Here is a 106,181-nt window from a genome sequence, read left to right as displayed (position 1 = left end):
TTATCCACTAACCAAACTGTTTGAATGAGAGAATGAAAGGTTAGTATTGAACAGATTTATTTTGCAACTAATCTTTCCCAACCTGCTGTGCGTTAGAGTACATGGCCAGATGATACTCTCCAAGTGATGTGGTGGACAAACGTCACTGCTTGAAATTAACTTAAAATGCAAGATTTTGAAATGACAATATTTAGCTACATCGCTTGTCTGAGAAACAGGCATGTTGGTAAAATTCTAAAGTTGCCAAAGATATTTTGAGGCACTTCTTTCCACATAGCAGTCCATTCGTAACAATCTGTAGAGCACCGTCCATACAAGTCAACATTTATTTCTTCCAGTGTTGAAGAGCATGTTCAATGCTTTTCAATCGTATGAAGCAGTCAGTGCATTAACCTGCTCCAACTTCTCAGTCACAGAGTTCATCATGGGTTCCAACTTTTCGAGCTGCTTGGGAGTAAAATTGGCCTTGTGCAGATCAACAATGGCCAATATCCCTTTCATTGTGATTCTGGCAGAAGACAGGAGCTGGTGCCTTCGTAGCTTGTTGGGTATGCTCTCGACCGAAGACATGTAACACTCCAAGAGCTCCTTCGATCGTGTCAGAACTTCGCTGCATGTGTCGACATCCTTTTCCCAGTTCTGTTTCTGACTGAGGCAACGAAACGACTTCTGGAAAAACTGCAGCATACGTTCCGTATCTTCCTCCCTGGAATCACCCTCTTCCTGAGAGAGCTTGTAGAGGGAACCATAGCAATACCAAATATCGGCATCATTTGTCACTCCAGATGTCACCCTTCCAAACAACTCGAGCAGTTTCGGTTTCAGGTAACTGCCGGGTTTCCCATGCATGTCTGGAATTCCTTCCAACACAACCTTTACTAGGATCTTAGCCAACTTGCCGTCGGCGTGCTTTCCTTTGATCTCTATGAGCCTGTGCCACGCCTTGATGCATTCTTCGAAGGCCCCGACATCAGCACAGACAAGAAGGTAGTTCTCCCAAACCCTCCAATCCTCGTAGTTGCATTTTAGAGACTCCTGCAGAACTTTCCAAGCCTTTGGCTTGTCTCCCATGTGAATGTAGGCACTGGCCATGTTATTCCAGGCTTCGAAGCTGTCTGAATCCAGGTTGACCACCCTCTTGTAGGCTTTCACACATAGGGGGTAGTCTTCGACTTGCATGGCGGAGTAGCCGAGGGCAAACCAGACATTCATTTGAATTCCATTAAGCTCTACTGACTTCTCAAGGTAAGGGATGGCATCCTTGAATTCCTTCTTGTGGTAGTGCATGAGGCCTAAAGAACGCTGGGCCCTGGAACTTGTGTGTTTAGAGATCTCCCACGCCTTCTCGAAGTGCTGTGGGTCTTGTGTTGCATCTCCAAGAAGGCAGTAGAGGTGCGCCGTTTCTTCCTGCTCCAGAAGCCTCCGTACGATGGCTTCTGCTCTGTCCCGCCGGTCGATTTTGGTGTAGCAAGAAATCACTTCCTCCCAGAGCTCATACTTGAGGAAGACATCCAAAGCACTCTTGGTTGCACCCAATGAAAAGAAGAGGTGCCCCAGTTCTTTTTCAATGTCCCAAACTGATGGCGACCTGGTGCAGAAGAAGAGTTCCTGCCTGATCCCAGCATGGGGCTCCGACGCCTTCACTGCATCAACCAATCCCTGCAACTGGCTCATTGAACGTTCTACTCTGCGGCTGCTTTTGGTCTCAAGCCTGCACCTCTGGAAAAGGGCGCTGAACTGGACCGACCATGCCAGAGGCATTGAGAGGACGCTGTCAATGTAAGCCATCATTTCTTCGTCCCGCAGGGCTTCGGGTGAGCTGATGTTCTTGTTGAGGATGCATGTTGTCAGAATAAGGCACTGTTCTTCTGGTGCCAGACATGTGTTGGAAAATACCTCATGATCAAACTTAATCTCATTCATTACGGTGTCATCCTTCAGGGGTAGATTCTTGGGGAAGTGGACCGAAGGGCATGCTGGTTGGAGGTCCTCAACGCAGCTTCCTTTCCTCTGGACACTTAGAACCAGTTGTGACAATGCATTTTCTTGGTGATATGTCCTCTTCCCAAGAACTCCGGTCAGTTCAAAGTCGAAGTGAGACAAGACCTTTGCCTTGTTGAGGTATGAACGGCATTTTGTGACCTCGAAGTAATACAAGTGAGCCATGGCAGCTTCCATGAGAAACTGCATTTTTAATTTGTGACTCATGTCATCGTCACCTGCCCTAAAGATACTTTCTTCGACTTGGGAGAGATGCTCACTAATTTCTTTGTACAAGGAAAAAGAACGGTCGAGCAAGACCAGCTGATGGACGAATGCACATCGGTAAGCCCACCAGTCGGCCGTAGAGCAGGCGCTCAGCAACCCCCGACAGTTCAGCAGAAACGCTTTCGCAACGATTAGAAAGACAGGTTCTTCGATGAGGTGGTAAGACGGCTCGCCGTTAATTTCGAGTTCACTTACACAGAGACGATGGCATTCGTCTCCCGTGACGTCCGTGAATATTTCTTCGCTCCCCGAAGGCGCTGGCCCGGTCCAATTGCTCTGTATGAAAAGCTTCAACGCTGAGGCGCCGATCAGAAGCACTGCCAGTTGACGGACACAGCTATTGTCGTTTTCAAGGTAGTTTGCACATTTCTGGTAGAGCTGATCGAAGCATCCCTCGCGAAAGGAAGCCTTTGTGAGTTTTTTGACCCGCTCATCAGAAAACACTTCACAGAATTCACCTTTCAAGAATCTTTCACAGAGAAATCGCAGCAGGCTTGCATCGTTACCTTTCGCTGTGGTCTCACACGCGCTTAGGTCTTCTGAAGAATGAACGCACTGACCGAGCACGACAGAACGTTCTATTCTTACAAAGTTATTCATAATGGCAAGAAATAAGCGTCAATGTGACGAAAATGATTTTTTCTTTTTTTCTTCACGAACGTCTACAAAACGTAACGAACCGATGCCACCTCGCAAAATTGTCTTCAGCCATGTGCTTCAAGCTCTTGGATTTGGATGAGAAAGCGGCTTAGGGGATATATTAATCCAGTCACTAGTTATAAACCGAACATAAAAAAGATAGTTATTTATTTTTTTTTAGATAAAATATTATTATTTTAGTGTAAATGTTGCAATGTCATGAATAAATGAGACACCATACACAAACGGCATAAAAAGTCAAAGGGAAAGCCAACTTGTTGGATGGAAAGCGAAGCCATTGTAATCCAAAGGCTTGTGTGCTTGCGGCGTTTGTAGCACGTTCATGTTGGAACATGCTACGGTATATACCGATCAGCTGTACAGGAAGAACTGCTCGCTGCTCTTCATTGACTTTGTCACGCTGAATCGAGTGTACGGCGGAGTCAGAATTATCGTAAAGGTAACCCCCGAAACTTCCTCTACTACATGTCAACAAGTCACGCCGTCGTGGCACGAGAAGTCAAAGGGCCGCATATTTTATGGAGCATTCGGGCACATACTCATTTAGGATGGCGACAAAAAACACCGACAAAGGAATCCGACTGTCCTCCAAGAAGCTCAAACGAATGGAGTCGAAGAAGCGCAAGATCGAGGCTTTTCTCGAACTCTGCGGCACTTCAGAAACGGATGAGACGCAGGACGCACCCGCCGCTGTCAAGAAGCCGCGCAGCACAGATGAAGCGGACCGAGCCCAAGCCGCCGGCGACTCAGCTGAAGCGGCTAAGTCGATCAACGCTGAACTCTCCGAACTGCGCGCTCGTCACCGAGCTTATCAGAAATCTCGGCTCCAAGTCCCCAAGTTTTACATGACGGACGACGGCTACCGCGCCGGTTGGAGCTGGCCCTCCGGCGAAGAGAATGTCGCTGACAGCGCCGCCGAGACGGTCGAGCAGCCTAGCGACATCCTCTACCTGCAAGACATCCAGAACTTGCTTCTCGTCGCCCTGATGGGCAACGAAACCCCGTACCTGACGCGCTGGTGCCGCTACCTCCGCAACGCCAAGACGAGCCACATCGTCGTGGTGATGGTGAGCGGGCTCTCCGTGGACATGCTCGCCGAAAACCCGGACTGGTTCCCCAAGTTGAGCAGGCTCTTCCCGGACGGCGGCGTCCGCGTGGTGCCTGCGGCCCAGTACGGAGCCACGACCGAGTGCGAGCTCACGCAGGTTCCGGTCAGCTTCCAAGCGGGCATCAAGCTCAGATGCGCCTTCGGATCTCTCGAAGCAGCCGAGGCCGCGGGTGCGGTGTTCAAGTGCTACGGCGCCTTCGTGCCCATCGCGAACAAAACAAACGGCGCTGAACAGAACGGGCATCAAGATCCGGCAAAGGGGAACGACGAGCAGAACGGGCACCAAGGTGCGGCGAAGGGGAACGACGAGCTTGAGGAGGGACAGCTGGTGGATGCTAAAGAAATCACGCTGGGGAATGCTAATCCCAACGACGTGGTGCCTCGAACCTTATTCCTGCTGAGTCCCGTGCAGATGCTGCACGAGGGATATCCGCTGCTGAAAGCGGAGGCCACAAAGGACTACGTGTACACAAACAGGTCCTACCTCCCTGTCAGCAACAGGTAAGTAAAGCGTTGGGATGAAACGGAATCTTCGCTTTGGCTATGCGTTGGCTTGCTTGTGTGTTCTATAACTGAACTGCCGTGTTTTTGAACCAGCCATGAAAGGTTTGTTTCTGTGGATTTTTTAAAAATCTTGAGTCCTTACTCTTGGGACAAGAATGTCTTTGATTGAGTCATGAATGTTTTTGTTGAACCCTTCAACAGCCATCTATTTGGCTATCAAATGGCTGTTGGGGCAGACTCTGTACAGTGCTTTTTCTGTCTCCTCTTGACTTTTGTCTTGCTTTCGCTGTTATTAGTTCTTAAAGGTCCTCTGAAGTTCTCTTATTTTTGAGCAGCTGCAGAGACTTCGACAGGGAAATTATTGTTGAAGTGTGGGAAAAGGTACCTGTTATTCAGAACTTGTTTCTTTCCCTCCCAGGTCTCGTCTGTTTTCAATCGACTGCGAGATGTGCCTCACGACGGCCAAGTGCAATGAGCTTGCCCGCGTTACACTCATCGATGAAGATGAGAAGGTGCTCCTGGATGAACTGGTCAAGCCCCGCAACCGCATTATCAACTACCTCACCCAGTTCAGCGGCATCACCAAGAAAATGCTGGATCCCGTCACGACTCGAGTGGAGGACGTCCAGAAGGCCATCATCCGGCTACTTCCCCCAGATGCCATCCTTGTTGGGCAGTCACTCAACTTTGACCTGCACGCACTCCACATGATCCACCCGTATGTCATCGACAGCAGCGTCATCTACAACCTCACCGGGAACCGCAACCACAAGTCTAAGCTGAAGTTGCTGTCCAGCACATTCCTGGGACAAGAGATCCAGATGAGCAAAGAGGGTCACTCTTCTGAGGAGGACTCTCTGGCGTGCCTCCGCCTCGTCAAGCTGAGACTGCAGAAGGGACTGTTTTTTGGAGACGCCATTCTGCGGGACAAAGAGCAAGAGCTGCAGGAGAAAGCTCTGGAGATGGCGAGGAACGGAGAGGCCATTGACGTGTCCATCTGCTGCGACCCTCCCCAGGAGTGGATTGAGAGCAAACGTGTCTCCGAGCCGAAGGTGGTCGTCAAGGAAGGTAGCATCAAGAAGATGAAGCCCCGTACCAGCGAATGTAGACATATGCTCAAGCAGGAGTTCCAGGGCCTTGTCAGCAATCTGTTCTACTACCTTGGCAGGGACAAGCACAAGAAGACAGCACACGTCGTCGGCACCAAGGAAATGCTCGAGAACTATCCCAAGTTTGTCCTTAATGTGACCCAAAGCAGGAAGGTGAATGGGAACAAGAAAGCGGTCAAAGAAGCCAAGGCTCTTATGGATGACAACCACTTGCTGATGGTGGGTCTCAAGGCAAAGGCACACAAGGAACTGCTGACTCAGCAGAAAGCAGCAGAATTGGACAAGCATCTGGAGAAGATCTACCGTGGCTGCCAGAGGAAGTCCTTGTTTGTGGTACTCTTGCAAGGGTGCTTTGACAAAGACACTAGAGTGACCGAGCACGGGTTGTGCTTTGTGACAGTCAAGGAGGCCGAGAGGAGAAGTCCGGCGGACAAGAGGGAGTAACATGCAGTATACGCTCAACGGGTCATTATCACTTTGTTATGGGCGTGCAAACAGTCACCCCTGTGCCATTCATTTTACGACGTTTTCAGCTGATCTCCTGTTACGCGGTTTCATCTGTAGCCATTGCGAGCTTTAAAGCATGCTGCTTTGTTCCTTCATTCAACTTGCATATTTTATGCTTGTTTTACTGAATAAAACATTTGTGCTATTCACCCCTGCATTGTAACCGGTGTTGTTGATACTGTGTTCATGCTGTTAATAGATATTCCTGACCAGTGCTTATGCATCTACCTCCTCACAAAGCTTGCTTAGAATTCAGTGCAAATCACACTTTCGAAAATGAAGATTTTCTGGTTCCTGTCCTTGTCTTTTGCTAGGCTTCTAATAGATGAGTAGATTTCAATGATCTTTTTTTTGTATGCCGTGTGGTTGTGCTTTCGCTATAATGAAGATTCTGAATTTTAGTACAAGCCCCGAAAACTAACCCCCAAACCGGTTTTATTGAAATCGGGGAAAACAAAGGAACCCTAAAATGGAAGTGCCCTTGAGTAAGAAAAAACCAAGCTCTGTGGAAAGGAATCTTTTTGTATAGTTTTATTTTATGTTCACCCATAATACAGCTCCCCTAAAGTGTCTGCGAGGTTCCTTCTTTCCTTAGGGGCCACATTTTTGTCTGATTTCCTTTTAATGGTACCTGGACGCTTTGCAAGTACTCGGGTCATGTGCATGTTCCCTGGAGTTTGGGGAATCCCACACCCATGTCCTGTTTTCTTCGACATGAGCCCCAAGGAAGGCAGATTTTTTGTCCGACACCCAGTGGCACGGGTAGGGGGGTGGGGGGCTTATTGGGCTTTGGCCCTCCACCGAAATCCAACTGACGCTATAACATACACATGCATTTTGACCCCCCCCCCCTCCTTTCCTGAAAAACATTACTTGCTACGCCACTGCCGACACCAAAAAACACCAAAACTGGGTGACAAAACAAACCCTGAAAAAAAAAAAAAAAAAACGGATTTGAAGAAAGGTAAACCCCCAAAACACAGAACCCTATAGTCATATGTAAATGTTTCTTGTCAGCACACATAGGCAGTACTAGTGGGTTTTGACATTCATTGAAGTCTCTTTAATATGCTTTGCCTTGTTGGCAGTGATGCACAACTTTTACTTTCAAAATGCACCATCTTTTACAGCTCCTTCTTTGTTATGCAAAATCAGAAAGCAAATCGTTCGTAAAATGTCAAAAGTTTTCTCATCCAAAAGGAATTTCCATAAAACTTGCTTCATTATCTGGTGGCAACGTCAACTTCATATACTAACCCCAGTGTTCTTAAAACATACTAAATGAATAAATAAGCATCTGTAACCTCCTGGTCATAGATAGATACAAATTAAGCAGAAAAGGAAAATACTGGTGCTCATAAAACTCCTGAAGTCGGCCATGCCACGAGTCTAAAAATCCAAACTGCCCTACAAATGAATAAAAAAAAGAAGATAAAAATATCTTGCAATTGTGTTCAACATAATTTTTTACTTGCAAGTGCTTAAAAACCAGACATGGACTGGGTTAAAAAAAGAAATAACTGGTAGAGACAAAGGGAATAATTTCTCAAACTCTGCTACAAAAGTAGATTTCATCTATGCCTTTACGTTTCTCTCCAAATGTTTGGCCTTGCTTATATGAACCAGCTTGCTATATTCACACAAACCTCCCTTTTCACAGGTGCCAGCAAATATATGTCACTCCCCCCCCCCCGAAAAAAGAGGAGCATTTTTGCTATTATTAAGTTCCACGTGCATTGCAACTTAATAGTAGAATGGCTGCAACTAAACAACATTGCATTTTTTCAATACCTTTAGTTGCTTATTTGTTTAAATCTAATTCAATCACATATAGCATGTGGAGCCATAACATGTATTCCTTCCTTTGCATTTTGAAGTGAAGACACTTTCCAAACACTTAAAACAAATCTGGATGACACATCAGTTTTTATTTTTAAATTTCACTTGCTCATACCTAAAAAAAAAATTGTTATGTACAAGAATGCTCTTGGACCTTGCAATCACTTTTTCTTCATGGCAGCTTTCTTCTTCCTCAAATCTTTCTTCATTCGGGGGTCCACGACCTTGAACCTGCCTTTGACACCAGGGGGCCTGCGAACTTTACGGCCGGTCGCCTTCTTGGCCACCAGATAGGTGACCTTGTTTTTGCCCTTGTCACCCAGTACCTTCTTGTAGATGGCTCTCACTTGCTGTGCTTTCTCGGCGTCCGTCATGTCCAGCTTTTCAGTGATGGCCTCTGCCCTCTTCCTGGCTTTCTCTAGTCTCCTGGCAGCACGCTGCTTCTTGCGGGCCTTGGCCTCTGCCACCTTCTTGATGGGACGTGCGTTTACGGCCTTCAGCTGCGCCTTGTACTCAGCGACCATCTCGGCCGTCACTGGCATGTGCTTGCGGGTGTGTTTCTTTTCCTCTTCCGTGAACCACTTCGGAAGGTTTTCGTCGTTGAAGGTGTAGCGGTTGTAGCCAGAGTCAATGATGTCTCGCCGTGCCTTCTGGGAGTGAATCATCATGCTGCCAAGGGCAAGCGCTTCTGGGTCTAGTTTGACCCTTTTTGCTTTCTTCGGGGCTGGTCTACTCTTCTTGTTCAACTCTTCGTCTTCCGAGCTCGACTCAGAGTCGGACTGTTTGAATTTGTTTTTCTTCCCGGCACCTGCCTTCGTATCTACAGCCTCTTCCAGAGGCCGCTCTTTGTTGTCAAGGCCATCTGCGAAGGTCACTTTCTTGGTAACTTTCTTTGCGGCTTCTCTTTGTGGCTTTTTATCTGCTTTCTTTGAAAGTTTTTCCTTCTTGTTCTTCCTAGATTCGTCGGCAAGAATCTCTAGCTCGAGGAGCTCTTTCTCGTCGTCAATGTCCGCAAACACGTCTTTTTCAAACCATAACTTACTCATCTCCAAGCGCTTTTTTTTCGTACTGCCGTATGCAGCATCCACGAGCAGAGGATTCTCTTCATCCTCGTCATCTAGGTTCTCCTCTTCATCACCACTCTCCTCCTTGTCACTCTCAAACTCAAGCAACTCTTCATGCTCCTCATCATCAGAATCTGCATTCTCATTGGTTTCACTGCTAACGTCATCCTCTGCATACCAATCTTCATTGACCCGATCTTTACTGTAGGAAGCTAACTTTCTCTTACTGTCACACACATCATCATCCTCTTCCAAGGGCTGGACAGGATCCAATACTGAAGGATCTGCCTCCTCTACCTTTGACAGCTGTTTTTTGCTCTTGATTGCTTTTAGCTTGAACAAGTCATCGTCCCTCTCGACAATAGGATCATCATCCTTCAGGACCATCTGAAGGTTCATGCGGTCCCTAAGCTTTTTTCTCTGTTTCAGCATTTTTTTACGCTTCTTCTTTTCCTCTTTAGCCTGCTCGGCAGTCACTTCTTCAGCATGCTTGAGCAGTTGAAGCTCCTCATCCTCTGAACCTTCATCGTCTGCAACCTCTTCAACCTCAGCCTCGTCCACTTTCCCTTCAGCTTTGGCCTTCTCCTCAAACCAGGTCTTTAACTTCTTCCGCCATGTCAGTAGGTTCTTGATGTCTCCTCGTCCCAGTACCTTGATGTCCTTGCAGCACTCCTTGATTTCTTCCGTTGTTGATGGATGATCCAGGACCTCCTGGTTGTCCAAAACCACCTCGCTGCATTGTCCAAGCAGTTCCAGGTGGTCCTCACACCTGATGAAATCCAAAACGGATACCCTGTGGTATAACGTGTAATCGCCTTCCGGATACCCTTCGGCCTTGGCCTTCTGCTTCTCTGGATGCGCCGCATTCAGCTTGGCAGCTTCGCCAGTGTCCACGTCGCCGAAGACGTAGGCCGGGTCCAGGAACTTGCTATCGATCTTGTCCGGTGCGATGTAGTACTGGCACACCACAAAGATCTCTGCGGACTCGTGACGTGAAGCCTGTGGCTTGGTTGCCGATATCTTCCTGAAGAGCTTTTTGAGGACCCACATCAGGGCCTGGTAGTCCTTGGAGCGGAACACCTTGGTGATGAACCATCCTCCCTTCGTAAGGAACTCTGTGGCGAGCTTGACGGCATGCAAAGTCAGCACGTTCTGGCCGTACGCGTCGTGCACCCAGCTTTTACCGACGTTGGGGGCGCCGTCGTTCAGCACGATGTCGGCTTTCCAGGTCTTCAGCTCCTTCTTCAACTTAGAGCGGCAACTGCCCGTCGTGATGTCGTCCTGGATCGTTATGACGTTCGGGATGGCCCTAATCGGAACCAAGTCTACGCCCACGATGACGCTGGAAACGGGCATGTACTTTTGCGCAACCTGAAGCCATCCTCCTGGTGCCGCGCACAAGTCGATCAACACGCGAGACTTCTGGAGGAACTCGAACTTCCGGTTCAGCTGGATTAGCTTGAACGCTGCTCTCGACCTGTAGCCGGTTTCCTTGGCCAAGTGGTAGAATTTGTCCTTACGCTGCTTTCCAATCTTAGTTTTCTTGCCCATCTTGAAACGGTAACGGGTGGAAGCACAGAAATCTCCACGTGCGTAACGTCAACCAGCTTCCATAGCATACGATTGTTCACAATGTTTATATTGCTAAATTTTAAATCACAGTTGCAGAGGGCGCTAAAAAACGCTTTTTATTTTGCAAAAAAAAAATATAAACAATAATAATACTTTTTTAATTTAAATTTTTATGTAAGCTTAACGTATAATTGTATTTTAAATAATTTTATTGTATTATTTTGAAGTTTTAATATATGATTATGAATGATTACGTATACGTTATTAGAGAGCAGGCCTTGCGTTAGGAGTGGAACGCGCCGTTGTCAAGAAACTTGGAACCCGTTGCTGTCAAGAAACTTAGAAAACATGCGTTAATTGCCTTGTGTACACTACTAGCAGTCTGAATAGAGTATATTTTATCAATTCCAACCGTCTGTAACAAGTAACAATGGCTGTTATCCGGCTGCTACCGTGCTTACGCCTCCTTCAGCCCTGTCGAAGGAATGCCGGCTTACTCGATCGCAACACAGGCCTCGCATTCATCGCCTCATCGGAGAGACTGCAGCACACGCACCCGATCATGGTGAAAGTGTTCAACGTGTTCCGAGTCTACGAAGACGTCGTAGGCCTTACTGAAGTCAAAGCCGCGCAGAGTAAAGTCCTTGAGGTGAGAGACCACTGTGCTCTCTGTGCACACTGGCTCGGGAGAGTCGCCAGAAGAGCAGATGGGCCGAGAGCCCATACCAGAAGGCCTGCAAACACCGAGACAAAGATATAAAAAGTAGACAAATTAACTACAACAAACAAGATAAGCAGTGAGGGTCATGACACTAGTCATGCGTGACAAAGATAACGTACAAAAAAAAGTTTCACGTGCCGGCGAGCTGGTGTATGTTGAACATTATGCAAAACCCCGAGACTGTGTTGGGAGAGTTAAAACAGTAAAATATACAGAAAGAAGGGGGCAGACAACGTTTCATACTCAGCTACACAATTTATTTCATCCTCGCCTTATTCACTGGTGGCCATAGCTGAGTGCGTAGCTTCTCGGCGCGTGCTGACGGCGAACTTCCACGGTGATTTTGCACGTGCATTCCACACCATAAAGATGGCCGGTCTTGGGAACCACGAACTAATAAGTGTGAGCTCATTCTCAGCATGCCCTGGGATATGGTGTGCCCAGGGACCAGTGCACTCAAGTATGGCGTCCAGTGAATGCCCTCTGGACAGAAAAGCTTGAAAGTACCTCATCTTCGTCACGCATAACCTTCGCTGCTTATCCTGTTTGTCAAACTTCTTAAATTCATTCGGAATTCATATGTTCCAAAATTCAATTGGACTAAATCGAAGCATGCAAAAGGCTCCAGTTACGGTGTACGTAAGTTGTGATCCAACACACCCTGTTTTCTGCAGTCTGTTTCTACGATGCCCCCTAATTTGGTTCGTGTCCACAGGCGGAGCGGAAATTCGTGTCAACACAGGAGCAGCGCCGAGAGACACAGCAGCGAATTCTAGAGCTGCAGCAGCGGCTCAAGGAAATTCATGCTGAGCTGGACAAGACTCACCGTGGAGAGGACCGCTACCTGACGCTCATAACGCAGGTTTGTGGGCATTGAAGTTGCTGGCCTGTCCTAAATATAGCAGAGCCTCCTCCACAGGCTACTCTACGTCGCACGTGTATCACTGTTGTGCATGTTAACCTACCCGGCCCACCTGTTCACACCGTTTCGCGGCCGCAGTTTGCGGCGACAGTCCGTGGCAACTCATTACAAAAGCGTTAACCCACCTAACCGGTTTGTGGGATCTCTCCGTGTCGCTGATTTGGTGCATGAAAAGTAACTTTTGAAGAGAATGGTAGCTTTTTTTATAGCATTCAGTAAACTTGTTTGATAGGATGAGCAGTTTTGTAGTCATATCAGTTAAACAGCATTGTTAAAGGCATATGCCAGTGTGGCGACGCACAATCACCAGCATTTTGGCGCTATACAACCTCGTCGTCGTCTGCTTCAGGGAAGCACGGCCGCGCGCTACACAGTCACGCGGGACAGAGGAACGTCCGTCGACCGACGCCGCCGAGGCAATAAAACCGCCATTCCTTTTCTATGTTGGGATTCGCTCGTCACCACGACGCAGCATCCCACATCTGGTGACCCGGAAAACGAACACAACACGTCGCCATGGCCGACCAGGAGGACCTTCAACAACAAATGAAACTACTCCAGGAGCAGATTCGGACCCAGCAGGAACTGATCCAAAGGCAACAGCAGCAGATTCAGCAACAGCAGCACCAACTCGATGCTCCCGTGCAACAGAACCCTGCTAACGCCAACACAACACCGCCCGTGCCTACCGGCACCGCAGCAGGCGGTGGAACCCCTGCTGCTGTCATCTCGGACGCTGCTTCACTCGGGGTCTGCCGTGTAGCCGTCAAACTTCCGCCGTTTTGGGCGGACTCGCCTGAGGTATGGTTCGCACTAGTCGACGCGCAGTTCTCCCTGGTGCGCATCACCCAAGACCGAACGCGCTACGATTACGTCGTCGCCCACTTGGACAGCCGCTACACCAACGAGATAGGGATATCCTCGACAATCCACCAGCGGCCAACCTTTATCAACATCTGAAAACTGAACTCACCCGCCGCCTGTCACTATCGGAAGACCAGAAAGTCCGTCAACTTATTCATTCCGCAGAACTCGCCGAGCGCAAACCATCACAGTTCCTCCGCCACATGCGTGCTCTCGCAGGCAACACGCAAGTCCACGATTTTTTTCTGCGGACACTATGGCTCCAACGACTACCACCACACGTCCAGGCCATTCTGCAGGCTCAACCTACGCTACCTCTAGACCAACTTGCCGAAATTGCTGACCGCGTCATCGAGGTCTCTGCACCGCCGCTGTCGCCCAAGGTCCACGCCGTCGAAGCACCGCTGGACACCACAGAGCTCGCGCACCGAATCTACGATATCACACGGCAGCTCAGCTCCATTCTACGACGCCTGGATCAAAGTCCTCCGACGCGCCCCCGTTACCGCTCACAGAGCCGTGACCGTAACACCGGCCCGTCAGAGCAGCCTCGTGACAGTAGCCGATGCTACTACCATCGGCGCTTCGGGGACAGAGCCTGACAATGCCGACCACCCTGTTCCGCCGGACATCAGGAAAACGCCAACGGCAGCTTGTAGACGCGGCTACAAGCTGCCAACCCACAGGCCGCCGCATCTTCGTCACCGATCAAATCACAAAGCAGCGGTTCCTTGTCGACTGTGGCTCTGACATTTGCTGCTATCCTCGTACCCATCTTCAAGGTTCCCATCCACCTACGTCTTTCGAGCTCAGCGCAGCAAACCGGTCCACCATCAAGACCTACGGCTCGCTCCGTCTGCACGTCCAACTAAAAAACCTACACCGTGACCTCCATTGGAATTTCGTCATCGCCGACGTCTCCGAGCCAATCATCGGCTCAGACTTTTTGGCACACTACAACCTCCTTCCCGACTGTCGCCACGACCGACTCATTGACGCGACAACGGGATTTTCTTCGCCAGGCCAGTGCACGACCACCCACCAGCACAGCATTAAAGTACTCGGTGTGGAAAACCTTTCGCCGTACCACACCATACTCGCCGAATTTTCCGGTTTAACGCGACCCAGCAGGCTGCCACGGGACGTGCGACACACCACTGTACACCACATCCGAACCACTCCGGGCCCTCCGGTCTTCTGCCACGCTCGTCGCCTTGCTGCGGACCGCTTGCGCATCGCCAAAGCAGAGTTCAAGTCCATGATACACGAAGGAATCGCCTGCCGATCCGACAGCCCATGGGCCTCGCCGCTTCACCTTGTCCCGACGAAGACTGAAGGCTGGCGACCCTGCGGGGATTACCGCGCCCTCAACGCTCGCACCATCCCCGACAGATACCCCATTCATCACATACAGGACTTCGCCCACCGTCTCCAAGGCTGCCACGTCTTCTCCGTGCTAGATTTGGTGAAGGCCTACACGCAAATACCTGTAAGCCCGGAGGACATCCCCAAAACCGCGATCATTACACCCTTTGGCTTGTTCGAGTTCCCCTTCATGAGCTCTGGCCTGAGGAACGCAGGACAAACCTTTCAACGTTTCATCGACAAAGTCGTCCGCGGCCTCGACTTCTGCTTCGTCTATCTTGACGATATATTAATCTTCTCCCAAAACGCCGAAGACCACCATAGGCACCTTCGCCTACTCTTCCAACGACTTGATGACCACGGTCTGCTCGTCAATATCCAAAAGAGCACTCTCGGTGCCCCCACTGTCACCTTCCTCGGTCACGAAATTTCATCAGAGGGAACTCGACCCTTGCCTCACCGCATCTCAGACCTGCAGAATTATCCTCAACCGTTCTCCGCTAAAGACCTCCGTCGTTTCCTCGGCATGCTTAACTTCTACAGGCGCTTCTTGCTTCACACAGCTGACTACCAAGCTCCTCTTCATGATGCCTTGGCTGGTCTACGAGGCAACCAACCCGTCACCTGGACGCCAGCTTTAGCGCAAAATTTCGAGAAATGCAAAACTGCACTCTGCGATGCCACACTTCTGTCTCATCCCGTACCAGACGCTGCCTTGGGGCTCTTCACGGACGCCTCCAGTTTCGCAGTCGGCGCCTCCCTCAAGCAACGTGTCGACATCTGGCGTCCCTTGGCATTTATCTCAAAGAAACTCTCCATTCGGAAAACGTCCCCTCCCACTGCTAGCCCCACCGACACAACTACGACCTCCGCTCAGACGAACTGGCCAGCTTACTACAGAGAGCTTCTCACCATTTACGAAGCAGTTCAGCACTTTCGCCACATCCTCGAGGCACAGCACTGCACCATTTATACCGACCACAAGCCTCTAACCTACGCCTTCTCTCAACGCCGTGACAAACTTCCGCCAGTCCAGCAGAACCAGCTTTCGTTTATCGCCCAGTTCACCACCGACATCCAGCATGTCAGCAGAAAAGATAATGTGGTCGCCGACGCGCTTTCTCGTGTATCAGCTATCAGATCTTCGCCAATAACAGCTGATGTTCTCGCCGAAGCTCGAACAACTGACACGGAACTTCAGCAACTCCTTAAAGGTGGATCTTCGCTACAGCTGCAACAAGTCCCCGTTCCTGGGTCGACTACAACCATCTACTGCGACATGTCCACAGGACACCCCAGACCCTACGTGCCCGCGCCCTATCGCCGTAGCCTTTTCCACCAGCTACACCACCTCAGCCATCCCGGAATCCGTGCTTCTTCACGCCTTGTGGCTGACCGCTATGTCTGGCCCTTCATGCAGCGCGACTGCCGCAACTGGGCGCGCTCCTGCATTCAATGCCAACGCGCCAAAATCACCAGGCATGTCACTTCACCGCTGGGAGCATTTCCTCAGCCCTCTGGTCATTTTCAACACGTCCATCTTGACATCATAGGCCCGTTTCCGCCAGCCGGACCCTACCGCTACTGCCTCACCGCCATCGATCGATATACTCAATGGCCTGAGGCATGGCCTCTCGAGAGAATCACCGCGAAAGACGTCGCTTCGACCTTCTTCACCGGTTGGCTCTCTCGCTTCGGCTGCCCTCGCCGCGTCACAACCGACCAAGGACGACAGTTCGAATCGCAACTCTTCAGGCTCCTCGGGCTTACCACCGGGTTCGAGCGCTTGAGGACCACCAGTTACCATCCTTGCGCCAATGAGATGATTGAGCGCTTCCACCGGCAATTCAAGGCAGCCATCATGTGTCACCCCGACTCAACCTGGCTCGAAGCGATCCCAGCCGTCACCCTAGGTCTTCGCGCCACCTTCAAACCGGACATTCAAGCTACACCCGCAGAGCTAGTCTACGGGGAACCCCTTCGCCTACCAGGGGAATTTCTTGCTGCCCCACAATCCACCATCGCCACATCAGACCCCACCGATTTTGTCACCAGGCTCCGACGCACTATCGCCGCCCTCCGCCCGTCACCTGCTGCGCATCACTGCAAGCCTACGCCTTTTGTTTTTAAGGATCTGGCGACGTGCACACACGCCTTCCTCCGCGACGACACCGTCCGCGCGCCTTTTCTGCCGCCTTACAACAGACCCTACCGGGTTACCCGTCGCGACAAGAAAGATTTCACTCTACACGTGAATGAAATGGACATCCGCGTTTCTATCGACCGGCTGAAGCCAGCATATATCCTTTCGGACGAATCAAACAACCCGAGTGTATCCTCAAGCGTCCAGCCACAACCCCCGACACCGCAGCCCGCGCCAGTCACTACATTTTGTGGACGTCAAATACGCTTCCCGGATTTTTACAAGCCCTGAGGGCTCTCCACTCCGCGGGGGGGTGATGTGGCGACGCACAATCACCAGCATTTTGGCGCTATACAACCTCGTCGTCGTCTGCTTCAGGGAAGCACGGCCGAGCGCTACACAGTCACACGGGACAGAGGAACGTCCGTCGACTGACGCCGCCGAGGCAATAAAACCGCCGTTCCTTTTCTATGTTGGGATTCGCTCGTCACCACGACGCAGCATCCCACACCAGTAAGCTTGCAATATCTGTATTACAGTGTCATAGATGTGTCATCAGGTACGGCAAACATTTCTAATAAGTTGCCGCAGCTAAGATACCACTTTTTACTTCTAAGAAAAAGTGACAATCTTAAGATGAAAGTGCTGGGCCATTTGCATCAAATTGTGCCATGAAGGAAAGTCTGCTACAACTTGCGCCAAAGCACCATTTTTGCTAAAAACTGCACCACACCAGAGCCGAGGTGGGGGCATGAAGCAAAAAAGACAAAAATATTTTATTATTGGTTCATTTTAATATTCAGAGAAGTAGAATGAAATGTAAATGGTACAAATATGTATCTCACGGTGTCTCACCCTTAGGTCAGACCACAGTTGAAAACTCAAACATGTACAGTCACAAGCACACATGCTAAAAGTGCAAGTCTAGGGGCATTCACTGTGCTTGGTTGGTTTAGTTGATGAAAGAGCAGGTGCAAATTACAGATAGACGACGAATGCCACAATGTGGCACTTTTAATGCTGTTTGATTAGCCTACTGGCTCGTAGTGTCGCCTGCACTTTGACTTGAGATGTAAGGAAGTGTAGAAATCGCTCTACAACCGCGTTGGCCCCATCATTGTCTGAACTTCCAGACGATGTTGGCAATTTCGGAAGCTAAAAGTCGCGAGAAAAAATTGCAAAATAGTGGGATGGTGGCTATTGTAACAAGACAGAACCAGAGTCATTTACCCCTGATGATAGCACTTGATTATTATGTCTGCCGCATGCCTCCATGTCGTGACTACAGTGTACCGTGGCACTTGCACCACTTGCATCGATTTTCACGGCCTCGCACCAGCGCGCGCGTCGAGCTTCACCACTTTGCACCATAGTGCTAGGAGCAGCGGCTGATGTGGGGAGCTTTTGGTTTAGAGTGAGTGACTCGGAAATTATGCTCAGTGCTATTGCAGGTCGACCTTCTTTGGTCATGACTGTAGGTTGACCTCTAATTTTGAAACGCTGTGCCGAAAAAGGATAAAAAATGTGTGTATGTGAACAATTACGTTAGTCAAGGTGGTTCCCGTGCAGCAGTCAATCGGAATGGCAGCAAACTTTGACTCAACTCTGGTTCGAACACCGCTGAAGAGCAGTATCAAGGCCCGTTCACACCCTTGCGACCGAGTACGACCGAGAGACACCAGACCGGTTTTTAAACCTCTTGCAATCTCTTAGGACCAGCTCCGCTGTAGTGCATCCGGTCCTAAGAGATCGCAAGAGGCTTAAAAACCGGTCTGGTCTCTCTCGGTCGTACTCAGTCGCAAGAGTGTGAACGGGCCTTTCTCTTAAACACAAATGTAAATTTTCATATTATTTCTGGGTTGTTGTTTTTGCAGCTTCTGAAATTAGAATCTTGAGTTTGGTATTCATGAAACTTAAGGGGACATGTTTTTATTGATAGGCATTTTAGGGTATATGTTGATTTTTTCCGTCATTTTACAGGAACTATTTATTGACTAAATTAACTACCGAGTGTAAAAGAGGGAAGGAGAGAGAGGCTTTATCTTTACTGAAGTGTTGTGCTATGCTTCATATTTCAAATAGATCTTTTTTAAACAACATTGGTAAATGGAATCTATCCTGACCTGAGTCTTATTTCTACAAAGAAGGCTGTGTGTTCTTTTTTCATCTTATTTATTCTTACTACAAAAAATAATAAGTAATATGCTTCAGTATCAAAGGACCCTCAGTCATTATTAGATAGGAACTTACTGAGCGATGCAATCACATTTTCATTTTAAGTGACATGCTAGCATACGTTGGCATCTGCTCCAAAAGCTTCAGTGCTTTCTTCAAACCAATATATTTGCCCGCTACAAAAAATCCAATGGTGCTTCCATCACTGATTAAGACTTGTAGGTGACATGGTACAAGCACCAGCACCAGAGTCATTTGGGACACCTTTTATTTTTGCTCCTACATCATGCCTCAACTATTATTTTGTTTCAATACAAGTAAGAGCGAAGCGGCGATTACAAGAGTGAATGCACCCACTTTGTATGCACAGCCGTGTGGTGCAAGCCTTATTCAATCTGACATGCTTATGCTTGTCACTTTAGCTTGTCTGGCCAACGGTATAGAACATATTTACAATGTGTTGTCCTATCATGTATGACTCTGATTTAACACTAACCTGCTTGTCTACACAGTAAGCTGTGTGATGTGAAAATAATCATATTTTAGCAGCACAGCAACAAAGTTCCCAGGTATTAAGTGAGAGTGGTACATATCTTTTGGTGCATAGAGTGGTTTTCATTTTAATCTAGTTATACATCACAAACTATAGGAAAGTGTGATCATTTTAATTCTATGTTAAAAGCAGTGCAACCTCTGCCAATCTGAAAAGTCGACTGCTTGTAGGAGCTATTTATTGGTGCATCCTTTCAGGATGTAGACCTAATTCAGATTGTCTGAGCCATGCCCAGAACAGAAGGGGTATAGTGTTAATATTGATAATGATAATGGCAACATTCCGAATGATAACAATGATTGTAACTGCCTAGTCTACTACCAGTAATTCATGATATTGGTAACGATATCAAGAACTACTAGTGGCAGGCATGTACTATTACTGACCGCATGAGCATGTCTCTGAGCCCTGGCACATTGAGAGATGACAGAGCTTATGGGGGCCACAAGCGTAGCAAAATGCCAGATCGAGTGTTGCATCGTCTATAGTCCGTGGGGAAGCAACTTCTCAAGAACAGCTAGGCACGAAGTAACTCTAAAAAGCAATTGTCGCGCAGGAACATGCAGTCATCAAGGAGGAGAAGTCCCTACTCCAAGAATTCGAGCACCTGGAGAAGACGGAACGCGACTACTTTGCGTCGCTGTCCCTCGCGCTCCGCGAGAGCCACGAGAAAGAGCGTGCCCAAGGGGAGCGCACCAAGTACTGGTCCATCATTGGTTCGGTGTGCGGTGCCGTCATCGGCATCGTCGGCGCCACCGTGAACAACCGGATACGCCTCAACCAGCTTCGGGACCTTGTGGAACGCTCGTCAAGCCAGCCCGAAATGCAGCGCCTCGTGTTCAGCCTCTCAGACGAGTTCAGGAGGCACCGCGACCAGATCTTTGAGTTTGTGGACGACGTGCGGAGGATGCTGGGGGCTTCCCCCGTGACTGCCGTTCAGCAGAGCTTCTCCAGGGGGGAGGCCAAGACAAAGCCCGCAGAGTCTGAGCTGGAGTACGAGATCAGGGAGGTGGTGACGCTTGTGAAAAGCCAAAGCGAGCTGTTCGAGAAGGAGACCAAAGAAATCAAGGCACTGCTCGCGGCTCAGCGGGTGCTCCAGGGAAGCGACGGGGAGGAAATCAATGTGGCGGCTGTGTACATTGGTGAGGACGTGAGGGACATTGTGGCCGACTCGCAGCATCAGCTCGAGTGGAAGATGAAGATAAACTCCCTGGCAACCGTTGCATTTGTGTACGGAGCGTTGGCGGTAACCGTGCCTCTTCTCGCTGCTTTCTTCAAAGGTTCATGAATGAACTATTACTAGCCTATCTAAGGACACTTTTTTTTTGTCGGAGAATTGCTTTTGCTTCCGGCAATCGGAACTTACGGTGGTGCCTTACAACCGCCGATATACTAGGGATGTCCCTGGGATGTAGGCTGCTGCAGCTGTATACATGACGGTTTTTTAAATTGTCCAGCTTTTCATTACACGATAAAGAAATTCAGTGTGGTCAGTTTTATTGACTTGCACAAGTGCAATTTCTGGTTTGGAACAAAATCCAATGCATTTCAGACTGCAGCGCTGTCTATTTTGTTTGTTTTTAGCTGTTATTATATTTTATGTGGTTAGTCAACATATGCTAAATAAAGGTTAGTTACTTTTGTTATGATGTCAAAGTTTTGACTGCTGATGTTGTTAGAAGTTGTATAGAATTTTTGAAACTGATAGCAAGCCTCTTCCCCAAGTATGAGGGATGTATCATATTGATTCACAGATTATTTTGTTGCAGCAATTGGCCACTTGGAGGTCAGTAGATAGGGCCACCTTATCGATATATTTCCCCCAAGGGCCGAACGCACGCAAGCCGTTGGTGTGGTAGTTTTTTCATACCTTGCTGGAGCCACATTCTGGTAGTGCATCACACCCACGCCTGGACAACTGCTTCCAGCTTGTCAATGACCGCGAAATGCCATCCTTGCCGGTTTTTTTTTCTGTTTTTTTTATGACCTTGAACAGGGGATAATTATTGGGGGCTAGGTTAGGCAGTAGACAAACAGCTCTGCTGCCTTTCGAGTACCGGAAAGAAAGGGAGAAAGATGGAAACCTAGGGAAAGTGACATCATTAGCGGAGTTGGGCGACCCTTCTCAGACGCCGACGACAACGGTACCCGTGGCAGATTGGTTCACCCCGCTGCCTTGAAGCAATTGCTGCCCGTTTTTCTAAAATGAAGTCGGTTTTATAGTAAATCTTGCCCGCTTTCTGTGCGAACCTCCAGCCGCTAAAAGGACCTGCCTAGACTTAGCGAGGAGTAGGAGTTAGACCTGCCGCATCCCGTACCTTTCTGGTGGCCTGGGTACCACTCCAGAGTGCGGCATGACCCTCTTGGGTCACGGATCATTCAAGAAGCCGTGGACATTGAGACGATGGGACAGGATGGTCAGCCGAGAACACTTCTCCTTCCTTTATTTACATGTGCACAAACTCTGGTACGCCGGGGGCACCTAAAACGTGCTCCAGCACTCTATCCTATCTACTATTAGTAGGCAACATCATAAATTTAAGGAAAGTCACATACTGCAAATGCATAAAATGAGGTTGCCAAATTGAAACCGAAACAGTGGCCAAAAGGTACCCAAAATACTTTATGCGGCACTACGCTGCTAGGATTGCTTAGATTTTGCAAGAGAAAATAGTGTGCGTGTATTTCTATTGCTGCGAGTTTACTAGTACGTCTTTTCATCTAGAACTTGTCATTTTTATTCACTAAAGCCCAACAAACTATGTATCATCGAAAACAAGCTGCTGTGGCGACCCGAGTAGACAAGCTCCAGTCTGCGGCCGCAGGGGTGAAACCTGGCACCGCGCATTCCAAAGTGGGAGAACTCTGTGCCCGAGCGTCGGGGGGGATCGTCGGCTCAAGAGCCAGATGGCCAGATGTCCTAATGGATTCTCCCTCGCCTACGTGAAGACAACTCGCCGAGAGGGAGTCTTCATCTGGTGCCCGTAAAGGAGACTGTAGTGTCAGCGTATCTTCCATGTACAGCGTTTCAGTTGGCTTCACAAGCGGTAGCATGTTTTCCTCTGTCATTTTATGGGGAGGAGAAATGAAAGGATCAGGAAGTGAAAAGTTCAACTTTCTAAGCAGTGTTCTCCTAACATTTTCAATTCATGGAAGGGAGAAATGTAGTGTCAGCGTATCTTCCATGTACAGCGTTTCAGTTGGCTTCACAAGCGGTAGCATGTTTTCCTCTGTCATTTTATGGGGGGAGAAATGTAGTGTTGCAAACTAGCGCCATCTACGGGAGTGTGTAAATAAACGGGGCGGCTCGAGGAGCTTGCTTGGGGCGGCTCGAGGAGCTTGCTCAGAGATTGGCCTGAACGTTGACCCGACAACATGTCTCTTTGATCCGACCACCGGCCCGGCTCGCGTCATGGGGCCCCGTTGGGCAGCCCGGTGAGTTGCGCCCTTGCCGGCCACCCTCGTCCTTGACATGTAGCTGGACCAGGGGGGATCGTCGCGTGTACCCCCCCTAAAACATAACAGAGACACATCTTTCGGTCCGCCTTTTTAGCTTTGTTATTAAACTTATGTAGTCCTCGATAAACAGTTATCTCGTTTTACTTTACTATATACCTATATTAAAGTTCCTTCGTGACCAGAATTGGTAACCCGATATTTTTCGAGCAACCTTTTCTCGACGAATGCCATGGCTAACGGCGACGACCACGCCCAAACACTGGTGCAGCAGGGGCAGCAGCGCGCAGCAACCATCCTCCGTAGCATCACTGGCTCTAAAACTCCCATCATGTTTTGGCCCGCTGGCCCTGCGCTATGGTTCGCCTAAATGGAGGCCCAGTTCAGCACCCGGAGGATTACGGCACAAATGACGAAGTTTCATTACGTCATCACTGCACCAACTGAGGCAGTTAAAGTCCGGGACCTCATCCTGACTCCTCCTGGCGACAACCCGTTTGACAAACTGAAGCTCAAACTCGTACGACACACTTTGGCGTCGGAACAGAAACGTCTCCAACAACTCCTGATGGTCGAAGATCTTGGAGACGGGAAACCTTCCCAGATGCTTCGCCGCATGACTCAGCTGCTCGGAGAAAAGGCAACGTGGACGACTCCGTCCTGCGCCAGCTGTTCCTGCAGCGCCTCCCCGCCAATGTATGCATGGTTTTGGCGGCGGCTGGCGACATTCCACTCCATGACCTTACGGCTTTCGCGGACAAGGTGCTCAGGTGGCGTCGCCCACAGCCTCCAGCATCCAGGCTCTTCCCCAAGTACAGCAGGGGACTGAGTGCAACCTCTGCTTCCCTGTCCAGCACCGAATTCTGCACGCTCCAATCGGAAATCCGCAGTGTTGTACGGAACAGCGTTCCTGGAATGCGTTCCTTTTAGGAGGAACGAAGGAACGCCGCCGTTCCATTTTTCATCGGTGGAACTGGAACGGTAACGTGTTACATTTTTACTGGAACGGAAAAAGGAACGGCGTTCCCTTTTTTCGTCCAAGGGGGTAATTTGTATTTTATTTCTAAGAGGGACATTCTAAAAGTATAAAAACCCTATCTTTACAAAGAGCAGGGTCTTGTTAAATTTTTGGTTACTTAGGGTTTATTTTGTGTAGTCCTCGCTTGGTAACACTCTGGTGCAGGAGAGCTAGCGGACATTTATTATTTTTGCAGTGCCTAAGAGTGCGGTACGAAAAGCAAAACATTTAGTCGAAGGAAAAGACACAGGGACGTTTCAAACTTAGCCACTTACTTTTCTTTCACGAATACTCATACACCCAGAAATCTAAGGCCGACTACAGCCAACACTGAACTTCCACAAACAGACCTACAGTTACAACAAAAGGACAGGTTACCTGACATCGAACGCACCCTTGTATCCCGAATATTGGTCACTTAAATGATACAAACAATTAATCTTTACTTCTCCCCATGTCCCGGCGTTCAAACAGAACAACGAATCTACACTTCACGAAGAAGTAAAGAAGTACCCTCTTCTTTACTTGCTCGTCTTGTGGACGCCAACATCGAGAAGTAACCATTGTTAAGTTCGAACAAGGTACTTTGTTAGGTTGAAACGTGTGAGGTTGTTGTAAAAAGTTTGTGCAATGTGGGGTAGCAGTACATTTGGCTCGTCTGAATAGCCCATCCCAAACAGGAATATGGTAAAATGCTGAGATTTTTAACGGTGAATATATCAACAAAAAGAACCCTGCTGTCGTGTGTCTTCTTCTCCTGTTGCCCTGCCATCACTGTGTTCAAATCCGTATGTTCCCATTTAATGGGATAGATAAAAAAAAAAAACTGCTTGATCTAATTATGGTAATCATAAAAGTGTGAATGTAACGTATATGTAACAATACGTTCCATTTTTTTAACTGTAACGGGAACGAGTTCCTTTTTCATAGATGGAACTTTTAACGGGAACGCGTTCCAAAAATCAGAAGGAACGAGGAACGAGCTTTTGTTCCTTTTTTTGAGGAACGCGTACTACAACACTGGAAATCCGGAACCTGACAAAGGCTGTTGCTCTGCTCCAAACCAATTGCGGTAGATATCCGCAACGCTGTTCGGGCTACAACAGCCGTTCTCACTCGCAGTCATCTTTCACCGATATCTGCTTGTACCGTTCCACTTATGGGGACCAAGCAAAAAGGTGCATACCACTAAGCACAGCGGGAGTGGGAAACGGGATGCCTGAAGCACTGAAGCACTGCCTGAAGCACAGCACTGAAGTCGGCGAGCAGTGCCGCAGAACCAGGGTGCCAGTTTTTCTTTGTCAAAGCCAAGCCAACTGGCCTCCAGCTACTGGTCGACATCGGGGCCAAGGTCAGCATCCCTCCTGCATCGCACAGCGACCGTTGTCAAACACCTTGCGCACTCTTACAAATAGTGAACGCCACATTCATCCTTGTTTTTGGAGAACGATCCCTGACCTTCGACCTTGTACTCCGCCGTACCTTTCGCTGGATTTTCTTGATCTCCAGGACTCGACGCGCCATCCTCGACGGCGATTTTCTCCGGAACTTTAGATTATTGGTAGACGTTCACCGCAATCGCCTCCTAGACCCAACAACAAACCTCTCCGTTTCGGGAATAGCATCCAGAACCTCGTGGCTCTGCTTCGCTCAGATTCCAGAGAACAGTACTTGCCTTTTTTTCTAACATCCTCAAAGAGTTCCCAGACCTCACCCGTCCCTCCAATACCGAGGTTCCCGTGGGACACCATGTCACGCACCATATCGAAACATCAGGACCTCCCGTGCACGCAAGACCACAGCGGCTCCCCCCCGACAAACTGCAGATTGCTCATCGACAGTTCAAGCATATGCTTGACCTCGGAATCATCCACCCATCCGAGAGTCCTTGGTCATCTCCCAGAAGTAACACCTGGAGATTGGCAAACATGTGGGGACTACCGAGCTCTCAACCAGATCACAACAGCCAACCGCTATCCACTGCCTCACATTCATGATTTCACAGTGACATTCGACGGCACCACAATCTTTTTTCAAAATTGATCTGGTCCGGGCGTACTACCAAATCCCAGTTGAACCGGCCAACGTTGAGAAGACCGCAGTCACAACATCATTTGGTTTCTTCGAATTCGTCAGAATGCCATTCGAACTCAAAAATTCTGCACAGACGTTTCAGTGTTTCGTCGACCAGGTGCTGCACGGTTTGCCGTTTTACTATGCCTACATCAACGACATCCTCGCTGCAAGCGGCTTTGCCGAAGATTGCACACGAAATCTGCGTATGCTCTTCGCTCACCTGACGGACTACGGCATCGTTGTCAATGTCAGCGAATGTATGTTCGGCAAGGATGATCTGGAGTTCCTCGGACACAAAGTCAGCACATCGGGTAGTGGCCCTTTTGACATCAAAATGCAAACAATCCACAAATTCTCCCAGCCCATCAACAAAAAAACAATGACGCAAGTTTTTGTGAATGTTTAATTTCTACCACCAGTTTTTACCTAACTGCGCTGAGAAACTTCAATCACTCGCCAACTTGTTGAAAGAAAAGAACAACCCAACGACAGAACTTCAGTGGGACGATCCTGCCCACCAGGCATTTCACCGCACCACAGAGCTCCTCGTTTAGTGCACCTGAAAGGAAACACGTCACTTACCCTGGTGACTGACGCTTCCGCCACCGCGGTGGGTGCGGTGCTTCAGCAGGTGATTGACGGGTACCCTCAACCGGTGTCGTTCTCATACAAGCTCTCGCCAACCGAGCGACGCTGCAGTGTCTTCGGCCATGAACTGCTGGCAGTGTACTTGGCAGCAAGGAATTTCTGCCATTTCATAGAAGGTCACCACTTTGCCACATTGACCGCCCACAAACCGCTTGTGCACGCCTTCCACAATTTGCGGCCGGTCGGTGGAACTCATTCCCAATGGGAGCTGCGTCAGATGTCCTGCGTTGTGGAATTTACATCCGACATTCGCCACATCCGAGGTTGCGACAACGTCGTTGCTGACGCGTTCTCCAGGGCAAATATTTGCGAACTAGAATCCTCTGTAGTGATCGACTTCCCAGAAATGTTGAGTGCTTTGCAGACGGACAGCGAGCTGCGGAACCTGTGTGACGCGTCAAGTAGACTCGAGTTTGGGATGGTCGCACTGCCGATGTGCAACGCGGAGCTTCTGTGCGACATCTCTACTGGAACGCCTCCATCCTACGTACCAGTACCTTATCGATGCAAGGTGTTTGACACGCTTCTCAGGCTCTCCCATCTGGGAATCAAGGCAACTCAACACCTGGTGACCACGAGGTTCGTCTGGCCCTTCATCAACCGGGATGTCCGGCAGTGGACAAAGGCCTGCCTTCAATGCCAACGCTCCAAGGTTCACCGGCACGCAGTCATGCCCCTGGCAAACTTCCCGCTGCCGGACAACAGATTCAAGCATATGCACCTAGATATTGTAGGACATCTTCCACCATCCGAAGGTTACATATATCTGCTCACCATGGTGAATCGATTCACACGCTAGCCAGAAGCCGTCCCAATCACAGATGCTACATCGCCAAACGTTGCTCGCTACGAGTTTACTACGGTTGATTGGATGCCGTTTCATCCAAGCCCATTTTACAGAACGGGCGCGTTTTATCAAAGCACGGTTTAGAGAAAGCAGAGCCTGAGTCTAGAGAAACGCCGTTTATCAAAAAAGGGACGCTGTTTAAAAAAGGCTTCCCCTCTTCGCGCATGTTAACTCATCCCCCCTGCTGCGTTCACGCCGCTTCGCGGCGGCAGTTTGCGGCGGCTTATTACAAAAATGTTAACTCACCTAACCCATCCGTGCATGCCGCTTCGCAGTAGCCAAATTCGCAATTAGGAGACTTATCGCCATTTTCTCTAAACTAGGTTTCTCTGTAAAAGGATTCAATAAACTGGGGTCGGTAAAACGGTGTTTGCTAAAATGAGCTTCTCTAAACCGCATACTTCCGGCTCGCTGTTTCATCTCGACGTGGATTTCCCGCTTCGGAGTGCCTTCCAGGGTCACAACTGACCAGGGTGTCCAGTTTGAGTCAAATGTGTTCAAAGAGCTGACGCAACTCCTCGGCATGACGCACCTGCACACCATGGCCTACCACCCTTCAGCCAACATCGTACAAGTTCGACCTCGAGTGCACTAGCGCAGAGCTGGTGTATGGAGCATCTCTCAGGTTGCCTGGGCAGTTTTTCGAGCAAGTGCAAGACCGACTGCCAAATCCAACAAACTATGTTGACTGACTCATGCAATAATGGACAGCCTTCGACCAACGGCTCCAGGACATCAAACAGCCACTGCCCTCATGTCAGAGAAAACCTGACACATTGCATGCACGCTTTTGTCAGGTACGGTCCCATCAAGCGTCTGCTTCAGGACCCCTACGACGGTCCTTTCCGCGTGCTAAAACGCCGAACCACGACACATCACATTCCGGATTAGAGGCAGAGAGGAGGTGATTTGTTTGGAACGTCTGAAGCTCGCCCACATCGAGATATCATCCTCCCAGGCCCACGACGACGGCCGCTCGGAATCCCCTTCCAGGACGAACAACGCGTTATGGACGCAGAGTTCGCTGGCCAGGTCAGATCGACTTGTTCTCAACGAAGCACAACATTCACCTGCTCACTGGGGAGGGGGTTTTGGGGCAGTCCAAGTAGACAAGCTCCAGACGCAGACGGTCCTGCGATGTAGACTGTGCAAGCGGACGGCGGCCGCCGGGGTGGAACCCAGCACCGCGCATTCTGGAGTAGCAGAACTCGGTGCCCGAGCGTCGGCTCAAGAACCAGACGTCTTTATGGATTCTCCCTCGCCTACGTGAAGACAAGTCGCCGAGAGGGAGTCTTCGTCTGGTGCCCGTAAAAGAAACACATCTTTCAGTCCGCCTTGTTAACTTTGTTATTAAACTTAAGTAGGCCTCGTTAAACAGGTATCTCGTTTTACTCTACTATATACCTATATTGAAGTTTCTTCGCGACCCCACTTGTACGAAAAGCACTCGAGTGCCCCTTTAATTGGAATGGAAAACCCACTATTGTCACCGAGAGTCTAAGAAGCGCTGGGTGTGGTTTATTATGTTCACGCTTGTTTCTTTGATTTGTTCTTTGGCATTCTTATCCGCTAATGCCTCAATGTCATTGGCCGCAGAGCAATAACAACATGCTCAGGAGGACTCGCTACATCGTGCGTTTCTAAAGCTGTCGGTGACTATGGTACATATTCATTTACTTCTCGAGCCATATAGTTCCGGCTGGAGGAGACAAGAGTTCAACCTGTATCGAGAAAGTGACTAGAGAAGCAGAGCGTCGGTGTATGAATGAATAGTTTATTTATAAATAAGCTTGCCTACTTGCTACGAGCTTGCCTCTAAATTATTAACATAGTTAAAACCCTTTCTATAAATGATTCTAGTTCCTACTTGGTAGCCAGGCTTATTTACAGGATAGTCCTAGCATTGGCAAAACACTTTTAGCCTATTGCTGTCGCAAGGTGGCTTTTTAGAGCCAGCTAGTTCAACACTATATACAAAACAAGATGGTGCAATGCAAAGGTTGAGCCACAAACCAAATTAGCATACTCAGAGTATCAGGTGTAAACATACAATATTTAAATAAACACAGTAACACAACACACTTATACAAAACTGCCATTTTGAGGAATACTATGCATGATTAGTCTTGAGTAAAATCGCTGCTTTCCAGTGCTAGGACTAAGACCATCTTGACAAAAGAAACAATCAAGGTTAACTGTTGGGATTGGGATGAAGTCATACATTAAATGTGAATGAACAACAAGAATGTAAACCAAGGGCAAGGGAAATTCCAAAGGCAAGACAAATACCAAGGTGCTTGGGGCACTTCTCAAAGAACAAGTCTTGCAAACCTAGTAGGTGAATGCCATGTGCAATAAAAATGCAGTTTCCTGAGAACAATAAAGACATCAGGCTTGAATGTTGGGACTACCTAGAAGTAACTGAAATATAAAATAAAGCAAAAGGCAAAAATGATGCCCTAAAAAAAAGCTAAAAAAAACTGCAACAAAAGCTTTTATTCTTTTGACTTGCTCCAAGAGTCAAAGCAGTGAACCAGAGTCATGAAACCGTATTTCCATACCGATATGACTCAGAAATTTAAAGTGAAAGCACAAAATTATTACTAGTGCACTGCAAACAACAGCTGTCCATTGTAAACCTAACAGGGATGCTGTAAAATGTTGCGAGGAGGGCATAAAATAGCAGCACAGACTTGCGGAAACCAGGGCTCATTGTTAAAAGCAACAAAGCACCGCACACGATGCCACTTCACTGCAAGTTAAAAGCTTTGACAATATGGTTTTGAAGGAGAAAAGAAGTAATAGAACGGAACCTGGGTATCCAACTGAACCCGAACTGAAAACCGGTGCAAAACAGTTCTTTGACCTAACCAATACTGTAACCAAAATCAAACATCTAACATTGAACTTGAACCAGAATAGAACCGTAATCTCATGTGGCGGTTACCGGTTCACTGGAATACGGTTTCGTGTAGAAAATTGTGAGCTGCGACTTCTTGCGGGTGGCGGCTCGAAGTCAATTACATATTTGCGGGTGGTGTCAGTGGTGTAGTTTTGACTTAACAAACGGCAGCGACGTGGAGACAGCTCAATAATAATGAAACAAACAAAAATATTTGACATCTATGTGCAGCACGACTTGGCGTCGGCACGGATGCATACACTTCTGTACTTTGTCTCACCTTATTATAGGACAGCAAAGGATGCTACAAGCCACTGGAGCCAGTCCATTAGCTCGCAGGGTGTCACATGCCCTTCCGGTTGGGCAGTGCAACGCGGGGAGCACAAAAAGCCACGACAAGCTACGAACTATGGATTGGCGCGAGTTGCTCGTAGCGTCCATCATGGAACATCGTAAGGTGAAACAAAGTATATCTCACTATGCCAAAAGGCTAAAGAGCTGTTCTCTATATCTGTGTCATGTTTCTTCTTTTTGCTGCTAAACAATATTCCTCAAGGAAAAAAAAAAGTCCCAGCTGTCAGCATGTTTGTTCCGTGGTGGCAAAATCTGGAGGCGCCAAGAGGCGAAGCCGCGACGAGTATGACTGACACCACGGCGCCGGTTGCCAGGATACCCATTTCCCAGAGTTGAAGAATCTTGTGGTGTGCTTTTTTAAAGCATCATGTCGCCCGTTTCTCTTCTGCCTTTTTTTTATTTTTCGGCTGCATTTCTCATTTTGAACTCAGTCACTTGAGAAAGGCGTAGAGAACGGTGGCTAGTTGGCAACTATGGTGCATGCTACGGTCATGGTGTCACGGCGCGTGCCGGCTGATTGACTTCATTTGTCAGTGTACTTCGGTACTGTTTCCGAGTGCCTGTATCACCACTTAATTTGTGTAGAACGGTGTTTGGAATAAAAAATCAAGATCACAAAACAAAATTAAGCATATATTTGCTTTGCTGTCCTAGTTTCCGCAGCGCAGCTTCCAATTATCTTTTCTTTAAGTGCAAATGACATATTAAACTCACTTAATGACTGGGAGCTGTGGGCTTTGCTTTTTAAGAACCGGTTTCATCAGGTTCGTGCCTTGGTGAAACCGGTAACCAAACCATTATTTAGAATTAATCACTGAACCGGAACAAAATACAAGGTTACTGAACCTAAACCGAACTGGAATAATGCCCAGTTCGACTCCAAAAACAAACCACCGACTGGACAATTGCAGGGCTCAGTCGCTCCCTTCACACCAAGCACTCCAACTGTTTCTGACATACCTGTTGTATTCTCTTAGGGCCACACTCAGATGGCCAACACTGCTTACCACGGTAATCAAGCTCTCCCCAACATCCACAGCATACTTGGTCAACTTTGCCCCCTTTCAAAAGCTCTTTATTATGAAAGGACAACAAATGTCACACATTCCAAAAAATGCACCTAGAAAACCGAAGAAACCAACAACCAAGAGCTGCTTGCGGTATTATTTCCTACAACTGCTCCGAGTAAGTGCGACACACAGTACTAGACTCAACACCCTAAGAAGGCTGTCTATAGACGGTCGTCCATAAAAGCAACCTAAAAGCTCTTCACACTAATGACACCATAGAATCTGCATGGTAAGTAAAAAAGGTGGATACTAGCTGGAATGTTTCGGTAAAAAAAATAGATTGAGAGGTAGCTACTATCACTAATTCTAAAGCTAAACAACATGAGTGGAAATTTATTTGGCATATAATTATCTTTTTTTATTTAAGCAACAATAAGTAAAAGAAGCGTCAACAATTTTCAAGCTGTTACATAGTTCCTATTAAGTTTTACGTTGAGTCCGATTGCCAACTTATTTATTAAACGACCATGCAGTCTACAGTGTCACTTTCCCAGTCTTGATGGTGACTCAATGACAAGGTCTCAGCTCTATCACAAGAGTGTAACTCTGACTTGACACACACTCCTTCCCATCTTATGGATAACATCTTAACATCCCTGCACAAATCCGGCACTACAAACTCTCGCTAAAACCCAGAAAGCAAAATGCAATTTGTTATTTTAAAACCCACCACTGACTACAATGCCGAGAGAACCGAGAAGACGGCGAACACTGCACCGCTTCGGCGCCAGCATGGAAAAAAACTACCAACACGGCTTCGTCTTTCACGGGTATCGAGGAAGCGTTCTTACGCAAAAAAACGGGCAAGAACCCGACGAAGCAAACGTATGGTGCCTTGAACGTGCCTCTAACTGGTCTGTCTACTGCGTTCCAAAAAGCGGTCCCTCTATTTCCACCCAATGATGTCATAAAAGAGTCGCACTAATGCCGGCTGCAATTTCGGCGGTGTCGCAGCAGCAGCAGTGTACGTGGCAGATGCCTGTTCAGCTGCCGGCCGTTCTCCGGTCCACAAAAGGATCGGAAGGCAGGAGTTAGAAGGCCGCTACGACGGCGACACTCGCATCCTCACGTGCTTTTTTCCGACTCTTACATCGGAGAGTCAAGCTGTCGGACGTCACGACACTCCGGCTCACGCGACGTCATTTGTTGCCACTTTGGGACCACTTCCGACACACGGGTGGAATAGGACACTAAGCACACCACTCGGAGACACGTTCGAGACGCCGTAAAAAAAGCAGACCCAGGGGTTCCGGAAGAATGGGATTACATGCAACGACAGAGACGGTAAGAGGTGGGAGAGAATCCTCGGCAAGTTGTCCTTAGTTAGACGACGGGGACTGGCATCAAGAGAAGCCCTCGCGGTCAAAGATGAGCTCGACGGCCGAGAGGACGTTGTCGACGCGGTAGGTGGGCTCTTTGAGCCCCACCTCCGCAGGGAGGTCCCGGGGCGTGTGGTCGCAGCTGTCGTCGTGCAGATCCTCGTTGTATACCCCCGTGTGCACCAGGACCGAGATGCAGCTTGTGGCGCCGCAGTTGCCCACCATCTGCCATTTGGAAGACACGAAAGGAGGAGGTCGTTGGGCCTCGCCTTTCTACGCTCCCTGTAGCAGGCTTTATGCATTTCAATATTTTCAAAATTAAAGACATGAAAATATTCTACTCGCACGAAACATGAACTATTATGAAACTCTAAAACTCTCCCCAAAAACATTTTATTTATACTGTCCAGATATGACATGAATGTGACAAAATTCATCTCCACCCTCCACTCCACTTCCACCCCCCCCCCTCTCAAAAAAAAAAAAAAAAAGAATGAATAAAATATTTGCATTATAAGACATAATTTAGAGAGAGCTATGAATAGAGCCTATGGGTCAATCCTCCTCTCCGCTATTCTCTCAAGCCTTTTTGCAGTGTGCAGTGGCAGCACCACAAAAGCAGGAACAAGAGGTAGTACATAAACAGTTTTCATACCTCTCCTTTGCACTCTTTTCACCCATAGGGTTATTATAATGTATGCTAGAGGTTCAACTGGCGCTAGTGTGCTGCTGCAAATTGAAGCAGACAGCAACCAGTCGAAAGCTGACTTCCGGTAATGCATTTATATGGGAAAAAGTGAGTGCATTTTCTTCTTGCGCTGGATTATAAGAGCAAATATCCCAATAATTCATACATATTAGGTAGCCTGGGACATTTCTCAGTCAAGCACACAAAATAATTGGTCAGTTACGATGTTTTTCTTTCTAATTAATTGCATTAAAAACGGTGCTAAAACGGCTTCGTACATGTATTCATGTGCACTGTCAGGCGCTGTTAGCGCGAACACGACATCGGCGCTTTTCAGCATGGGGTTATACGTGCCAAACGAACGAAGGACATCTGGAAAACTAAGATGGCAAGAACTATGCAGTAATACTGGATCAGTAACTCCCTCCGCATGTACGATCAAATAAATTCAAGGCAAGTTAATATAGTCAGATTTTCAATAAGTACTGCTTTATTCTTTCTGCTCTGTGTGAATATGCTTGTTCTACGTTCAAAACATCACTTGCATGCTCAAAATCTTTGATAACAAGTGCCCGATAAAGACTGCCCGGCAGAGAAATTATTAGGAAGAGACGGCTTTCATACCCGACGTAATCTGTTCTTTACGTTTTTAATGTTTTTACCCGCTCGTAAAGATGCAAGAAAGGGTCATTTTCATATAATAACAAGACTGGCATATTAGCAATATACAAGTGTCATCGGAATGCTGGCAAGCCTTGAACACGCTCTATATTCCTTTCGATTGTTATTTTGCTTAAAATCGTAGCTTGTTTTTACACACCTGCTGTGGAACAGAGGTTTCGGCTTGAAACATAGCGAAGTTAAACATTGTTCAATGATGAAGAAAAATGTGCTAACTAAAGCAGGTACACTTTTACAATGTTAAAAAAGGTACATGCTATTCGGTACAATTCAAATAACAAAAGTGATTCATGTTATATTCCGGCGAAGAGACAAAATGCACGCGCGCTTTCCCACAGGAATGCACAGGATCACCGTAAAAGTAGACTGGTTGCTGTCTGCTTCAATTTGCCTCCTGGAAGTCGCATGACACTAGCACCAGCTGAACTGCACCAGTTGAACCTCTAGCGTACATTATAACTCTATGCTTCCACCAATAGGAGGCTGACAAAGTGACTCCTATTCCAACGTCACTGTGACATTGATATCGAAATGAAAGCCACTTTCCAGTTGGTAAGCCCCAGCAGATGCAATCGCTCGGAGCCTAAAGTACTTCAACACAAACATTGCATTAATTAAATTTATTTTTCCAAGCATGCAGGTAGTAAAAAAGAATTGACTGCATGTTTGGTCATTCTGCCAAAGGCTTTTAAATGTGGTGGTGGCATTTAAATGTGGTGGCTTTATAGGGTGGTAGTGCTTTTAGTTTGGGTGGTGCTTAACCCTTTAAGTGCCTTGGACGAGCTGAACTCGTCGGCCACTTACTGGCTAAAAATGCCGTGGACGAGCTCAGCTCGTCCAGTGGTTTTTTCGGTAGCCCTCAATTCCACGAACGAGCTAGGCTCGTCCGAATAGTTTCGCGGTGCTGATCATAGATGGCAGCACTCGTTTTAGTTGGCAAATATTTTTTTTCTCTCCGCTGATTTTTGCGTAATCAGTGATGTGATTGACCTAAGCCGTTTTGGAGCACCTTTTGGAGCAGCCAAACTGGTGTTTTGGAGCAGCAAAAGTGGCCTTTGGAGCAGGTAAAACAGTGTATTGGAGCAACGAAAGTTGCTTTTGGAGTAGCCAGAACAGTGTTTCGGAGCAGCAAAAGTGGCTTTTGGAGTAGATATTCTTAGAAAAATAAACATAGTATTTGTTTTATGTGCTGGACGAACAAAGGACACTTCACTCGCTGCAATAAACAAATTATGGTCAAGTTCAACCACCTGGGTGTCTTTCAAGATGTAGCTGAAATGCCAATGACATGACACATTTTGCAATGCTTCAGTTAAATTATACATATATATGTACCGTTATTGATAAATAAGAACCAAACTGCACATATTAAAATTTATTTGAAAATGACCAGCTTATTAGCAAATATCACAGCATTAGGTTGACTACCGTAGTTATATAATATATAATAAATGGAAGCAGTCTCCGACCGAGCAAACACCTAACTACTGCAGTGCAATGCGAAATTGTACACAAGACAAAGGTGCTTTCCTTTTTGCTTTTCGAAACTGTCTACAAGGCTGCTGCAAGCCTCGCTTTGCCTTTGGCTAGTAATGATTTCCCACTTTCAATGTCTCCAAAAAGACATTGAGACATCCCGCAAGTGAACAGTGCTGTGGCCGTTGCTGAGCGATTCCGAAAAACCGCTTGCCACCGTTTTACTGGTTCCCGACGTGCCAGATTTTCGTCAAAAGTATAAGCAAACGTAAAACAATGGGTTGCAAGTGTCCCGGCTGGTGCCTCTGTCGTGCAGTTATGTTCGCATGCACATGAGGGCAACTTCGGCAGGCTTGCATTTGCACGTGCTTCGTCGTGCGAGCGGAGATGGCTGTTCGATCGAAACAGACACCATGCCACTCCGCTCCGTCGCCAACTGGTTCCCATAATTGTATGCAAAATGTAATTGTCCAGCATACGACAAAAAAACAGTCCCGCGGCAAGTGCTTGCCAGGCCGGCAGGCGAGGTACAAGCTAAACACACAGAAAAAAAAGAACCTAAGCGAGTCAGGTCAAAACAATACATCGCGAGTCAGGGTCAAAATGTACTCGGAGCGCTTTGCACAACGACTGAAGCACTGAAGCGTCAACACACGCCCGCGTCTATCGTTGAAATTGTTTTTAAAAAGACGCGAGACGAGACCATGGTGTAGACGAGACACATGAACGACGAGAGCGTGAAACGAGAGGTGGCGGAAAAAACTATGCAAACTGGATGGACGATTGATACAGGGTACTTTTTGTTGGGCGGCCGCTTGCGCTACCTAGCTCATGCATTCTCAATTACGGTACTCAGTTTAGTTTCGGTTTTGAACGACCAAAATTGATCTTTTGGAGCAGGCCTGGCGCAGTTTACCCATATTTTGGCAAAATGTAGCAGGGTTCGCCCCTTGGCGCAGTTTGGCGCAATTGGCGCAGCAATCACATCACTGCGTAATAAACTTTTCAAATTTTATGTGTAATACTAGAGGAATAACAATTCATAATAAAAAATATGGTACTTTTAGGTTATTTTTGGAAAGAAAAAATTTGGCACTTAAGGGGTTAACCCTTTGCGGTCACGTGTCGGGCATGGCCCGACATTGGAGAAACGAGTTTCCGGTAAGTTGTCAGACGTCGCCCGACACGCGACTCCCCGCTCTCGTTTAAACTTATTCCTCCGTTCTTTTTGACCGGATTGGTGGTGCCATCTCTCAGCATGTTTCTTTAACACTTCATTGTTTCAATAGTTTGAGTTTTTTTCCATAGAGGGCAGAAGCACCCGTAAGCGGCGGAGGCACGGGTCGCTTTGAATTTCGCTGGCTGGAAAAAGCATGGCAGCGTTTGCGCCACGCTCCTTTTATGGGAACTCATCGCGTGATTTCGTGGAAAGTGATGACGATTTTAGCGAAGAGGACAATTATGTGCCTCCATCAGATGACGATGAAACATCCTCCGCTGACTGCAGTGACGGTAGCGACGAAGAAGTGTGTGTACAAGACGACAACAACAGTGGACCCACCGTTAGCGACCCTGGACCACAGGTTGGATCGTCAAACCTCGGCTCCGAACTTGAGTTTTTCCAGTTATTTTTTACGGATGAACTCATCGGAGAAATCGTGCAAGAAACAAACCGGCATGCCCACGCGAAAATTTCATCCATGGATTCGCTCGCTGAGCAATCTATATGGAAAAGTTGGGAAGCGTTTCTGTAGAAGAATTCAAGGCTTTTCTCAGTGTCCTCATGAACATGGCCCTCAATCCCAAGCCGGACATCAAGGAGTATTTCAGCCAAGAAATCTTGAAGAAGATGCCATTTTTTCCCGCCGTGTTCACTCGTACAAGATTTCTCCAGATATTTTGGATGCTGCACGTCTCTCCACCTCCGCAAGGTCCCTCACACCAGCCGACACGAGGTACCAAGGTGAGAAGCATCGTAAAGTACATTGACACAAAATGCCGTGAGCATTTCAAGCCCGGCCCGAAGATTTGTGTCGATGAGAGTACAGTTGGCTTCAAGGGCAGGGTCTCATTCAAATGCCACAACCCGCAGAAACCAAATAAGTGGGGCCTCCGTGTCTATGTACTCGCCGACTGTAGAACAGGCTACGTGTCAGCATTTCAGCCGTACTACGGTAGCACAACAACAGAGAGCCTCTGCCAGCCACACCTCCCCTTTACGTGTCGGATCGTCCTGCACCTCCTCGACAAAGTGCAATGCACTTCACTCGGGAGTGGGTACCACCTTTATACGGACAGGTTTTATACGTCCCCGCAACTTGCTGAGGAGTTGCTCTCTCAGGACGTTTTGCTCACTGGCACTGTCATGACCAAGAGGAAGCATATGCCCCAGCAGCTAAAGAAGAAGATGAAGAAGGGTGACGTGGCAGCGTATCGGAAGGGTGACTTGTACATGGCCCTGGCTTGGCAAGATAAGCGTCAAGTTACCATGCTGAGCTCAGCACACAATCCCTCGACGAAGCCTGTGACAAGAACACAAGCACACGGCCAGCCTGTGACACTCGACAAGCCAGTAGTCATTTGTGACTATACAGAGAACATGGGAGCTGTTGATCGAGCCGACCACTACTGCGCGAGTTACGCGTTCTGCCGCAAGTCCCTCCAGTGGTGGAGAAAGCTTTTCTTCTGGATCCTTGAGGTTGCCATCGTCAATAGCTTCCTGCTAATGCAGATGCAACAGGCTGCTCAGGGACTGAAGGAGCAAAGGCACCTCAAGTACCGCCGTAGGCTCATCGAACAGCTGGTCGGGGACTTGCGAGTGCGACCAAAGAAAAGAGGACGAGCATCACAATCCGACGCTGAGGAGAGATTAGATGGAAGGCAACACTTCATATACAAGCTACAAGAACGTACAAGCAAAGACTGCGCAGTGTGCAGCGATCGAAAGACAAAAGGAGGCAGGAGAGAAACAGTTTTCTACTGCAAGACTTGCACAAAGAACCCCGGTCTCCGACCCGGAGATTAGTTCGAAAAATATCACACGCTGTCAAAGTATCGCTAGAGAGCGCGGGAATGCAGAAGCACTGCGAAAATAAATATTTCTTGTTACCTCTGTACGCTGCAGTAATTTTTCTTTCTCCTTGCTAATGCGGACAAAATAATATCTGAACGGAACCACCGTCAAGTTGGTCAGACTATCTGACCTCAAACGGTGAAGGCAGGATAACCCTTCGTCTTTCAGTGTCTGAGGTTGGTGGTGCTCTTAGTTCAGGATTTTGTATGGAAACAGATGACATCACACCATTGTCTCTTTGTTACGCTGCACGTGCCCCTTCACCACTACCCGGATCAAAGCCTTAGCGATCAATTTTATAAGTTGCCAGGAGACGAGAGGCACACTTCCCTGCCCTTTCCACTTCTCATTTTACGCACTCTTTCTACACTAACTGTTTCTGCTCCTCTTTCTTGCCCTTTCCATCCTTCTCCGCACGCTTTCTCACACCATTTGCTTCTGCTCCTCCCATTCCTGTGTGCTGGGTTTATAGCTCAGCCAGCAGTGCACTCAACATCCACGCAGGTGACTGGAATTCAATTCCTGGCACCGGTTGCCATTTTTTTCTCTTGATCTTTGAGCAGTTTTGGGTCACCAAGAGAAGAGAAGCGCACTTTCCTGCCCTTTCCACTCCTCATTCTGCGCGCTCTTTTTATGCCACCTGTTTATGCTCCTCTCTTTCTTGTCCTTTCCACCCCTCTCTGCTCTGCACACTTTTTCACACCACCTGCTTTTGCTCCTCCCGTTCCTGTGTGTGGGGTCTGGCTCAGTCAGCAGTGCACTCCACTTCCATGCCGGTGACTGGGGTTCGATCCCTGGCACTGGTTGCCACTTTTTTTAAGACTCTTTAGCGGATATGGACTGACCGACCCTCACATTTCATGTTACACGGCCCCTGAGGTTGGTTGGCCCTATCAAACTACCGCTTCAAAAGGTTTGAGCATGCAGTGCCCCAGATCTGTTCACTGTGCCCGACCTGGAAAACATTGAGGCTACAAACATAAACATTAGCTTTTGCTTTTATAACATCACGTCAAGCTTTCGAACAAAATCATGGTGCGAGACACACAACAAACTCACCTCAACTGAAGACTGAGAATCCTTGGACATGTCAGACTTGAGTGACTCTCTGGCAGTGTTGGAGCCAGCAGCCAGAATTGCCTTGGGAAAGTCATCCTTGCGGCGGTGCTCCAGGTACCGGTTGTAAAGGTTTGCACCATAGATGTCTGTGTTGATGTTGTCACTGCATCACAGAAAGTTGCATTTGGTTATAACTTTGCTGGACTCGTAGCCTTCCGCGACACAATGGATACATTGATCACATTCCTTCTTCTTTTGCATGGCAGCTGAAAGGAAGGCAAGAAAGGTCATAGTCTTTCGGAATGCAATTTGGAAAATTCGTGCTTCTGCATAGGCTCCCACTAAATTTCACAAAGTAAAGTTAAGCAGTCATTTTTGTATATACTAATACAACACTATGCAAGTCACCAGCTACAATCCACATCTACAGACTGCCTGATTCTGGCAGTATCTAATATTTGGAGGGCAAGCATGAAACGCTGCCATTTCAAGTGAATCCTTCGTTCCCTATGCACCGGCCTTGGTCCCAAGTCAAGCATTCCAGCTCGGTGATGGAAGCGACGTTTAGCCTTTTATGACAGGTTCTTTAGCAGGCAAAATATTGGTTTGGAGCAGCCTCTGACTCTTTTGAAGCAGATGCCAATGTCTGTTTCCCAATCACTTGAAAATGAAAAAATTATGTACAGGAGGACGCTTAAGACTGCTTATGTGTAGGAAGGCAAAAGCATTATAGTCCTGCGGGAGAAATGTTTTCGAGTAATGTTTCTACACGTATTAAAGTTTAGGACGATGCCAAGGAGGAAGTCCTAGAGATCGACACAAAGTATGGCGTCTAGGACGACCTCTCGGAAAACCCCAAGGACTTCTAAGATGACCTCTAGGATGACGCCGAGAACGACGCCTAGAGGACGACTTTTAGGACGACATCTAGGACGACCTCAAGGACGACCTCAAGGACGACCTCAAGGATGGTGTCGTCCTTGAGCATAAAATTGAGCGGCGCGTTCTTGATGACATATTTTTATGGCCATCTTTCGGGCATAAAAACGCCACTTTTTTGCGCAATGAGCAAGTAAGGCTTTTTCCTTAAAAAGCGATTGCATGGCTAAATAAGTTCATCTATGATGATTGAGGGTTCCTCTCTGATACTTGAGCATATTACTTATTACCTTTCGTAGTAAGAATAAACAGGGCACAAAATGAATACAGAGCCTTCTTTTTAGAACTAAGGCTCTGGCCATAGTAGGTTCTTTTCACAATGGGTATCAAAAAAGGGTTGAACAATGAATCATAGCAACATTTCAGTTGAAATAAAGCCACTTTCCCCCTTCCCCTTTTACACTCGGAAGTTTACTTAGCCCGTAATTAAAATTCCTTTAAAATGACAGCAAAACCCAACATATCCGTTAACATGTCTATCAAAAATGTGTCTCTCAAGTTTTATAAACCTACCAAACGTAAGACTCTAATATCCTTAACTGCAGAAGTTACCGCCCACAAATAATATGAAAGCCTAGATTTTTGTGCTTTAAAGGTGACACTGATCTAATTCTAGTTCCAATGCTGCTAAAGAGTAAAGTTTGCAGCTCTTTCCATCGATAGCTGCGCGAGAACTACCTTGACTACCAAATTTTCAAATTTAGACCTGTGTTTCTTCTTTTACGGAGCAGATTTTTAAGATCAGAAATCAACCCATAATCAAGACCAAAAAAGGTCGACCTGTAATAACCCTGAGCATAATTTCCGTGCCTATCGCGCTAACCCAGGCGCTCCTCGCTTGCGCAATGGTGAGAGGCGGTGAAGGTCGATGAAAGTGGTGCAAGTGCCACAGTATGCTGTAGCCACGGCACAGAGGCATGTGACAGACAATGACAATTAAATGATCTCATCAGGAGTACGAGTAGCCGCCATCCTACTATTTTTGTAAAGTTTTCTCGCAATATTTAGCTCCGGACACTGCTGACATAGCTTTTAAATGTAGACGATGTTGGTGATCAACTGGCCAGCACGGTTGACAGGTAACCAATCAAACAGCATCAAAGAGGGACACCATGGCATTCATAATTTTCCTTTACATGTTCTTTTATCGGCTAAACCAATCAAGTGCAGCAAATGCCCTGTGACTTGCGCCTTTAGTGTGTGTTCATGGTTGTATGCGTTCGAGCCTTCAACTGTGCTCTGACCTAAGATGAAACAAACTATACGGCAAGTAGAGATACTGCGAAATACATATTTGTACCATTTTCCACCAATAAAATATTTAGTGTTGTGAAAATATTCGAAATTTCGAATGGTAGTTTCGAATAATAGAGTATTCAATATTCGCTCCGAGATGAACTGCAATATTCATATTTTACTAAGTGTTGATTGCAGTGGGTTAGTTCCGTTCAGCGCGCTTCTTACCGAGCATGCGTGCACTGCAGAGAAGCGAGACCCGCGGAAGCGAGCTCTGTGGGTGTTGCTTCTCCGCGGTGCACTGGTGCTCGGTAAGAAGCACACTCAACAGGACAATACGACGCAATTAAAGGGACCATGAAATGATTTTAAAATCGAATTTCATCCACCGCACGTCGTAAAAAGTGTGAAAAGAAACACAAAAACACAAAAATAGGGAGCCAAAAAAAATTATTTGCTATAGAACTTTTAAAAGAAAACTGGACTCTTTTGCGCCTTCTTTCCTTCGCCTTTTCACTACGATGCATCCGCGGAAACGGAGCACGTCAGCCGAATCCATGTCGCCTATTGGGTAAGAGCCTACCTCACCAGCACCGCGATCGTAAACAATAAATAGCCGGCGAATGTTTCCTAAAAGTTTTGTTAAATAATATTCAGATCCACATTTTGTAGCATAATTAGAGATGTGTGGCGAAAATTGCCAAATTTGATAATGCTGAGAGCCAAGCGCCATCTATCGTGTGGTAAATGGAGCAACTACTGTGGTAAACGAAGCAAACGCTTGTCCAAGTCTACTCGCTTGTAATTGCCCCCTGTGTCGCGCAAAAAACCCTCTATACTGCATCATGAATCCAACTAGGCCAACAACAAGTTTTAATTGAAGCAACTACTGCGCGTGCGCAGTAGGGCAGGGCCGACTTCAGTTAGTGGGGTCGCGACGAACGTTTATTTCCTTTGATTTCCTTCCTCTCAAAACTCTGACTGACTGAATGTTTATTTTTCTACATGTTCTTCTCGCGCGTGCCGACTTCAAGCAGCAAGAAAAAAAGTACCTAAAACAGACCACGACGAACGAGAACGCTGGATCCAGAAACACCCGAGAAGAGCGACTATGGCCACGAATCCAATGACTCCGACGAAGCGAGCTGTTTAGAATATAGGCCTAGCAGGCACTCCGACTCGGCGCAGCGTTGCTTCGTCGCAAGACCGTCTGCCTACGACCGGCTGGCGTGCTGAATGGTATATGCCCGCGCTACCCTTGTGGACCCTTCCCGTATTATAGTTTGATCGCTGACCTCAATTTTAGATTAAGAGGTGAGGTCAATCTCTTCCCCTTGTTTTCCGAGGTAGTGCTGACGAACACTCGTCGAAAAGGGACTCTCGTCGATTCTATCTTCTTGTTTTGTGTGACATAGAGCTGAAATAAACGCCGTATGGATTACCTTCGTAACACGGTATGTACACTTTGTCATTGGTATGCCATTTTTATTCTGACAGACTGCACGTCACTGTCGAGCTATAACAGTTCGTGGGAGGCATACATGCAATGACGGTCCAACCTTTCTTTGCCGAGTGTCGCGTCAGTATCGAGTTGCAATCGTAAAAGATCGGTCCCGAAGCGCTTACCAACAGCGCGAATACAGCACTTCCATCAAACGCGCGCATCCGCTCCGAGTGTGAACGGGTATTTACGTGGCTCTTGCTGACACTCGTAGTTCAAACGTATCTTTTTTATTGTCGGCTCGCTCCTGCATCTCCGAGGCCGCGAAAAACGCCGCGGCAATTTGTTTCCATCTACGTCGCTTTGCAAACGACTGACACGGGCCGCCTTTTGCCAACAATGGCAGTTGGGTTGACTTCTGGAGTCTTCACCGGAAGACTCGCCGCACTTCCCAACAGGCATACCGGCGTATTGGACTAGTCCCACGCTGTCGCTGTAGCGCAACATATCTCATTGAATTTCGCTCAGCTGCGATGCGGCGATGAGAGGCGCCGATTCAGAAAATATGTCGATGACATCAGCGCAGTAAAACCTACCGGCGCACCCCAACTCGTCGCCGCTAACGCTCCCATTCTCCTACTGCCGAGAAAACTTCCGGTTCTGGAAACAGCGTACGTCATGGCTTGTTTTGCGGTCAGTTGGAGAGAAAAAAAAGTTGATATTTCATTAATTTTTTGTGTAGAAGTTAATGAACCGAGACGAAAACGGATGCCTGTTCGGCATTCAGTGAACATTGACGGTTTAATGTAAAAGTTATCTGGAAAAAGTAAAAAAGTCATTTCATGGTCCCTTTAACACTTAAAAAAGAATAAATATTGCAATTGCGTGCCCGGGAGAAAAGCACACTTCTAAAGCAGAATAGTGCGTGCACACGCCTCTGTGAATGTTGATATCTACATTGCAGTACAATTTTCAAAATTAAACTGCGATCGTTATGCGAGAGTATATGTTAAGCAGAGATGTCCTGGCAAACTGTGTTCATCATTCGTGATTCTTTTTCTCTTTTTTCATATTCGAGATTGAAGAAAGAGCATTTGCATATAGCAAGATTTGTAAATTCACTCAATAAGGTATCCCTGGGCATCTCTATAGGTTTAATTCATGTCAAATCTGTCGTCTACTTTCCATCCCAAAGCATCAGACTTTCTGAGGTCACAGTTCATAAATATACTATACTTCGTCTCAGCTTCTGTCCAGACGCAGCCAAAGCTACAAGCGCGAGCTCCGGGCTTTCAGCATCCCTGCCAAGCACGCGCGCTCGTGCAGTGCAAGCACTGTTCTGGGCCACATGCTCGCACTTGTAGCATCGGCTGCGTCTGGACCGAAGCTGAAACGAAGTATAGTTAGATTAAAATCAGCTTATAAATGAACAAGTGGAAGCTTGGGAACAATTTTCACGAGTTTAGCTGGATTCTCATTTAAGCATAATAAAGAGAGGCTCGAAGAAACTAACATTCCATTAAAACAATAATCAGACAGAACCACTATTCGCTTTGAACGAAAAATCCTCTATCCGCATATGACAAAATATTTTTATCTTGTGTTTAAGCCCATTTCGGCACAGGTGTAGCACAATTCTTAGCAAAAACAAAAATGGCATTTTGGCACAAGATGTAGAAGACTTTCATTCAAGGTGCAATTTGATGCAAATGATGTGGCACTTCCATCACTGCTAGTTCGACGAAAAATAGTTGCTGAACCCTCCAGCATTTTCAGTACAAAAAGCCACTCTTTTCTTTTTAAGCTCCAAATATTTCGGTAACAAGGTGACACTAACATAGACTGAACTGTGTGTTTGTTTGCATGGTCAAATCTGCTTCACCTGGAACAAGCAGAAATCTTATCATGCAGGCAAGGCAATTTGAGCAGCTACATCAAAATGAGGCACATGCAAAGAGAATGGCCCTGCAACAAACACATCACAAGATCTTAATTTATGCACTGCCCTTAAAAAAGCTTTTCTCATACTCTGGTCATTTCCCATCAGCCCTTTTCTGCAAATAAAATACCCCCACTACAATTCTTAGAAGGCCTCACCCAATGGCAAAGAGACGTCGTATAGGATGCATGATGCCAAGCCTCTCTGCTTCCTCCTGAACACATGACTCGGCATGAAGGTAAGTGATCTCGCTCGGCTTTCCAATCAGGGCCGTGTAGATTATGTCCTTGCTTGTTATTTTCTGCAGAGGCAAACATGTTTACTATTACAAAACTGAGGCACAAAACGGTCACTGCATGTAACTAATGAAATTAGTAGAAAGCAAAATGACTGCAATATGATGTGGCCACCAATGCGTGTGCCATACATGGGTAAATTACTTCCAAAATGTAATTTATTTACAATTACAATCACTTTGCTACAAAAGTAGTTTAACTACAATTACACTTATTACTATGTGAAAAGTAATTCATTACAATTACAAATTATTTTTAAAATGTAATTCAATTACTTTAGAATTACTTATTTCTGAGAGTGACCCCGACTTGGGCCATATAACTTTAAACGAGATGTTTACAGTGCAATGCATTTGTTCATTCCTTGCCCCAATGTTTGAGGAGGCTTAAGCATTGCTGTATAAATGCCACATTGTACTTTGTTAATTTTTGTTATATTAATAATAGAACTTGACAGTCTGGGGTAACGAAGTCCTTCGTTTTTATGTTTTCAATAAAATATAATAAATATGTTCATATACACGAAGACGCAAGATCACCAAATTAAAATTGGGTTGACACGCTTTTGTTAGCCAGGCAAAAAAAAAAAAAAGTGACAATTAGTCATATCTGAATATTTTAACAGTGTTAATATAAAACTACTACCCACACGCGCTAATACGACCACATTCACATGCAAACGTTTCATGTTATTGTACATTATTTACATTGAGTTGAAATTATATTGGTTCAGAAATATACAAGAACCGAATTGGGGCTCCCGAATCAATGGTGACAATATTCACAGGTGGCCGAGGTCAGTCTCCAAAATCCTTATGCAAATAATATCCGAAGTAAAATCAACAGGAAAAAGCTCGAGGTACACCCAAGCACTTCTTTTCAGTTGTGAATGCGAAAGTATGCAAGCTGCTCGTCCGCTCCCTTTTTTGTCTGCTGCATACTTTTCGTCGCCGGTCAGCGCTCGTGCTCCCCTACTGGCCTTGGACACTCTCCATGTCATTAGCGTGCTGATGGACATGCAGCGCCATGAGGTGAGTGGTCATGGAAACTGATGAATGCAGCGGCCAATGGAACCGAAGGCGATCGCGAAAACTAGGCGCCATTTTCGCACTTCAAACTGACGACGTCAGCTCGCTCCATGGGACAGTTAATGCTTTCGCATTAATAAACAGAAGTAATACGTAAAAACAAATACGCGACAGTACTGGAAGAGAGACGTAAAACCTGGCAGAAAAAAAAAAAAAAACTTCATAGACAATTAAAATTCCCAACCTCGATTGAAAGCCGAAGCTCAATTTTGTTTCAATATTTTGGTATGTTTACACTATTGTTTTCTGCTCGCATCGCAGACGGTGCCACATGGCACCGCTGAGGTAGGCTTCAAAGAGGATTGTCTCCCAGCCTGCAGTGTAAGCAACAAAACAACAAACCATGCTATGCTATTTTTGTTGCACGTGTGTGTCTGTGTGTGAGTCTATCACCGGGCACCAAGGCTTCCAGAGAGGTTCCGTCAGCGCTGCAAAGTCTCGCAAAAGTAATTGTAATTGTGCCTGAAATTTTGCAATTACTGATGCTAGATAGTATAATTAAATTACAATTCCTTTTTGCAGAAAGTAAATAATTACAATTACAAATGACAAAGAAAGTAATTAAATTAAAAGTAATTAAATTACAGTAATTTGCGTGCCAAGGTGTGTGGAGCAAGACTTCTATACTGATAGAGGCCGTACAAGTATAACATGCTTAATGTTCTGGTGAAATGGGATGCTTAGTTGATTCCCCCTCAATTTTCCAGATGATAAAGCAATGACTCAGCAGTAAAAAAAAAGTCTCTCTTGATTACACAATGACATCTACATGTGTAATTTGAGCTATAACTATTTTGACACTATAGCATTTATGCTGCAGCAACTTTTTAGTTTTATTTTAGAAAAGTTCTGCAATATGTACATAAAGCATAAAGTATCTATGGCAAAACGAGAAAATTTGTAATAAAACCATGTTTCAAGACATTTTCATAAATAAACCATTTGCCAATAATCTTTCCTGGAATACTTGCTAAAAACATAACAAATTATGCATCGTAAATTAGTTTCCAGATGGCATTCACATAAACTTTGTCCTCTTCCAGGTAAAAGACTACTCAAAAGTCATGATTTGCTGGCCGGTCTGAAGACTTCTGCAGGCCAAGGTTTGAAGACCCCTGTTCTAGCATAACGCTAACTATGTCAAATCAGCTGGCACAAAAGCGTATGATCTATATTTACCTTGTAGAGGTTCTCGAGACAAACTAGGAAAGCTCCATGACCAAATCTGTAAAAAACCAGGAAGGAGATTAAAGAATGCCAATTGTCTTTTTAGAATTTCTAAAATGTCTCTGCCTGTGCATGTACATATAGACCGACACTCTGTTTACAAACAAGCCCGCGTTTGCCCACACCAGGTGTGGGCACTGCGCGTGCGCACAAACCGAATTCGGGAGGAGTGAAGCATCTGCGCATGCGCAGTGCCGTCGACAGCGCCACCGCAGTGGCGTGACGTCAGGGCCGCGTGTTGGTCTATACTAGCAATCATAACAAGATGGTTGAAAAAACCCAGAGACTGCGGGTAAACGACACAACACTAAAAAGTCTCTAACACAGCTGAAATTTTTATTTTCAAAATCTGGTTATATAGGCACTCCGATACAAAAGAAAAAAGGGGGAGAGGGTGAGAACCCCAAAGAATGCCACTTTCCACCAATGTAACCTTTGACTAAATACAAGCACAACGGACTCTGCGTCATGCACCTCTCTTATCTTTGACCCCTCGCTACGCGACCGCCAAACACACTGGAAAGCCAAAACCCATTAACAAACGCACAAAAAAAAAAAAAAAGAACTTACAAAGATAAACCTTGAAGGTCAGAACTTTTCACAGCCTAAGAAAACTCCGAAGTTCTTTGTCCAACCCAAAAGACGGCTTATTAACTGCGTTCCCGTGACCTAGTATTGTTAACGACCCTTTTATCAATCGCTTATGGTCATCTTTTTCCCGCAACACTACTGAAGTTAAATGCCACAACGGTGCACAGTTCCTACATTCGATAACATGTTTGACACTTCGGAGTACGGGTCTTTTTTCATTATACAACGTTTGTGTTTCATCAAGCACTCATTTATTCAACGTTTAGTCTGTCCAATATAACAGAGGCCACAATCAAAGGGTATCTTGTAAACGACACCCGACGAACATTCTACATCCCTTTCTCTGTGTTTTATCGTGCAACCTGAAACAGTCGAGGCAAAAGGGGTCGAACGGCTCAATCTATAATCTGTAGAAAAGGCAGTGCCAATATTAAACCTGCTGGCTAACGCTTTGATGTTGTGCGAAAGTTTATGAAAATATGAAAGGACTACTCGCTTTGAAGGTCTAGGATTTTTCAGAATTGACTTCTTTGGACATATCATATACATCAACTGCCTTAAAATATGTTCCTGAGGATATCCAGCAACCTCGAAACGTTCTGTCAGTCGACGAAGAGAAGATCCTACACCTTCAAAGCCGAGTAGTCCTTCCATATTTTCATAAAATTTCGCACAACATCAAAGCGTTAGCCAGCAGGTTTAATATTGGCACTGCCTTTTCTACAGATTATAGATTGAGCCGTTTGACCCCTTTTGCCTCGACTGTTTCAGGTTGCACGATAAAACACAGAGAAAGGGATGTAGAATGTTCGTCGGGTGTCGTTTACAAGATACCCTTTGATTGTGGCCTCTGTTATATTGGACAGACTAAACGTTGAATAAATGAGTGCTTGATGAAACACAAACGTTGTATAATGAAAGAAGACCCGTACTCCGAAGTATCAAACATGTTATCGAATGTAGGAACTGTGCACCGTTGTGGCATTTAACTTCAGTATAGTTGCGGGAAAAAGATGACCATAAGCGATTGATAAAAGAGTCATTAACAATACTAGGTCACGGGAACGCAGTTAATAAGCCGTCGTTTGGGTTGGACAAAGAACTTCGGAGTTTTCTTAGGCTGTGAAAAGTTCTGACCTTCAAGGTTTATCTTTGTAAGTTTTTTTGTTTTTTTGTGTGCGTGTGTTAATGGGTTTAGGCTTTCCAGTGTGTTTGGCGGTCGGGTAGCGAGGGGTCAAAGATAAGAGAGGTGCATGACGCAGAGTCCGTTGTCCTTGTATTTAGTCAAAGGTTACATTGGTGGAAAGTGGCATTCTTTGGGGTTCTCACCTTCTCCCCCTTTTTTTCTTTTGTATCGAAGTGCCTATATAACCAGATTTTGAAAATAAAAATTTCAGCTGTGTTAGAGACTTTTTAGTGTTGTGTCGTTTACCCGCAGTCACGGGTTTTTTTCAACCATGTGCAATGTACACCAGCTCGTTTGCGCCCTTACTTTTTGTTCATAACAAGATGCATTGCTCAACACCTAGCTCTTCTGAAAATGAGAACCTGTGCGAGTACTTGAAACTTGACCAAGTAATCTTTCAACACAGCCCAATGCGCCCACTTCAACGACATACTGTGATCAATACTCGAGTTTCCTAGCATAACCACAAAAGAAAATAGTGCCAGTTACTGCAATTTGTTTACCTGAACATATATTTTATATTATTTATTTAGAACATACTGCAGACCAATAAATGGCCCAAGCAGGGGTGGAAAAACAAAAACAATACATACAAAAGAAGGCACTCTGAAACCAAATTAACAGAAAAAGAGGTTGAATCATATTCACACAGACATATTGCCTGAAAAACACCCCAATTTTTTAACAAGCCCAATTTTCGAAATGAAAATTGCACCCGTACCAATATCACATTGATCTTTCATCTCAGCTTCAAAGGACATAAAGAAAACTGTTTTTTTAATGCCAGATCAACAGAGGCTTGCCTTAAAGGTGGTGACACCAGAATCACACACAAAAACAAAAAAAAAAACACACACACATAAAAATCAAACTTTTAGGTTCAGAATTTTAAACATTTAATCAGTTCGAAAGCCACAGAGGGTATAATCAGCCTGCGCCAAGTGGCACGCTGGAACAGGCGGCATATGTTGGCCAGTTACGCAGCAACCCCGGCAAGCATCGGTTGGCATTGCGAGAGTCACAGATTGCTGCCCTTATAGCCAGTGTACATGGACACAACTACTATGTTGTGCCACGATGTCAAGGCATCTCCAGTCCTGTAGCCCCATACTGCTGCAAGAGCACGTGACTTTGTCTCGTGTCTAGCTCGCATGCGCTCTGGTACAAGGGAGACGGCAACTGAGGCACTGCACTCATGCTCGTAACCTTAGAGAGCCTTGGAGCACTGCAGAAGCTATGCTAGCCTTGACGGTGTGGCACAATGCAGCTGACTACAAGTATGCTAAATACAGTCAGGGTGCAGCTGAGCTGGTGTAAGTTTACCATTTTGTTAAAACATCTGAAACCGAGGCACTGCACTCATGCTCGTAGCCTTAGAGGGCCTTGGAGCACTGCAGAAGCTATGCTAGCCTTGACGAAGTGGCACAATGCAGCTGACTACAAGTATGCTAAATACAGTCAGGGTGCAGCTGAGCTGGTGCAAGTTTACGATTTTGTTAAAACATCTGAGACTGGGCAAGAAAATCTTGAAACAACCAAAAGCAGAAGAGACAGGGGAAAGAGTCAGTCAGAAGGTGTCCCAGATAACTTTCACCAAACTTTACAACAAAAACGGAGCGCCCTGTGAGAGTGAAACCAACTGTATGTTGTTAGAAAGCGACTTGGGAAAGTGCAGAATATTTTTTCAGTGTGCCTAATTCATTAATTAATACTAATTAGCTATTTTCTTAATTAGCTTAAGAGCCGAGGTGCGAATTGAAAAGTTGCAGAGCGTACTGAGGAATACCCAATTAAGGTATTTCCTACATGATACGCTTTATGCACTTCTTTTCATTAGCCTAAAAAGAAAGCCCGTGAAGTATAAAAAAGACCACGTGACAGTGCTCCCGCTCGTCGTGCTTACAGCGCTCTCAGACATGCTCTCAAGGTATGGTGTCCACCTTATCCCTGGTGCACTGTCCAAGACAGGGCTTTGCAGCAGCAGGGGCTCGCGCTTACCTTCGGGGACTACCCCAACACAAAGCCCTGCCTTGGACAGTGCACCAGTGATAAGGTGGATTTCGTTCCTTCAGAGCACGTCTAAAAGCGCTGCAAGCGCGACACGCGCGCACATTGTAATGTTTCTAGGGCGCAGCTCTTAAGGCGCTCGTTTCCGGCTTGAGTGGCATCGCCATCACAGTCGGCGTAACCACGCGGTGCATCATGGGATATATCCCATGATGCACCGCGCAAAACCCTCGTGACATCACACGTGACGTCATGAGGGTCCCGCGCGGCGAATTATGGGACATTTCCCATGATGCAATGCGTGGAGAGGAGAGGGAGGCACAAAGAGGGGGAGAAGGACGAGGAAGAGGAGAAGGGAAGAGGGGAGGAGGAGGGAGAGGAGGAGGAGGGATGAGGAGACGGAAGAGAAGGGAAGAGGGGAGGAGGAGGGAGGGGGAGGAGTGAGGAAAAAGAGAGGAGAGGGGCTTAAAGGATGAGGGGAGGAGGAGGATGTAGAGGAGGGAAGAGGTGTAGCAGGTAGGATGAGGAGGTGAGGAGGAGGGGTATACCCTCCCCACAGTACCCTTCCCTCCCCGGCCTCAAGAGCTGCACTCTAATTCGGCATTACAAGGTGTTGTAAATGGCTTTAATTTTCTTTTAAGTATTTGGTGAACATTTTTTTTAGGCTAATAAAAAGAAGTGCACAAAGCATATTATGCAGGAAACACCCTAATTGGCTGTTTCTCAATACACTCTACAAGTTTCCAATTCACATCTCCACTCTTAAACGAATAATTAAAAAATAATCTAATTAGTTTGAACTAATTATCTAGGCGCACTGAAAAAAAAACTTGCACACTTTCGCAGAGCGTTGCGTTTATTTGTAAAGTTTGGTGCAAGTTATCTGGGACACCCTGTATGAGAGGTTTACAAATAAACGGATTAGCTGAGTGAGTTTGAGACGTCGTCTGACTGACTTCGTTCCCTATCTCTTCTACTTTTGGTTATTTCAAGATTTTCTCACCCAGTCTCAGGTGTTTTAAGGGGGGACACGGGCTCCAATTCCCGATTTTTTTTTAAAAAGTGCATTTTTCAAATTTGTTATATCTGATTTCAGAAACTAATAATGCACCCTTCCATAAAATTTCATGCCCGTACGTCGAGTATTTAAGCAGATATAAAAGATTTTCGACAGGTCGGCGACGCGCCTCCTATCCCCGAGTCGTTCCGTCGCGCGATCGGTTGACAATATTCGCCATTTTCAAATGCCGACCGCTCCGCGCCCATTTGGCCTACCGCGATGTTGATACCCTCGTTGGAAGCGTCGTTTCTTCGGGCTTTTATGACGATAGTAAACTTCGTTCGAGAGTAAGCATGAACAAAGCCAGAGCCCTCTAGTTGTCGGCTATAATTGGCTTAAAAACGAAACTCAAGCCTGGATTGGTCCGTGACACCCCACGTGATCCGCTCGCCCGAATTGTTGTTTCGTCTCGTTGCTTCGGCCGAACGTTCGCTTCTTTTGCTTGCTCGTTATATATTTCTCACAGTTTTATCGTTTTATCTACGGTCTCGTCGCCGCGATGCCGGCCGTTAAACGGCATTCCCTCCAAGCCTTTGGAGCTCGCCGCCGTTCTGTGAAACCAAGAGGCTCGTCAGGTGGACGCGTACGATGCGCTAACCCTAACGGAACCACGTCGGACGCGTCAGCTGCTTCGCTCCCGAGCGCGTCACCATCTCCCGGTTCGTCGCTTCAGGACCTGACCTCTGAACAACCAGCCGACGTTTCTTCGTCTCTTCCTGAAGATTATGAGGTTGTGGAGGAGCTCACGGCGATAGAGCGCAAGATCTCGCTACTGCAAGAGAGCGATCCCGCTGCGGATCCCACGGACGCTCCCGCTGCTCCCGACGGTGCCCCAACCGAAGGTTATCGTCTGGTTGCTTTATCTGCCATCGAGACACTGGTGTCCGCTCTTCTGTGCCCAGTGTGCCGTGGATCAGACCTTCAGCTAAGCGAGAGTGGCAAGGGAGTTCAGGCGCAATTCGTCGTCGTCTGCCCAGACTGCGGGGACGTTGCTCGGACGCCGCACTCGTCGACCATCGGACACTCGCGGCAGAATGAATTGGCAGCACGGATTTCTCTTGCGTCTCGTGAATGTGGAATCGGATACACGAAGCTTACGAACATTTTTGCCGGTATCAATGCTCCTTCGCCCATGCATCTCCGATCTTATCAAGATCTGGGAGAAAAGGTCCACGACGCCTCAGTGAGAGCAGCCAGCAACGTAATGAGCAAGGCAGCAGAAGCTGTACGAGAAACACGCGAGTCAGATAGCGGCGATTTGATGGACGTTTGTGTGACATACGATGGCACTTGGCATAAGCGTGGGCACACTTCACACTTTGGTGTTGGAGTTGCCATCGAGCTTGAGACTGGACTAGTTTTGGACTATTCTGTCCAGAGCAATTATTGCCATGGATGTAGCCTTGGACCTGCGCAGGGATCTGACAGCCATGAAGACTGGGCCGAAAATCACAGGGCAGTATGCCAGAAGAATTTTGCTGGGTCTGCAAATGCGATGGAGCTGCAAGCAGCAGACGAGATCTTCCGTCGGTCCGTCCAACTCCACAACCTGCAGTATGTGACAGTGCTGTGCGACGGGGACAGTAAAGCCTTCAACCATGTTGCGGGACTTGATCTTTACGACAAGGGCATGAGGAAAGAAGACTGTGTGAACCACGTCGCCAAAAGAATGTATGCTGGCATGGAGGCCCTAAAGAAAACAAAAAAAGGTCTCGGTGGAAGGGGCAAACTAACGAACCTTGTCATGAAGAAATTGACCAGCTACTATGCATCTGCACTGAAGACCAGTGCCCCAGACGTGCCAGCCATGCAGAAGGCAGTGTTTGCCAGCCTCCTCCACAGCTACTCCACCGATGAAGAGCCCCGGCATCAGGCCTGCCCTCATGGAGAACATTCCTGGTGTCACTTCAATCGCCAGAAAGCGCTGGAGGCAGCAGGAGAGCCGACGAAGCCACAGCCACACCGCCCTGCCTTCTCCAGAGACATCGCAAAGGAGTTGGTGCCCCTCTACAATAGACTCTCAAGGCGGTACCTACTCGAGAGGTGTGCTAGGATGGGAACGCAGAACAACAACGAGTCGTTCAATGCTCTGGTGTGGAGGCGGTGTCCCAAGACGGATTTCGCCTCTCGAAGAACAGTGGAAACTGCCGTGGCTCTTGCCGTCCTGGAATTCAACCTGGGCCCCAAGGGCTTTGAGAGGGCCCTTCATGAAATGGGAATCGAACCCGGAAGCCACCAGGTTCAGCACGCTGACAAGGCCCTCCAAGCCAAGGTCTCCAAGGCGAAGCAGAAGGCCCTCAACTCTTCGAAAGTGGCCCATAAGCAAAGGAAGCTGGCAGCAATCGCCAAGGCACAGAGGGACCAGGCAGCCGAAGGGGAGACCTACTCTGCCGGCGCCTTTTAGTGGACACAGACTGGGCCAAACTAATAAAGTAAAGGTGCTCAATGTTTGAATGCGTTTTTCTCAGTTTCACTTTTTTGCTGCAAACTTTGTAGCAAGGAATCTATCGTTTGATGGTAAACATATCCAGGTGCCTCGTTCAAAGTGTTTCTGAACTGAAATTTACTGGGGAATTGGGCTATCTACTTCATTTTGTTTTAAGTTGAAGTCATCACTGAGAAAAAGTGACATTTTGGCAAAATGGCATTCAAAGAAAGTGCATATCATTTTTGGAGACAGAATTTCTCTCCGAAATATTTACATTTTAATCATACAAATTAGATAGCCCAAAGCCACATACCCTCTACTTCATATCCAAGCAATAAAAACAGTGGTTTAACATTTCATTTTCATACGATAGATTTCCTAAGGAAAGGTGCCACAGCCTCATACACAAATATGTAACTTTTTACATAATTCTCCTATAGAAGTCAAAGTTTGCACAGTGTCCCTGCATCTGCTCATAAATGCACTCTCCAAATTTCGTTAAAATCGGACGAGGAGTTCAAAAGTTAATAATTACGCCAGTGTCTCCCCTTAACAAACTGTTATACAAGTGAGGTGCTGGACGGCATGCCCACCTGGGTAGACAGGCCTCGGCCATCCACTGCAGGTCCATGTTGCAGGCGAGGAGCGGCACATGTGGGTAGGGCACGGACGGGGGCGCCGTGCAGGGAGAGCCATTTGTCATCAGCACGTCCATGATCAGCTGCAGGCTCGTCTCCCACCTCACGGGCTCTCCAAACAGCACCACCGCTGAAAGAGTCACGGCAGAGAGGTGTCACCCCGCTGTCTCCATCGATCCTGCTGCCGCACTTGTGCACAAGCACGACCGTGACGAAACGAGCACGAGATAGTAAAGAGGAGAATTAAACTCGAATGAAAAATTAGGCTTCTTTCATGTGCCTAGAAGGTTGACCTGTGTTTATGTACAATTCCTTTATCAGAAACAAAAAAATTAATACAATGTCCACATATTTCTTTCATTTGTGAGTACACCAACCCTGCTCTTACACCAGGCCAGACCACTGGTGCTTTTGGCACAATTCTGGCACTAAATATAGAGCATCGCATGTGACAATGTGGTGTTGATGCACTCCCCCGAGAAAGTTAGGGAGGGAAATAAGTATGATTTCTAGGTTCTTCTCACCCTACCAATCAGTCAGCAAGAGGGTAGAATCACTGTAAGACAACATTCAACTTTAATGACATACAGTAGAACCCCATTGATACAGATATCTGGTTGGTATGCTTTCTTCAAAAGGCTGTTGCTCTTCAGAAGTTTATACAAACATTTCTTTCACAGCGTCAGGCACGTAGCCAGGGGGGAGACCCATGGGGCCCGGGCCCTCCCCGAAATCTTCCATTTTGCTGGGACCTCCTCTCCCCCCTTCGCCTTATACAGCATTTTGTCATGGGCGCCCCCCCCCCCCCCCCCCCCCTTCCCCCGAAACAAAATCCTGGCTACGCACCTGCACACCATCCTTAGTCGTCCTAGTTCTAAAAATCACTCCTCAACCATGCTGGCTACGCCATTGTCTAAACTTCCAGACGATGACACCGCGATCGTCGCAATCTTGCAAGAAACTAACTAAAAAGTTGAGAGGAGACACTTCACAAAATGGTTGGATGGCAGTAGCTAAGATAAGATAGAGCCAGTTTCCTACTCCAGATAAGGTCCCATGATTACTGTGTCAACGACAAGTGTCTACGCCATGATACTTGTGCTGCACCATCAAATAACAAAGCTTCATAGCTTTGCACCGGTGCGCTTGTCAAGCTTCACTACCTAGCACCGGTGTGGTAAAAACAGCAGCTGACCCAATGGAGCATTTGGGCTAGCACAATGACTAGGAAAATTTCCTAACTCATATAGATGAACATTCTTTAGTTTCAATCATGAGTTAATCCCTAATTTAATAAAAAAAAATACAGTGAAGACAGATTTTCTTAAACCTATATTTAAATATGATGCAGGTGGGCAAGTGAGAAATCGTAACAACCACAAAGACATGTTATCCCTCTCTATATACATTTCAATATCCGTATTCCCAGCCAGGAAAGTTCACGCGAAATAAATTGTTGTGCGAGAGTAGCTTCTTGTTCCTCTATAGTCCACAAAAGCATATCGCTTGTCATATTTTCCCCTGATCATATGGTCTTTACTGCTGTCCTGTTAAAACATCAATAAGGTTCTACAGTAGAATCACCTGCGCAACAAGCCCTTTAATGATTGAGTTGAGGTAGTTTTGTCGCTACATTAATTATTTATGAAGGTTAACCATTACTGCGAATGTTCAGCTGGCATTAGCTTTTGCAAATCACACCGACAAAGTGGCAAGCGTCTTTGCACTCAAGAAAGAATAGGCCTTCAATGCAAGCCAGGCTGTCATGGCAACAAGTGTGCTGGTCAGTGTCCTGCCGTTGCATAGACCTACTGGGGACATGAAAATAAGAAGCGAGCACACAAATGGCACCAGCGACAGATGACATTTCGCCACCATGTCCAGATATAAGGTTATGAAAGCAAGATGGTACGACCAGAAACAGAACACAAAAAAGTGTGGTTGTCGTCAACATTGTTGTCCTCAATCCTCTAATGGCAGCAACATATCCAAAGAGCCTGCCTGGTGGCGTGGGTTGGTGTGTGTTTTGCCCTCACCCCTACTGTGCATGGGCAGCACTGCTAGCGGTGCCAAGATTGCAAGCACGAGTTGGTGCACAGCTGGTGCCCTGCATTGTCTCAAATTGCTTTCCCAGAAATGAAGCAGCCCACGTTTTATTCCAGATGACCAGAGTTTTGTAGTAAGTTTGAAGATAAAGTTTGCAGGCACCCTTCTATCATTTTAAGTGGCCTCTCCTAAAAGAACATACATATAAAATTTTTATAGAAAATATATAAAAACTATTAAAAAAATTAAGTATGAAAACATGGCTCAACCATAAAACACAGGTAAAAATTGGCAGCAGCAAGAGAAAAACTACCGAGCATCCTTAGAACAGTGATCAAAGTTTACAAAAAGAATTGGCATAGTAGCTGGTAAAGTGACAACACAATAAAGACAGTGTATAAAAGTTCAGGATAGTTCAAACACACGTAATAAAAAAGTACTTGTTCACTACTGTCGAGACCGGTTATAACGAAGTCGGTTATAACGAAATAGCGGCTACAGCGAGGCGATCACGATTTCCCGTTCCCTTTTGCACTTCGTTATAACCAAAGTCAGTTATAACGAAATGGGGGATATAGCGAAGCGATTTTGATTCCCGTTGACTTCGTTATAACTGGTCTCGACAGTATACACTTTCCACCTACCGTCCATGTAATTTTTGTGATTTTGGGCATGCTATGCACCTAGCGTCTTCAATTAAAGTCCCCCAGCAAGACACAGACTGCCGTCCCGCATCAATCCATTTATCAGGATTGCAGGATCATAGCATTTTGCTTTGCCTAAATTGAAACCTCACAATGCTCCAATGTCACAAAATTTTTTCCCAACTGATTAAGCAATCTATTATTGCAGTAATCAATCTAAAAATGCACACCACTCTCAAATCTGAATTGCAGCTCACCTTCAACTCTTGGGAAGTATCGCTCATAGGGCGACGGCTTCACAGAGAAAAAGAGAGAGAGGGAGAGAGAGAGACACAAATTCAGACTGAAGCAAAAGGAAACATCAAAATTCACCAAGAAATAACTTCCACCCAAACTGTATAAACCCTTGCACCAAAGAAAGCTTTCTCTCCTCACTCACCTCTGTTTGTCTTCGCTTATGATCGACGGCATCCAAAAGGGGGAAATGTGTACGCAGATGATCCACTGTAGACACCTTACGAAACCCAAGCCTGAAGAAGCAAATAAGCAAAACATATTTCCTAAGGTCCTCTGCAGTCGTGGAACTCCCATGAACTGACACTTTCTAGACGTAACCGTGATCAGAAGTGCTAATTTTCTAGGTATGGCATTGCATGAGAACACTATCCAATGAACATTGATCAGGAACAGCAACATCCCATCAGAGTGCCTTACATAGGACAGCATCCAATCAGTGTGCTCCACACTCAGCAGTAGTAGAGTAGTGCACTCCAAGGGTGTCCAATGAGCATGCTACATATTACAGTAATGTGGTCCGTGCCACTTCAGCTTAGCAAGAGTGTGCTATAAAGGTTGCAAGTACCTTGCTTTGAGATCTGCCTTGGATGCAGAAAAACCTTCCAAATCCGTGCTGAAGGGCACTTTGTAACACGCAGCAAAAGTTCCCTAGACCATACTGATCAAACAGAAGATTCCTTGACCAATAAATCAATCAAACAGTCAACGAACCAAATGTGCCAGCAGCACCATCCATGTAAAAGGAGGTAACCATGTGCACAATGATGGAACGCCGGTGAGAAAAAGCGGGAGGGGATGTTTTTAGTTTTTTTTACCTGATCCCCAAAGGTCATCCTGGTAATATCTCACAATACCTCGTGATAGTTAGGGGGAGAAAATTGGCTTAGAAGGGCGGGAGGAATCAAATGTTTGACTTTCTTACACTTAGGCTAGGTGGTGCAAGCTACCGCCCGCTACAAAGGATATAGCCAGTAACATCCATCCAACATCCCTCCATCCATCCACCACCTTCAGTGCCTCTTTAGCCAGGCACACAACTAAACAAAACTTTGCACACGAAAATCTATGTTTCCCAGGGTGTATAGTTGCGTTACTTGACATCTCCAACTCAATTCTTCCTTATCCCAGGCCAGACCAGGGAGCGAGCACTGCATTAAGTGGAACTGACCCATGTGCTATGTCCACGATGGGACCTTGACCCGAAATGAGGCAGTGCTTGTCGTGAAATTGCTGGAACATGCGCAGTGGGCTGTGCGACATCACAACTTGGTGCTCTGTGATCTTGAAAAGAAAAAGAAGAGAACAGCTTTAATACAACGAGGCAAGAGTAGAACATCTGCTGCGTCACCACCATTAAAAAATAAGCAATGCCAGAGTCCGAAATAACAACCGACTTTTGTCTTTCACATCACCTCCAGCACTGAAGAATATAAGGACATCAAAGATGTTTGTCTATTTTATTAACTTTAAGCTTTTTTCTTTGTTGTCAATAAGTTATTCCTGATTCTAGACTTCAAAATCTATTTTAAAGTGCTACGCTTTATAGTATTTATTTATTCCTTATGTTAACAGTGTCACAACTGCTATACCCTTTCCATTCAATGCGCCTCTTCTGCACAAATGTCTGTTAAAAAGGAATACTTCCACAAAGCTTACAATCACCCAATTTTTACTTCACATCTTTGACATTTAAGGTTGATTTGGGTTGTTTTGTTAGAAAAAAAAGCTCAGTCAGAAATTAAAGGATTATCTGCAAACTTTTTTGGGGACAGGCGGTCATTCAAACTATCAATTCAATCTTTCCGGTCACCTGGTTTAAAAAACTTAAAACCTCGAATGGAAATTTATAGATTCCAATTATTTTTATTTCTGGAGTTTTCAATTCATAAGCAGATTTACAGGCAAATGTAGACAGTTTGTATGAATGCATGAGTGCCAAAGGCAGTTTTCATTAGATGAAACCACTGCCTTTGACACTAACGCTTACATACTTTTGCAGCAAACTTCTCGTAAGATCGAAATTGTATGTTGCAAACCTTACAGAATATCTAAATTGATTGTTGCAAACCGTTCAAAAGATCTAAGAGTGTTGCAAACTTTTCAACTGGCTCGAACTTTTTTAAATGTTTGGATGAAGGGGTTAGAAAAGTGATCTGCAAACGATTTGAACTCATCAAACTCAAAGATTCGAAAAGTTTGCAGCTCTGAAACCAATTAAACCTAAAGAACTTGAAACCTTCCAACGCGTTCAAACTTAAACTTTGGAAGGAATGCCCCTATACTTTGTGTCACTAGTTGCATGCAGTACAGGCAAAGGCAACGCCACGCGAGGGGAGAAAAAACAAGCACTAGGAAGGCTGGGGAGGAGGAGAGAAACCTCCTCTCCTCTCTAACGTTCCTAGTGCTCGCTCTTTCTCTCTTTGCCTGGCGTTGCCTTCGCCTGCACTGCACACAACTAGTGACACAAAGTATAGCCAAGACCATGATTTCTGCTGAGATTCAGAGATTATTCCCTTACCTTGACTCCAAGCCACTGAGACAGCTGGGCTGCCTTGTCCTGCCTCCGTGAGTTTCCGGCATTGGTCACAAAAATGGTGGGCACTCGAAACCTGCCGTTAGAGTCCACCAATTTTTGGAACGCCTTGATGGCATGCGAGATCACCTTGCGGCCACGCACTATCACCCCGTCAATGTCGAGCAGTAGGCCAAAGTGAGCCATTGTACTGGCAATAGGATTACTGATCAGTCCGTTCCCGAGCTGGCCAAGCTGGTACCAAAATGCTTTAGGCTTGTTTTTGGTTCAGCAACTGTAAAAGAAAGTTGTAGAAAAAGGTCCAAAAAGCAAATGAGACATTCAATGTTTAGATAGTGAAAGGTCGGACTGTCTTTTAGGTATGGCGACACTGGTACATACTGTGGAGGAGCAATTTAGTCGGTGCAGTGCGACGGCTAACCTAAGGTCTTTAATAATGTGCATCATGCGGGAGGGGTTGCACGAGTGCATGCCGATACAATGCCCATCCACAGAATAATGGGTGGCGGCAAGGATTGAATCAAGCAGCCACGATAAAAACAGAACTATAGGAACCAGATAGTGAGATCTCCATTCAAAAACAAGTAGAGTCCAGATATGATTTTGAGCGATCTATCTTAGCTCTCTTTTATCATATTGTCACAATGCTTAGTGCATTACTGATGGTGACCAAGGGCAATCCTGTCCTCTCGTCACTTTGATGGAGCCAGTCTATTCCGTCTGACAACATCAAAAAGACAATCGGCTTCAGGCAACTGACCAATTGAGGATCCCGGTCGGACGACACACTCGCAGTTGTTATTGAAGACGAGCGCCGTTACACAACTGTTTTCGAAGCGGCTTCCGTGCCATTGAGCAATGCAACGGCGGATCCCACACGTCAGAGCCTTGCCTCACGTACAGGGATGGAGTCCGCGCAACGACTGCAGCAAAACGTAGTGCCTGCTGCACTGCCCAAGCGGCCTCTCTCACTCGAAGGGCGAACGCGACCTTGCGATCTATGCCGGTAGCGGTACGGTATCAAAGGCCGGTCGCGCTGTAAAAAAAGCTAGCAACGACGCTAATAAAAAGCACGCCGTCAAGATCGCGAGGTTCAAAGAACGCGTCGCGCCTGCCAACAGGAACAAGCACCGCCCCGCCTGTCCTTATACGCAAGACACAACTCGTCACCCGGCGCACGCAAAAGTGAACAGCTGGGTAGGTACGGAGAGGTAAAATTGCCGCGCTCTCCAAGGTTGCTGCTGGGGGCACTGGGGGTCCGTATACATACCCTGTCGTCGGTGATATGGCCGGGATCGTTCCCCTTCTGAGAGTTCACGATCACGGATCGCGAGGACGTCGTACGGCCAGCCAGCCGTGACAATTCGAACGAGCCAGCTCATCATCATACGCGAAGTGTCATTCCCCATAGCGAAGGAGAAATCCAGTCGGAAAAAAAAAGGTAAGGTACGAGGCAAAAGAAAAAAAAAGGTTGAAGGACAGCTGATTCTCAACTGACACTTGGAAGCGCGTTCTCCCAGCGTCATCAAATCGCGCAAACGCAGCCAATGATGTTTCATTGCGGTCGGGCATAGCAACAGGGCTCTGTGCCAGATGCGGCGAACCCTTTGAGAGCGCTGAATGTCCAATTGAGACAAATTAATCAAACGGCAGTTGGGAGCAAATTTCCGCCGCCGTCTTCCCCCACCCCCACCGTTTCCTCCCGCTCAGCTTTTGGATGGGGAAATCCCAGGAACAAGGTGGCCCGTAGTAACAACGGAGCTGGGCTCCGACATACCTGATTTCATGAGATTCACGCTTGACCCCGGGTCTTCTGAAGAGCATCAGAAGATTCAGGGTATTCGACACGGCTGAGGCTGTTGCCAAATTCCAAAAAAACGGCTTCCTCTACTACACCATGGCGACCGAGGAGACTTTCCTGGCAAAAGAGGAGGTGTGTTCCCCAGCGGCCAATCAACGGCTCGTTCTTCTCTGACGTCACAGTTTTCGGCAGCTGACGATGCGCACACACGTGGACTGTCATTTGTAGCTTTTGTAGCTATATTGCCTGATTTTCGGAATGACGTCGACCCCGTTCGTTGGAGTTTTGATCGTTTTTTGTTTCGCCCGCTTCCAAGAAAATACCGGTCGAGGTTATCCGCGTGTGATGCGGCGGTCTGACGTTGGTACGCGTTGGGTCGTGCCACAATCGCGTCCGCTTGAGTTTTTGTAAAGTACAGCGCTGGATTCGTGATTTTCGAGGCCGCGGCCAAACGAGAAATCTCATCGCACGCAGGGAAAGCTCTCCATGGTTTTTATCGACGTGTCTGCAACCGCGTCTGCCGCTGATAACGCAGTGGACGCGTGTTTGCGGTATCCCCTGTTCTCTCGGTTTAACATCTACAAGTACAATAGAAAGAATACAAAAAGAAGGCCATACTTTGTAGCAACACGGTACGTGTCAGGAGAGCACGGCGACTGTTATCTTAGCTTCCTGTTCTCGGCGGTCGCAGACCGCGAGGCAAACTAACGACAACGCCATTCAATTTTCTCTTTTTTATTTTTTTCGTTGGTCGCGCTTTTTACAGAACGACTCCACCTCCAGACTCCGGGCTGGGCCAGCTTGGTCGAAAACCCGCTGTGTTCTCTAAAATTAGAGCTCTCTGGCATTCCGTTCCCAGCTTCTTCCGCCAAAGATTGTGACACCGCGGCACTAATGGACAGGGAGTGTTATTAAATACAGCTCTTTGTTCGCCGAAGCGACATAAGTTTCCCGTTTTACCCAAACAATATTCTTCGAATTGGATTTGGATAATTAACAAAATCCCACCCCAAGACTGTTTCAGTTACCGCAGTTATTAAAATGGTACACGGCTGGTAGTCGTCTGCTTTTTGCGCAGGACGTCAAAACGACGCCGAGCTCTTGTTGGCTGATTGAAACAAATAGTGGGTAGACGTCAAGCCATCTAGCCTTGAGGACTACCCACTATCCTTTCAATCAAAGCTAATCAGAGCTCGGCGCCGTACTGACGTCACCGCAACTCTGCATCGGAGGAACTAGGGGAACCGCACAGCGAGCATATCATGAAAACGAAAGTAGAAAATCTGAACCGAATGCGTGGATCATCCTTGAGCTATCTTCAATTACCCTTCAGCACAGTGACCAGTACGAATGAATGTGGGATAAAAATTTATAAAGCGTAACACAAGATAAGAAACTACAACAATAACACAAAGTTTTGCTCGACTCCGCAAGTCTCAACGCGCCGACTACGGAGGATTTCCCTGCCTTCGTCCACGAACAGTGAAAGAAAATGTCTGCCCCCACTGTTCCGGCATGAATGTCGGCGAACGTCGACTGGCGATATGAGTTCATAACCGTAGGACCTTAATCCTGCAACTTCAATCGTGAGAAGCCTCATAAACGGGCACGGAAAGCTAACATGTTGATTCTACGATGTTTTTTCGGCGCGGCCAATCTCGGCCGACTCATCCCCGTGCGCCGATTCACGAAGGGGTCGTCCAGACTCTTCGACCTCGACATCGAATTCTACTGCAACCCGCAGAACCGGCACGTCATCGAGGAAAACTTGAACCGCCGCGGCTACGAGGCGGACCTGGACCAACTCAGCAAACTCTGGGATGAACTCAAGGTGAAGCCAGAGTCCAACGAGCGACTGCGGCTCGATCTCTTGCGCGCCGTCGCTCGCCTGCCGAACGCTACCCACCCCGACGTCTTGGCGAACGCGACCGGCAACCCGGTAACGGTCGAAACGGTCGGCGAGAAACCGGCTTTCGACTTCGTGCCGAGACGTTTTGAAGTGCTCATGAACAAAATGGGCCTCTTCCAAGCGGACCCCAACTATAACGTCCTGTGCGGTGAGCGTACCTACTTCCTCCGCGGAGACCTGGCGCATCTTGAACAAGCTCTGGTTCACTACACGTTCGATCGGTTGCTGGGTTTGGGCTTCACACCGGTCACCGTGCCGGACGTGCTGCACCCGGACGACCTGGAGGCTTGCGGCATGGCTACGACGGGGCAGCGGAGCCAGGTTTACCGTCTCAAGACCCACTGGGGCACGGAGGCCTGCTTGTCCGGCACGTCGGAGATGTCGCTGGCGAACCTCTACCGCGACCAGTGCCTCACTTCGACCGACCTGCCGATAAAGATGGTGTCCGTGAGCCGCTGCTACAGGGCCGAGATCTCGTCGGTTAAGGTGAGCAAGCTGACTTGCTGGGAAGGATGCTGCCTGCGGTCCAAAGCCCCATTGTCGCTGGGTTAAAAAAGAAGCAGCGGATAGCTTTTTGTCCATCCAGAACGGTAGCCACGAGCAGGATGCTTCCAGTTCAATGTGCGACTGCCACAAATTATGGGTATGTGTAGCACCGCCAATCCTATGCGGAGAGCGAGTCATCTGCTTCGTGGACAGGAATCGTGGTGACGACACAATGTCGCTAAGCTCTGATTGGCTTTGATTTAAAGGATAGTGGGTAGGCCCTAATGCTAGATGCCTTGAGGTCTATCCACTATTTTTTTTTTTTTGATCAGCTAATAAAAGCTTGGCGTTTTGACATCATCGTAACCCCTGTGCAAGAAGCAAAGAAACTTGTGCTCAGCATAGACACAGTGTATGCTCAGCTTCGGATGCTGGTTATAACAGTCTGAATTTCTTATTGATTTGAAAGTAAGCCTTGCACAAGGGAAAGACTTGTGGTTGTCTGAACCCCCAACAGAGATCCACGCAGGTCAGCAGAAACTGCAGTTGTTTTAGCTCCATCACAACCGACTGTGGTCTCTATTAAGGATAGTCGAAATGGGTATTATTTTTGGTTATCAGAGAGCACTATCTACTTCTTTATTGCAAATTCTCATTTCTTACACCAATGATATTACTGAACAGAAAGTCAAGGTGCAAACGAGCTGGTGAAGATTAGACATAACTAAGGTGATATCCAGAGAGATAGCCCACCTAAAATCGAAAGCTAATCAGGTGAAATATGGAGTGGGCTAACTTTTGGTGTGCAGTAAAAAAAGTTGAAAAAAATGCTAGTTTTAGATTTTGTGTCCTGCGAAATTTGTGATTTTAGGGAGGAGCAATGAACCAAAAACGGCCGTCCTTCCCATTAAAAAATGTTCGCTTATCTCCCGCTGTGGCTCAGTAACACCATTTCTGGCGAGGTCACCAGTTACTAAAAGTCACCTAGTGTCTATATAAAAAAAAAAAAAAAATCATGCCAAAATTAGGGGTTGGTGGGCATCTCTGAGGAACATTAATCGGGATAAACCCCAAAAATTAACTCTCCCGCCAATCGCCGGTTTTATCAAAATCGCGGAAAACTGGAAAACACCAAATTTGACCTGCTTGTGAAAAAAAAAAATCTTTATCTAGAGCTCGACTTTGCGTTGACCACAGCCCACGCTGAACTGTGTGCGAGGCTGCTTATTTCTTCAGAACCACATACCTTATCTCGTTTTCTTTTCATATTGGTATCGATAAATTTTCCAAGTATTCGAGTTACGAATGTTTCCTAGGAGTTGGGGGAATCTTATACTCTTGTCGCATTTTCGTAAACCTAAGCCCCGATTTGTTGTCCGACACCAAAAATTGATACCCAAAAACACAAAAGCTGTAGGAAAAAAAAATGAAAGAACTTTTAAAACACAAAACCGTAAACATAACACAACCCTGAGGCTGCAGGAAAGTAAAAGACGACACATACACAAAATCTTTTTGTGTTATTTTTTGCTTGCCTGCAGTCTTGGGGTTGTGTTGTCTGACCAGGGATATCGTAAATAGTATCACTGCAGTCATACATTTGAAAACAAAAATATATAAACATGTTGGCAGACATATCACATAATTTTGCTAGTCATTCGCTTGGTTCGCGGTGTAAACTCTGAACGAGCGTTTTATGTGCTCATTTACAAATCAGCGTTGATGTGTTCTTCCTATGATTTGCTGGGAAGCGGCTGGCACTTTGGGGATATGCCAGGTCTGGCTAGATGGCAGGCAGTAACTGGAAGAGGAGATACCAGTGACAGTACCACAGACCTTTCGCCAACAGTGCTTGGACAAAATCTGACTATCGTTCCGACTGGATGGATCGCTAGATGTTATACATGTGCGTGTTGACTCAGAGCATGTGCAACAAAGAGCCGCTGAAGGTCACCTTCCGCTCTGCAGGGGGTTGAGGTGCTGTGCGCATTAAGGCTGCTTCACACATTTGCATTGACTGCGTTGCACTGCATTGCGTCGTGCAGTACAGCGCCTCCCCATTGGCTCGTCTTAAGGGTTGCCATAGCAACAGCGAGACGCAAACAGTCTTAACGAGGCGCAAGTGGTTGCAGTCGCACTTGAACGCAACTGTGTGAACGACCCTTTAGGGCTCAGGGGCGGTAAGTGGTTTACGACGCAATCTTAACTCTCTTTGTGCAGAGCACGATGGTAGAGCAGGAGCAACCGGCAACAATAAAGAAATTTGTCACCTCCGACGTAAGTGGAAATTGCACAGGAAAAGTGTATTTGCTCTAGCACTAATAAAAAATGGAACTGGCAGAGCAGCTTTAAGCAGGGTAAAATCAGAGAAAAGAGTAAAAACACAGGCTAGTGGCAATGTGCATGGGTGAGCTCGTCGTTTTACGTCCAAATTTTTATCTTCAAAAGTGTACTCTCGTGGACATGAGCATTAAAAACCCGACAGCTTAGGTCCTAGTCTCTAAACTCCTTGACAAATCAAGAGATAACGAAGCTTGCAGGGGCTGCAAGTGTAGTTAGTGCAAGGCCAGATTGAGCATTGCATCTCATATTGCCTGGAACGGGGGTGGGGGGGTGCATTCTCTGGAATGGTATCCACATTTTGTGGAACTACTTCAGATTTGTTTACACATCCAAAATCTATTGTCTGTTTACATTTTAGGCAGTATTGGGCAATATTTTAAGTACATTGTACTTGAAGTACTACTAAAGTAGGTTTAGAAAATTTGCACTTTGGTACTTTCCAAGGACAGTGCAACTCTCGGCTTCAAAGTACCTTCCCCAAATTTGGTCTTACTAAAATTGTGTCACAAACCTTCTCAACTCTGAAGAAATACTGGAAAAGCTACTTTCTCCAGAATACAGAAAAACTGCTCTCACCAGAAACGCGAGCAGACGACGCACCGCTCATGTGGTAATTTTTACGAGTGAAGTAATGACGGCTATGGAGACCAATACAAATAAGTTTCTTACAAGTCGATTGTGTTAAATAGCTCGTCAGCAAGAGTAAAACAACTACCCTGTGGCCAATTGATGTGACTAACCAATATTCACCATAATTTCCAAAAATAACTGATGCACCCCTGAAACAATGCATACCCTTAAAAAAAAAACACTGTATAGGGAAATTAAAGAGCATCATAAGAGATTGTTATAAAGTACTTGTTTTACTTTGAAAGTTCATCGTATTTGCAGTACTTTACTTCCAAGTACCTTGTGCCCAATGTACTTTCTACTTTACTTGAAGTACATAGTCCCTCATTTACTTTTCACATTACTTTAAGTACTTTTTTTTACATACTTTACCCAACGCTGATTTTAGCAGTTCGATATGTGTGCACAAGTTCACTCCAGTAGCATACCAGCATTCACTGGGCCGATAGAGTTACCAAATAGCAATACTATCAGCTATCAGAACAATATGCTCTCCCGCCCGTTGATTTCTTTTGTGTGTGCTTCATCTCGTCGTTCAGCTGATGACGATGCATGTCAGAGCATTAAACCCTCTTAACTAAATTATTTAGCAAAAAATAACTTATTTGTCTAGCAACAATTTTAATGTTGTGTCCACGTGCCTGACTTAAAGGGCTACTCCACAGATTTTTTCATTGTCTCCGATTTGCTTGAAATTTTGCTAAACTAACCAACAAACATCGCGAAAATAGTATCCCAAATATTAGGTCAAAATATTGTTTTTTCGCGAAGTTATTGAATTTACAGTTTTGGTCCTCACCGTGTTTTTCAAGCTCGAAGTCTCTACTGGCAACAATGAAAAAGTGACGTCACTGGAAGGCAGGGGTTCACTCTTTGGGCTGTAGATTTCGTTTTAAACTGATTCGAAGCAGTTTCATGGTGTCAAATGAATGCTTGGGAAGCTCGCTGCAGTACCCGCGCTCCAGCACGGAACAAATGATTGGCATATTCTATTTTTTGGCTGCTTGCTCGACTGGCAAGCCTGCCTGCCACTGACGTCACGGCCTTGAAAAGCGCGCGTATATTTGAATGTTGGTTTTTGCATCATTTTCATTTGCCGATTTCGCAATAACTATTATGAATTTCGCGATTCTAAATAGCATACCGGAGAGAGTAAAAGCCGGGGAGTCAGAAAATATAGTTAGTTGAGGTAGCTCAAAAAATCGGTGGAGTACCCCTTTAATACCAAGTGGCTATAAAGCAGATATAATAGTGCTCGCACTGCAGAGCAATGAGTTTCTTTAATAAGCGGTGGATGGTGTCATCTACACATGGTAAAAGGATAGACAGCGGGGGCTGCGACAGAGAAAGCCCCAATACTCATTCCTAAAATTTAATGTGTGGGTGAGACGAGTTAAACTTAACTGATAATGCAGTGCAAGAAGGAAGATTAATCTCAAATTTGACAGCTCCTAGTTGCAGCAGAACTCTTAATATTCACATGTGGCTTTCAGTAAAAATAAAGAGGCCTTAAGCAGCTCCCTTTTACCCTATATTGGTGGCCCGTAGTAAACAAAACCCAGCACCAGCGTTCACCAACCTCCCACGCCCATGGCCTCTTGCACGCAGTCTGAGAAGGGCCTGTTCCGTGTCCACGCCTTCAACAAGGTCGAGATGTTTGGCATTGCTCCGCCGGGACAGAGCGATGCCCTCCTCGAGGAGTTTGCCCAGATCCAGTGCGACCTGTTCACAAGCCTCGGACTGCACTTCATGGTTCTTGACATGCCCCCGAGCGACCTGGGCCAGCCCGCCTACCGCAAGTTTGACATTGAGGCCTGGATGCCGGGCCACCGAGCCTACGGGGAGATCTCGAGCGCCTCCGACTGCACAGACTACCAGAGCAGACGACTGGGCATCACGTGCCGCGAGTCGCTGGGGGAGACCCCCAGGCATGTGTCTACGGCCAACGGTACAGCGTGCGCTGTTCCAAGAATGCTTATTGCCCTGGTGGAGAGCAATCAGCAGAAGGACAACTCCGTGCTCATCCCGGAAGTGCTTCAAAGTTACATGGGCGGCCGAAGCGTCATGGAGGCGTCCGCCCTGGACAGAACAATGCGGTGGTTGCCCTTTTACTTTATGGAGAACCAATAGTTTGCAGCACCGAGACTATTCACCCAGTGGAATCGGCGCGTTAAAGAGTCGAGGCATGCGTCACGGGTGTGACATATAGTGATTACCTCAGAACCACTGACATCCCAGGTCAAAATCCTAGAATGTCGGTGGTTCAAGGGGTTCCAACCGGTGTAAGAGGAATAGTCAGTGTAAGGAGAAGGGTAACTCTTTTTCCTGTTTGCGAAGATTCTCTAAAGCTAGAGAGATTGGGAAGTCTGCCTCTGTGTGAGCTTCCTATGCTTGTGGTTGACTCTTTGTTATGGCAATGCCACAAAAAAGAGAGATGGGTGATGCATTTATAGCCTAAAAGGAGGCTTCAGTTGCATAAATCCTGACATGACGCAAGCATTTTCCAGAATCGCACGAACTCGTCCATACTTTCTTGTGCACTACTGTGGAAACCTGTCCCAAAGTACTCACTTGGTGATTGCAAGCTGGGAGAAAGGAGGGAACAACAAAATAGCACACTTGTGTACTTAAGGCACTGTTGGGATGCTTTTTGCACACTTTGCCAGGAGCTAAACATGTTGCAGACAAAGATGCTTGTGTGTTTTTGCATGTCTTGTTGTTTGTAACATTATTGTTCAGTCCATTATGGTAAGAACTGTTGAACCGAGAAAGAAAGCCAAGGTGCACATTTCCAGTGGAAGAAGCACAGAGTGGATTTTGAAAAGATTGATATTGAGAATAAAATACCTACACCAATTTTGCCACTGTGATTTTATTTCCCCAAAAATATTGGAACCTCGCAACTAAAATGGGTCATTTCGTGTCTCCCTACAGGGTACTATGTACAAAGCTTCCCCTGGAAGCATTGATCACATTGGCAGACACTACCACAACTTTAACCCTTCTGTACATAAAATTGAAGCAAATGAACATGTGTGTGGAAGCGAATGAACATGTGTGTGTATTCACATGTAGTAGATGTCTCTCAAAAGAAAAGAACAAGCTAATTAAAGCCTCGCAACAGATGGCATTGGAAAGGCCAGAAGCTACTGGAGACCCAGCATTTGTTTCACATCTTCAGACTCCTGCTGTAACACGTCGCTGGCATATTTTTCCAAGAGTTCCAGCTTTTTCCTTCGCACAAGGGCCTCTTCAACCTGAAAAAGACCGCTGCTGTTAGTTGCTTGCTACTAGAGGTGCTGCGAGTTCCTTTCGAATCTAAGGTTCCAAGATGAAACAAGGGTGTTAGAAAAGTTTTGAATTACTACGGTGAAAAATTCAGTGATTTTTAACCTCCTAAACTGTTTTACTACAGCCCGCATATCTTGAATCTCTACTAAAGATGCTTCAATCCCAACATATAAGTATTAATACCTGTTTTGAAACCTTAGCAACCGCTGCACATTACGGTTGACCGTGCTCACACTGTGCTAATAAGAATATGCAATCGTCAAAATTTTTTTGGTAGTATGACTGTAGTTATAGAAGACTGGCCCCAAGCCCCAAGAGGCAAGCCAAGTCAGCTAGTGGCAGTGATGGCTTTTCCTTGAGCCTCGAGCTAGGGTATGCAGCATATACTGTACAGGGTCTTTTTTCGCAGGCTTTACGGATTGATTTAAAAAAAGCTGTGGAAGCTACACTAATATAAATATAGGGGGCTAGGATGAAAGCTACACTTATGTGGTTTGTGCAGGGGAGTTACATAGCCAGGGGGACATAACAGAAGGGGTTACGACTTTTTTTTTTTTAAAGTTGTGAAAGCTACACTAATGTGGTCTGTGCAGGTGAGTTATACGGCCAGGGGGACATAACATAGGGGCTAAGATTGTTTTTAAGAAAGCTGCAGAAGCTACACTAATGTGGTCTGTGCAGGTGAGTTATATGATCAGGGGGATATAACATAGGGGGCTAAGATTGTTTAAAAAAAAAAAAAGCTGTGAAAGCTACACTAATGCAGTCTGTGCGGGCGAGTTGTACGGCCAGGGGACATAATATAGGGGGGTAATCATAACAATAAGATGGATAATTAACTAAAATCTGTTAATTAACTTTTTAATTAGTGAAAATAAACATGGTTTTAATCATAAACTTGCTGAGTACTATTGAAAATTCCTCAATCAGTAAACCATAGAAAGAGTTGGAGCGCATGGGAAGAGGAGTGCGCTCAAGATATCAGGCATGCAACAAGCACAAGGTTGATGGTGCAGAAACTTGTATTTTCACACTGCCAGCCTTGCTATACATACATCTTATTGAACATGAGGGAGGAGGGGTGTATACGACGCAGTCAAGCAGACCATGCCACCCCAACTGCCTGGAACTACTGGTATGGTGTCAAATGTGGCATTCAAGTGGTAGCTCACCTCCTTTTGTGACGGCACAGGGACGTGAGCGATGAACCTTGCTTGCTCCTCTGCAGACTCTGCTGCAGGCTCATCCTCCATTTCCTCATCACTCTGAAACAGCAATAAAGAAATGGATTCACTGCTTCAGTGCACCTTTGGAAAGCAGAAGGATTACCAGCTGTAAAATATGGGAATATAAGTGTTTTTTGCCGTGAACTCTCCAGTGGTACGGAGTTGGAACGATTCCGAAATCGTTCTGCACTTTCGTGCGGAATGGCACGAGGCACAAATCTTCGAGAGAAATGCTTGCACGAACACACTTTTACAGCCAAGCCATAGAGACCAGTGTTGAGGAGTTGCCACTCTGGAGTTGGAATGATTCCGGAATCATTCCGCACTTTCACGACCCCGAAATGTAATGGGAATGGAATGGTGGCAGCACGGGGGGGAATAGAAGGGTTATGGAATTAGATGCCTTATGCACGGAATGGCCAGCGGGCTGATGGCACAATTCGCTAACGCATGGAAAGTTGCCCTTGAAACAGCATCATTGCAGTGGAGGTGACCGACGGCCTGATTGTCTCACTGGCTTATGCTCCTTCGAGGATTACATTGGCAAGTCCTCAGTGAAACAACCAAAGCTGAATAGTTGTTTCAGGACAAGGTGTCATTTCTGGAGCCGCGAGAAGCAACAAAAGCAGCTGTTGTAATTATGCGCAGTTAGCATGTAGCTTTTAACCTGGGTGTCGAACCAAACTCGAACCGAAAACCGCAGCAAAACCGTTATTTTTAACTCAACCGGAAGAAAACGTAACCAAAATCAAACATTTGATATTGAACTTGAACCGGAATGGAACCATCTCATGTGGCAGTTATTGGCTCATTGGAAACAGACCGGTGCAATAAAACGTGAGCCAGGCCTTCTTGCGGGTGAAAGTGCAGAGTCAATTAAATACTTGCGAAAGATTGTGTCAGCCGCTTAATTTTGACCGAACAAGCGGCAGCGATGACATGGAGACAGCTCAATAACAATAAAACAAATACATAAATTTTATGCCGTGCAGCCCGAATTGGCCTCAGCGAGTCGGCACACACTTCTATACACTGATTCATATTACGATGGACTGCAAAGGATGTTACGAGCCACCGGAGTAGATTCATAGCTCGGAGAGTGTCACGTGCCTTTTCAATTGGGTCGAGCGACGTGTTGAGTGCAAAGTCATGAGACAAACTATGGATTTGTTTGTGCAGTTGGTAGCATCCATCGTAAGGTGAAACAGAGCATATCCGACTATGGCGTGAGGCTAAAGAGCTATTCTATGTGCGCTGTGCATCTGTGTGTGTGCATTTTCATTTCTTGCTGTTAAGCAATATTCCTCAAGAAAGGAGAATGCGAACATAGACATCAAAATATAAACAAAAAGCTGACGACTTTCAGCGCATTTGTTCCCCAGTGGCAAAATCTGGAGGCGCCAAGAGGCGAAGCCGCAACGAGCGCAACATTGCAACACCGGTCGCCGGGACGCCAGTCACCCAGAGTCCTAAGCGCTGCTGGAAGAAATTTTTCTGTGCTTGTCTGTGTTTTCTAGAAATAGCAAGTAGCCCGTTGCCTTTTTTATGTCCTTTTTTTGTTTTAATCGTCTTTCAACCAGCCTTCACTGTCTTCCTTCTCTTCAACCCAGTCACTCATGCAAGTCATGCAGGCATGCAGTGTGGATAGTTAAACCGTTTCTATCTGAATAAGCCTCGTACGAGCGTGTAGTCGTGCCAATAGTGCATGATGCCCGTTAAAGACCTTAGGCTAGCAGTCGTATTGCACTGGATCATCTACAGTGGGAAACAATGTTGCCATACTCTGGCCAACTAAACTCCTGTTGTCTAGAAAACCAACGACTAATTTGGTTTTTGTGGGGTAGTTTGCAAGTATGGTGCGTGCTACCGTCACGGTGTCACTGTGCATGCTGGCTGATTGACTTCACATGCGAGTACTGTACTTTGGTACTGTTTCCAAGCGCCTATAACCACGAAATTTCCACAGAATGGTGTTTGTGTTAAATATTCAAGATCACAAAATGAAATTAAGCACCTACTTGTTTTGCTATCCTCGTTTCCGCAGACTTAGAAAAAAATCCCGAGAGATGCCCCACTCCTGAAGATAGCCCACCCCTATTTTTGGCTTGATTTGCTGTATGTTTTTAAACACCGAAAGATAGCCCATTCCAAGTAATACAGTCAAACCCATTTATAACAAACAGCAGAAAATTCTATGATCAGTTCGATATAGCAAGGAATTCGATATAGCAAAAAACAAACTTCCATGATGCATTTGTTTGTTAAAAAGCAACATTTTGGGATACAAATTTAATGGGACCAAATTCGGGGAACGAACTTCGAAGTCAAGAGTTGCACTTTTCTCAGAAAATACCAGAAAAAATACTTTAAGTAGAGTATCAGTACATACTCAGAGTACTTCCCAATGCTGCCCTAGCGTATGAATTATTGTTTCCAAGGCCCATAACAGGCTTCTGTGCTGCTTTACTGCAATAATGCCAAGACTGGGAAGGGTTGCTTGGCCGCCATCGAAGGTAGCCGAGCAACCCTCTTGAGATATAAAAGTTTGAGAACCTCCGTTCCACTGTGAAAGCGATAGAACTTCTCAAACCGCACCTCTGGTTCCACGGCGTAGATGTCCTCTTCGTCCTTGTCGCCCTTCTTGGCCTCTTTTGCGGCGGCCTTGTCTCCCTCCATGGCGGCCCGCTTGAGCATCTTCCACTCCCGGACTGCCTGTGCCACAGCCACCCTCTCCTGCTCCTGCTCCAGCGGCACCAGCAGGCCGTCGTCGTCGTCCCGGTAGCCATAGTAGTCCGCGTCAATGTCCCGCATCACCTCAGCTCGAGTGCGTCTTGGCGGAGGCGGTGCTGCATGTTCGCGACAGTTTGAAAACCGCTTTGCGAACCATAGCAAGAACTGCGAAAGATGAGTTTTGGAAGTTTGTGTGCCAAACTAACAAAGGGCGTCTGGCACGTCTTGGAGAGAGATTGAGGATTACCTTATACCATCCAGGGATCCAAAAAGTAAAATTCGGGTTGATTAAGGGCGTCTGGCACTCCCCAGTGGAGAGCCGAGAAATAATTTCGACCGCCCGCGAAGCTTTTAAAGTGCAACCCAAATCTGGGTTTCATGTCGCATTCTCCGCAATAAGCTTCCGTTGGAACCTGCCACTGAGGTGGCTAATATCCGGGGATCTTTCGACGTGTAACTGAAATTTTGAGTTTACATTGATCAATTTCATAAATCCACATAGAAAATAATGTGATAGTGACCTCTTTGTGGGTGGCCCATGCGCCGCAGGTTTTCTTTTCTTCACTGATATTAGCAACTTCTAGCGCATGGTACAACCGGAAATGGGGTTGGGAGAGAAGAGCACTGGCAACAAAGATGATGTTAAGATGGCAGCAGCACTCGCAGAGCTGGGACTGTACTGTCTATTATTAAATTAAGCCTTAAATTAAAGCAGCACTCATAGAGCTGGGACTGTACTGTCTATTATTAAATTAAGCCTTAAATTAAATTAAGTCCAACGATGATGTTTTTAAAATATCTTGGACACTTGCTCATAGCAATTCTTTGTTTCACATACATTTATTGCTATGCCACAATGACAGTAAAATAAGGTCCGCTCATTCCTGTTGGAAGCGTAACCCAGTATTTCCTTCTAACCTACCAAGTTTGGATCCCAGCAAATTCTCTTTTAATCGTAAGTGCGGCGGCTGAGGGAGTTTCATCTGACATCACAAATTGAGGGGGGTGGGTAATGTCTTCACAATTTTTATGCAATGGACTCTTAACCAAAAAAATGGGATAGTTAACCTTTCGGGTGTAGGCATTGGTTGGGGATTTTATATAAGTTCCACAACTCGAGTATAAGATCTGCATACATACGTTCTTGTTCAAATAACTCCCGCACACCTGGAAGGTCCTTAGCTGCTCCAAAGTACCTGAAGTGGGAAAGCATTTTGCTTTCAGAATCACTCAAGGAAACCAAGTAAATCATAACTGGGGCCCAAATATATCTAAAGTAAATAAAAACAAACAAACAAACGAACATTTCATTGCTTGATAAACACTAGACCAAACCTTGGCTAATATTTTTAAACAAAAATGAGAAGAATGCACAAGCGGTGTCAAGAAAAGGTTTATAAGGTGTATTTAATTGATGAAGGTGCAAATTGCAGTGATGGAAGTGGAATTTGAAGTTTTGTAGCAGGTTCTGTAACAGCCAAAATATTGGTTTGGAGCAGCGACTGACTCTTTTGGTGCAGATGCCAACATCTGCTACACGTCACTTGAGAATGAAAAAAAGTGACTGGATCGCTAAATGAGTTCATTGATGATAGTGATTAAGGGTTCCTCTTCAATACTCGAGCATATTACTTATTTGCGTTTGTGATAAGAATAAATAGGGTGTAAAAAGAAAACAGTCTTCTTAAATGAGGCTTTAATCAGAGCAGGTTTCACTTACAATCGGTATTCAACAATGGTTGAAAAGTGAATCATACTGAAAAACTTTATTGGGATAAATCCTCTCTTCCCTCTCCATTTTACACTCGGTAATTTATTTAGCCTCTAAATATAATTTCTGTAAAACGCCAGCAAGAACCAGCATATACGCTAACACGTCTACCAATAAAAATGCGTCCCGTAAGGTTAATGAACCTACCAAACTCAAGACTCTAATATCATACACTGCAAAAACAACAACTCAAAAATATTATAAAAGCCTACACTTGTGTTTTGAAGCTGACACCTTGGAACCAGTTACAACAAAGTTAGCTGCTCTTTCGACCGACAGCTGCATGGGAACTACTGTGACCTAATGCATTTATTCAAGTATATTTAGACCTGTGTTTTCTTCTCTCTCTCTCTCTTTCACTGCTCAGTTGTTTTTTTTTTTTTTTTTTTTTTAATTTAGAGATTAACTTGCAATTAGGACAAAGAAGGTAAACCTATAATAATGTTAGGAGGTGGGCTAGTCGGTGGCGCATAGTAAATATTTAATTAAAACAGCGCAAAAAACACAAGGACAAGTGGATGAAGGGACACAGACACAGCGCTGACTCACGACTTACTCTCTTTTTCGTCTTCTTAAAACACATCAACATGAGAAAACAGAGTCCAACATGTAGGATATCTTCACTGTCATGAGTGATCCGAAAACTTTCTAACAGAAAGTACCACTCAGAAAACAAATAAGAAAGGAAATTAAAAAGTAGAAAAATAGATAACTTTACATCGTTTCACCTCAGGTCTGAGCGAAGCCAAAACTACAGTGCGAGCCCCAATGCTCTGTGCTTCCCTGTCACGCATGTGGCCTCGTGGAGTGTGGACACCGTTTTAGGCTGCACGTACGTGATTGTAGCCACAGGATCACTCCCACGGAAGCTGAAACGAAGTATTAAACAAATGTGCCCGAACTACGAACAAACTCAAACTCTTCACTGAATAGCATAACTGACTCTGAGCTGATGCGGAGATCGGGACCATGTGGCCAAATGTAAAATGCTTCACGAATTTCCCTAGCCATTTTTTGTGAATGTCTAGCCAAAATTAAAATGTCACCTAACCGAGGTGAACAGCCACATCTATCAGAATGAACAGCTAGGTGACCCAAAAGTGAAGATCTTCGGGTCACCTAGCTGAAAAGGAAAAGGGTATTTTATAAACGACCCTGACAGCACATGCTACATGTTTGAAACAATGCTTTATCCCACACCCTACACGTTGAAGTCCTGCTCTCTCAATGGAAGCACACAAACAAGATAACTTGGAAGGCACTGAGAAGACTATAGGGACTTTGTATATATCAGCCACTTTTTTAATCCTGTGGAAGAAGCTGTGCAAATATGGTATTATCATCGGTCGAGATGCAGGTTTTTGTCTAATGCAAGTATGCTAAGGGGATTCCTGTACAATTTTAAAAGGGACTCCGCTACCCCCACTATGACATGTTTTGGGAAGCCCACTGAAGTTAAACGATGTAAAGTTAGAAGTGAAACGATGGAAATTTATATTTTTCTACTTTTTAATTTTCTTATTTGTTTTTTTTTTTAATGGCAATTTCTGTTAGAAATTTTTCGGATGACACATGACAGTGAAGATGTCCCACACGTGGGATTCTTCTCTTTCTATTCTTTTCCTTCTTGTGTTGATGTGTTTTAAGAAGACGAAAAAGAGAGTAAGTCGTGGGTCAGCGCTGTGCCTGTGTCCCTTCTTCTGCTTGTCCTTGTGTTTTTTGCGCTGTTTTAATATGTTTACTATCGGCCTGTAATAATCCTGAGCATAATTTGCATGCTTATCGCACAAAACCAGGTGCTCCCCCACGTCAGTCGCTGCTCCTAGCACTCAGGTGCAAAGCAGTGAAGCTCGACGCATGCACGCTGGTGAAAGGCGGTGACGGTCGATGCAAGCAGTGCAAGTGCCACGGTACTTCGCAGCCATGAAACGACGGCATCTGGCAGACATGATAATCAAGTGACCTTATCAGGAGTACAAGACCCTGGTTCTGTTTTATTACAGTAGCCGCAATCGGCAACCCCATTGTTTTGCAATGATTTCTTGAGATTCTTAGTTCCTGACATCGACGACATCGTCTGGAAATTTAGACAATGTTGGCGAACAACCTGCTCGCGCATCAACCGGCCAGAGTGGTTCACGCCCAGCATCAATGGCTCTGGCCGGATGATTCGCAGCATCAAAACGCAACATCATGGCACTTGCCTCCTTTTACGTGTTCTTTTTGATCGGCTAAACCAATCAAGTGCAGCGAATGACCCGCAACTTGCGTGAGCCTTCGAATGTGCTTTGACCTAAGACGAAACAAACTACCGTAATATCCCGAGTCATCGCCCACCCCCCTACCGCCTGAAATTCATTAAAAAAGTGGGGTGGGCCATGTCTCGGTGGGTGAGCACAAACACTTGAAAAAAAGCGGAAAAAACCGCCTATTCTTCTCTGCGTATCAAGCGCTGATGCACAAGAGATACATCAAACTCAAAACTCGATTTAGTTTCATTGTTTGATAGGAAAAAATGCTCACGAAAGAATATTTTACTATAGCGAAGTCCGTTGCTTGCATACGCGCTAGAAACACCGCCGATCTGCATATAGCGCGAACGTTTGTCCCATGAAAGAATGTCACCACTATGTTCTCCTAGTTATTTAAAAAAAAAAAGAAAGAAAGAAAAGTCTACAAGAAAATAGAAAAACCGACCAGGCGCAACGAGCGAGCGAGCGAGCGGACCAAAGAAGCGACCAAGAGCAATGCTGGGAAAGCGGGAAAGCCGGCGGTCGCGTTGGCCCGCGTCGGGCCAAGTCGGGCGCCTTGTCAATCGCAAGCTCTTGCGCAACTTTCTTGTTTGGTGCGTACATACGTGCGTCCGTGCACGGCGGGCTATCAATGCACGGTTGGGACGCTCTGCAAATGTCTGTGTAGGGCGTTCCAGCAAAGCTTTATTTACGCGTTGGCTTTGCCTAAAATATTGCACAACCGCGGTCGCGACGGGCGGGAAGAAGGAGCGGGTTAGCGGTGACCTTACTTCGGCGGAGACAGACTTTGACCTAACACTCCGCGGTTACATTAACAAACTCTTATTTTGTTATCTCCATCGTTTTCTTTTCGCACGGATACACGACCACTTTGGGGTCGCTCACGGAGGAAATGCGTAAACAAAAAGAAGTGTCTTTCCCTCCTTCGTTTTACTTTGTCACGGACGTCCTTTAACTGTAAGGTCCGCAGCCGCGTCATTCGGGTAGGATAAGTGTTCGCGGATCGCAGTGTCCGCGCTGGGGTATTCGAAGGGGTGGGCGATGACTCGGTGTTTTTTCGGAAATCGATATTGGCCCAAAAAATGGGGTGGGCGATGGCTCGGGGATGGGCGATGACTCAGGATATTACGGTATATGGTGGGTAGAGATGCCATGAAATTCATATTTGTACACTTTTTGATTCTTTCTACTTCTCTGAATATTAGAATCAACCAATAATAAAACATAAATTTTTCTTTTCTAAACTTCCGTTCATGGTGCAATTTGGCGCAAATAGCACAGCAGTTCCATCACTGAAATTGAGTTATTCGGTACTCTAAGTACAACCTAAAGTTTCATAAAATGAAACTAAACCTGCAGTAACTTGGGACCGACTTTTTGGCAAGTGAACACTGTGACACTCACTTATACCCCCGGTTTCCAGGAACTTCTCTGCCTTCTTGATCCAACATTTTTGGCCCCACTTTCTGAAGAAAAAATGGGATACAAAAGTTTAGACCTACTTTCAACAAAACAGTTGCAAACTTGCTCGGACAAAAGCAGAAAAAAGAAACCTCCACGACAACAGACACCACAAAAAAGGCACGCGAAGAAAGCGAGAAAAAAGCCTACCCCATAGTCTGGTCCCCCCAGCTCCTTGATTCTGTCTTCCCAATGGCCTTTCTCTCGTAGAAGCTTGTTGATTTCATCGTTCAGGTCCCTTATACGGAATTCACCCAACCCAGCTGTTTTACAAGGACATGAAGAAATTTGGTCAATGGGCAGCGGAGGAAAGTACTGAACACACTTGTTTCAATGGGCATGTTAAGTCCGCACTCTCTTGCTCTTACTCCAATGCTCCAAGTTTCATACTCCGAGCGCAGCAACTAAACAGAGCATAGCGTACAGGAGCGCGACACACCGAAACTATAGACAAACTGCACAAGCTCCTTCTGACAGTATAGTTATCATGAACCTAATATCTCTTGGGTTGGCAAGCTGAAATTATTTCCAAGATAAATTAATGAAGGCCTGTGTGGAGCGGCAGGCTGTAAAGTAAAAGAAACAGCAATGTTAATAAATTTCTACAATTCCAATATTCCTGAAAGGTTTGAAGACTTCTTTCGAGCACATATGTGAAAAGTTACCTTGACCGACCTATTTATTGACCATGCATGCTGTTCAGATTTAAATTAAAGGCAACATTCTTGAACCTGCTTATTGACGCAGGAAACTGTGAAACTTGTTAGATGTTCCGTGGTTCCGTCTTGCAGCGCAAGACGGAACCCGCCGATGCGCTACGTCGCCGCCGGCCGTTCAATACATGGCACATCAATTCGTTTTCAGGGGAGATGCACAAAAAAACCTTTACTGCAACGCTAACTGATGCTTTGGCTTACGAATCGAAATATCCTTATTCGCTGGGCTATGTATTCTAAAAAGGACAGCGGTCCGATTGTATTCTCATCGCGACAACTTTTCTGTTGCTGTGTTATTGGCACGTTATTGTTTGATGGATGAATTCGTTTTCAGGCAAGATGCAAGAACAGACCTTTTTCGCAACGCTAACTAATGTTTCAACTTTCTAACTGAAGTATCCTTATTTGGGCTAAGCATTCTAAAAAGGGCAGTGGTCCGACTGTCTTCTCATCTCGACAACTTTTCTGTTCTGTTGCTGTGCTATCGGCACGTTATCATTTGATAGATGATTTCGTTTTCAGGCAAGGTGCAAGAACAAACCTTTTCCGCAATGCTGACGTTTCGGCTTTCTAACCCAAGTATCTTTATTCACTGCGCTAAGCATTCTAAAAATGGCAGCGGTCCGAATGTCTCCTCATCTCAACAACTTTTCTGTTGCTGTGCTATCAGCACGTGATCGTTCAATAGATGAATTTGTTTTCAGGCGAGATGCACGGACAAACCTTTTTCAGAACGCTAATTGCTGTCTTGGCTTTGATATCAACTCGTTTTTACCTGCTGGATTAAGCACTATTCAACTGAAAAGGGGCAGCAGTCCGGGAGTGCCCTCTGTTTCGACAATGTTTCTCCCAGCGCAGCCATCTTGTTTGTGGACATGAAGTCACGGAGTGCGAAGAAGTTGCTCGCGCTCCGAGAAACACTCGGTGCAAGAAGAGCATGCTTGAGTGTCAGTCTCCGGCAACACTCCTGTCCGTTTAGTGAAAGGAGAGCAAAACTCTCGCACTCCGGAGCACGGACTTAATGCACCCATTGAGTGCACAAAAACTGCAGTGGAAATTCCTTTCATTAACAAAGTAATGGCATTCAGGTTTTTATGCCATGACGTGAAAAGCACATTCACAGGACATTTACCTATCATATTTGTGTCACCTGTTACCTATTGCCCATATAGAACTTCTAACTTTGAAGGTAAGAAATGAACAAATTGGAAGTTTAGTATCAACACATGCTCAAGCGGAGGACATGGGTACCTTAGAACTAATGGTGTTAAATTGATGCTCCGGCCTCAAAAACTTATTTTGGGCAAGGCTGGAAACCTTGTGTGTTATCTCTTTTCAGCTCATTAATGTGTGAGTACTATCGCGGACAATATGAGCTGAAACAGCGCTCTGGCCGGCGCACGGTACTACCTGCGCCGCCTGTCGCCGTGCTCGGCGCACCCTGAGGCCGAAATAAATTCTCACTTGCGCTCGATGCGCCACTGCGCTCTTCCGGCCGTCTGCTAGCGAGACGGAGTGTGCGACAGCAGGAGTGTGTGCGGTAGGGCGGCAAGGGGGGGGGGGGGGAGGAAGTTACATTTGCCTTCCATTTTTTTTTTTTGCAATTTATTTGCTTCATTTTATCGCGCAGAATCAAGTAGAAAAAACGCTGACTGGGGAAGAAAAAATGTTGTGCTATCTTAAATTGCAGCTGTGATTATCGTTTTTCAAAGTCCCATGAAATTACGTTGCAGCTTGCTTTTATTTGATTAAGTGCATCTACAAAGTAGGACATCGTAAAATATTAATTAACATCTTTTTACCGGATTTAGGCCGGCTCCAAAGTATTTCCTTCTTTTTCTTTTTCATTGAGCACAGCTGTTTAAAAACAGCGGTAACAATACATGTTAATGCGAAGGTTTTGTAACCTTGATTGCAATAAAAATGTTCAAGAATATTATTTTAGTATTACCGGGCCCACGTGTTTCTTTCAAACAAGAAAAGTTGATGACAAAACACCAGTGTTTTATTTATAAATTTCTAGTCTTTATAAAGTGTGACAAACAGTCATATAATTGTCCTGAGAAGTAGCCTGAAACTTCATCGGAAGAATATTCGCAGAGGACAATGTCAGACATAAAAAATTAATAGCCGGCGTGGAAGTTAAGCATGCGCCGGTTAACGGAACCAAACAGTGTGTCGCAACCGTAGAAGCAAGCTTTGTTCTAATCAGCAGAAGTCCGGTTCAAGTGGTCCCGAGGCGCAGTAAAGAAGTTAATACCGTGTCATTCTCCCCTAACCCGCGACCAGGGCTCTCATCCTCTCTGCTAAGGAATAATGCAGCGCGGCCCAGAAGTCTGGCTCGGCCCGAAGCCTATTCACGTCTCACCGCTTCCCACAATTCGTCGGCAGTGGCACGGTAGAGGGGACGCAGTGACATGACTACCTTGATGCGCCTCCAAACCTGTTCGATGATATTCAGATCGGCACCTTTTGGGGGCCAAGGAAGCTCCGTCATGCTGCGCTCCTCGAGAAGATACGAACGTGACAATGCATTTTACACTTAGGCGCTTTCTTGAAAAACACTGAAATGCATGTTAGCTGGAAACATTGGGCTGCACGGCACACGCATCGTGGTGGTGGTTCCATTGGCGAATATTTTCGCTAGCAGACGGCCGAAAGAGCGCAGCGGCGCAGTGAGCGCAAGTGAAAATAGACCCTTCCCGAAATTCAGTCTGGCCACTTTGATCACTATCATCATCTGTGGAACGGCATCTGTGCCGTACCAATGGCGGCCTCCTAGTGACTGATAAAGGAAGACGTTGAAGATGCTCCTAAGCGGATCTTGCGAGGCCTGTACATTCGGGGGGTCAGTACGACGCGACGTGGGAATGGAACACAAGCGCTACGTAAGCGTTTATTTCTAATAACTCAGATTTAGTCAATCTGTGGGCAGCACACAATCGGCTTTAAAGCACTTTGGTGTGTATAATTTTCTCGAGGCATCTGAGTTGGTTGTAGCTTTGTTCTGAATGCAGGTTTTTTGGTCATCATCGAACTGAAAGTGGTTGAGAAAGAACTCACACTGGACAATTCCTCGCGTGCCATTGACTTGCGAAAGTCGTGGTGCCGATACAAGTTCAGTTCTGCCATTGATATGGCAAAACCTAAACTACTTTACAAACCACCAGATGGCACTGAATTTCGGAAAGGGTCTATTTATCTCAACCTCAGGGTGCGGCGTGTTTGCGGAGCGATGCGACAGGCGGCGCAGGTAGTACCGTGCACAGGCCGGAGCGCTGTTTCAGCTCATATTGTCCGCGATAGTACATTCATTGGACAAACTTCAAGGAATGGCAAAAATAATACCACTAAGCACAAAAAAAAAAAAAAAAAAAAAAAAAGGAAAAAAGAAAGCGTGCGATGCAGTGTAAATATTTTGAATTTGGATGACTTGGACTCTGTGTGTGTGTTACCATAGAGTTATTATAATGTACGCTAGAGGTTCAACTGGCGCTAGTGTCTATGCAACTTCCGTGACGCAAATTGAAGCAGACAGCAACCAGTCTACTTTTGCGGTGCTCCTGTGCATTCCTATGGGAAAACGCGCGTGCATTTTGACTCTTCGCCAGAAAATAACACGGAACACTTTGGTTATTTGGGTCGTACCGAATAGTATACACCTTGATTAACACTGTAAAAGTGTAATTGCCTTGGTTAGCGCATTTTTCTTCATCAGTGAACGATGTTGAACTTCGCTACATTTCAGTCCAAAACATGTGTTCCGCAGCAGGTGTGTAAAAACAAGTGACGATTCAAAGCAAAATTACAATCGAAAGGAATATAGAGTGTGTTCAAGGCTCGCCAGCATTCGGGTGACGCTTACATAGTGATACTACGCCAGTCCTGTCACTATATGAAAATGACCCCGTCGTGCATGAGCGGATAAAAACATTCAAACCGTAGAGAATAAAGTCCGTAGGTTATGAAAGGTGTCTCTTCGTATTGTTTTCTCTGCCGGGCAGCTTTTATCGGGCACTTGGGCTCAAAGATTTCGAGCGTGCGGGTGATATTTTGAACGTAGAACGAATATCATCTTCGCTCAGAGAAGAAAGAATAAAGCGGTACTTACTTATCGGAATAGATTACGTGGCCTTCAATTTATTTTGAATCGTACATGCACAGGTATTTACTGATTCAGTGTTACTGCGTAGTTCTTGCCGTCTCCGTTAATTTCCAGATGTTTTTCGTTCGTTTGGCACGTGTATCCCTCATGCTGAAAAGCGCCGACGTCGTGTTCGCGCTAACAGTGTCCGACAGTGCACATAAATACACGTACGAAGCCGTTTTAGCACCGTTCTTAATGCGATGAATTTGAAAGAAAACGCCGTAACTGACCAATTTTTTCGTCGGCCTGACTGAGAAATGTTCTAAGCTACCTAGTACGTACGAATTATTTGCGATATTTGCTCTTATGATCGAGCGCAAGGAGAAAATGCACTCACTTTTTCCCATAGGAATGCATTACCGGAAGTCATTTTTGGACTGGTTGCTGTCTGCTTCAATTTGCGTCAGCACACTAGCGCCACTTGAACCTCTAGAGTACATTATAATAACTCTATGTGTGTTACAGGGTTTACAGCTACAGGTTGGCTGTTCAACAGAGAAGTGCACTTGCCGTTCTGTATCTGGGCCACTTTCTTGGCGATCTCTCGGATGACCTGCATCCTCCACTTCTCGCATTTCCTCAGGTTGTGGCAGTTGGAGGCCAGAAAGGGCCTCCGTTCCTGAACGCCCTTGCCCTGTTCGGCCAACTGCGCGGCTCTCCACCGCGCCAGGGTGGTCCTTGGTACGAAACACGCCACATGTCAGGTCAGTGTCCAGGCCCAAGTGTGGGCTGTTGTGACGTAATTAACTTGGTACTCACATCGCCTTCTCAGCGTTTCGAGCCTAGACGGTGTAGGGAGAGAGCAACGATTGAGATTCATAGTGGTAAGCATGGCTTCACAGACTGTTTGAAAGCGTACGTGACAACCCGGAAAATTGCACACGTTCCGTGCTCAATACGAACAGCAAGTTAAATGCTCTGGAAGGAAAGGCTACTTACCATGTTCAAGTTAGACTTGTACGCTTCGGAAGAGGATTAACAAATTCAAAACTTTGCAAAAAGCGGCACGATCGTGCGACGAAGTTACGAAAAAACAAAAATCTACTGCCAACGACGATCGACGCGCCAACAGTAGAAGATACTCAAACTAACATGAAGCCAAAACTAAATATATATCTTTGAAACTAAATTTATTCTGTGTTAGTTTTTATTTGAATATTTTATTTACGTCTAAAAATTGTATATAATTAATTTATAAAACTGTTTTTATTGATAAATTTTGTGGCTCAGTTAGTGGCTCAGCTTATGCGACCACCGCCAAAAGTCGCTCGAAACTTGAAGCCGGTGAGTGCGTCGCCTTATTACCAGTTTTCACGCGGCTTCTTGTTTTTTCTGCCGAGTTTATAAGTTTGTATTCGGTTTTAATCAACGATCGCCCGACCGGGGCGCTTCTCTGACCTTCGCGCGAGGTAAATTGCTTCGCTACTCAGGTTCTCCCCGCACCAGCTCCGCACCGCGCGGCGCCAAGGTCTTCCGAAGCCAAAAACATGGAGGACGCTGTCAACAACTCGACAAACTCCGTGATCAACGCTTCTAACTCGACCCTCAAAAGAAAACACTCCACCGAAGAGATCAGGTGACTCCAACTTCACCGCGCAACGCTTATTTTCCCCGCTAGTCGTCCTCGAGCCAATCATTCTTTCCTAAAAACTTTCAGCGACGAGAATCTCAAGCTACGAACAAAGCACGACAATGAATATTTTAAGTAAGTTCCCTCGGCAGCCTTCGCCGTTCGATTCAAGTGTTTAACCGTAAACCTGTTTGCCGTTCGGCAGGTGCTACTCGGGTCTGGACATCCACAGAGAGATGATTGGCGATGTGGCGCGAACTTTCACCTACCGCAAGGGAATTCTCAACAACTACAGCAGCATCTATCAAAAAGCTGTTCTTGATCTCGGTGCCGGCACAGGTGCGTTTGCTCATTTTGCCTCGCTACCGGGTTTCAATTTCGAGACGTGAACGCGAGCCCGTTGATTTACAACCCCCCCGACCTATTCGATTCCAGGCATTCTTAGCATGTTTTGTGCACAAGCTGGTGCTCGGAAAGGTAAGGACACACTTAATCATTTGTCAGCAAATGTCTTTTTACCAAAATTTTCAGTATAAATCCGTTCGTTTTTGCGTCAGCCCCAGGGTTGCCAGGTGTTTGCACTCTGACCCGCCAAATTTCTACGAGATTTTAGCCCAAAAATAGCCAAATGTCGATCCAGAAATGTAGCCAAAAAAGAAACTGACCATTCGGAACGTTTATTTTAGGAACAAAAGACACGTAATGCATTTTTATACATCAAATAGAAATATACACACCACTAGCTTGCAGAACCAACGGCAGAGTACGGGTACATCACTGCAGTATTAAAAAGTGTCAGAAAAACATCTGAAGGAACATAGTCCTTGCAGCACTGCTCTTTGCCCCACAGTTTGAATTTAACAGACAAAATGTTCTTCAGCGTTTCTATCGACATCCTGTTTCGCTGTCTTTGTGAGGGTGACCTGGCTGAACACGCGTTCTACTGCAGCGTTGGACAATGGTAACCTAAGCAACATACCTTCCACTGTATTAATGGGATGCTTAGTGTTGGGGCATGGTGACCAGAACAACGTCACGGGAAAACTATACAGATGTAAACACAAAGTATATGTGCACGCCAATCAACAGACAACCTAAAGAATGTGCAGAACAGGTGGTACTGTTTGGGCCGCAAGGAATGGCGCCGTCCCTGGTTGGCATGGAGGAATAACTGCACGCGCTTGCATTTGGACAAGATTCGGGGGTAAAGAATGGTGAGCAAAGAGCAGACAAATCTGCTTGCTGTCGCATACTTTTCAGAGTTAAGAAACTGAAGCGCCAAATGTTTACGTAACTTACTATAAAAATACCACATTCAAACCTATAAAGCGCCGTTCACACTCTTGCGACTGAGTACGACCGAGAGAGACCAGACCGGTTTTTAAGCCTTTTGCGACTTCTTAGGACCGGATGCGCGGCAGCGGAGCTGGTCCTAAGAAGTCGCAAGAGGCTTAAAAACCGGTCTGGTCTCTCTCAGTCAAAATCGGTCGCAAGAGTGTGAACGGGCCTTAAACTCAAGTGCTTTGAGGCATTCTGGAGTGCCCAGCACGGGTCAGAAATAGCCCACTACTAGCCAAATAGCCAACTACCACTTTTTGCCACAAGCTGCAAATAAAACTAGCCCAATTTGGCTATTTATAGCCCAACCTGGCAACCCTGGTCAGCCCTAGTCGGCGTTTGTCTAATCATAGTTTTCCTTGTTCTCACCTGAATATCGTAGGCGCAGGTAACAAAAAATAGGCCCATACCTATGGAAACAATATTTCCATCACAGTACATGCCAAAGATTCGCGGCAACCCAAACTGACTGTAACTCAGCGAGGAAATCTGTGATCGTTTAAAGTAGTGCCTGTTGGGGCAACCAGCTTTAAGAATGCAAATGGCATAGTAAATTGAGTTTCCTTTCTCCCAGTCACTGGTATATCTCTGGGTCGCATTTGGCAGTTGTTCATTGGTGCTTTCTGTTGTGTGCCAAAATAAGGAGCTCTTCATATAGAGTATTGTTTCATTTGCTTTCAGTTTATGCAGTTGAGGCCAGCGACATAGCCGAAGTAGCAAGAAAAGTGGTTTCGTCAAACAAGGTTGACGACCAGGTCACAGTCATACAAAGCAGAGCGGAGGTAACTTCATGCGTGCAATTCATTTGCCTACTATTTTAGAAGTTCCCTGACGAAGAGGCAGATACTGCCTTATTTTGTGTGACTCTAAAACGAGTTCATCTGCTGATATGTCTGTCAGAGCGTAGCAAGTGAAAGAGGCACAAAGGAAATCTCATCTATAAAGGCCAACTCTTATTCTTTTAAATATTAAGAAAACAATGCTATTCTCTTCAGTATAAACTAAAAAGACCATATGCCTAATAATTTAATCTAATTCCACCTAAAAGTTGATGAAATAGACAAGTTAACATTGAGGTCCTCGAAGTTACCAAAATCTGCTATTTCTAATGGACGAAGCACGGCAGAGCCAACACCGCAGTCAATACCACTGTGTTGGCGCAGCCTATCGTCCGTTAACTACGTCATGCTCACAACCCTGGGAGATTTGTTTGCTTGTTTTGTACTTTTTCAATCAAAGTCTACAGGCAGTGCTAGCAATGCGCTCATTGTTGGCCATGTGATTTTCGGGATGTGCATTTGCTTGTGTGTTCTGGTGTGCTCCCACACGAGCATGTTTCATTGCGGCAGCATCCGTCACGTGCGAGAGAGCCACTTTGTGACATTGAGCACAGTATACTTCTACAAACCCATCGCGGCATATTTACGTGTAGTTTACTGAACTTCACTTCCTACTAATGTTTCCCAAACAAGCCCTTGGAAAAACTTGCCTTCTTCTGCGCTAAAACACAAGCTGCTGCCACAGTAGTGCAAGCATCGTCACTTTTGCCCTTGCGCCAAGCTGCGCCCGGCTGCCTGGTACGTGATGACACAGAAGCAATGTTGTTTGCCGCGGGCATGGTTTCGGTTTCTTGTAAACTTTAAATGAAGACTGCGTGAAAAATATTACACTTTCTTGAAAAGAAATAATGTAGAACCGGGATATATAATCAAACGTGAACCCAAATTACTTGGAATTGACCGGAGTTGCCCTTTAAGCATTGTTTTTTATTCTTTGCCAGGACGCCACCCTCCCCGAGAAAGTGGACGTCATAGTCAGTGAGTGGATGGTAAGCTAGACATCTCTCTTGGTGCTGGACGTCTTTAGATGTCAAACAATTTTGCACCGTGAAAGCTCGTTATATTTTTTCTTTGTTTCAGGGTTACATGCTTTTGTACGAATCCATGCTGCAGTCCGTGATATTTGCAAGAGACAAGTGGCTGACAAAGGTGTGCGGTGCTTTTGTGACTCCAGCTATATACTTTCAGTATATAAGATAGAAACATTCAATGAAGAAAAAAGAGAAAAAGAGGACACTTAAAGTAGGTTTAAAGTAAGAGCTTGCATTCTTTTTATCCTCTTCTTATATCTGCCATCTTTGCCTAATTGTTCTATCACTTTCCTTCATGCATAGTTCATTCCTCTTCTCGTGCAGGATGGAGTCTTGCTCCCCGAAAAAGCCCGCATGTTCATCGCTCCCTTGACTGATCCTGACGAAGGTCTCGAGAGGTACGCCCTTTGCTCCAGGTGGTTTCATTACTGGGGTTCCAGATTTTCTAGAACTAAGAGGAGTGTGACCTTATCCACACTTGTCTTCTGACTTGTCCCATCCCTCACCTATGATAATGTTGGCTGCAGTGCAGTACCGGCCATGGCTGGCAATTGCTTCGCTGTGGGGATGATCCGCTCGACTGTCTTTTCACTCTCACTTGCTTCATAATGTCTATCAATCAATGCTAGGGACTGCTGTGTTCACCAATCTGCCCCATCTTTTTTTTTTTTTTTTTTTTTTTTTTTTTTTTTTTTTTTTTGTAGGATTGAATTTTGGAAGATGGTGAAGGACAACTTTCATGTGGACATGTCCTGCGTGACCGAGTTTGCGAGGGCAGAGATGTACAGTGAGTACCGTATTCCTTGCAGGCATTTGTTTATTCATAGTTTGCCTTATGCATGCGCTGAACATATAATCTGTGAATGTTTTGGTGCACGAATGCGTGCATACTTGCCAGAACATCTTTCATAGATCACGCATAAGAAAAGAATGTCTAGAGAGGTCAGTGCAGTTTTTCAGTGGTACCATTAGTTTACTTGTCAGTTATTTAAACATTACTCTGGACCTGATCCTGACTCAATGTATCGCAGAGCACATCACCGTAAAGACTGTGGACATGGAGAATGTGATCTCAAGGGGGACCTGCTTTCTGGAGTTGGACCTCTACACTGTCAAATCTGAAGACCTGCAGTGCATCAAGGTGAGTGAATCACTTCCGTAATAACCCAAAACGAAAGGATTGAACTAAGCAGCAAGTTCATTAACACAGCTAACTGTGTCAGAATTCCATGTCGCAAAGCTGCCAAGTCTCCTGCATTACCCGGGAGACTCCCGTATTTGAACCACACTGTACGGTTGACAAGATTTGCACGTAAACAAGGAGTTTTTGCCGTCGTTTCAGACAGCAGCAATGATAGCAAGGTCCACTGTATCTTGCTACCATGAGCGGTGGAGTACAAATGTAGTGAAGTTGTTTTAATGTAAATTTATTGTCCATGTTTCTTTGAAAAAAATAGTCTACCGCTTCGGACCACCACCTCTACTTCGGACATCAATCCTGAAATAGAAGCGTGTTTTGGAATCTCTCCTATAAGCACTCAATTGAACTCCTGAAAGCATTCTTTTTACAGTGCCTGGATAGGTCGTGTATGTATCAAATCACCCCCCCCCCCCCAAAAAAAAAAAGAAAAAAAAGAAAAACTCTTAATTATCTACATTGTGAGACTTGTCTTGAGTTAGGAGTGATTCCAGAACATGCTTCTCTTTTATGATGTCAACCCTGATATAGAGGTTAGAAGCGAGTTTCAGAATCGCTGAAATGAGGCTCGCTATGTCAATATTGTGGTAAAAAAGTTACTTGTGGGCAAAGTCTATTTTACGGCGTACCATAAAATACCGGGGAAGTGCCCACCGCACCTTTCACTGAAAACTGGGTTAATCTAGACATGGGCGCTTGTCCAGTCAAGTCAGTAAAAACCAAGATGGCGGCCAATAGCTTTGGAGCTATTGGCCGCCATCCCTGGCTTCAAAGCCGAAGCTTTGAAGGCAGGGTGAACGAAATCAGAGAAAGCACATTTATTTTCCCGTGAGGTCCCTGTCATTGCCGCTGGCGGTCTTGTGGCCGCCGCAACGGGGTGAATATCTTTGGCTAATGCCGGTGTTTTGGAGGGGGTGGGCGCCTGACACATAATTTTCAGAATTCTCAAGTTTGGGAAATGTTAATAGTGGACATTTGTACAAAGTGGGCACTGCCACGGTATTTTACAATATGTGCCCTATCCAGGCACTTAAAAAACTTTTTTTTCAAGAAGTTCAGTGTCTTGTTATGAAAGAACTGAATTTGCTGCAGAGGGGCACCATTTAGTATAAGTAAATGAATTATTAGTGTAAAGCTCTATTGAGCTTGTAATGCTGGTGTGAATATTTAACTAAATAAAAAAACTAATTTTTTTTTAAAATTAATTTTGATATTAGGAGTATCTGCTGCTGTAGGATATTCTATTTTTTGTGTGCTTGCTGAACCAATTAACCTGCTGACAAAGGAGAGCAATCAGCCCAAGACTGACAGAAAAAGAAAGGGATACACACAGTAACAGCTGGCCATTTTGATTTTTCATCTGCAGACTATAAGTGTTTCTTTCTCTTGCAGCTGCGAGCCTTTGTTTTATTGTTCTAGTGTCTAATGGCACAGTTATTTTAAGTGCTTGTTCTAAGCATTTTTTTGTTGTTCGCTTTGTTTTCTCCAGGAAAACTTCATGTGCTGCTGTTACGGTCACGGCCGAGTCCACGCCTTCGTCATCTGGTTTTCCGTGGAGTTCCCGAGGGACGTCATCCTTTCTACATCTCCCTATGATTCGTAAGTTTGACATCTTCTTTTCTACTGTGTTGGGGTGTCGTGTTCCTTTGTGCCCGTTCTGTCTACGCATATATTAAATCGTCAGCGCTTTTCCAGATGCAGTGTCATGAATGTATAAAGAATGTGATGGGTTTTTAAAAGTGACGGTGGGGAGGCGAGTTTGCAGTTAAACTGGGTTTATTAGAAAGAAGGAAAAACGTAGAGTCAAGTCCAGCACAAGGCGTCTTCTGTTCTTGAAGAGGTAGGGGGGGGGTGTCTACGGATGTGTATAAGAGAGGCAAGGGAAACATTCCCCCATGTTCTGCTTGCAGAATGGGAGTGTTGCTGGCACTCTCTCTTTTTGTGGTTGGTGTTTATGGCACATACACAGCATAATTGGTCAATTGATGCCATATGCAGCACAATCGGGCTACAAGCAGTGGTAACGCAGAAAGTATTCTGTGTTGCTTTGCAGCAGTGTTACACAAAGTAACTTTGTACATATTTTATCTGTCGACGGTGCAAACGTCGGCGTGCATAGCATCTCTAAAAAAAAGCCCTGCCAAAGCTGGCAATCCAGCGAGAGATGAGCATATTTGCATCTCTTGCAGTTGCACACTTGAGCTTTTGCCCCGTCGTTCTGCGACTCCCCGTTCCCTCTGAAGCCCGTGCTTCTTCTCTTCCCTCTCGCCTCCTGCACACTCTCTCGCCATATGTGGGAGCTAGCCCACTCCACATCTTTTCGATAAAGCACATTCACACATTACCATTACATTTGACCGCATTGTGAGGGCTTATTTCAAGTTAGGACGTCGAGTCGCCGGGACATCCATACTTTGCATGAACCTTGGCAACCAACTTGAGGAGTCGCTTTACGGTATTGTAGCTTGGCACGCAGCTCGTGATGCACGGAAATACCGGTGACTCGAAGTTGTGTCATGTTTCAAGTTGTTCTCAATCTCGCTCCAGGTTAAAGGGTTTGTACCTTGGCATTTGAAAACCTGCCTGCATCCAGCCGGGTCTTTTTGCGTTATTGCATTATGTGACCAGCAGAAGTAACTCAGATCTACTAAGATTGGGAACACAGCGAACATGGCATAGTCAAGCACTGCTGTGCAAGTGGGCTTTAACAAGGCCGTAGTGCTGGACCTTCCACGCTGCATTCCGAAGGGCAGTGCAGTGCGTGGTTTGGGTTGGACGCCACCATTGCATCGGTGCTCGGCTGGGACTTGGGCTCAGTCAGTGAAGGCACTACTTTTAGCTGAACGATGGAATTCGTGTCCTCATTGCATCATGTTTGAGATCATATTGCTAGAAGTTGGTTTCTGGTTCATGTTTCTTCACATTCTTTGCTTTGATGGGTTGTCTTTCATGTTTGTTTCGATTGACACAGTTTATTTTTAGATTAACGTGCCATAATTGTGCATTGTGTTGTTTTTCAGTGAGACGCACTGGCAACAGACAGTGCTATACATCAACCCCGTGGATGTGAAGCAAGATTCGGAAATCAGGGGAACCATCACCATCAATCCTAGTGCAGAGCATCACAGGTGGGAACGTTAGGGTTGCGTAGCATTAAAGAGAATTAGTATTTACTTCTACAGTGGAATCCCACTGATACATTTTTCAGGGGACCGTGGTAAGAAGGTCCATGAGTCGTGAAAATGTAACAACCAGCAATGCTCTTGGTGGAGATATAGATGAAACAAGAAGGAACTCGCATAATTTATTTTACCTAGAGTTTCGTGGCTGTGGAGAACTACCACAGACTTAATGTAGGTAAAGATTATTTTTGTTTTGCCTAATTTTTTTTTTTTTTTAAATCAAGGTTGATTTATAAATGTCAGGATATAATTTTAACCTCTAAGAGTAAGCAAAATTTCCTAGCCCATTGAGCTAACCAGATTCATCCTGCATAAGTTGTTGCCCTAATTTCTTTGTCTTGCCCTAACTAGTAGCAACTGGAAAGGCTACAAGTGTTACAGTAAAACCTCGTTACAACAAAGTTGAAGGAGCGGTCGTAATTATTTCGTTATACCCATCAGTTTTTTATAGCCACTATCCATTTCTTCCCACTATTAGCGAGCAAGGGGAATTATGATTGTTTTGTTATATCCATTAGTTTTTTATATCCCATTTTGTTATTACGAGGTTTTACTGTAGCTCTTTGCATTTGATCGAGCCTCGCTGCCTGCTCTTGTATCCTTTGTGGTTTATGTTAAAGGGGCACTCAAGTGGATTCTGAAATCGTCTATTTATGCTGATAACTCAATCTACGGGCTCTATACATCCTAAAAAAAACTCGAAATTACACTCGTGGGTGGCCGATTTGAAATCTAATCAAAGATTGTGACACAACCTTTTTTCTGTGCCTTGGAGCAGGCACCAGGGGGCGCCGTTGTACGGCGTTTTCAGACGATAATTGCTGTATTATGTCTCCTACACCGAAAGATTTCACATTACTGTCCAAATATAATGGACAATGTGCCTAAAAAAAGCAATAATAGCAAGGTTTGGAATTTCTATTGCTATTGCTCCGAGTTTACTGGGAGTATTGCATGCCTGTGTGAAGCAGTGAAGCTTGACTAGGAGACCTTTTTCAACAGCCTCATTGGGTGGCAATCTTTAGATGTAGAAAGGCATTCCAGCAAATGGAAAATTAATACACATACCTTTCTGGGAGGTTATTGGGACCGACATTTATGAACTTATCAGGTGGAAAACATAAACTGAAAGCTTATCAATGTGGTTCTACTATAGCTAGTATGATGTTTGGGCTGCAGTTGTTTTCAACATGAAAACAGACTGTTTACCATCATAAGAAACCTACATAGTTAGAAACTAGAGAAAAATTAGAATTAAAATCAAACCTTGTTTCCTCTTCCATGTCACCTAGCTGCACTGGTTTTGTGGTGCTTTTGAATACCTTGGATGTTACACCTCTCTTCAAAGTTGATTGTTTTGTGTGAATCGTAGCCAGTCTCTCTACTCACAGGGACAGGTAGCATCTGTAGGATCAGGTGTACTCAGCATCAACTATTCTGTGCTACTTTGTCAAGGCTATTCTCCATTTACCCTTAAGCTGAGACAGGGATGGGCAGTATTTCAAATACAAGAATTTGAAATACGTATTTCAAATACTTTGTGTATTTTGAATTCGTATTTAATTACAAATTGGGTAATGTATTTGACGTGTGTATTTAAATACTAAAACGTGTGTATTTCAAATACAATTGTAATTAAATACAATTTTGGGGGCGAAAATACATCCCTCAAATTTATTGTCACTGTCCAGAGCAGTAAGAAAACTACGCTCTGCACCGAATGCAGTGTCTCTCAATCAAGCACAAGCCTTTAGGGACTTTGTGATTACGGTGCTAGTCCAGGGCAAGAATAGTGACGAAATCGACGCTCACAGGCAGACTGGCTAAATAAGTGCCTGTGACAACTTGTAATGCTTTCCAGATTGATTTCCATCCATATTTTTGCCTGGAACATTCTAAATGCGCGGGTCGTCCAGGTTTTCGTAACTGATGCGAGTTGCAACAATAAAAAATTCTCTAGCTAGTGCTGCGCGTCTTGGTCGTCTCGGTTCTTTGTTGGTCTATACAAAAATGTAATCGACAAAATAAAAGCTGCTTGAAGCTCTGTACTTTTCTCACCTATTACGTCCAAGCTGATTACATTTTTTTGTGATTATATTTTTATTACGTTACTATAGCCTCGCACACTAACTCCCTAGTGTTCTATGCAAAATTAGAATGAGATACCCAGAAAGCCGTTGCAGGTGCCCTGCAGTCGCTGATGCAAATTTTGAGGAATGTATTTGGAAAAGTATTTGGAGGAGACCAAATACATTTGGTTGTATTTGTATCTTGTATTTAAATGCTTTCTTGGAAATGTAATGAGATTTGTAATTAAATACATTTTTGACGAAGTATTTTGTATTTGTATTTCGATACATATTTGCATGTATTTTGCCCATCCCTGAGCTGAGACTAGAAGCTCCGCCTTCAGTTCAGGCTTTCTGCCTTAGCTAGCACAAGTGTAACTGCGCAGGCACAAGCAACCAAAGCACTGCGGAAGCCGGCGAGCTCACGCTGAAGGTGGAGCTTTTAGTCTCAGCTTAAGGGTAAATGAAGTATAGCCTTTCTTCTACTCTGCTCTAATGCTGTCAAGGCTGTTTGTGTGAGTGTATGCGATGAGGCGCAAGACAAAGTTACGTGACTCTAATAGCATTGTGGGATTACAGCACTGTAGAAGCTATGGTAGCCTTGACAATGTAGCGCAAAGCAGCTCACACCGAGCATAAAGTGAGAACAGACCTGAACTGTCGTAGCTTATAGGAATCTTGAGCTCTCCTTTGTAGTCTTCATGAGAGTTTCTGAGGGACCGGGTGGCACCAATTTCATTAGGTCGAACTCTCTGCTCCATTGTGTCAGCATCCACTTGGTCTCATGAGTCAAACTATATGACTCGCATGCAACCTGGTTCTGTTGCTTAAGAAATAATGGAATGCAAAGAAGTATATTTCTGCTGCCTCCACTCTTTTCACTGGTTATGGCCTGTTTTGATTTATGATCAAAAACAAGAGCTTTTTAACTTCGAATAGGTATACATCATGCTGTACGTTATGAAGGTATGAATTCTGCGGGAAAAAAAAGAGTTTCACCCTAATTTCCTACAGCCGTGTTTGAAATGAATTTATTGGGGTGGATGGGCACGGAAAGCAGTGAAGTGTACTGCACGATTGTTAACAGAACAAGCAATCGTCACTTTTTTGCTTCGTTATCCGAAAATCAAATTGCTCTCATAAAACGAAAAATGAAAGACATTTACAAATCTCTGTAATGCGAAATTAGAGCGCAGCTCTTGAGCAGGAGGAGGGGAAGGCATGTCCCTCCTCCTCCTCCATTCCCTCCTGTACCTCTAATTCCTCTAATTCAGTTTCCTCGCTAAATTTAGCGGGGAAAATGACGTCACATAACTTGGTGTCACATCACCTATGAACAGATTCAGTTTCTCCTCTAGTTTAAGCGGGAAAATTGATGTCACGTGACCTCAACACCCATTCAATTCCTTGCTAAATTTAGCGGGGACTTGAATTGGTTTTGAGGTCACGCGACGTCAATTTTCCTGCTAAATCTAGTGCAGAAATTGAATTTGTCTGCTAGATCTAGCATAGAAACTGAATTTCCCCGCTAAACTTGGCGGGGAATTGAATTGGTGTTGAGGCCACGTGACGTCAGTTTTCCCGCTAAATTTAGCGCGGTTACACCGACGCCGACGCCGCTCAACCCGGAAACGTGCGCCTAAGAGCTGCGCTCTAAAAAACTACTGTTGTGGTGAAAAGTGGTCGTTCTGGACAACAGCCCGAGCGGTAAAATTTGATGCTCGCCAATACCTTTTCGAAGTAAAATGCGAAAAAGCGCCAATAATATGTCTGTGCTAAGAGTTAAGCAGTGTATAAACCTTTTTGTAAACGGAGCTGTTTCTGGCACAGAATGCTGGACGTGGAGCTGGCCTTCACTGTGGATGGAAGGCAGCCTCGAAAACAAGTGTACAGAATGAATGACTGCGGGCCCTGACAGGGTTGGCCCAGCTCCCTGTGTGTCTCCATTGTGGACATTTGTATATTTATTGAGTGACATGTACAGTGGACATTGTTTCTTTGTGTGGCACAAATAAATATAAATGTCTAGGCCGTTTCACCCTGTTGCTGGCAATCCCTGCTGTTTTAATTTGGGTCCGCTTTCTTTATTTTCGGCATGTGATTTACTAAGGTAAGGTATTTATTCTGCATCTGTTTTGCTAAGATGTTTATTCCTCATGACCATGACCCCATCAATTAAATTGGTTATAAGAAAAAATAATTTAATGAAAAGAAAGTATTGTAGCACTCAAAAATGAAAAAAATCGGGCAGAGTGAAATCTAAAAAAATTTCCTCCCATTTGTTTGGTTGTCCGAGCTCTTCTTAACTTGCATGTGTGCTCAAGGAAGCAGCATTACTACGCCAGCCATCTACAATTTAAGTAAACTCCCGAGTACTTGTACACGAGATACCCTTAGAGAATAGAAATGAATGTTGAACAGTCAACTAAAGTTTCATTGCCCTTTTTTTTTTGCCTATCTATCAGAATATTTTCCCTACAGGTATGAGTGAAGCATCACACTGTAATATAAATGTGTGTTGTCTTTTTTTTAAATATTGTGGGTACCATCCCAGCAACCAACGGGTTCAGGCAACATCCAACGTTTATTATAGTTTGAGCGAACAGTGCAAATAAAAAGGAACAACACAGGCGACACTTCATTCATCAATGACTGTTGTCTAGCTGAGGCAGTTTTCTCTAGCTTATATTACTGACTAGTTAAACTGGAATAACCACTAGCTCGAGGGCTGTCCGCACCAACAAGGATGGCCCATCCGCATTCAAGATTTTGGCAAAATGTGCACTTTCTCCAGAGACTGTTTATAATGAATTCCGTCGGACCTCTGCCCTGTGAACGGCATTTTGTGACCAACGAAAGCGGACAAAATCGACTAAAAAACATAGTGTTCTGCAAAAAGATGTGCATGCAATACAGATGGGCCATGGGTGTTGGCTTAAGAAGTCCTTTAGACGACAATTCGACTCAGTTTATCACTTGGATTCACTTACATTGTTATCGAGAACACTTTGGTGACTAGAGCCAATATACAGGAGGCCATTTCTTTGGTTGGTTGTGCTTGCAATAACTCCTTTTAATCCCACACTACCATATCTAGCTTTATTTATTCTTTCTTGTCACAAAGATTGAGCAATAACTAGTGCAGTTAACTGATTGATCAAATAGCTTTGAAGACTAGCTTCCATCAGTCACTGTATTTTGAACTACCTACCGTAAAATACCGGGGGCGATGCCTACCCCACCTTCACTGAAAATTGAATTGATCTAGACTTGGGTGCTTGTCCAGTCAAATTGGGTGCCCTATATTTTGTAGAATTGCCAAGTTTAGGAAATGTTAATAGCAGGTGCTTCTGTGGTATTTTACGGTTTATTATAAGTCTATAATTTTCTAGAAAATTTATATTTAGGAAAAACTGATGCAGACCACCCCATAGTGGTGACTGAACTCTTCTTGCTGCTGTTCTAGAGTTTGGTGAGCTTCAGTGATGTAGCATTGGACAGTTCACTTGCCAAAAACAACCTCAACACCAAGCACATTTGATCATTTTCTATGTACAGCATCTAACTTCGCTCCCAAACCACCACATGTCAGCAAAGCTATGACATGATATAGACCCTGATTGACCATATTTTGAAACATGAACATAGATTAGAAATTGGCCAATTAAGTTCTTCAGGAGTATAATGTATAGGAAGTGGTGATCTCTAATTTTCTATCAGTAATGTAGTATTTTACTGGTCCGTTTTACCTCCTAAACTTCCAAAACGTAGCTTTCCTCCTGTGAAAAAAAGAAAAAATATACATTTTTGTTAGGGTCAATGTTGGACGACCATGCTAGTGGGCTCTCTAAAAGAGGAAGTGGTGGTTGTGCTTATGGTGCCATCTGAAATGTGCAGAAAGCAGACGCCACACTCAGTCGGAAAGCACATTTTGGCGTCGTCTGCTTGCTGCACCTATCGGGAGTTGTGTGATACAATTGTGTTGCTTGTGTGTTTAGACAGCCTTGATCTAGTATGCCTCAACAGATGACTTGTCACTTTGCTGTAGATGACAAGCACAACCCTCATCAACTTTGTGATCTGCATTGCTGTCTGCCATTCACCCTGGCAAAGATGTTGGTCTAATTTTTTACAGGATTGGGAGCTATGCCTTGAAATTTTGCAAAGTAAAATGCACCATTGAGATACATGTTTGATGAAAATTTAAAATCGCTACTTGCAGGCCGCGCTTTTTCTTGTTCATATTAGAGTAACCTGGGGATTTAAAACACCCCATACATGTGTATAATTTGTGTAATTTTAGAATGTGTGAAGCATGTAGACCAAGCTAGAGTTCTGAAACATGAAGTCGGAAACCTATTTAGTGCGCCTTTAAGGGCCTGTGGTTGATTTTCTTTGATATTGGTACGAAGTAGGGCTATGTGAATTTTGTAGGGTGGTATTATAACCTCATGGTGGTAACACTGGGTCAAGGTAAGCCTATGTGTTAAAAAACATATACTAGTATCATGCATACCGTCATTGTGTAAAAGTACAGTGCTCTGTATATTAAAATAAACCGTAGCGTAGATTTGACAACGCGATAAAATACAAATGAGTTGAACATAATTTGGAGAGGATCGCAACACAGTTTCCAAGGACACCACTATACTCCGTTCACCTTCAACTTGACAGTGCAGTGGAAGCTACGTCCTTGTTGAACCAGTGCATTTACCTTTCGCCACGTGTTCACGCTCCCGCCCACACTCGCATGCAGAGAGTACGGTCAGGTACTGAAAGGGGGGCCACTGATTGGTTCGGCAAACGCGTAGCTTCCGCCATACTGTCACCTTGGGGTGAACAGAGTATAGAAAGTATTCACTGGCGGCCATAGCTGTGCGCGCAACTGCTGAGTGCGTGCTGATGGCTAGCTTTCACAGAGAAAATATAGTGAGGGAGCGGGCGAGTTGGTGAATTTTAACCACGTTGAACTAATCTGAGACTGGGGAAGAGAAATGTCAAAACGTAGAAGGGTGTTTCTACATCAGATCGTGCAATGACGGTCCTTGTCATATTTTTATATTTATGTAAAATATATATGTTAAAGCCATGTTCTTGGGATTAGCATTCGGCTATACACGAACGCCATAGATAATGTTTTTCTGGAGATATAAAATTGCGAAGCTCGAGGCGTGGAGATTGCCAAGGTTTCGCTTACATACTTTGTACAGCTGTCAATTTGACAGTGAAGCATGCACGTGGTAATAATTATTTCTACTTATTTTATGAAAGGTTTACGACATGTACACAGCATATTAATAATTACAACAAAACACTTCTATGCAAAAGAAAAAAATATGAAACACGTCAAATAACACATTCTAGAGACACATTCACAAATTACTTACCAACAAACTACTTCATATAAAACAAAAAAATATATAAAAATGATTATCTCTAAATGCATTTTACGAATATATAAGAAAATATGCTTAGCCATTTCTAGTCTTGTTATTAATGCAGAAATGCAGCTAATTTCTCTAAATTTGGCAACATTGCATGTCAACATAAAAAAAGAACTCCTTTTTTTTTTTTAAATTCTTGTTCGTTTACAGTGACTTGAACAAACTTGTTATGGCAAAATATCGAGTAACGTATAACCTGAAGAAAAAAACGGCAACAAACCGTCACTCAAATTGAGCTAGCTTGACTTCGTTATAGGGGCTTTGCCGCGCGTCCGCTCCAAAGGGACTTTTTCTAGAACCAACAAGAGCTGTACAGCGGTGCTGCTCTATCGTAGGGTGTGAAAAGTTATGGTTTCCCTCATTTAGGTTTATATTTCTGTTTCCTTGCGTTTTTGCCTACCCCCCCCCCCCCCCCCCCTCCTTTCCGGAACAGACCCAATTGAGTATACTTTACACGGAGCGCCGTAAAAGGCTGTGCATGCCTTATATCTCTATCACGTGGGTGGATGTAATAGTTTTCAATTATATCCACAATGTTGATGTTATTATATGATATTTTATTATAAAGTAAATTACTAAAAGTAATATTTAACCTAATTATATCGAACACTCACTTTTTCCTAAATTTTCCCTTTGGCTGGAACGAATGTTACATCAATCCGTTTTCTGTGCGATGCATACTTTTCACAGAAACGATTTGGCCCACGTTTTGTGAAACACCCGGTATGTAGAGCCGAGTTCTTCTCCCAGGGACATGGCTTTCACATACAGTGGAATCTTGCTCATTCAAGCTCGCGGATAATTCAGACTAACACGCAGGTCCCGTCCCATGTGTTTCTAGGTAGGAAACTCCCGGTAATTCAAACTTTGCATTAATTCAAACAAAGTTTGGGTCTTCCTCGGGTTCTAACTAGCGAGATTCCACTGTAGTATATGTGTTACAGAAATATACAAAATATGGCCTTGAAGATCACTGTATCAACTGGCATGGGAACACCCAACAACAATGCCCTTGTGGTTATCAAGTTATATCTGTATTCCGTTGGGTATGCGTGGATACTTAGAAAGGATAAGCTGGTTTGTTTTTTGTCACACAATGCTGAACACCAAGATACCGACTCTGTAGATACTATTTCCCTCGCCTTGTTTTCGCGATGATAGATCTTTCTCGTGTGCGGGCTTTGGGCTTCATGGTAATGTTCTGTGCATTGCATGCAGTTCTCAACTGCCGACCGCAGTGGCGTCCTTCGACAGACGATCTGAGCAGCACCACTAAACAACCTTTGTCGGCTGTAAAAAAAAAAGTATTTTTGGAGCAGACGTTGTGCCGCAAAGCCCCTAGAACGAAGACGAGCTAGCTCAATTTAAGTGAATGTCTGTTGTCATTTTTCTTTTTTAGAGATCTTTATGCTACTCAATGTTTTGCTATCAGAAGTTAATTCACGTCACTGTAAATATATATATATTTTTAAAATATTGACGTGCAATATGGACGGGCACATTTCGAGAGATTAGCTGCATTTCTGCATTAATAACAGAACTATAATAATGATTGAGCATCTTTTTATATATTCGTAAAATATATTTGAAGGAGATAATTTTGGTATATTTTGCGTCGTTTTTCGTAAGGTGGTTCGTTGTTAAATAGCTTGTTAATGTGTCTCTAAAAAGTCTTTATTTGATGCGTTTCGTAAAATCTTTTGCACAGAAATCTTTTATTGTAATTTTTAATATTCTTTGTGCATGTCGTAATCTTTTCATAAAACAAGCAAAACAATTATTGTTACGTTCATGCTTCGGTGTGAAATTGCTGCTTAGAATTTTTATACCTTAGGAAGGCAATTAGCTACGGAGTTCGCATAAAGCTGAATGGAGCAATCGGCTCCCGAGAATACGGCTTTAAAATATATTTTTCTACATACTTAAAAAGAAAAAAAAAATATGACTTTGTTAATATTGCACAATCTGACGTGGAAACACCCAGAAGGAACAGAAAATAGTCAGGGCACAGTTCTTTTGCGAGGTGCATTTCACGCTATCATGATTGCCGGTCTTAGCGGCCTATTAATGTGAGCTGTTTCTGAGCGTGCAGTACACTCCCCATGATCGCCCTTCCCCCGTCACGGTTGGATGACTTTATCAAGGAATTGTAGTAGATCCACGGCTTTCGTAAATACGTTTTCTCACTCGCTCATTCACTCGTGTGCTCTAAACAGCGCCCTAACATATGGCGCCCAGTGAATACTACCTATAGTGGGTGCAATGTCGTAACTTTATGGCATTGGATTTCTTGGTAGAATTTGAGTCAAAATGCCTACCGTAACATATCAGACACCATTTCATAAAAAAAAGAGCAAGGAAGATACTTCTGTACATCTTTCTTGCTCACAATGTAATTTCTCGATTTTGCCTGCTTCGTTCAAAAGAATAAAAATATTCCGATTCAAGTTCGTCGTGTGGTTTTATCCTCGAACACCGTGTCCTTGAACACGGTGACCCCAGCGTTGGTACTCTTAGGACGAAATTCAAGATAAAATTTATCTACACATATTTTCTTCTTTACAACAGCACGTTCATGTATGCGCAAGAGTAAACTAGTAAACAGTTACTGATTAACTCCTAGCGAGGTCGACTTTGGAAGCAAAATGGGAGGCGACGGCGAGGTGGCACTGTCCGCGTGCACGTTGGTCGACGTCGCCGGCTGTTCCGTCGGCGGAGGAACGGGCGGCGGCGGGGGATACAGAGCCATTTGGGGAAAGTACGAACAGGGGAACGGAGTCACGACCGGTGTGAATCTGGTGAAAGGAAACGAGGCGAATCCGACGCCCGCGGGTCCCGCGGCCGCGGCCCCGGCCCAGAGCGTCAGCGCCGCCGCCTGCGGCTGGAACGCTGCCACCGCTGCCGCAGCTGCTGCCGCGGCAGCCGCCGCCGTCGTCTGCTCCGTGGTCGGTGCTTGCGGCGGCTGCGACGGGGTGGCGCCGTTGTCGGCGTCGACTGATGAGGATGTCACTTCCGCCTCCACGTTGCCGTCAGGCTCTGGCTTGATGTCATCTGCGAACGTAATTCAAAACTTAAGTGCATCAATAAACCTTTAAAAAAAGAGAGTTGAT

At 45.5% G+C, this 106,181-nt stretch overlaps 8 protein-coding genes across 10 annotated transcripts; 4 read left to right on the top strand and 4 right to left on the bottom strand.

The window, feature by feature from the left end:
• Positions 1 to 296: 296 nt before the first annotated feature.
• On the bottom strand, positions 297 to 3,812 carry LOC8024207 (tetratricopeptide repeat protein 27). Its single transcript, XM_002404590.4, has one exon. It carries the CDS (start codon positions 2,866 to 2,868, stop codon positions 364 to 366), a length of 2,505 nt encoding a protein of 834 aa, XP_002404634.3. The 5' UTR covers positions 2,869 to 3,812; the 3' UTR covers positions 297 to 363.
• LOC8024206 lies at positions 3,199 to 6,313 on the top strand. Its single transcript, XM_029978806.3, has 2 exons — positions 3,199 to 4,537; positions 4,959 to 6,313. Exons 1-2 carry the CDS (start codon positions 3,447 to 3,449, stop codon positions 6,091 to 6,093), a joined length of 2,226 nt encoding a protein of 741 aa, XP_029834666.2. The 5' UTR covers positions 3,199 to 3,446; the 3' UTR covers positions 6,094 to 6,313.
• Positions 6,314 to 8,053: 1,740 nt separating this feature from the next.
• On the bottom strand, positions 8,054 to 10,706 carry LOC8024205 (pre-rRNA 2'-O-ribose RNA methyltransferase FTSJ3). The gene has a single exon (XM_002404588.4). It carries the CDS (start codon positions 10,608 to 10,610, stop codon positions 8,157 to 8,159), a length of 2,454 nt encoding a protein of 817 aa, XP_002404632.3. The 5' UTR covers positions 10,611 to 10,706; the 3' UTR covers positions 8,054 to 8,156.
• Positions 10,707 to 10,912: 206 nt separating this feature from the next.
• LOC8024204 (mitochondrial potassium channel) lies at positions 10,913 to 21,023 on the top strand. Its single transcript, XM_029978805.2, has 3 exons — positions 10,913 to 11,280; positions 12,068 to 12,214; positions 19,931 to 21,023. The coding sequence occupies exons 1-3, from the start codon at positions 11,062 to 11,064 to the stop codon at positions 20,660 to 20,662; spliced, it is 1,098 nt and encodes a 365-aa protein (XP_029834665.2). The 5' UTR covers positions 10,913 to 11,061; the 3' UTR covers positions 20,663 to 21,023.
• Positions 21,024 to 29,172: 8,149 nt separating this feature from the next.
• On the bottom strand, positions 29,173 to 63,567 carry LOC8024203 (haloacid dehalogenase-like hydrolase domain-containing 5). Of its 3 annotated transcripts, none has more exons than XM_029978802.4 (10): positions 63,415 to 63,567; positions 61,623 to 61,911; positions 60,273 to 60,385; positions 59,247 to 59,337; positions 59,065 to 59,101; positions 56,073 to 56,247; positions 48,160 to 48,205; positions 45,755 to 45,897; positions 40,042 to 40,204; positions 29,173 to 33,289 (listed from the first exon to the last, which is right to left on the bottom strand). In XM_029978802.4, the coding sequence occupies exons 2-10, from the start codon at positions 61,821 to 61,823 to the stop codon at positions 33,089 to 33,091; spliced, it is 1,170 nt and encodes a 389-aa protein (XP_029834662.2). In that variant the 5' UTR covers positions 61,824 to 61,911; positions 63,415 to 63,567; the 3' UTR covers positions 29,173 to 33,088. The 3 variants fall into 3 exon arrangements, with proteins under 3 accessions (XP_029834662.2, XP_029834664.2, XP_029834663.2); XM_029978804.3 differs by lacking the exon at positions 63,415 to 63,567 and adding an exon at positions 62,908 to 63,181; XM_029978803.4 differs by lacking the exon at positions 63,415 to 63,567 and adding an exon at positions 62,019 to 62,125.
• A 349-nt stretch (positions 63,568 to 63,916) lies between these two features.
• Positions 63,917 to 71,662, top strand: LOC8024202 (serine--tRNA ligase, mitochondrial). Its single transcript, XM_002404585.5, has 2 exons — positions 63,917 to 65,833; positions 70,415 to 71,662. Exons 1-2 carry the CDS (start codon positions 65,060 to 65,062, stop codon positions 70,934 to 70,936), a joined length of 1,296 nt encoding a protein of 431 aa, XP_002404629.3. The 5' UTR covers positions 63,917 to 65,059; the 3' UTR covers positions 70,937 to 71,662.
• On the bottom strand, positions 71,659 to 87,489 carry LOC8024201 (pre-mRNA-splicing factor ISY1 homolog). The gene is made up of 9 exons (XM_002404584.5): positions 87,340 to 87,489; positions 87,160 to 87,182; positions 86,911 to 87,077; positions 81,688 to 81,800; positions 81,481 to 81,542; positions 77,194 to 77,249; positions 75,919 to 76,169; positions 73,270 to 73,362; positions 71,659 to 72,063 (listed from the first exon to the last, which is right to left on the bottom strand). The coding sequence occupies exons 1-9, from the start codon at positions 87,340 to 87,342 to the stop codon at positions 71,953 to 71,955; spliced, it is 879 nt and encodes a 292-aa protein (XP_002404628.2). The 5' UTR covers positions 87,343 to 87,489; the 3' UTR covers positions 71,659 to 71,952.
• A 174-nt stretch (positions 87,490 to 87,663) lies between these two features.
• On the top strand, positions 87,664 to 99,665 carry LOC8024200 (protein arginine N-methyltransferase 6). Its single transcript, XM_040213100.2, has 14 exons — positions 87,664 to 87,684; positions 87,831 to 87,976; positions 88,058 to 88,105; positions 88,176 to 88,309; positions 88,406 to 88,447; positions 89,990 to 90,090; positions 91,089 to 91,136; positions 91,228 to 91,296; positions 91,503 to 91,576; positions 91,883 to 91,965; positions 92,210 to 92,319; positions 93,866 to 93,975; positions 95,397 to 95,504; positions 99,458 to 99,665. The coding sequence occupies exons 2-14, from the start codon at positions 87,888 to 87,890 to the stop codon at positions 99,540 to 99,542; spliced, it is 1,101 nt and encodes a 366-aa protein (XP_040069034.1). The 5' UTR covers positions 87,664 to 87,684; positions 87,831 to 87,887; the 3' UTR covers positions 99,543 to 99,665.
• The last annotated feature ends 6,516 nt before the right edge of the window (positions 99,666 to 106,181 follow it).

This window comes from Ixodes scapularis, unplaced genomic scaffold (genome assembly GCF_016920785.2).
Source record: "Ixodes scapularis isolate PalLabHiFi unplaced genomic scaffold, ASM1692078v2 PGA_scaffold2__306_contigs__length_199485367, whole genome shotgun sequence".
Taxonomy (NCBI): domain Eukaryota; kingdom Metazoa; phylum Arthropoda; class Arachnida; order Ixodida; family Ixodidae; genus Ixodes; species Ixodes scapularis.
This window is presented reverse-complemented; position numbering and strand designations above follow the sequence as displayed.

What these genes read in the sequence shown, in the direction of transcription:
- LOC8024207 (XM_002404590.4), bottom strand. Translation starts at nt 2,868, where the DNA reads ATGAATAACTTTGTAAGAATAGAACGTTCTGTCGTGCTCGGTCAGTGC.
- LOC8024206 (XM_029978806.3), top strand. Translation starts at nt 3,447, where the DNA reads ATGGAGCATTCGGGCACATACTCATTTAGGATGGCGACAAAAAACACC. An exon ending in TACCTCCCTGTCAGCAACAG is followed by an intron (nt 4,538 to 4,958) that starts GTAAGTAAAGCG and finishes TTTCCCTCCCAG; the next exon opens with GTCTCGTCTGTTTTCAATCG.
- LOC8024205 (XM_002404588.4), bottom strand. Translation starts at nt 10,610, where the DNA reads ATGGGCAAGAAAACTAAGATTGGAAAGCAGCGTAAGGACAAATTCTAC.
- LOC8024204 (XM_029978805.2), top strand. Translation starts at nt 11,062, where the DNA reads ATGGCTGTTATCCGGCTGCTACCGTGCTTACGCCTCCTTCAGCCCTGT. An exon ending in CGCAGAGTAAAGTCCTTGAG is followed by an intron (nt 11,281 to 12,067) that starts GTGAGAGACCAC and finishes TCGTGTCCACAG; the next exon opens with GCGGAGCGGAAATTCGTGTC. An exon ending in ACCTGACGCTCATAACGCAG is followed by an intron (nt 12,215 to 19,930) that starts GTTTGTGGGCAT and finishes ATTGTCGCGCAG; the next exon opens with GAACATGCAGTCATCAAGGA.
- LOC8024203 (XM_029978802.4), bottom strand. Translation starts at nt 61,823, where the DNA reads ATGGCTCACTTTGGCCTACTGCTCGACATTGACGGGGTGATAGTGCGT. An exon ending in GCCGAGGCCTGTCTACCCAG is followed by an intron (nt 48,206 to 56,072) that starts GTGGGCATGCCG and finishes GGTTTTTTACAG; the next exon opens with ATTTGGTCATGGAGCTTTCC. An exon ending in GTCTCGAGAACCTCTACAAG is followed by an intron (nt 45,898 to 48,159) that starts GTAAATATAGAT and finishes TTGCCTCTGCAG; the next exon opens with AAAATAACAAGCAAGGACAT.
- LOC8024202 (XM_002404585.5), top strand. Translation starts at nt 65,060, where the DNA reads ATGTTGATTCTACGATGTTTTTTCGGCGCGGCCAATCTCGGCCGACTC. An exon ending in CCGAGATCTCGTCGGTTAAG is followed by an intron (nt 65,834 to 70,414) that starts GTGAGCAAGCTG and finishes TCTTGCACGCAG; the next exon opens with TCTGAGAAGGGCCTGTTCCG.
- LOC8024201 (XM_002404584.5), bottom strand. An exon ending in CCTGGAAACCGGGGGTATAA is followed by an intron (nt 77,250 to 81,480) that starts GTGAGTGTCACA and finishes TTCCCACTTCAG; the next exon opens with GTACTTTGGAGCAGCTAAGG. An exon ending in CTGTGCCGTCACAAAAGGAG is followed by an intron (nt 72,064 to 73,269) that starts GTGAGCTACCAC and finishes GGTCTTTTTCAG; the next exon opens with GTTGAAGAGGCCCTTGTGCG.
- LOC8024200 (XM_040213100.2), top strand. Translation starts at nt 87,888, where the DNA reads ATGGAGGACGCTGTCAACAACTCGACAAACTCCGTGATCAACGCTTCT. An exon ending in CACTCCACCGAAGAGATCAG is followed by an intron (nt 87,977 to 88,057) that starts GTGACTCCAACT and finishes AAAAACTTTCAG; the next exon opens with CGACGAGAATCTCAAGCTAC. An exon ending in ACAAGCTGGTGCTCGGAAAG is followed by an intron (nt 88,448 to 89,989) that starts GTAAGGACACAC and finishes ATTTGCTTTCAG; the next exon opens with TTTATGCAGTTGAGGCCAGC.